This window comes from Mobula birostris, chromosome 4, assembly GCF_030028105.1.
Source record: "Mobula birostris isolate sMobBir1 chromosome 4, sMobBir1.hap1, whole genome shotgun sequence".
NCBI classification, from domain to species: Eukaryota; Metazoa; Chordata; class Chondrichthyes; order Myliobatiformes; family Myliobatidae; genus Mobula; species Mobula birostris.
The window spans coordinates 209,251,280-209,395,458 of record NC_092373.1 but is presented as its reverse complement, the minus strand read 5'-3'; the positions used below and the strand labels follow the sequence as shown (position 1 = coordinate 209,395,458).

Sequence of the window (144,179 nt, the reverse complement as noted above, 5' to 3'; positions counted from 1 at the left end):
TCCTGAACTCCCACTCCCGTGTACAAACAGCAATCCTGAACTCACACACCCGTGCAGACAGCCATCCTCAACTCACACTCCCGTGCACACAGCAATCCTGAGCTCACACGCCCGTGCACACGGCAATCCTGAACTCACACTCCCGTGCACGCAGCCATCCTGAACTCACACTCTCGTGCACACACAGCAATCCTGAACTCTCACTCCCGTGAACACAGCCATCCTGAACTCTCACTCCCGTGCACACAGCAATCCTGAACTCACACTCCCGTGCACACAGCCATCCTGAACTCACACTCCCGTGAACACAGCAATGGTGAACTCACACTCCCGTGAACACAGCCATCCTGAACTCACACTCTCGAGCACACACAGCAATCCTGAACTCACACTCCCGTGCACACAGCAATCCTGAACTCACACACCCGTGCACACAGCCATCCTGAACTCACACTCCCGTGAACACATCATTCCTCAACTCACACTCCCGTGCACACAGCCATCCTGAACTCACACTCCCGTGCAGACAGCAATCCTGAGCACACACCCCGTGCACACGGCGATCCTGAACTCACTCTCCTGTGCACACACAGCAATCCTAAACTCACACTCCCGTGCACACAGCAATCCTGAACGACGACTCCCATGCACACAGCAATCCTGAATTCCCACTCCCGTGTACAAACAGCAATCCTGAACTCACACACCCGTGCACACAGCCATCCTGAACTCACACTACCGTGCACACAGCAATCCTGAGCTCACACGCCCGTGCACACGGCAATCCTGAACTCACACTCGCGTGCACACAGCAATCCTGGACTCACAATCCCGTGTACAAACAGCAATCCTGAACTCACACACCCGTGCACACAGCAATCCTGAAATCACACTCCCGTGCACACAGCCATCCTGAACTCACAGTCCCGTGCACACAGCAATCCTGAACTCACACTCCCGTGAACACAGCCATCCTGAACTCACACTCTCGTGCACACACAGCAATCCTGAACTCTCACTCCCGTGAACACAGCCATCCTGAACTCTCACTCCCGTGCACACAGCAATCCTGAACTCACACTCCCGTGCACACAGCCATCCTGAACTCACACTCCCGCGCACACAGCAATCCTGAGCTCAAACGCCCGTGAACAGGGCAATCCTGAACGCACACTCCCGGGCACACAGCAATCCGGAACTCACACTCCCGTGCACACAGCAATGCTGAAGTCACCCTCCCGTGCACACACAGCAATTCTGAACTCACACTGCCGTGCACACAGCAATCCGGAACACACACTCCCGTGCACACGGCGATCCTGAACTCACTCTCCTGTGCACACACAGCAATCCTAAACTCACACTCCCGTGCACACAGCAATCCTGAACTACGACTCCCATGCACACAGCAATCCTGAATTCCCACTCCCGTGTACAAACAGCAATCCTGAACTCACACACCCGTGCACACAGCCATCCTGAACTCACACTACCGTGCACACAGCAATCCTGAGCTCACACGCCCGTGCACACAGCAATCCGGAACTCGCACTCCCGTGCACACAGCAATGCTGAACTCACACTTCCGTGCTCACACAGCAATCCTGAACTCACACTCCCGTGCACACAGCAATCCTGAACTCACACTCCCATGCACACAGCAATCCTGAGCTCCCACTCCCGTGTACAAACAGTAATCCTGAACTCACACACCCGTGCACACAGCCATCCTGAACTCACACTCCCGTGAACACAGCATTCCTCAACTCACAGTCCCGTGCACACAGCCATCCTGAACTCACACTCCCGTGCACACAGCAATCCTGAGCACACACGCCCGTGCACACGGCAATCCTGAACTCACACTCCCGTGCACACAGCCATCCTGAACTCACACTCCCATGCACACAGCAATCCTGAACTACCACTCCCATGCACACAGCAATCCTGAACTCCCACTCCCGTGTACAAACAGCAATCCTGAACTCACACACCCGTGCAGACAGCCATCCTCAACTCACACTCCCGTGCACACAGCAATCCTGAGCTCACACGCCCGTGCACACGGCAATCCTGAACTCACACTCCCGTGCACGCAGCCATCCTGAACTCACACTCTCGTGCACACACAGCAATCCTGAACTCTCACTCCCGTGAACACAGCCATCCTGAACTCTCACTCCCGTGCACACAGCAATCCTGAACTCACACTCCCGTGCACACAGCCATCCTGAACTCACACTCCCGTGAACACAGCAATGCTGAACTCACACTCCCGTGAACACAGCAATCCTGAACTCACACTCTCGTGCACACACAGCAATCCTGAACTCACACACCCGTGCACACAGCAATCCTGAACTCACACACCCGTGCACACAGCCATCCGGAACACACACTCCCGTGCACACGGCGATCCTGAACTCACTCTCCTGTGCACACAGCAAACCTGAAATCACACTACCGTGCACACAGCATTCCTGAACTCACACTCCCGTGCACACAGCCATCCTGAACTCACACTCCCGTGCACACATCAATCCTGAACTCACACTCCTGTGCACCCACTGCAATCCTGAACTCACACTCCCATGCACACAGAAATCCTAAACTACTACTCCCATGCACACAGCAATCCTGAACTCCCACTCTCGTGTACAAACAGCAATCCTGAACTCACACACCGGTGCACACACCCATCCTGAACTCACACTCCCGTGCACACAGCAATCCTGAGCTCACACGCCCGTGCACACGGCAATCCTGAACTCACACTCCCGTGCACACATCTATCCTGAACTCACACTCCCGTGAACACAGCCATCCTGAACTCTCACTCCCGCGCACACAGCAATCCTCAACTCACACTCCCGTGCACACAGCCATCCTGAACTCACACTCCCGTGAACACAGCAATGGTGAACTCACACTCCCGTGAACACAGCAACCCTAACTCACACTCTCGTGCACACACAGCAATCCTGAACTCACACTCCCGTGCACACACAGCAATTCTGAACTCACACTGCCGTGCACACAGCAATCCGGAACACACACTCCCGTGCACACGGCGATCCTGAACTCACTCTCCTGTGCACACACAGCAATCCTAAACTCACACTCCCGTGCACACAGCAATCCTGAACTACGACTCCCATGCACACAGCAATCCTGAATTCCCACTCCCGTGTACAGAAAGCAATCCTGAACTCACACACCCGTGCACACAGCCATCCTGAACTCACACTACCGTGCACACAGCAATCCTGAGCTCACACGCCCGTGCACACGGCAATCCTGAACTCACACTCGCGTGCACACAGCAATCCTGGACTCACAATCCCGTGTACAAACAGCAATCCTGAACTCACACACCCGTGCACACAGCAATCCTGAAATCACACTCCCGTGCACACAGCCATCCTGAACTCACAGTCCCGTGCACACAGCAATCCTGAACTCACACTCCCGTGAACACAGCCATCCTGAACTCACACTCCCGCGCACACAGCAATCCTGAGCTCAAACGCCCGTGAACAGGGCAATCCTGAACGCACACTCCCGGGCACACAGTAATCCGGAACTCACACTCCCGTGCACACAGCAATGCTGAACTCACACTCCCGTGCACACACAGCAATCCTGAACTCACACTCCCGTGCACACAGCCATCCTGAACTCACACTCTCGTGCACACACAGCAATCCTGAACTCTCACTCCCGTGAACACAGCCATCCTGAACTCTCACTCCCGTGCACACAGCAATCCTGAACTCACACTCCCGTGCACACAGCCATCCTGAACTCACACTCCCGTGAACACAGCAATCCTGAACTCACACTCTCGTGCACACACAGCAATCCTGAACTCACACTCCCGTGCACACACAGCAATTCTGAACTCACACTGCCGTGCACACAGCAATCCGGAACACACACTCCCGTGCACACGGCGATCCTGAACTCACTCTCCTGTGCACACACAGCAATCCTAAACTCACACTCCCGTGCACACAGCAATCCTGAACGACGACTCCCATGCACACAGCAATCCTGAATTTCCACTCCCGTGTACAAACAGCAATCCTGAACTCACACACCCGTGCACACAGCCATCCTGAGCTCACACGCCCGTGCACACGGCAATCCTGAACTCACACTCGCGTGCACAGGGCAATCCTGAACGCACACTCCCGGGCACACAGCAATCCGGAACTCACACTCCCGTGCACACAGCAATCCTGAGCACACACGCCCGTGCACACGGCAATCCTGAACTCTCACTCCCGTGCACACAGCAATCCTGAACTCACACTCCCGTGAACACAGCCATCCTGAACTCACACTCCCGTAAACACAGCAATGGTGAACTCACACTCCCGTGCACACACAGCAATTCTGAACTCACACTGCCGTGCACACAGCAATCCGGAACACACACTCCCGTGCACACGGCGATCCTGAACTCACTCTCCTGTGCACACACAGCAATCCTAAACTCACACTCCCGTGCACACAGCAATCCTGAACTACGACTCCCATGCACACAGCAATCCTGAATTCCCACTCCCGTGTACAAACAGCAATCCTGAACTCACACACCCGTGCACACAGCCATCCTGAACTCACACTACCGTGGACACAGCAATCCTGAGCTCACACGCCCGTGCACACGGCAATCCTGAACTCACACTCGCGTGCACACAGCAATCCTGGACTCACAATCCCGTGTACAAACAGCAATCCTGAACTCACACACCCGTGCACACAGCAATCCTGAAATCACACTCCCGTGCACACAGCCATCCTGAACTCACAGTCCCGTGAACACAGCATTCCTCAACTCACAGTCCCGTGCACACAGCCATCCTGAACTCACACTCCCGTGCACACAGCAATCCTGAGCACACACGCCCGTGCACACGGCAATCCTGAACTCACACTCCCGTGCACACAGCCATCCTGAACTCACACTCCCGTGCACACAGCAATCCTGAACTACCACTCCCATGCACACAGCAATCCTGAACTCCCACTCCCGTGTACAAACAGCAATCCTGAACTCACACACCCGTGCAGACAGCCATCCTCAACTCACACTCCCGTGCACACAGCAATCCTGAGCTCACACGCCCGTGCACACGGCAATCCTGAACTCACACTCCCGTGCACGCAGCCATCCTGAACTCACACTCTCGTGCACACACAGCAATCCTGAACTCTCACTCCCGTGAACACAGCCATCCTGAACTCTCACTCCCGTGCACACAGCAATCCTGAACTCACACTCCCGTGCACACAGCCATCCTGAACTCACACTCCCGTGAACACAGCAATGGTGAACTCACACTCCCGTGAACACAGCAATCCTGAACTCACACTCTCGTGCACACACAGCAATCCTGAACTCACACTCCCGTGCACACAGCAATCCTGAACTCACACTCCCATGCACACAGCAATCCTGAGCTCCCACTCCCGTGTACAAACAGTAATCCTGAACTCACACACCCGTGCACACAGCCATCCTGAACTCACACTCCCGTGAACACATCATTCCTCAACTCACACTCCCGTGCACACAGCCATCCTGAACTCACACTCCCGTGCAGACAGCAATCCTGAGCACACACCCCGTGCACACGGCGATCCTGAACTCACTCTCCTGTGCACACACAGCAATCCTAAACTCACACTCCCGTGCACACAGCAATCCTGAACGACGACTCCCATGCACACAGCAATCCTGAATTCCCACTCCCGTGTACAAACAGCAATCCTGAACTCACACACCCGTGCACACAGCCATCCTGAACTCACACTACCGTGCACACAGCAATCCTGAGCTCACACGCCCGTGCACACGGCAATCCTGAACTCACACTCGCGTGCACACAGCAATCCTGGACTCACAGTCCCGTGTACAAACAGCAATCCTGAACTCACACACCCGTGCACACAGCAATCCTGAAATCACACTCCCGTGCACACAGCCATCCTGAACTCACAGTCCCGTGCACACAGCAATCCTGAACTCACACTCCCGTGAACACAGCCATCCTGAACTCACACTCCCGCGCACACAGCAATCCTGAGTTCAAACGCCCGTGAACAGGGCAATCCTGAACGCACACTCCCGGGCACACAGCAATCCGGAACTCACACTCCCGTGCACACAGCAATGCTGAACTCACACTCCCGTGCACACAGCAATGCTGAACTCACACTCCCGTGCACACACAGCAATCCTGAACTCACACTCCCGTGCACACAGCAATCCTGAACTCACACTCCCGTGTACACAGCCATCCTGAACTCACACTCCCGTGCACACATCAATCCTGAACTCACACTCCTGTGCACACACAGCAATCCTGAACTCACACTCCCATGCACACAGAAATCCTAAACTACTACTCCCATGCACACAGCAATCCTGAACTCCCACTCTCGTGTACAAACAGCAATCCTGAACTCACAAACCGGTGCACACAGCCATCCTGAACTCACACTCCCGTGCACACAGCAATCCTGAGCTCACACGCCCGTGCACACGGCAATCCTGAACTCACACTCCCGTGCACGCAGCCATCCTGAACTCACACTCCCGTGCACACAGCTATCCTGAACTCACACTCCCGTGAACGCAGCCATCCTGAACTCTCACTCCCGCGCACACAGCAATCCTGAACTCACACTCCCGTGCACACAGCCATCCTGAACTCACACTCCCGTGAACACAGCAATGGTGAACTCACACTCCCGTGAACACAGCAATCCTGAACTCACACTCCCGTGCACACAGCAATCCTGAACTACAACTCCTATGCACACAGCTATCCTGAACTCCCAATCCCGCGTACAAACAGCAATCCTGAACTCACACACCCGTGCACACAGCCATCCTGAACTCACACTACCGTGCACACAGCAATCCTGAGCTCACGCGCCCGTGCACACGGGAATCCTGAACTCACACTCGCGTGCACACAGCAATCCTGAACTCACACTCCCGTGCACACAACAATGCTGTACTCACACACCCGTGCACACACAATAATCCTGAACTCACACTCCCGTGAACACGGCAATCCTGAACTCACGCTCCCGTGCACACGGCAATCCTGAACTCACACTCGCGTGCACACACAGCAATCCTGAACTGACACTCCCGTGAACATAGCCATCCTGAACTCACACTCCCGTGCACACAGAAATCTGAAATCACACTCCCGTGAACACGGCAATCCTGACCTCACACTCCCGTGCACACGGCAATCCTGAACTCACACTCGCGTGCACACACAACAATCCTGAACTCACATCCCGTGCACACACAGCAATCCTGAACTCACACTCCCGTGAACACGGCAATCCGGAACTCACAGTCCCGTGCACACAGCAATCCTGAACTCACACTCCCGTGAACACAGCCATCCTGAACTCACACTCCCGTGAACACAGCCATCCTGGACTCACACTCTTGTGCACACAGCCTTTCTGAACTCACACTCCCGTGCACACAGCTATCCTGAACTCACACTCCTGTGCACACACAGCAATCCTGAACTCACATTCCCGTGCACACAGCAATCCTAAACTACTACTCCCATGCACACAGCAATCCTGAACTCACACTCCCGTGTACAAACAGCAATCCTGAACTCACACACCCGTGCACACAGCCATCCTGAACTCACACTCCCGTGCACACAGCAATCCTGAGCTCACACGCCCGGGCACACGGCAATCCTGAACTCACACTCCCGTGCACGCAGCCATCCTGAACTCACACTCCCGTGCACACAGCAATCCTGAACGCTCACTCCCGTGAACACAGCCATCCTGAACTCACACTCCCGCGCACACAGCAATCCTGAGCTCACACGCCCGTGAACAGGGCAATCCTGAACTCACACTCGCGTGCACACAGCAATCCTGATCTCCCACTCCCGTGTACAAACAGCAATCCTGAACTCACACTCCCGTGCACACAACAATGCTGAACTCACACTCCCCTGCGCACAGCAATCCTGAACTCACACTCCCGTGAACACGGCAATCCTGAACTCACACTCCCGTGCACACAACCATCCTGAACTCACACTCCCGTGCACACAACAATGCTGAACGCACACTCCTGTGCACACAGCAATCCTGAAATCACACTCCCGTGCACACAGCAATCCTGAACTCACACTCCCGTGAACACGGCAATCCTGAACTCACACTGCCGTGCACACAACAATGCTGAACGCACACTCCTGTGCACACAGCAAACCTGAAATCACACTACCGTGCACACAGCATTCCTGAACTCACACTCCCGTGCACACAGCCATCCTGAACTCACACTCCCGTGCACACATCAATCCTGAACTCACACTCCTGTGCACCCACAGCAATCCTGAACTCACACTCCCATGCACACAGAAATCCTAAACTACTACTCCCATGCACACAGCAATCCTGAACTCCCACTCTCGTGTACAAACAGCAATCCTGAACTCACACACCGGTGCACACAGCCATCCTGAACTCACACTCCCGTGCACACAGCAATCCTGAGCTCACACGCCCGTGCACACGGCAATCCGGAACTCACACTCCCGTGCACACAGCTATCCTGAACTCACACTCCCGTGAACACAGCCATCCTGAACTCTCACTCCCGCGCACACAGCAATCCTCAACTCACACTCCCGTGCACACAGCCATCCTGAACTCACACTCCCGTGAACACAGCAATGGTGAACTCACACTCCCGTGAACACAGCAACCCTAACTCACACTCTCGTGCACACACAGCAATCCTGAACTCACACTCCCGTGCACACACAGCAATTCTGAACTCACACTGCCGTGCACACAGCAATCCGGAACACACACTCCCGTGCACACGGCGATCCTGAACTCACTCTCCTGTGCACACACAGCAATCCTAAACTCACACTCCCGTGCACACAGCAATCCTGAACGACGACTCCCATGCACACAGCAATCCTGAATTCCCACTCCCGTGTACAAACAGCAATCCTGAACTCACACACCCGTGCACACAGCCATCCTGAACTCACACTACCGTGCACGCAGCAATCCTGAGCTCACACGCCCGTGCACACGGCAATCCTGAACTCACACTCGCGTGCACACAGCAATCCTGAACTCACACTCCCGCGCACACAGCAATCCTGAGCTCACACGCCCGTGAACACGGCAATCCTGAACTCACACTCCCGTGCACACAGCAATCCTGAACTCACACTCCCGTGAACACGGCAATCCTGAACTCACACTCCCGTGCACACAACAATGCTGAACGCACACTCCTGTGCACACAGCAAACCTGAAATCACACTACCGTGCACACAGCATTCCTGAACTCACACTCCCGTGCACACAGCCATCCTGAACTCACACTCCCGTGCACACATCAATCCTGAACTCACACTCCTGTGCACCCACAGCAATCCTGAACTCACACTCCCATGCACACAGAAATCCTAAACTACTACTCCCATGCACACAGCAATCCTGAACTCCCACTCTCGTGTACAAACAGCAATCCTGAACTCACACACCGGTGCACACAGCCATCCTGAACTCACACTCCCGTGCACACAGCAATCCTGAGCTCACACGCCCGTGCACACGGCAATCCGGAACTCACACTCCCGTGCACACAGCTATCCTCAACTCACACTCCCGTGAACACAGCCATCCTGAACTCTCACTCCCGCGCACACAGCAATCCTCAACTCACACTCCCGTGCACACAGCCATCCTGAACTCACACTCCCGTGAACACAGCAATGGTGAACTCACACTCCCGTGAACACAGCAACCCTAACTCACACTCTCGTGCACACACAGCAATCCTGAACTCACACTCCCGTGCACACACAGCAATTCTGAACTCACACTGCCGTGCACACAGCAATCCGGAACACACACTCCCGTGCACACGGCGATCCTGAACTCACTCTCCTGTGCACACACAGCAATCCTAAACTCACACTCCCGTGCACACAGCAATCCTGAACGACGACTCCCATGCACACAGCAATCCTGAATTCCCACTCCCGTGTACAAACAGCAATCCTGAACTCACACACCCGTGCACACAGCCATCCTGAACTCACACTACCGTGCACACAGCAATCCTGAGCTCACACGCCCGTGCACACGGCAATCCTGAACTCACACTCGCGTGCACACAGCAATCCTGAACTCACAGTCCCGTGCACACAGCAATCCTGAACTCACACTCCCGTGAACACAGCCATCCTGAACTCACACTCCCGCGCACACAGCAATCCTGAGCTCAAACGCCCGTGAACAGGGCAATCCTGAACGCACACTCCCGGGCACACAGCAATCCGGAACTCACACTCCCGTGCACACAGCAATGCTGAAGTCACACTCCCGTGCACACACAGCAATTCTGAACTCACACTGCCGTGCACACAGCAATCCGGAACACACACTCCCGTGCACACGGCGATCCTGAACTCACTCTCCTGTGCACACACAGCAATCCTAAACTCACACTCCCGTGCACACAGCAATCCTGAACGCACACTCCCGGGCACACAGCAATCCGGAACTCACACTCCCGTGCACACAGCAATGCTGAAGTCACACTCCCGTGCACACACAGCAATTCTGAACTCACACTGCCGTGCACACAGCAATCCGGAACACACACTCCCGTGCACACGGCGATCCTGAACTCACTCTCCTGTGCACACACAGCAATCCTAAACTCACACTCCCGTGCACACAGCAATCCTGAACTACGACTCCCATGCACACAGCAATCCTGAATTCCCACTCCCGTGTACAAACAGCAATCCTGAACTCACACACCCGTGCACACAGCCATCCTGAACTCACACTACCGTGCACACAGCAATCCTGAGCTCACACGCCCGTGCACACGGCAATCCTGAACTCACACTCGCGTGCACACAGCAATCCTGGACTCACAATCCCGTGTACAAACAGCAATCCTGAACTCACACACCCGTGCATACAGCAATCCTGAAATCACACTCCCGTGCACACAGCCATCCTGAACTCACAGTCCCGTGCACACAGCAATCCTGAACTCACACTCCCGTGAACACAGCCATCCTGAACTCACACTCCCGCGCACACAGCAATCCTGAGCTCAAACGCCCGTGAACAGGGCAATCCTGAACGCACACTCCCGGGCACACAGTAATCCGGAACTCACACTCCCGTGCACACAGCAATGCTGAACTCACACTCCCGTGCACACACAGCAATCCTGAACTCACACTCCCGTGCACACAGCAATCCTGAACTCACACTCCCATGCACACAGCAATCCTGAGCTCCCACTCCCGTGTACAAACAGTAATCCTGAACTCACACACCCGTGCACACAGCCATCCTGAACCCACACTCCCGTGAACACAGCTTTCCTCAACTCACACTCCCGTGCACACAGCCATCCTGAACTCACACTCTCGTGCACACACAGCAATCCTGAACTCTCACTCCCGTGAACACAGCCATCCTGAACTCTCACTCCCGTGCACACAGCAATCCTGAACTCACACTCCCGTGCACACAGCCATCCTGAACTCACACTCCCGTGAACACAGCAATGGTGAACTCACACTCCCGTGAACACAGCAATCCTGAACTCACACTCTCGTGCACACACAGCAATCCTGAACTCACACTCCCGTGCACACACAGCAATTCTGAACTCACACTGCCGTGCACACAGCAATCCTGAACTCACACTCCCGTGCACACAACAATGCTGAACTCACACTCCCCTGCGCACAGCAATCCTGAACTCACACTCCCGTGAACACGGCAATCCTGAACTCACACTCCCGTGCACACAGCAATCCTGAACTCACACTCCCGTGAACACGGCAATCCTGAACTCACACTCCCGTGCACACAACAATGCTGAACGCACACTCCTGTGCACACAGCAAACCTGAAATCACACTACCGTGCACACAGCATTCCTGAACTCACACTCCCGTGCACACAGCCATCCTGAACTCACACTCCCGTGCACACATCAATCCTGAACTCACACTCCTGTGCACCCACTGCAATCCTGAACTCACACTCCCATGCACACAGAAATCCTAAACTACTACTCCCATGCACACAGCAATCCTGAACTCCCACTCTCGTGTACAAACAGCAATCCTGAACTCACACACCGGTGCACACACCCATCCTGAACTCACACTCCCGTGCACACAGCAATCCTGAGCTCACACGCCCGTGCACACGGCAATCCTGAACTCACACTCCCGTGCACACAGCTATCCTGAACTCACACTCCCGTGAACACAGCCATCCTGAACTCTCACTCCCGCGCACACAGCAATCCTCAACTCACACTCCCGTGCACACAGCCATCCTGAACTCACACTCCCGTGAACACAGCAATGGTGAACTCACACTCCCGTGAACACAGCAACCCTAACTCACACTCTCGTGCACACACAGCAATCCTGAACTCACACTCCCGTGCACACACAGCAATTCTGAACTCACACTGCCGTGCACACAGCAATCCGGAACACACACTCCCGTGCACACGGCGATCCTGAACTCACTCTCCTGTGCACACACAGCAATCCTAAACTCACACTCCCGTGCACACAGCAATCCTGAACTACGACTCCCATGCACACAGCAATCCTGAATTCCCACTCCCGTGTACAAACAGCAATCCTGAACTCACACACCTGTGCACACAGCCATCCTGAACTCACACTACCGTGCACACAGCAATCCTGAGCTCACACGCCCGTGCACACGGCAATCCTGAACTCACACTCGCGTGCACACAGCAATCCTGGACTCACAATCCCGTGTACAAACAGCAATCCTGAACTCACACACCCGTGCACACAGCAATCCTGAAATCACACTCCCGTGCACACAGCCATCCTGAACTCACAGTCCCGTGCACACAGCAATCCTGAACTCACACTCCCGTGAACACAGCCATCCTGAACTCACACTCCCGCGCACACAGCAATCCTGAGCTCAAACGCCCGTGAACAGGGCAATCCTGAACGCACACTCCCGGGCACACAGTAATCCGGAACTCACACTCCCGTGCACACAGCAATGCTGAACTCACACTCCCGTGCACACACAGCAATCCTGAACTCACACTCCCGTGCACACAGCAATCCTGAACTCACACTCCCATGCACACAGCAATCCTGAGCTCCCACTCCCGTGTACAAACAGTAATCCTGAACTCACACACCCGTGCACACAGCCATCCTGAACCCACACTCCCGTGAACACAGCATTCCTCAACTCACACTCCCGTGCACACAGCCATCCTGAACTCACACTCTCGTGCACACACAGCAATCCTGAACTCTCACTCCCGTGAACACAGCCATCCTGAACTCTCACTCCCGTGCACACAGCAATCCTGAACTCACACTCCCGTGCACACAGCCATCCTGAACTCACACTCCCGTGAACACAGCAATCCTGAACTCACACTCTCGTGCACACACAGCAATCCTGAACTCACACTCCCGTGCACACACAGCAATTCTGAACTCACACTGCCGTGCACACAGCAATCCGGAACACACACTCCCGTGCACACGGCGATCCTGAACTCACTCTCCTGTGCACACACAGCAATCCTAAACTCACACTCCCGTGCACACAGCAATCCTGAACGACGACTCCCATGCACACAGCAATCCTGAATTTCCACTCCCGTGTACAAACAGCAATCCTGAACTCACACACCCGTGCACACAGCCATCCTGAGCTCACACGCCCGTGCACACGGCAATCCTGAACTCACACTCGCGTGCACACAGCAATCCTGGACTCACACTCCCGTGAACACAGCCATCCTGAACTCACACTCCCGCGCACACAGCAATCCTGAGCTCAAACGCCCGTGAACAGGGCAATCCTGAACGCACACTCCCGGGCACACAGTAATCCGGAACTCACACTCCCGTGCACACAGCAATGCTGAACTCACACTCCCGTGCACACACAGCAATCCTGAACTCACACTCCCGTGCACACAGCAATCCTGAACTCACACTCCCATGCACACAGCAATCCTGAGCTCCCACTCCCGTGTACAAACAGTAATCCTGAACTCACACACCCGTGCACACAGCCATCCTGAACCCACACTCCCGTGAACACAGCATTCCTCAACTCACACTCCCGTGCACACAGCCATCCTGAACTCACACTCTCGTGCACACACAGCAATCCTGAACTCTCACTCCCGTGAACACAGCCATCCTGAACTCTCACTCCCGTGCACACAGCAATCCTGAACTCACACTCCCGTGCACACAGCCATCCTGAACTCACACTCCCGTGAACACAGCAATGGTGAACTCACACTCCCGTGAACACAACAATCCTGAACTCACACTCTCGTGCACACACAGCAATCCTGAACTCACACTCCCGTGCACACACAGCAATTCTGAACTCACACTGCCGTGCACACAGCAATCCGGAACACACACTCCCGTGCACACGGCGATCCTGAACTCACTCTCCTGTGCACACACAGCAATCCTAAACTCACACTCCCGTGCACACAGCAATCCTGAACGACGACTCCCATGCACACAGCAATCCTGAATTCCCACTCCCGTGTACAAACAGCAACCCTGAACTCACACACCCGTGCACACAGCCATCCTGAACTCACACTACCGTGCACACAGCAATCCTGAGCTCACACGCCCGTGCACACGGCAATCCTGAACTCACACTCGCGTGCACACAGCAATCCTGGACTCACAATCCCGTGTACAAACAGCAATCCTGAACTCACACACCCGTGCACACAGCAATCCTGAAATCACACTCCCGTGCACACAGCCATCCTGAACTCACAGTCCCGTGCACACAGCAATCCTGAACTCACACTCCCGTGAACACAGCCATCCTGAACTCACACTCCCGCGCACACAGCAATCCTGAGCTCAAACGCCCGTGAACAGGACAATATTGAACGCACACTCCCGGGCACACAGCAATCCGGAACTCACACTCCCGTGCACACAGCAATGCTGAACTCACACTCCCGTGCACACACAGCAATTCTGAACTCACACTGCCGTGCACACAGCAATCCGGAACACACACTCCCGTGCACACGGCGATCCTGAACTCACTCTCCCGTGCACACAGCCATCCTGAACTCACACTCCCGTGAACACAGCAATGGTGAACTCACACTCCCGTGAACACAGCAATCCTGAACTCACACTCTCGTGCACACACAGCAATCCTGAACTCACACTCCCGTGCACACACAACAATTCTGAACTCACACTGCCGTGCACACAGCAATCCGGAACACACACTCCCGTGCACACGGCGATCCTGAACTCACACTCCTGTGCACACACAGCAATCCTAAACTCACACTCCCGTGCACACAACAATCCTGAACTACGACTCCCATGCACACAGCAATCCTGAGTTCCCACTCCCGTGTACAAACAGCAATCCTGAACTCACACACCCGTGCACACAGCCATCCTGAACTCACACTACCGTGCACACAGCAATCCTGAGCTCACACGCTGTGCACACGGCAATCCTGAACTCACACTCGCGTGCACACAGCAATCCTGGACTCACAATCCCGTGTACAAACAGCAATCCTGAACTCACACACCCGTGCACACAGCAATCCTGAAATCACACTCCCGTGCACACAGCCATCCTGAACTCACAGTCCCGTGCACACAGCAATCCTGAACTCACACTCCCGCGCACACAGCAATCCTGAGCTCAAACGCCCGTGAACAGGGCAATCCTGAACGCACACTCCCGGGCACACAGTAATCCGGAACTCACACTCCCGTGCACACAGCAATGCTGAACTCACACTCCCGTGCACACACAGCAATCCTGAACTCACACTCCCGTGCACACAGCAATCCTGAACTCACACTCCCATGCACACAGCAATCCTGAGCTCCCACTCCCGTGTACAAACAGTAATCCTGAACTCACACACCCGTGCACACAGCCATCCTGAACCCACACTCCCGTGAACACAGCATTCCTCAACTCACACTCCCGTGCACACAGCCATCCTGAACTCACACTCTCGTGCACACACAGCAATCCTGAACTCTCACTCCCGTGAACACAGCCATCCTGAACTCTCACTCCCGTGCACACAGCAATCCTGAACTCACACTCCCGTGCACACAGCCATCCTGAACTCCCACTCCCGTGAACACAGCAATGGTGAATTCACACTCCCGTGAACACAGCAATCCTGAACTCACACTCTCGTGCACACACAGCAATCCTGAACTCACACTCCCGTGCACACACAGCAATTCTGAACTCACACTGCCGTGCACACAGCAATCCGGAACACACACTCCCGTGCACACGGCAATCCTGAACTCACTCTCCTGTGCACACACAGCAATCCTAAACTCACACTCCCGTGCACACAGCAATCCTGAACGACGACTCCCATGCACACAGCAATCCTGAATTCCCACTCCCGTGTACAAACAACAATCCTGAACTCACACACCCGTGCACACAGCCATCCTGAACTCACACTACCGTGCACACAGCAATCCTGAGCTCACACGCCCGTGCACACGGCAATCCTGAACTCACACTCGCGTGCACACAGCAATCCTAGACTCACAATCCCGTGTACAAACAGCAATCCTGAACTCACACACCCGTGCACACAGCAATCCTGAAATCACACTCCCGTGCACACAGCCATCCTGAACTCACAGTCCCGTGCACACAGCAATCCTGAACTCACACTCCCGTGAACACAGCCATCCTGAACTCACACTCCCGCGCACACAGCAATCCTGAGCTCAAACGCCCGTGAACAGGGCAATCCTGAACGCACACTCCCGGGCACACAGCAATCCGGAACTCACACTCCCGTGCACACAGCAATGCTGAACTCACACTCCCGTGCACACACAGCAATCCTGAACTCACACTCCCGTGCACACAGCAATCCTGAACTCACACTCCCATGCACACAGCAATCCTGAGCTCCCACTCCCGTGTACAAACAGTAATCCTGAACTCACACACCCGTGCACACAGCCATCCTGAACTCACACTCCCGTGAACACAGCATTCCTCAACTCACAGTCCCGTGCACACAGCCATCCTGAACTCACACTCCCGTGCACACAGCAATCCTGAGCACACACGCCCGTGCACACGGCAATCCTGAACTCACATTCCCGTGCACACAGCCATCCTGAACTCACGCTCCCGTGCACACACCAATCCTGAACTACCACTCCCATGCACACAGCAATCCTGAACTCCCACTCCCGTGTACAAACAGCAATCCTGAACTCACAAACCCGTGCAGACAGCCATCCTCAACTCACACTCCCGTGCACACAGCAATCCTGAGCTCAAACGCCCGTGCACACGGCAATCCTGAACTCACACTCCCGTGCACGCAGCCATCCTGAACTCACACTCTCGTGCACACACAGCAATCCTGAACTCTCACTCCCGTGAACACAGCCATCCTGAACTCTCACTCCCGTGCACACAGCAATCCTGAACTCACACTCCCGTGCACACAGCCATCCTGAACTCACACTCCCGTGAACACAGCAATGGTGAACTCACACTCCCGTGCACACACAGCAATTCTGAACTCACACTGCCGTGCACACAGCAATCCGGAACACACACTCCCGTGCACACGGCGATCCTGAACTGACTCTCCTGTGCACACACAGCAATCCTAAACTCACACTCCCGTGCACACAGCAATCCTGAACTACGACTCCCATGCACACAGCAATCCTGAATTCCCACTCCCGTGTACAAACAGCAATCCTGAACTCACACACCCGTGCACACAGCCATCCTGAACTCACACTACCGTGCACACAGCAATCCTGAGCTCACACGCCCGTGCACACGGCAATCCTGAACTCACACTCGCGTGCACACAGCAATCCTGGACTCACAATCCCGTGTACAAACAGCAATCCTGAACTCACACACCCGTGCACACAGCAATCCTGAAATCACACTCCCGTGCACACAGCCATCCTGAACTCACAGTCCCGTGCACACAGCAATCCTGAACTCACACTCCCGTGAACACAGCCATCCTAAACTCACACTCCCGCGCACTCAGCAATCCTGAGCTCAAACGCCCGTGAACAGGGCAATCCTGAACGCACACTCCCGGGCACACAGCAATCCGGAACTCACACTCCCGTGCACACAGCAATGCTGAACTCACACTTCCGTGCACACACAGCAATCCTGAACTCACACTCCCGTGCACACAGCAATCCTGAACTCACACTCCCATGCACACAGCAATCCTGAGCTCCCACTCCCGTGTACAAACAGTAATCCTGAACTCACACACCCGTGCACACAGCCATCCTGAACTCACACTCCCGTGAACACAGCATTCCTCAACTCACAGTCCCGTGCACACAGCCATCCTGAACTCACACTCCCGTGAACACAGCAATGGTGAACTCACACACCCGTGCACACAGCAATCCTGAGCACACACGCCCGTGCACACGGCAATCCTGAACTCACACTCCCGTGCACACAGCCATACTGAACTCACACTCCCGTGCACACAGCAATCCTGAACTACCACTCCCATGCACACAGCAATCCTGAACTCCCACTCCCGTGTACAAACAGCAATCCTGAACTCACACACCCGTGCAGACAGCCATCCTCAACTCACACTCCCGTGCACACAGCAATCCTGAGCTCACACGCCCGTGCACACGGCAATCCTGAACTCACACTCCCGTGCACGCAGCCATCCTGAACTCACACTCTCGTGCACACACAGCAATCCTGAACTCTCACTCCCGTGAACACAGCCATCCTGAACTCTCACTCCCGTGCACACAGCAATCCTGAACTCACACTCCCGTGCACACAGCCATCCTGAACTCACACTCCCGTGAACACAGCAATGGTGAACTCACACTCCCGTGAACACAGCCATCCTGAACTCACACTCTCGAGCACACACAGCAATCCTGAACTCACACTCCCGTGCACACAGCAATCCTGAACTCACACACCCGTGCACACAGCCATCCTGAACTCACACTCCCGTGAACACATCATTCCTCAACTCACACTCCCGTGCACACAGCCATCCTGAACTCACACTCCCGTGCAGACAGCAATCCTGAGCACACACCCCGTGCACACGGCGATCCTGAACTCACTCTCCTGTGCACACACAGCAATCCTAAACTCACACTCCCGTGCACACAGCAATCCTGAACGACGACTCCCATGCACACAGCAATCCTGAATTCCCACTCCCGTGTACAAACAGCAATCCTGAACTCACACACCCGTGCACACAGCCATCCTGAACTCACACTACCGTGCACACAGCAATCCTGAGCTCACACGCCCGTGCACACGGCAATCCTGAACTCACACTCGCGTGCACACAGCAATCCTGGACTCACAATCCCGTGTACAAACAGCAATCCTGAACTCACACACCCGTGCACACAGCAATCCTGAAATCACACTCCCGTGCACACAGCCATCCTGAACTCACAGTCCCGTGCACACAGCAATCCTGAACTCACACTCCCGTGAACACAGCCATCCTGAACTCACACTCTCGTGCACACACAGCAATCCTGAACTCTCACTCCCGTGAACACAGCCATCCTGAACTCTCACTCCCGTGCACACAGCAATCCTGAACTCACACTCCCGTGCACACAGCCATCCTGAACTCACACTCCCGCGCACACAGCAATCCTGAGCTCAAACGCCCGTGAACAGGGCAATCCTGAACGCACACTCCCGGGCACACAGCAATCCGGAACTCACACTCCCGTGCACACAGCAATGCTGAAGTCACCCTCCCGTGCACACACAGCAATTCTGAACTCACACTGCCGTGCACACAGCAATCCGGAACACACACTCCCGTGCACACGGCGATCCTGAACTCACTCTCCTGTGCACACACAGCAATCCTAAACTCACACTCCCGTGCACACAGCAATCCTGAACTACGACTCCCATGCACACAGCAATCCTGAATTCCCACTCCCGTGTACAAACAGCAATCCTGAACTCACACACCCGTGCACACAGCCATCCTGAACTCACACTACCGTGCACACAGCAATCCTGAGCTCACACGCCCGTGCACACAGCAATCCGGAACTCGCACTCCCGTGCACACAGCAATGCTGAACTCACACTTCCGTGCTCACACAGCAATCCTGAACTCACACTCCCGTGCACACAGCAATCCTGAACTCACACTCCCATGCACACAGCAATCCTGAGCTCCCACTCCCGTGTACAAACAGTAATCCTGAACTCACACACCCGTGCACACAGCCATCCTGAACTCACACTCCCGTGAACACAGCATTCCTCAACTCACAGTCCCGTGCACACAGCCATCCTGAACTCACACTCCCGTGCACACAGCAATCCTGAGCACACACGCCCGTGCACACGGCAATCCTGAACTCACACTCCCGTGCACACAGCCATCCTGAACTCACACTCCCATGCACACAGCAATCCTGAACTACCACTCCCATGCACACAGCAATCCTGAACTCCCACTCCCGTGTACAAACAGCAATCCTGAACTCACACACCCGTGCAGACAGCCATCCTCAACTCACACTCCCGTGCACACAGCAATCCTGAGCTCACACGCCCGTGCACACGGCAATCCTGAACTCACACTCCCGTGCACGCAGCCATCCTGAACTCACACTCTCGTGCACACACAGCAATCCTGAACTCTCACTCCCGTGAACACAGCCATCCTGAACTCTCACTCCCGTGCACACAGCAATCCTGAACTCACACTCCCGTGCACACAGCCATCCTGAACTCACACTCCCGTGAACACAGCAATGCTGAACTCACACTCCCGTGAACACAGCAATCCTGAACTCACACTCTCGTGCACACACAGCAATCCTGAACTCACACACCCGTGCACACAGCAATCCTGAACTCACACACCCGTGCACACAGCCATCCGGAACACACACTCCCGTGCACACGGCGATCCTGAACTCACTCTCCTGTGCACACAGCAAACCTGAAATCACACTACCGTGCACACAGCATTCCTGAACTCACACTCCCGTGCACACAGCCATCCTGAACTCACACTCCCGTGCACACATCAATCCTGAACTCACACTCCTGTGCACCCACTGCAATCCTGAACTCACACTCCCATGCACACAGAAATCCTAAACTACTACTCCCATGCACACAGCAATCCTGAACTCCCACTCTCGTGTACAAACAGCAATCCTGAACTCACACACCGGTGCACACACCCATCCTGAACTCACACTCCCGTGCACACAGCAATCCTGAGCTCACACGCCCGTGCACACGGCAATCCTGAACTCACACTCCCGTGCACACAGCTATCCTGAACTCACACTCCCGTGAACACAGCCATCCTGAACTCTCACTCCCGCGCACACAGCAATCCTCAACTCACACTCCCGTGCACACAGCCATCCTGAACTCACACTCCCGTGAACACAGCAATGGTGAACTCACACTCCCGTGAACACAGCAACCCTAACTCACACTCTCGTGCACACACAGCAATCCTGAACTCACACTCCCGTGCACACACAGCAATTCTGAACTCACACTGCCGTGCACACAGCAATCCGGAACACACACTCCCGTGCACACGGCGATCCTGAACTCACTCTCCTGTGCACACACAGCAATCCTAAACTCACACTCCCGTGCACACAGCAATCCTGAACTACGACTCCCATGCACACAGCAATCCTGAATTCCCACTCCCGTGTACAGAAAGCAATCCTGAACTCACACACCCGTGCACACAGCCATCCTGAACTCACACTACCGTGCACACAGCAATCCTGAGCTCACACGCCCGTGCACACGGCAATCCTGAACTCACACTCGCGTGCACACAGCAATCCTGGACTCACAATCCCGTGTACAAACAGCAATCCTGAACTCACACACCCGTGCACACAGCAATCCTGAAATCACACTCCCGTGCACACAGCCATCCTGAACTCACAGTCCCGTGCACACAGCAATCCTGAACTCACACTCCCGTGAACACAGCCATCCTGAACTCACACTCCCGCGCACACAGCAATCCTGAGCTCAAACGCCCGTGAACAGGGCAATCCTGAACGCACACTCCCGGGCACACAGTAATCCGGAACTCACACTCCCGTGCACACAGCAATGCTGAACTCACACTCCCGTGCACACACAGCAATCCTGAACTCACACTCCCGTGCACACAGCAATCCTGAACTCACACTCCCATGCACACAGCAATCCTGAGCTCCCACTCCCGTGTACAAACAGTAATCCTGAACTCACACACCCGTGCACACAGCCATCCTGAACCCACACTCCGGTGAACACAGCTTTCCTCAACTCACACTCCCGTGCACACAGCCATCCTGAACTCTCACTCTCGTGCACACACAGCAATCCTGAACTCTCACTCCCGTGAACACAGCCATCCTGAACTCTCACTCCCGTGCACACAGCAATCCTGAACTCACACTCCCGTGCACACAGCCATCCTGAACTCACACTCCCGTGAACACAGCAATCCTGAACTCACACTCTCGTGCACACACAGCAATCCTGAACTCACACTCCCGTGCACACACAGCAATTCTGAACTCACACTGCCGTGCACACAGCAATCCGGAACACACACTCCCGTGCACACGGCGATCCTGAACTCACTCTCCTGTGCACACACAGCAATCCTAAACTCACACTCCCGTGCACACAGCAATCCTGAACGACGACTCCCATGCACACAGCAATCCTGAATTTCCACTCCCGTGTACAAACAGCAATCCTGAACTCACACACCCGTGCACACAGCCATCCTGAGCTCACACGCCCGTGCACACGGCAATCCTGAACTCACACTCGCGTGCACACAGCAATCCTGGACTCACAATCCCGTGTACAAACAGCAATCCTGAACTCACACACCCGTGCACACAGCAATCCTGAAATCACACTCCCGTGCACACAGCCATCCTGAACTCACAGTCCCGTGCACACAGCAATCCTGAACTCACACTCCCGTGAACACAGCCATCCTGAACTCACACTCCCGCGCACACAGCAATCCTGAGCTCAAACGCCCGTGAACAGGGCAATCCTGAACGCACACTCCCGGGCACACAGTAATCCGGAACTCACACTCCCGTGCACACAGCAATGCTGAACTCACACTCCCGTGCACACACAGCAATCCTGAACTCACACTCCCGTGCACACAGCAATCCTGAACTCACACTCCCATGCACACAGCAATCCTGAGCTCCCACTCCCGTGTACAAACAGTAATCCTGAACTCACACACCCGTGCACACAGCCATCCTGAACCCACACTCCCGTGAACACAGCATTCCTCAACTCACACTCCCGTGCACACAGCCATCCTGAACTCACACTCTCGTGCACACACAGCAATCCTGAACTCTCACTCCCGTGAACACAGCCATCCTGAACTCTCACTCCCGTGCACACAGCAATCCTGAACTCACACTCCCGTGCACACAGCCATCCTGAACTCACACTCCCGTGAACACAGCAATGGTGAACTCACACTCCCGTGAACACAGCAATCCTGAACTCACACTCTCGTGCACACACAGCAATCCTGAACTCACACTCCCGTGCACACACAACAATTCTGAACTCACACTGCCGTGCACACAGCAATCCGGAACACACACTCCCGTGCACACGGCGATCCTGAACTCACACTCCTGTGCACACACAGCAATCCTAAACTCACACTCCCGTGCACACAACAATCCTGAACTACGACTCCCATGCACACAGCAATCCTGAGTTCCCACTCCCGTGTACAAACAGCAATCCTGAACTCACACACCCGTGCACACAGCCATCCTGAACTCACACTACCGTGCACACAGCAATCCTGAGCTCACACGCTGTGCACACGGCAATCCTGAACTCACACTCGCGTGCACACAGCAATCCTGGACTCACAATCCCGTGTACAAACAGCAATCCTGAACTCACACACCCGTGCACACAGCAATCCTGAAATCACACTCCCGTGCACACAGCCATCCTGAACTCACAGTCCCGTGCACACAGCAATCCTGAACTCACACTCCCGTGAACACAGCCATCCTGAACTCACACTCCCGCGCACACAGCAATCCTGAGCTCAAACGCCCGTGAACAGGGCAATCCTGAACGCACACTCCCGGGCACACAGTAATCCGGAACTCACACTCCCGTGCACACAGCAATGCTGAACTCACACTCCCGTGCACACACAGCAATCCTGAACTCACACTCCCGTGCACACAGCAATCCTGAACTCACACTCCCATGCACACAGCAATCCTGAGCTCCCACTCCCGTGTACAAACAGTAATCCTGAACTCACACACCCGTGCACACAGCCATCCTGAACCCACACTCCCGTGAACACAGCATTCCTCAACTCACACTCCCGTGCACACAGCCATCCTGAACTCACACTCTCGTGCACACACAGCAATCCTGAACTCTCACTCCCGTGAACACAGCCATCCTGAACTCTCACTCCCGTGCACACAGCAATCCTGAACTCACACTCCCGTGCACACAGCCATCCTGAACTCCCACTCCCGTGAACACAGCAATGGTGAATTCACACTCCCGTGAACACAGCAATCCTGAACTCACACTCTCGTGCACACACAGCAATCCTGAACTCACACTCCCGTGCACACACAGCAATTCTGAACTCACACTGCCGTGCACACAGCAATCCGGAACACACACTCCCGTGCACACGGCAATCCTGAACTCACTCTCCTGTGCACACACAGCAATCCTAAACTCACACTCCCGTGCACACAGCAATCCTGAACGACGACTCCCATGCACACAGCAATCCTGAATTCCCACTCCCGTGTACAAACAACAATCCTGAACTCACACACCCGTGCACACAGCCATCCTGAACTCACACTACCGTGCACACAGCAATCCTGAGCTCACACGCCCGTGCACACGGCAATCCTGAACTCACACTCGCGTGCACACAGCAATCCTAGACTCACAATCCCGTGTACAAACAGCAATCCTGAACTCACACACCCGTGCACACAGCAATCCTGAAATCACACTCCCGTGCACACAGCCATCCTGAACTCACAGTCCCGTGCACACAGCAATCCTGAACTCACACTCCCGTGAACACAGCCATCCTGAACTCACACTCCCGCGCACACAGCAATCCTGAGCTCAAACGCCCGTGAACAGGGCAATCCTGAACGCACACTCCCGGGCACACAGCAATCCGGAACTCACACTCCCGTGCACACAGCAATGCTGAACTCACACTCCCGTGCACACACAGCAATCCTGAACTCACACTCCCGTGCACACAGCAATCCTGAACTCACACTCCCATGCACACAGCAATCCTGAGCTCCCACTCCCGTGTACAAACAGTAATCCTGAACTCACACACCCGTGCACACAGCCATCCTGAACTCACACTCCCGTGAACACAGCATTCCTCAACTCACAGTCCCGTGCACACAGCCATCCTGAACTCACACTCCCGTGCACACAGCAATCCTGAGCACACACGCCCGTGCACACGGCAATCCTGAACTCACATTCCCGTGCACACAGCCATCCTGAACTCACGCTCCCGTGCACACAGCAATCCTGAACTACCACTCCCATGCACACAGCAATCCTGAACTCCCACTCCCGTGTACAAACAGCAATCCTGAACTCACAAACCCGTGCAGACAGCCATCCTCAACTCACACTCCCGTGCACACAGCAATCCTGAGCTCAAACGCCCGTGCACACGGCAATCCTGAACTCACACTCCCGTGCACGCAGCCATCCTGAACTCACACTCTCGTGCACACACAGCAATCCTGAACTCTCACTCCCGTGAACACAGCCATCCTGAACTCTCACTCCCGTGCACACAGCAATCCTGAACTCACACTCCCGTGCACACAGCCATCCTGAACTCACACTCCCGTGAACACAGCAATGGTGAACTCACACTCCCGTGCACACACAGCAATTCTGAACTCACACTGCCGTGCACACAGCAATCCGGAACACACACTCCCGTGCACACGGCGATCCTGAACTGACTCTCCTGTGCACACACAGCAATCCTAAACTCACACTCCCGTGCACACAGCAATCCTGAACTACGACTCCCATGCACACAGCAATCCTGAATTCCCACTCCCGTGTACAAACAGCAATCCTGAACTCACACACCCGTGCACACAGCCATCCTGAACTCACACTACCGTGCACACAGCAATCCTGAGCTCACACGCCCGTGCACACGGCAATCCTGAACTCACACTCGCGTGCACACAGCAATCCTGGACTCACAATCCCGTGTACAAACAGCAATCCTGAACTCACACACCCGTGCACACAGCAATCCTGAAATCACACTCCCGTGCACACAGCCATCCTGAACTCACAGTCCCGTGCACACAGCAATCCTGAACTCACACTCCCGTGAACACAGCCATCCTAAACTCACACTCCCGCGCACTCAGCAATCCTGAGCTCAAACGCCCGTGAACAGGGCAATCCTGAACGCACACTCCCGGGCACACAGCAATCCGGAACTCACACTCCCGTGCACACAGCAATGCTGAACTCACACTTCCGTGCACACACAGCAATCCTGAACTCACACTCCCGTGCACACAGCAATCCTGAACTCACACTCCCATGCACACAGCAATCCTGAGCTCCCACTCCCGTGTACAAACAGTAATCCTGAACTCACACACCCGTGCACACAGCCATCCTGAACTCACACTCCCGTGAACACAGCATTCCTCAACTCACAGTCCCGTGCACACAGCCATCCTGAACTCAGACTCCCGTGCACACAGCAATCCTGAGCACACACGCCCGTGCACACGGCAATCCTGAACTCACACTCCCGTGCACACAGCCATACTGAACTCACACTCCCGTGCACACAGCAATCCTGAACTACCACTCCCATGCACACAGCAATCCTGAACTCCCACTCCCGTGTACAAACAGCAATCCTGAACTCACACACCCGTGCAGACAGCCATCCTCAACTCACACTCCCGTGCACACAGCAATCCTGAGCTCACACGCCCGTGCACACGGCAATCCTGAACTCACACTCCCGTGCACGCAGCCATCCTGAACTCACACTCTCGTGCACACACAGCAATCCTGAACTCTCACTCCCGTGAACACAGCCATCCTGAACTCTCACTCCCGTGCACACAGCAATCCTGAACTCACACTCCCGTGCACACAGCCATCCTGAACTCACACTCCCGTGAACACAGCAATGGTGAACTCACACTCCCGTGAACACAGCAATCCTGAACTCACACTCTCGTGCACACACAGCAATCCTGAACTCACACTCCCGTGCACACACAGCAATTCTGAACTCACACTGCCGTGCACACAGCAATCCGGAACACACACTCCCGTGCACACGGCGATCCTGAACTCACTCTCCTGTGCACACACAGCAATCCTAAACTCACACTCCCGTGCACACAGCAATCCTGAATTCCCACTCCCGTGTACAAACAGCAATCCTGAACTCACACACCCGTGCACACAGCCATCCTGAACTCACACTACCGTGCACACAGCAATCCTGAGCTCACACGCCCAAGCACACGGCAATCCTGAACTCACACTCGCGTGCACACAGCAATCCTGGACTCACAATCCCGTGTACAAACAGCAATCCTGAACTCACACACCCGTGCACACAGCAATCCTGAAATCACACTCCCGTGCACACAGCCATCCTGAACTCACAGTCCCGTGCACACAGCAATCCTGAACTCACACTCCCGTGCACACAGCAATCCTGAGCTCACACGCCCGTGCACACGGCAATCCTGAACTCACACTCCCGTGCACGCAGCCATCCTGAACTCACACTCTCGTGCACACACAGCAATCCTGAACTCTCACTCCCGTGAACACAGCCATCCTGAACTCTCACTCCCGTGCACACAGCAATCCTGAACTCACACTCCCGTGCACACAGCCATCCTGAACTCACACTCCCGTGAACACAGCAATGGTGAACTCACACTCCCGTGAACACAGCAATCCTGAACTCACACTCTCGTGCACACACAGCAATCCTGAACTCACACTCCCGTGCACACACAGCAATTCTGAACTCACACTGCCGTGCACACAGCAATCCGGAACACACACTCCCGTGCACACGGCGATCCTGAACTCACTCTCCTGTGCACACACAGCAATCCTAAACTCACACTCCCGTGCACACAGCAATCCTGAATTCCCACTCCCGTGTACAAACAGCAATCCTGAACTCACACACCCGTGCACACAGCCATCCTGAACTCACACTACCGTGCACACAGCAATCCTGAGCTCACACGCCCAAGCACACGGCAATCCTGAACTCACACTCGCGTGCACACAGCAATCCTGGACTCACAATCCCGTGTACAAACAGCAATCCTGAACTCACACACCCGTGCACACAGCAATCCTGAAATCACACTCCCGTGCACACAGCCATCCTGAACTCACAGTCCCGTGCACACAGCAATCCTGAACTCACACTCCCGTGAACACAGCCATCCTGAACTCACACTCCCGCGCACAAAGCAATCCTGAGCTCAAACGCCCGTGAACAGGGCAATCCTGAACGCACACTCCCGGGCACACAGCAATCCGGAACTCACACTCCCGTGCACACAGCAATCCTGAGCACACACGCCCGTGCACACGGCAATCCTGAACTCACACTCCCGTGCACACAGCCATCCTGAACTCACACTCCCGTGCACACAGCAATCCTGAACTACCACTCCCATGCACACAGCAATCCTGAACTCCCACTCCCGTGTACAAACAGCAATCCTGAACTCACACACCCGTGCAGACAGCCATCCTCAACTCACACTCCCGTGCACACAGCAATCCTGAGCTCACACGCCCGTGCACACGGCAATCCTGAACTCACACTCCCGTGCACGCAGCCATCCTGAACTCACACTCTCGTGCACACACAGCAATCCTGAACTCTCACTCCCGTGCACACAGCAATCCGCAACTCACACTCCCGTGAACACAGCAATCCTGAACTCACACACCCGTGCACACGGCCATCCTGAGCTCACACTCCCGTGCACACGGCAATCCTGAACTCACACTCCCGTGTACACAGCAATGCTGAACTCACACTCCCGTGCGCACAGCAATCCTGAACTCACACTCCCGTGCACACAGCCATCCTGAACTCACAATCCCATACACACAGCATTCCTGAAGTCCCACTCCCGTGTACAAACATCAATCCTGAACTCACACTCCCGTGACACAGCAATCCTGAAATCACACTCCCGTGAACACGGTAATCCTGAACTCACACTCCCGTGCACACAACAATGCTGAACTCAAACTCCCGTGCACACAGCAATCCTGAAATCACACTCCCGTGAACACGGCAATCCTGAACTCACACTCCCGTGCACGCAGCAATCCGGAACTCACGCTCCCGTGAACACAGCATTCCTGAACTCACACTCCCGTGCACACAGCCTTCCTGAACTCACACTCCCGTGCACACAACAATGCTGAACTCACTCTCCCGTGTACACAACAATGCTGAACTCACACTCCTGTGCACAAACAGCAATCCTGAACTCGCACTCCCGTGAACACGGCAATCCTGAACACACACTCCCGTGCACACAGCCATCCTGAGCTCACACTCCCGTGCACACAACAATGCTGAACTCACACTCCCCTGCGCACAGCAATTTTGAACTCACACTCCCGTGAACACGGCAATCCTGAACTCAAACTCCCCTGCACACAACAATGCTGAACGCACACTCCCGTGCACACAGCAATCCTGAACTCCCACTCCCGTGTACAAACAGCAATCCTGAACTCACACACCCGTGCACACAGCCATCCTGAACTCACACGCCCGTGCACACAGGAATCCTGAGCTCACACCCCCGTGCACACGGCAATCCTGAACTCACACTCCCGTGCACGCAGCCATCCTGAACTCACACTCCCGTGAACACAGCAATGGTGAACTCACACTCCCGTGAATACAGCAATCCTGAACTCACATTCCCGTGAACACAGCCATCCTGAACCCACACTCCCGTGCACACAGCAATCCTGAACTCACACTCCCGTGAACACAGCCATCCTGAACTCACACTCCCGTGCACACGGCAATCCTGAACTCACACTCCCGTGCACACACAGCAATTCTGAACTGACACTGCCGTGCACACAGCCATCCTGAACTCACACTCCCGTGCACACAGCAATCCTGAACTCACACTCCCGTGCACACAGCAATCCTGAACTCACACTCCTGTGCACACAGCCATCCTGAAATCACACTCCCGTGAACACGGCAATCCTGAACTCACACTCCCGTGCACACGGCAATCCTGAACTCACTCTCGCGTGCACACACAGCAATCCTGAACTCACACTCCCGTGCACACACAGCAATTCTGAACTGACACTGCCGTGCACACAGCAATCCGGAACTCACACTCCCGTGCACACGGCGATCCTGACCTCACACTCCTGTGCAAACACAGCAATCCTGAACTCACACTCCCGTGCACACAGCAATCCTGAACTACCACTCCCATGCACACAGCAATCCTGAACTCCCACTCCCGTGTACAAACAGCAATCCTGAACTCACACACCCGTGCAGACAGCCATCCTCAACTCACACTCCCGTGCACACAGCAATCCTGAGCTCACACGCCCGTGCACACGGCAATCCTGAACTCACACTCCCGTGCACGCAGCCATCCTGAACTCACACTCTCGTGCACACACAGCAATCCTGAACTCTCACTCCCGTGAACACAGCCATCCTGAACTCTCACTCCCGCGCACACAGCAATCCTGAACTCACACTCCCGTGCACACAGCCATCCTGAACTCACTCTCCTGTGCACACACAGCAATCCTAAACTCACACTCCCGTGCACACAGCAATCCTGAACTACGACTCCCATGCACACAGCAATCCTGAATTCCCACTCCCGTGTACAAACAGCAATCCTGAACTCACACACCCGTGCACACAGCCATCCTGAACTCACACTACCGTGCACACAGCAATCCTGAGCTCACTCCGATTAACGATGGGTCAAAGCTCAGTAGGGTGCCACAAGGATGAATGACTGATTGACACCCAGCCTACATTCAGAGTTAGTGACCACCCTCACCACAGCGTGAACAGATCACTGTCTCTGCAGCGTGGATAAGTGTGTGAATGCTTTAGCAGTCTGAGCAGGTCAATCTCCTCTCACTGCTGACAACAGTCTGGTGTGTAGGCAGGCGATATTAAAGTGTGAATTCATTCCCAGTTGGAATAGATGAACGGCTTCCACCCAGTGTGAACTCAGTGATGTTCATTCAGTTGAGATGACTGAGTGAATTCCTTCCCGCAGTCTGAGCAGTTGTTGCACAGTTTGTCCCCAGCGTTTACTCGCTGAAGTTCGTTCAATACTGGACTGAAAGGGTGATATTTGAATGCACACAGCATAACAAATAAAATGGATGATCTTGAAATTCAGCTACAGATTGGCAGCTGTTGTGGCCACCTCTGAAACTTGGCTAAAGGACGGCTGCCACTGGGAGCTGAACATCCAAGGATATACAGTGTATTGGAAAGATAGGTTCGTAGGCAGAGGGGGTGGTGTGGCCTTGTGTATAAGAAATACTATTAAATCATTAGAAAGCGATGACATAGGTTCGGAAGGTGTAGAGTCTCTATGGTTGGAGGTAAGAAATGGCAAAGGTAAATGGACTCTAATGGCAGTTGTATACAGGCCTCCAAACAGCAGTCGGGATGTGGATTGAAAATTACAGCAGCAGATAGAAGAGGCCCGTCGGAAGGGTAAAGTCATGATAATCGTTGGGGATTTTAACGTGAAAGTGGATTGGGAAAACCAGGTCAGTATTGGACCTCAAGAGAGAGCAACTGCAAAATGTGTGAGGGTTCACTTTTTAGAACCGTTTGTTGTTGAGCCCACTGGGGGATTGGCTGTGCTGGATTGGATGTTGTGCAGTGATCCGGGGGTGATAACAGAGCTTATGGTTAAGGAACGCTTGGGGACAGTGATCAAAATATGATTGACAATACATCTCATATTATCTGTATTATTGCTATGTTTTGTTTCTATATTTTGAAATTAATAAAAAGATTGAAAAAGAAAATATGATTGAGTTCACTTTGAAATTTGAGAAGGAGAAACTAAACTCCAATGTTTGTTATTTCAGTAGAATAAAGGAAATTACAATGGCATGAGAGGGGACCAGGTCAAGTTGACTGGAAAGGGACTCTTGCAGGAAGAACAGCAGAGCAGCAATGGCTGGAGTTTCTGCAATAAATGAGGGAAGTGCAAGACAGATAAATTCTTAACAAGAAGGACACTACCATGGCTTACAAGTGAAGTCAGAGTCAAAGAAAAAGTAAAAGACAAGGAACAGAGAACATAGAATACTACAGCACAGTACAGGCCCTTCGGCCCACAATGTTGTGCCGACCCTCAAGCTCTGTCTTCCATATAAGCACAACTTAAATTCCTCCATATACCTGTCTAGTAGTCTCTTAAACTTCACCAGTGTATCTGCCTCCACCACTGACTCAGGCAGTGCATTCCACGCACCAACCACTCTCTGAGTAAAAAACCCTCCTCTAATATCCCCCTTGAACTTCCCACCCCTGACCTTAAAGCCATGTCCTCTTGTATTGAGCAGTGGTGCCCTGGGGAAGAGGTGCTGGCTATACACTCTATCTATTCCTCTTACTATCTTGTATACCTCTATCATATCTCCTCTCATCCTCCTTCTCTCCAGAGTAAAGCCCTAGCTCCCTTAATCTCTGATCATAATGCATACTTTAAGCAGGCAGCATCCTGGTAAATCTCCTCTGTACCCTTTCCAATGCTTCCACATCCTTCCTATAGTGAGGCGACCAGAACTGGATACAGTACTCCAAGTGTGGCGTAACCAGAGTTTTATAGAGCTGCATCATTACATCGCGACTCTTAAACTCTATCCCTCGACTTATGAAAGCTAACACCCCATAAGCTTTCTTAACTACCCTAGGAAGGAACAGTTAGTGGGAAAATAGAGGATTAGGAAGTTTTTAAAAACTTGCAGAAGAAAACAAAGATGATCATTAGGAAGGAAAATATGAATTATGAACAGAAGCTAGTGACTAATATCAAAGAAGACACAAAAAGTATTCTTAAGTGTTACATGCTGTAAGGTTTCACTGCTCATACAATGACTTCTCTGTAATGTTCCACTGCTGACGTAATGGTTTATCTGTAGCAGCAATACAGTATTTGCGTTATGACTGGAGTTAACTGGGCATGCTAGCCAATGAACAGGATGTTGTTCTTTCTTGTGCGCCTGGGAGCCGGGAATTCGCGGGTCTGTTGTCGGGGAGGGATGAGGAGAGAAGACGCGAATGGAGAGAGTTGGGTCAACTCAGATGGAGTGGAGTTGGAGCGAGAGCCCAAAGGTCAGTGAGGCTCAGAGGAGGTCAATGGTGGACAAACAGCTTATCAGTGAGCAACAGACTGTTTCACAAGAATGGGCCCTTTTTCTTTTTTGTTCTCTTCACAAACCATATAGTCAAATTAAGAGTTATAAAGCTTAATCGTTTAATCGCATATTATGTACTGTTTGATATTTTGTTGTACTGATTTGTAAAAGGGAACACATCACACAGCATCCACACAAATGAGATTAAGCAACTAGACAAAGCGAGAGTTACTTAAGTATAGAAAGGGTAAAAGAGAGTTGAGGATAGATATAGGACTGTCACGTGAACGGCAACAATGAATATATCAATCGAGTCAGGTTTTATAAACAAACATTTATTAAATCAATATTAGTAAAAAAAAAATAAACAAACAAAAATCTCAACCAGAAGTAAACTGCTATGCGGCCATTTAACAAATCGCTATTCAGTACTAGTTCTTAAAGCAATAAATGAGAAAACAGTTCTTAAAGTGGTAAATTGGAACACAGTTCTTAGAATGGTAAATTCGAAAGTCCAAGAGATTTGGAGTTTGATTAATTTCCTTAACCATTTTCCTAAACCGAGCCTGAACCTACAACATAACCAAGGTAGGTCACTGTGGCATGACCAAGTTCACTTTTAACCAAGTTAATAGTTAAGTTAGCTTTGAAAGTCTTTCAAACAGTTTCTCCACCGCAGTAATATGTGCTTTCCACGTATTATTTCCTGTAACTAAATCATCAGTATAAGCATCTGTATCTCTTAGCCCATGAATCACACTATTAATCATCCTTTGGAAAGTACCTGGTGCATTCTTCATCCCAAATGATAGAAAGTTATATTCATATAATCCGGATGGGGTTACAAATGCAGAAATCTCTCTACCTCTATCCGTCAATGGAACACACCGATAACCTTTTAACAAATCAATCTTTGTCAGGAACTTGGCTTGTCTAACTTTATCTGCACAATCATCTACCCTAGGGATTGGATATGCATCAGTTTTAGTCACAGCATTCACCTTCCTGTAATCTGTACAAAACCTAATACTATTGTCTGGCTTAGGCACCATAACACACGGTGAACTTCAATTCGCATTTCAAGGTCTAATAATATTATTCTCTAACATATACTTAATTTATTGTTCAGCAAGTTAACATTTTTCCCTGTTTATCCATATGGATGTTGTTTTATAGGTTTTGCCTCTCCAACATCTATATCATGCGAAGCTACGGTGGTTCTTCTAGGAACATCTGGAAATAAAGCCCTATATTTAAAAATTAACTGTTTCATCTGCTCTCTCTGCTCTAGCTGTAAATGAGCTAATTTCTCATCAATATTTTCCAGAATTGTTGAGTTTGGTAATCTGGCTGAAATAATGTTGGGTTTAAAATGAGTTGCGGATGAATCATCCATTACATTTTTATAAAGATCAGACTCATTATTGACCACAACAGTCATAGTAGCAGCCTGTTTCTCATAATATGGTTCTATCATATTTATATGACACAGCTGTGTTGGCTTTCTTTGATCTGGAGTTTTAATCATGTAATCCACATCATTTACTTTAGATTTAATCTCATAAAGACCATGAAATTTAGCTTGTAATGGGTTTGTTTGCACCGGGAAAAGAACCAACACCTTATCTCCAGGCTTAAATAACTTCATTGTAGCTTCCTTATCATACCAAGTCTTCATCTTCTCCTGAGCCAATCTTAAATTTTCCTTGGTCAAGCTACAAGCTTTATATAATCTCTCTTGATATTTCAAAACATAATCCAGCAAATTAGTGTGTAACTCTTTATTAATCCACTGTTCTTTCAACAAGGCCAAAGGTTCTCGAACTCTATGCAAGTTCAAAAGGACTAAAACCTAATGATTCCTGCACTGCCTCCCTTACTGCAAAAAGTAGTAAATGTACGCCTTCATCCCAGTCCTTTTCATTTTCCACACAGTACATCCTCATCATAGTTTTAAGGATAGAATGGAATCTTTCCAAGGCTCCTTGTGATTCTGGATGATATGCAGATGAGGTAATCTGTTTTGCTCCCAGTTTATAAACTATCTGCTGAAACAATCCAGACATAAAATTACTACCTTGATCAGACTATATTTCCTTAGGCAACCCAAAATAAGTAAAGAATTTTATAAGAACCTTTGTCACAATTCTGGCTGTTATATTCCTAAGAAGTATTGCCTCTGGAAACCTAGATGCTGTACACATAATGGTCAACAAATATTACTGTCCAGTTTTAGTTTTTGGCAATGGGCCTACACAGTCTACAATGATCTTTGAAAACAGCTCACCAAATGCTGGAATTGGTTGCAGTGGGGCCACTGCAGTAACTTGATTAGGTTTACCCACAATTTGACACGTATGACACGTTCTGCAAAACGTCACCACATCTTTTCTTAAACTAGGCCAGCAAAAATGTTAAAAAACCTTGTTCATAGTTTTCTTTACACCTAGATGATCACCCAAAGGAATAGTATGAGCCATAGTTAAAATCTCATTTCAATAAACTTAGGAACTACTACCTGGTGATTAACTTCCCATTCCTCAATTGCAGGAACTGTAGGAGATCTCCCCTTCCTCATTAATACTCCCTTTTCAAAATAATATCCTACTGGTGCCATCTCAATTTCACTATCTAGAAGAGGTTGTTCCTTTAATTTAACTATCTCAGGATCTCTACCCTGCTCTGCTATCATCTCCTTCCGAGATAAAGACAAATTTTCATGGTCAGACTTACTACAACAATCTTCATCAAATAATGAAGGTAAGAAAGTTTCTGACACATCCTCAAAAAAATTTGAATCTCGAGTTGAACAGTCATGGATAACAACCTTTTCCTGCACATCAGTCTTTTTAGCCATAGCTCGGGTTACAACACAGGAAGAGTCTTTCTGAAGGATACAAATCCCTCAGCTATAAAATGTTCATGTCCCCTCTTAACTTGGTCAGACTCTGACAAAACTTCATTTGTATTTATCGAACTCTGTGGATTTACAGGTGTTTCAATATGCTGCACACAAGCATCTGGGACGGCTTCCTTCTCCTTATTTTTCAATCGAAAACAGTTAACTATTACATGTCCAGGTCTCTTACACTAATTACAAATAGGACCAAAATGTCTTTCCTTCACATGTCTCCCTTCATCCTTACCTTTCTCACTAACTTCAGATTTAATTTTGGGTTTACCTTGACTCTCTGTGCTAATTTTCCTTTTAAAAATCCTACATGGAGAAAATTTATTCTTACGAATTAAAGCAAACTCATCAGCTAATTTAGCAGACTCCTGCAATGTAGCAGTGTCCCTTTCATTTAAGTATGTCCTTACTTCAATAGGAATGCTCCTTTTAAATTCCTCCAGCAAAATCAACTCTTATAATTTATTATACTCCCCATTCACATTTTTAGAGGAAACCCATCTCTCAAAACACACAGATTTCCCGTAAGTAAATTCCTCATAAGTATTTTCCACAGATTTCTTCAACTTTCTCTATACGCTTCCGGAACCAACTCATACACCTTCAATATATACTGTTTGACAATATCATAATCCAGTGCTTGCTCAGCATTTAATGCTGTATAAACTTCTTGTGCTTTCCCTTTTATTACACTTTGTAACATCATAGAAACATAGAAAATAGGTGCAGAAGTAGGCCATTCGGCCCTTCGAGCCTGCACTGCCATTCAGTATGATCATGCCTGATCATCCAACTCAGAAACCTGTACCAGCCTTCCCTCCATATCCGCTAATCCCTTTAGCCACAAGGGCCATATCTAACTCCCTCTTAAATATAGCCAATGAACTGGCCTCAACTGTTTCCTGTGGCAGAGAATTCCACAGATTCACCACTCTCTGTGTGAAGAAGTTTTTCCTCATCTCAGTGCTAAAAGGCTTCCCCTTTATCCTCAAATTGTGACCCCTCATTCTGGACTTTCCCTACATCGGGAACAATCTTCCTGCATCTAGCCTGTCCAATCCCTTTAAGATTTTATACGTCTCAATAAGATCCCCCCATCAATCTTCTAAATTCCAGCGAGTATAAGCCTAGTTGATCCAGTCTTTCATCATATGAAAGTCCTGCCATCCCAGGAATTAATCTGGTGAACCTTCTTTGTACTCCTTCTATGGCAAGAATGTCTTTCCTCAGATTAGGGACCAAAACTGCACACAATACTCCAGGTGTGGTCTCACCAAGGCCTTGTACAACTGCAGTAGTACCTCCCTACTCCTGTACTCGAATCCTCTTGCTATGAATGCCAGCATACCATTCGCCTTTTTCACCGCCTGCTGTACCTGCATGCCCACTTTCAATGACAGGTTGAAAGTGTCTTTCAATGACAGGTTGAAAATGAGACCCAGGTCTCATTGCACCTCCCCTTTTCCTAATCGGCCACCGTTCAGATAATAACCTGTTTTCCTGTTTTTGCCACCAAAGTGGATAACCTCACATTGATCCACATTAAATTGCATCTGCCATGAATTTGCCCACTCATCTAACCTATACAAGTCATCCTGCATTCTCTTAGCATCCTCCTCACAGCTAACACTGCCGCCCAGCTTCGTGTCATCCGCAGACTTGGAGATGCTACATTTAATTCCCTCGTCTAAGTCATTGATATAAATTGTAAATAACTGGGGTCCCAGCACTGAGCCTTGCGGTACCCCACTAGTCACCGCCTGCCATTCTGAAAAGGTCCCGTTTATTCCCACTCTTTGCTTCCTGTCTGCCAACCAATTCTCTATCCACATTAATACCATACCCCCAATACCATGTGCTTTAAGTTTGCACACTAATGTCCTGTGTGGGACCTTGTCAAAAGCCTGCCTTTTGAAAATCCAAATATACCACATCCACTGGTTCTCCCCTATCCACTCTACTAGTTACATCCTCAAAAAATTCTATCAGATTCGTCAGACATGATTTTCCTTTCACAAATCCATGCTGACTTTGTCTGATAATTTCACCACTTTCCAAACGTGCTGTTATCATATCTTTGATAACTGATTCTAGCACTTTCCCTACCGTTGATGTTAGGCTAACCAGTCTATAATTCCCCGCTTTCTCTCTCCCTCCTCTTTTAAAAAGCGGGGTTACATTAGCCACCCTCCAATCCTCAGGAACCAGTCCAGAATCTAAAGAGTTTTGAAAAATTATCACTAATGCATCCACTATTTCTTGGGCTACTTCCTTAAGCACTCTGGGATGCAGACCATCTGGCTCTGGGGATTTATCTGCCTTCAATCCCTTCAATTCACCTAACACCACTTCCCTACTAACATGTATTTCCCTCAGTTCCTCCATCTCACTAGACCCTCTGTCCCCTACTATTTCTGGAAGATTATTTATGTCCTCCTTAGTGAAGACAGAACCAAAGTAGTTATTCAATTGGTCTGCCATGTCCTTGTTCCCCATGATCAATTCACCTGTTTCCGACTGTAAGGGACCTACATTTGTGTTAACCAATCTTTTTCTTTTCACGTATCTATAAAAGCTTTTACAGTCAGTGTATATGTTCCCTGCCAGTTTTCTCTCATAATCTTTTTTCCCTTTCCTAATTAAGCTCTTTGTCTTCCTCTGCTGGACTCTGAATTTCTCCCAGTCCTCAGGTGAGCCGCTTTTTCTGGCTAATTTGTATATGTTTCTTCTTTGGAATTGATACTATCTCTAATTTCCCTTGTCAGCTATGGGTGCACTACCTTCCCTGGTTTATTCTTTTGCCAAACTGGGATGAACAATTGTTGTAGTTCATCCATGCAATCTTTAAATGCTTGCCATTGCATATCCACTGTCAACCCTTTAAGTATCATTTGCCAGTCTATCTTAGCTAATTCACATCTCTTACCTTCAAAGTTACCCTTCTTCAAGTTCAGAACCTTTGTTTCTGAATTAACTATGTCACTCTCCATCTTAATGAAGAATTCCATCATATTATGGTCACTCTTACCCAAGGGGCCTCTCACGACAAGATTGCTAACTAACCCTTCCTCATTGCTCAATACCCAGTCTAGAATGGCCTGCTCTCTAGTTGGTTCCTCGACATGTTGGTTCAGAAAACCATCCCGCATACACTCCAAGAAATCCTCTTCCTCAGCACTCTTACCAATTTGGTTCACCCAATCTACATGTAGATTGAAGTCACCCATTATAACTGCTGTTCCTTTATTGCACACATTTCTAATTTCCTGTTTAATACCATCCCCAACCTCACTACTACTGTTAGGTAGCCTGTACACAACTCCCACCAGCGTTTTCTGCCCCTTAGTGTTATGCAGCTCTACCTATATCGATTCCACATCCTCCCGGCTAATGTCCTTCCTTTCTATTGCGTTAATCTCCTCTCTAACCGGCAATGCTACCCCACCTGCTTTCCTTTCATGTCTATCCCTCCTGAATATTGAATATCCCTGAATGTTGAGCTCCCATCCTTGGTCACCCTGGAGCCATGTCTCTGTGATCAACTACACCATATTCATTAATAACAAACTGCACTTTTAATTCATCCACCTTGTTACGAATGCTCCTTGCATTGAAACACAAAGCCTTCAGGCTCGCTTTTACAACACTCTCAGCCCTAATACAATTATGTTGAAAAGTGGCCCTTTTTGATTTTTGCCCTGGATTTGCCGGCCTGCCACTTTTACTTTTCCCTTACTACTTTTTGCTTCTACCCTCATTTTACATCCCTGTCTCTCTGCACTTGTTCCCATCCCCCTGTTGTGAACTAACCTCCTCACGCCTAGCCTCTTTAATTTGATTCCCACCCCCCAACCATTCTAGTTTAAAGTCACCTCAGTAGCCCTCGCAAATCTCCCCACCAGGATATTGGTCCCCCTAGGATTCAAGTGTAACCCGTCCTTTTTGTACAGGTCATGCCTGCGCCAAAAGAGGTCCCAATGATCCAAAAACTTGAATCTCTGCCCCCTGCTCCAATCCCTCAGCCACGCATTTATCCTCCACCTCATCGCACTCCTACTCTCACTGTCGCGTGGCACAGGCAGAAATCCCAAGATTATTACCTTTGCAGTCATTTTTCTCAACTCCCTTCCTAACTCCCTATATTCTCCTTTCAGGACCTCTCCCCTGTTCCCATCTATGTCATTGGTACCTATATTTACCACGACCTCCGGCTCCTCACCCTCCCATTTCAGGATATCTTGGACACGATCAGAAATATCCCGGATCCTGACACCAGGGAGGCAAACTACCATCCGGGTCTCCGGACTGTGTCCACAGAACCACCTATCTGACCCTCTTACTATTGAGTCCCCTATTACAACTGCCCTCCTCTTGCTTTCCCTACCCTTCTGAGCTACAGGGCCGGACTCTGTGCCAGAGACACGGCCACTGTCGCTTCCCCCAGGTAAGCTGCCCCCCCCCCCCAACAGTACTCAAATAGGAGTACCTATTGTCAAGGGGCACAGCCACAGGGGTACTCTCTATTACCTGACTCTTCCTCTTCCCCCTCCTAGCCGTGACCCACTTGTCTGCCTCCCGTGGCCCCGGTGTGACCACCTGCCTGTAACTCCTATCAACTCCTCACTCTCCCTGACCAGACGAAGGTCATTGAGCTGCAGCTCTAGTTCCCTGACGCGGTCCCTTAGGAGCTGCATCTCGGCGTACCATATGCAGACGTGGACGTCCGGGAGGCTAGGAGACTCCAGGGCCTCCCACATCCAACACCGGAAACAACAAGCTGCCCTCACACTCATACTGCCCCTCTCCTCAAATAACAGCAAAAAATGAATACCAAACCTTCCTCATCTCGTCCATTTCCGCCTAAGCCCGTTAAGCTGAAGCCCTGAAGCCTTCACCCTGCTCCCGGCTCACTCCGTTGTCCGCTGTATAAGGCTCTGTTCCTTTTAAGTCTTCCATTCCGACGTCACACGCCTGTGCAGTCCCACCTCTCTGAACGCCGATGGAAAAAAAAACGAAAAATTCAAAAATGGCTTCTCCCGCACTCCCGCTCCAATTCTCAGACTTCCTTCTCTGAATTAAACCCAAAGCAGGATTTGTCCTTTTAAATCTTCCGCGCTTCACTGCCCATCACTGGCCATTGCTCTTTTGGCCACATTAAACTCAGAGCAACAGCTTCGAAATGTTGGAAATATTTGTCCACTTCTATCTCATTAAATGGAGGAGCCAAAATAACCTTCGACTCGCTACAAACTGTTGCCTACAACCAGAGGACTGATTCTCCGACTTTAACTTCTCCATGTAGCTCAAACTCTCTCCTTTTATTTGCTTCTCTTTCTTCAAATTCCCTTTTCCTATGGCCTTCTCTAGCCTCGAATTCCTTCTGTTTATTTTCAGCTTCTAACCGACTTATTTCCAAATCAGCTTCTAAGTGCTTTCACTTTATTTGTTCAATATATGTAACTGCATTTCCAGATTACTCATTGGAAACCTAACAAACACTTCTTCGTCAAACTTTCCCAAACTTATGTAATGCTCAGCGATTTTTCTTTGAATTATGGGCTTTGTTGTAACCTTCGTAATTCCTTTAAGATGCAACCTTCTAGTAATCTCAGATACAACACCCTTTCTCGCCGTCGCTAAAAACTCCGAGTTTGGCATTTCCATTAAGCCGTCAACATTCATTGCTGCCGAATACTACTCACACACAAATCAAACAAAAGAATCGGGTATATCCCCTTTTCCAAATCAGAATGATACTTAAACAAGCACTTAAGCTCAAAATTGGAACATATCTGGACAAGCCCCCAAATTTATGTCACGTGATCGGCAACAATGAATATATCAATCAAGTCAGGTTTTATAAACGAACAAATATTTATTAAACTCTGATCAATATTAGTAAAAAAAAAACAAACAAAAATCTTAACCAGAAGTAAACTGCTATGCGGCCGCTACTCAGTACTAGTTCTTAAAGCGATAAATGCGAAAACAGTTCTTAAAGTGGAGAGACTTTCCTGAAGTAAAGAATTCCTCGCAGACTCAACGTCACCGCCGATCCCAGCTAGGACCTGCCTTGTCCGCAGGATTCACGACAATGGAAATAAAACGGTTTAAAGGCACTGACCTTTCCCTCTGAATTCTAGGCACTGTACAGCCTTTTCTGCTGCTTTTAGCAGAGGCTATCTCATGCAGATCACTCTTTCTTGAACGAATTCAATAATGATCGATCCTCTCCAAAACTGCCGAACGACTCCTTCAGGTTCCCGTCTTCACTCTCCAATACAACTGAAAAGATACATCAACAAATCTGGCAGCGATTGGTTAAAGTGCCGGCCCAACACTTTTGTACTTTACAATAGGATGTAAAACTCCGTTTTAAATCAAAACTGCATCATAAGGCAAATACGCAGCGGAGCGGAATGTCTGACTGATGTTCCAACTGGAAAAACCAACTGCGTCACCCCAGGGGTCTCCTTTTATACCCGAGGTGAACATGTCATCACGTGACCTCACATTAGCGGGAAAATTACATCAGGTGACCTCCAAAAGACCATTGCATCATGGTCATCAGCTATTCAATTACATCATGGTCAAAAGACAGTCACAAGATATCCATCAGGTATGTAACAGGACCAATAGAAAATGACGTGGGAGATATTGTAATGGGAGACACAGAGATGTCAGAGAAAATGAATGCGTATTTTGCATTAGTCTTCACAGTGGAAGACATCTGCAGTACATCGGCCATTCAAGAGTGCCAGGGAAGTGAAGTGTGTGCAGTGAAAATTATGACTGAGAAGATCCTTTGGAAGCTTAGTGGTCTGCGGGTGGATAAATCTCTCGGACTTGATGGAATGCACCTTTGGGTTCTGAAGGGAATAGCTGGAGCGATTGCAGAGGCATTACTAGAGATCTTTCAAGAATCGACAGATTCTGGCATTGTAGCGGATGACTGGAAAATTGCAAATGTTACTCCGCTATTTAAGAAGAGAGGGAGGCAGCAGAAAAGAAAGTCTAGACCTGAAAGCCTGACTTCAGTGGTTGGGAAGTTGCTGGAATCGATTGTTATGGATGAGATTACGGAGTAACGGGAGACACGTGAAAGATAGGCCACAGCCAGCATGGTTTCCTGAAAGGAAAATCCTGCCTGACAAACCTACTGCCATTCTTTGAGGAATTTACAAGCTGGGCAGACAAAGGAGATGCAGTATACTTGGATTTTCAGTGGCCCTTTAAAACCGTGATGCACATGAGGCTGCTTAGCAAGATAAATCCCATGTAATTACAGGGAAGTTACTAGCATGGGTGGAGCATCGGCTGATCAACAGAAAACAGAGAGTGGGAATTAAGGGATCCTATTCTGGCTGGCTGCTAGTTACCAGTGGAGTTCCACAGAGGTCCGTGTTTAGACCACTGCTTTTTACGATGTATGTCAATGACATGGACTATTGGATTAATGGATTTGTGGCTAAATTTGCTGATGATACAAAAATAGGTGGAGGAGCGGTTAGTGTTGAGGAAACAAGAGTGCCGGCAGACAGATTTAGATAGTTTCGGGGAATGGGCAAAGAAGTAGTCAATTAAATACAATGTTGGAAAGTGTGTGGTCATGCATATTGGTGAAGGAAATAAACAGGCAGACGATTATTTAGATTGGGAGAGAATTCAAAATGCAGAGATGCAAAGGAACTTGGAAGTCCTTGCGCAGGATACCCTAAAGGATAACCTCCAGGTTGAGTCGGTAGGCAAATGCAATTTTTGGAATTTATTTCTAGAGATACAGAATATAAGAGCAGGGATGTGATGTTGAGGCTCTATAAGGCACTCGTGAGACCACACTTGGAGTATTGTGTGCAGTTTTGGGCTCCTTATTTTAGAAAGGATATACTGACATTGGAGAGGGTTCAGAGAAGATTCACAAGAGTGATTCCAGGAATGAAAGAGTTACCATATGAGAAGCATCTGGCACCTCTTGGGCTATATTCCCTGGAGTTCAGGAGAATGGTGGGAGTGGGGAATCTCATTGAAACATTTTGAATGTTAAAAGCCCTAAACAGATTAGATATGGCAAAGTTATTTCCCATGGTAGGGGAGTCCATGAGAAGAAAGCATGACTTCAGGATTGAAGGACATCCATGTAGAACAGAGATAAGGAGAAATTACTTTAGTCAGAGGGTGGTAAATTTGTGGAACTTGTTGCCACAAGCAACTGGGGAGGCCAAGTCATTTGGTGCATTTAAGGCAGAGAGAGATGGGTTCTTGATTAGCCAGGGCATCAAAGGGTATGGGGAGAAGGTAGGGGAGTCGGGATGACTGGAAGAATTAGATCAGCCCATGATCGAATGGCAGAGCAGACTCGAAAGGCCAAATGGCCTACTTCTGCTCCTATATCTTAATAGTCTTAATTGAGATGTCTGAGTGAATGTTTTCCCACATTCAGAACAGGTGAGTGGCATCCTCCAGTGTGAATTCGCTGATATATTTTAAAGTCAGATGACCGAGTGAATTCCTTCCCACAATCTGAGCAGGTTTACAGTTTCTACCTAGTGTGATTTTGGTAGTGCCTCACAAGTTTGGATGACTGGGCGAATCTCTTCCCACATTCAGAACAGCTGTAAGGTTTCTCCCCAGTGTGAATTCGCTGATGTACCTTCAGTTGAGATGACCAAGCGAAACTCTTCCCACACTCTGAGCAGGTGAATGGCCTCTCCCCAGTGTGAACTCGCTGATGTACCTTCAGTTGAGATTGCCAAGTGAATCCCTTTCCACATTCAGAGCAGCTGAATGGTTTTTCCAAAGTGTGAACTCGCTGATGTATCTTCAGTTGAAATGGCTGAATGAAGCTATTCCCACATTCAGAGCACATGAATGGCTTCTCCCCAGTGTGAAACTTCTGATGTACCTGCAGTTGAGATGACACAGAAAATCCCTTACCACATTCAGAGCAGATGAACGGCCTCTCCCCAGTGTGGACTCGCTGATGCACCTTCAGTCGAGATGACCGAGTGAATCCCTTCCCACATTCAGAGCAGGTGAATGGCCACTCCCCAGTGTGAAGTCGCTGATGTTCCTTCAGTTGAGCTGAATGGGTGAATCCCTTCCCACATTCTGAGCAGGTGAATGGTTTCTCCCCAGTGTGTTTTAACTGGTGTGTCAGTAGATGAGAATGCCGAATGAATCCTTTCCCACAGTCTGAGCAGGTGAACGGCCTCTCCGCAGTGTGAACAAACTGGTGTTCTTTCAGTTGCGCAGAATAGGTGAATCCCTTCCCGCATTCTGAGCAGATGAATGGTTTCTCCCCAGTGTGAATTTGCTGGTGTTTCAAGAGCTGAGATGAATGAATGAATCCTTTCCCACAGTCAGAGCAAGTGAACGGCTTCTCCCCAGTGTGAACCCGCTGGTGACTCCGTAGGTTGGACGAGTGAGTGAATCCCTTCCCACAGTCTGAGCAGGTGAATGGCCTCTCCCCAGTGTGAACTCGCTGGTGTGTCAGGAGCTGAGAACGCTGAATAAATCCCTTCCCACAGTCTGAGCATGTGAATGGCCTCTCCCCAGTGTGAAGTCGCTGGTGTGTCAGGAGCTGAGAACACTGAATGAATCCCTTCCCACAGTCTGAGCAGGTGAATGGTCTCTCCACAGTGTGAACTAACTGATGTTGTAGCAGGTGATTTGACTGAATGAATCCTTTCCCACAGTCTGAGCATGTGAATGGCCGCTCCCCAGTGTGAACTCGCTGGTGTCTCTGTAGTTTGGATGAGTGAGTGAATCCCTTCCCACAGTCTGAGCAGGTGAACGACATCTTTACAGTGTGAACTCGCTGGTGTTCATTCAGTTGAGATGATTGAGAGAACCCTTTCCCACATTCAGACAGGTGAATGGCTTCTCCCCGTGTGAAGTCGCTGGTGTCACTGTGGTGTGGTTGAGTGTGTGAATGCCTTTCCACCGTCCGAGCAGGTCAATGTCCTCTCACTGGTGAATTTTCTGATGTATCTTTAGCATCAATAGCAGAATGGCTTCCCGCTTGCAGAATAGGTGGAGCATCTCACTATGGTGTGAACTTGCTGAGGTATCTTCAGACTGGATGACTGAGTGGTTCCCTTCCCTCACACAGAGCAGGTGAATGGCCTCTCCCCACTGTGAACTTACTGGTGTGTCTGTGGGTAGCCTGTGAGTGAATCCCTTCCCACACTGAGAGAAGGAGAATGATATCTCACTACAATCAATTCTCTGGCAGTTCAGAAAGTCAGATGTTTGAATCCCTTGTACAATCAATGCAGTTGAAGAACTGATCTCCAGTGAACAAATGCTGGTGTGTTCTCAGCTCCCGGTTCCAGTGAGTTTCACAGAGTTAAAACAGAAAACTTCATTTCAGAGACAGAATACATCACCAGCTGGAATGAGATACTTCTTCCTCTCCAAGGATCGGCAGCAGATGTGTTGGTGTTGCAAAGAAAATATTTGGTCACTCCTTAAGTATCCAGACAAAGTCAGCAAAACCGATGTGTTATGGTTGTGATTCCCATACACAAGTGTTCTGCCATTTCAAACCTGTAAAAATATTTGCAAAAGACATCAATGGGTGAAGGACAATATTTCAGGAGAGATTTTAGACTGTGGTGAGAACATAAGAACATAAGAAATAGGAGCAGGAGTCGGCCATCTGGCCCTTTGAGCCTGCTCCACCATTGAATAAGATCATGGCTGATCTGACCATGGACTCATTTCCACCGACCTGCCTTTTCCCCATAATCCTTAATTCCCCTACTATGTCAAAATCTATCCAACCTTGTCTTAAATATATTTACTGAGGTAGCTTCCACTCCTTCATTCATCTCAATCTCAATTTCCCCCGAACCTTGAGGCAATGTCCTCTAGTTCTAGTCTCATCTACCAGTGGAAACAACTTTTCCTGCCTCTATCTTACCTATTCCTTTCATAATTTTACACATTTCTATATGATCTCTGAATATGAGCTCTGGCATCACAATTTTACCAAATTCAGCTCAAGTTGGGGGTACTCAACTTGAGATATACCCCAGGCTACTGTGGGAAGTGAGGAAGGAAATTGCTGAGCCTCTGGCGATGATCTTTGCACATCAATAGGGAGAGGAAACATACCAGAGGATTAGAAGACATTGTTCCTTTCTCAAGAAAGGGAGTAGAGATAATCCAGGAAATTACAGACCAGTGGTTCTTACTTCAGTAGAGGGCAAGTTGTTGGAGAAGATCCTAACAGGCAGTATTTATGAGCATTTGGAGAAACATAATCTGATGTGGGATAGTCAGCATGACTCTGTCTGAGGCAGATCATGCCTTATGAACCTGACTGAATTCTTTGAGGATGTAACAAAACACACTGATAAGGTAGAGCGGAAGTCTCCATTTGGCAGCGTATGGAGTAAGACGTTTTCTGTCACAGCTCCGTCATTCACAACATACTTCCCACTGCTAGATCCATTTCAAATTTGAAGATTTATTATATTCGCTGAAGGATTTACGATTTAATTACGATGGCTGGAACCGAATTAAGGACTGGCAAAACCCTTCCCGAGCCGCAACAAACAGAGAAATCAGAGGAAGTTTCTACTTCGGAAAGAATGCTCTCTTTAATAGAAGCTATTAATGTGAAGATCAGTACAGTGGATACCAAAATGGATAAATTGACGACAGCTAATGAATTGTTTGAAAAAACCATCCTCGCTATTCCGGAATCTTAGAGGAATTTGGAAGATTGATATCAGGCGCTTAAGCAGTGTACTCACAGAATTGAAAGGGAATTTGAATTAATGAATCAACCTATTAAAGAACAGGATTTGAAGATGTCTTTTATGGAAAAGAAAATTAATGACAATACTTCGGAATTATTAAGAATTAAGAAGAAAACGGTTGATTTAGAAAGCAGAAATCGCAGGATGAATCTACGTATACTGGGTTTGCCTGAAAATACGGAAACCGGTGAGCCAATAAAGTTTTTTTCGAACATGTTATATTCACTTTTTAGTGACATTCTCGAAGCCTGTCCGTTATTGGACAGAGCCCACCGAAATCGGTGCCATAAATCATCAGCCAAAATTAAACTACGTCCTGTAATTCTCTGTTTGCATTATTTTACAACCAAACAAGCTATTCTTCGGAATGCAAGGAAAAGGGATAAGCTAATTTATTATGAAGCTAAAATTCATATAGTTGAAGATTTTACTCCAGAGATTTATGCTGAAAGAATTAAATATCGGGAAGTGAGGGCAGAACTTTTTAAAATTAACTGTCGCCCGTCGCTGCGTTACCCGGCTCGTCTGATGATTACTCCACCCAATGCTTGTCCAAAATGGATTGACTCTCCAGAAGATATTTGGAAACTTATAAGAGTTTAAGTCCACTTCGTAAGCAATTTGAAAAGTTGATCCTTAGCTGGGAGTGGTTTGTAACGCCGTTGATGAAAGTCCGCTTTTCGTTTTATTAATGTTCAGACACAGACTTGGTTAACTTACTTAGATCTGTTGTTGCTGGCTTTAACAGTTAATGTAGTTCTGAATTTAACACATACTATTTACTTATTTTTTTCTTTGATTTGTAAGTCTTTAATATTAGTTCTAGTATATATTAGTTGATTGGATTTATCCTTTTTTTCTGAATACATGGCTGCGTATATTAAATGGATTTAAGATGGCCGTTGTTAATTCGGTCTTAACTACTGTTAGACATAATATGAAAATACTTGGAATCTCTTTACTTCTTCGTGTATTCTTTGTATTGCCAAATTTAAATGAATATAAGTTGATTATGGGAGGTGACTTTAATTGTTGTCTTAACCCATCGATTGACAGATCATCCAACAATCTGTCACTTCCTGATAAAACTGCGACTTGTATTAATTCTTTTTCTATTAGAATACTGTCTGGTAGACATTTGGAGATTTAAATTTCCTAAAGAAAAAGATTGTTCTTTTTTTTCACATGTATATCATAAATATTCAAGAATTGATTATTTTTTCTTGGATACGCGATTGGTGCCCTCTGTTGTTGAGTGTGCAGATGATGTGATTGCGTTGTCAAATCATGCACCTATGAAACTAACTTTGGAATTCTCTGATAATATTCACATACCTCAGTGGAGATTTAATATTTCATTATTGCAAGATTCAACTTTTGTAAATTTTATTAAAGAACAAATTTCTCTATTTTTTTAATTCAATACAACTGAATGTCAAATTTGGTTATTTGGGATGCCATGAAATCTTTTTAAGAGGACAGATAATTTCATATTCGGTAGGTTCAAGAAGGAAAACTAAGGCGGAACTTTTGCTCATCACTAATAGGATTAAAGAAATAGATAAACTCTATTCAGTAACGCCTAGTGAAGATCTCTTTAAGGAAAGGGGGGAACTCCAAGCACAACATGATTTGCTTTTGACTTTCCCCATTGAACAGCAACTTCTTAAATCCAAAAGCCAATTTTATATACATGGAGACAAGTCAAGCAAATTATTAGCTGGTCAGTTAAAAGCAAATATGGCTAGAAGACAGATTCTTAAAATACAAAGACCTGATAGACCTGCAACGGTAGATCCTGATGAAATTAGTAAGATATTTATGGATTTCTACTCTAACTGAGTCTGAATTTTCAGATAATATTACCTTTATGAATAGATTTTTGCAAAAATTGAATATACTTAAAATCTCTATTCAAGATATGAATACATTAGATGCACCTATTAAACAAGAAGAAATAGCAAGGGCTATATCCTCTCTCCAATCAGCTAAGGCTCCGGGACCAGATGGATATACAGTGGAATTTTATAGAACTTTTACTCATATATTTATACCTCAAGGATAAGTGCCAGGAGGGAGATCAGTGGGGATAGAGCCTAGATGTTCAGCGAAACGATCTCCCAGTCTGCGTCGGGTCTTGCCAATATGTAGAAGGCCACATCGGGAGCACCAGACGCAGTATATCACCCCTGCCCTGCTCTCACTCCATCCTCCCGCGACCCCACGAGGAATAGGGTTCCCCTTGTCCTCACCTACCACCCCACCAGCCTCCAGGTCCAACATATTATTCTCCATAACTTCCAACACCTCCAACGGGATTGCACCAGCAAGCACATCTTTCCCAATCCCCACCTCTCTGCTTTCCGCAGGGATTGCTCCCTACACGACTCCCTTGTCCATTCGTCCCCCCCATCCCTCCCCACTGATCTCCCTCCTGGCACTTATCCTTCTAAGCAGAACAAGTGCTACACATGCCCTTACACTTCCTCCCTCACCACCATTCAGGGCCCCAGACAGTCCTTCCAGGTGAGGTGACACTTCACCTGTGAGTCGGCTGGGGTGATATACTGCGTCCGGTGCTCCCAATGTGGCCTTCTATATATTGGCGAGACCCGATGCAGACTGGGAGATCACTTCGCTGAGCACCTACACTCTGTCCGCCAGAGAAAGTAGGATCTCCCAGTGGCCACACATTTTAATTTCACGTCCCATTCCCATTCTAACATGCCTACCCATGGCCTCCTCTACTGTAAAGATGAAGCCACACTCAGGTTGGAGGAACAACACCTTATATTCTGTCTGGGTAGCCTCCAACCTGATGGCATGAACATAGACTTCTCTAACTTTCCGCTAATGCCCCACCTCCCCCTCATACCCCATCCGTTATTTATTTATATACACACATTCTTTCTCTCTTTCTCTGCTTTTTCTCTCTCTGTTCCCCTCACTATACCCCTTGCCCATCCTCCGGATTTCCCCCCCTCCCCCTTTTCCTTCTCCCTGGGCCTCCTGTCTCATGATCCTCTCATATCACTTTTGCCAATCACCTGTCCAGCTCTTGGCTCCATCCCTCCCCCTCCTGTCTTCTCCTATCATTTTGGATCTCCCCCTCCCCCTCTCAAATCTGTTACTAGCTCTTCTTTCAGTTAGTCCTGACAAACGGTTTCGACCCAAAACGTCAACTGTACCTCTTCCTATAGATGCTGCCTGGCCTGCTGCGTTCACCAGCAACTTTTGTGTGTGTTACGCTGATTGACATTGTTGTTAAAAAGGCCTTCATCTACCGTGGAACTGAGTTCAAGAGTGGTGACGTAATGTTACAGCTATATAAAACATTCTTTATACCCCACTTCGAGTACTGCCTTCAGATACCTCATTACAGGAAGGATGTGGATACTATAGAAAACTTTGGAGCGTGGAAGATGAGAGGTGACCTGACAGATGCGTATAAGATGATGAAAGGTATAGACCATGTGGATAGCCAGAGGCTTTTTCTGAGGGCTGAACTGGCAAACACAAGGGGCATAGTTTTAAGGGGCTTGGAAGTAGGGTCAAAGGGGATGTCAGAGGTAGGTTTTTCACACAGAGAGTAGTAGGTGCATGGAATGCACTGCCAGCGCTGATGGTAGAGGCAGATACCATAGAGATTTTGAGAGACTCTTAGATATGTACAGGGAGCAGATTCTTAGACATGTACATGGAGCTTAGAAACAGAGTGCAATGCAGTTGGGAAATCCGAGGCAGTTTCTAGAATAGGTTACATGGACGGCACAACATTGTGGGCCGAAGGGCCTGTAATATATTGTAGATTTCTGTTTCTATATGCACTCATCTTCAAACAAGGCACAGATCAGACATTATGACTGACCATCAAATTCTCTGACTGTACGAGAATAGGCTATTTCTGACTTAGCTCAATTTGTCTCTGTCCTTTGGTATTATTTCAAGTTTTGGTCGTGTTCCACAACACCACAAAGAGCACTTGTTTCTACATGTATGATCCTGGAGATTTACTAATTACTTGGACCACCTCTCACCAGCTGATTGACAGTGATGAACCCATCGATGGCAATGCCAAAGAATATAAAGTGGAGGGCAGTGGTTATTCTCATTGGAGTGCGGCACTTCTGTAATGTGAAAGCCACAAGTCACTTGTCATCGAGGCAAAGGTGTTTCATATCATTACTTACCCAGAGAGAACTAAATCTGACGGAAGGTTTTATTTCCATACAGCACTAATTGACATTCTCACTGACTGGAAGGTAAACTCTTCAGCCGAGATTAACTGGGAACTATATTTTTGTTTCGAGTTCATAATCCTCGGATTTACATAGCTGGAGCTCGCAGCGCTTGGGAGATACACCCGCTCGCACTTCCTTCGACTGTGTGGGACAAGGCCGGTACTATCGCCCATGGCTGCCTCTTTACCCAGAAGCCCTCGCGAAGAGAACCCTCCCTGATCAGCATCGAATGATCCAGGAATGCGCATGTGCCGCTAAACTGGCGGCGACGGCACCACCCACGAGTCGAAAGCTGCCTGGAGCCCGGGTACGGATCGTCGGGCTGAGAGAGAGGGAAAAGACCAGGACCGTCGTGGGGTGCACCACCAGTGTGGCTGAAAATCACAGTAATTGTCCTTCGGTCGCGTTTCAAACGCCGGTGATTATAAGAGGCCCGACAGCGCCCACTCTTACCTGCATCTGATCGTTGCGAGCCGCTCCTCTATTCCGCGCATGCGCGTTATTCGGGATTGGTCGCGACAACCACGCATGCGCGTTGGTTTAAAGGGGAGAACATCTGCAGATGCGGAAATCCAAAGCAACGCGCAGAAAATGCTGGAGGAACTCGGGGGGGCGGGGCGGACAGCAACTATGGAGAGGAGTGAACAGGCGGCGTTTCAGACTGAGACCCTTCTTCAGGACTGGAAAGGAAGGGAGGGAGTCAGAATGTGGGGGGAGATGCGGTGATCGGTGAAAACGGGAGAGGAGGAGGCGGAGTAAAGTCAAGAGCCGTGAAGTTGATAGGTAAAACAGATATAGGGCTGGAGAATAATAATAATAATAATAATATTAATAAATACCTTATTGATCCTGAGTGGGTAATTCTGTTGTTACAGCAGCAATATTTAAAATCACACTTAGTATTGTGCAGACTTTACTAAAAATAAAGTAGAGATAATAATATACACAATAATACTTTCCAATGTGCAATAATAATGTATGAAATAATATTGCAGAGACTGTGATCTGTCGCAGAAAGATGTATTGAACTGACTTTATTTCTTACATCCTTCACATACATGTGGAGTAACACACATAAAAGTTGCTGGTGAACGCAGCAGGCCAGACAGCATCTCTAGGAAGAGGTGCAGTCGACGTTTCAGGCCGAGACCCTTCGTCAGGACTAACTGAAGGAAGAGTGAGCAAGGGATTTGCAAGTTGGAGGGAGAGGGGGATATCCAAAATTATAGGAGAAGACAGGAGGGGGAGGGATGGAGCCAAGAGCTGGACCGGTGATAGGCAAAAGGGATACGAGAGGATCATGGGACAGGAGGTCCGGGAAGAAAGACAAGGGGGGGAGGACCCAGAGGATGGGCAAGGGGTATATTCAGAGGGACAGAGGGAGAAAAAGGAGAGTGAGAGAAAGAATGTGTGTATAAAAATAAGTAACAGATGGGGTACGAGGGGGAGGTGGGGCATTAGCGGAAGTTAGAGAAGTCGATGTTCATGCCATCAGGTTGGAGGCTGCCCAGACGGAATATAAGGTGTTGTTCCTCCAACCTGAGTGTGGTTTCATCTTTACAGTAGAGGAGGCCGTGGATAGACATGTCAGAATGGGAATGGGATGTGGAATTAAAATGTGTGGCCACGGGGAGATCCTGCTTTCTCTGGCGGACAGAGCGTAGATGTTCAGCAAAGCGGTCCCCCAGTCTGCATCGGGTCTCGCCAATATATAAAAGGCCACATCGGGAGCACCGGACGCAGTATATCACCCCAGTCGACTCACAGGTGAAGTGTTGCCTCACCTGGAAGGGCTGTTTGGGGCCCTGAATGGTGGTAAGGGAGGAAGTGTAAGGGCATGTGTAGCACTTGTTCCGCTTACACGGATAAGTGCCAGGAGGGAGATCAGTGGGGAGGGATGGGGGGGACGAATGGACAAGGGAGTTGCGTAGGGAGCGATCCCTGCAGAATGCGGGGGGGGGGGTGGAACGATGTGCTTAGTGGTGGGATTCCACCCCCCTCCTTGTCTTTCTTCCCGGACCTCCTGTCCCATGATCCTCTCGTATCCCTTTTGCCTATCACCTGTCCAGCTCTTGGCTCCATCCCTCCCCCTCCTGTCTTCTTCTATCATTTTGGATCTCCCCCTCCTCCTCCAACTTTCAAATCCCTTACTCACTCTTCCTTCGGTTAGTCCTGACGAAGGGTCTCGGCCTGAAACGTCGACTGCACCTCTTCCTAGGGATGCTGCCTGGCCTGCTGCATTCACCAGCAACTTTTATGTGTGTTGCTTGAATTTCCAGCATCTGCAGAATTCCTGTTGTTTACATGTGGAGTAAAACTGTTTACATTACTCCTCTGTCTAAATGTGCAATTTGCAATCATAGCAATTTATAATAATTTATAATAAACAGAACAGTCAATGTAACATAGAACTACACTCAAATCAGCGTGAGTTAAGCAGTCTGATTCCTAGTGGAAGAAGCTGTCCCAGAGCCTGTTGTTTCCAGCTTTTATGCTGCGGTAACGTTGCCCCGATGGTAGCTGCTGGAATAGATTGTGATTGTTGCGACTCGGGTGCCCAATGATCCTGTGGACCCTTTTTACACACCTGTCTTTCTAAATTTCCTGTATCATGGGAAGTTCACAGACCACGTGAGGTCCTCGGTGATGAGAATCCCGAGGAACTTAAAGCTGTTTACCCTCTCAACCCCAGATATATTGATGTCAAGAGATGCAGCTCCTCAGAGACCGTGTTAGGGATCTGGAGCTGCAGCTTGATGACTTACTGCTTATCAGGGAAAGTGAAGAGGTGATAGACAGGAGCTACAGGGAGGTAGTCATCCCTAGGCTACAGGGGTCAGAAAACTGGGTCACTGTCAAGAGAGGGAAGGGAAATGCCCGGATAGTGGAGAGCACCCCTGTGGCTGTCCCCCTCAGCAACAAATATCTTGTTCTGGATGCTGTTGAGGAGGATGACTTCACAGGGGACGCCCACGGTGACCGGGTCTCTGCCACTGAGCGTGGCGTTGTTGTGCGGGAGAGAAGGAGGGAGAAGAGAAATGCGGTAGTCATAGGGGATTCCATAGTCAGGGGAACAGACAGGAGATTCTGTGAGCCTGACAGAGATACCCGCATGGTGTGTTGCCTCCCAGGTGCCAGGGTACGGGATGTCTCGGATCGGGTCCAGAATATTCTGAAGGGGGAGGGTGAGCAGCCAGTTGTCTTGGTACATGTTGGTACCAATGACATGGATAGGACAAAGGAGGAGGTCCTGAAGAGAGATTTCCAGGAGTTAGGAAGGAAGCTGAGAAGCAGGACCTCCAGTATAGTAATCTCAGGATTGCTACCTGTGCCACATGCTAGCGAGGGCAAGAATAGTCGGATCAGGCAGATGAATGCGTGGCTGAGAGACTGGTGCAGGGGGCAGGGCTTCAGATTCTTGGATAATTGGGATCTCTTCTGAGGGAAGTATGACCTGTTCAAAATGACCTGGCGGGAAAGTTTAATAGAACTGTTAGGGAGGGTTTAAACTATTTGGCAGGGGGATGGGAACCGGAATGACAGAGTGGAGGAAGGAGAAAACAGAAATAAATCTAAGATAGTGAGCAGTAAATATGTCAGGAAAGACAGGCAGGTGATGGGGCAAATTTGTAGCCACTGGGATGAGTTGCAGTGCAATAAAATCGCAGCGAAATCAAAGCGAAAAGTACCAAATACTGGTCTTAAGCTGTTATACTGAAATGCACGCAGCATAAGGAATAAGGTGGATGATCTTGTTGTACAGCTACAGATTGGCAGGTATGATATTGTGGCCATCACTGAGACCTGACTAAAGGATGCATGTCTCTGGGAGCTGAACGTCCAAGGATACACGGTGTATCGGAAGAATAGGAAGGTAGGCAGAGGGGGAGGCATGGCTTTATTGGTAAGAAATGATATTAAACCATCAGAAAGAGGTGATACAGGATCGGAAGGTGCAGAATCTTTATGGGTTGAGCTAAGAAATTGCTGGGGGAAAAGGCCTCCAAACAGCTGCAGTGATGTGGACTACAAATTACAACTGGAAATAGAAAAGGCTTGTCAGAAGGGCAGTGTTCTGATAATTGTGGGGGATTTTAACATGCGAGTGGATTGGGAAAATCAGGTCGGCACTAGATCTCAAGAGAGAGAATTTGTAGAATGTCTGCGAGATGGCTTTTTAGAACAGCTTGTTGTTGAGCCCACTAGGGGATCGGCTGTACTGGATTGGGTATTGCGTAAAGAACCGGAGGTGATTAGAGAGATTGAGGTGAAGGAACCCTTTGGAGGCAGTGATCATAACGTGACTGAGTTCACTGTGAAATTTGAAAAAGAGAAGCCGAAATCTGATGTGTTGGTATTTCAGTGGAGTAAAGGAAATTACAGTGGTATGAGAGAGGAACTGGCCAAAGTTGACTGGAAAGGGACACTGGCGGGAAAGACGGCAGAGCAGCAGTGGCTGGAGTTTATGCGAGAAGTGAGGAAGGTGCAAGACAGGTATATTCCAAAAAAGAAGAAATTTTCGAATGGAGAAAGGATGCCACCGTGGTTGACAAGAGAAGTCAAAGCCAAAGTTAAAGCAAAGGAGAGGGCATACAAGGAAGCAAAAATTAGTGGGAAGACAGAGGATTGGGAAGTTTTTAAAGCCTTACAAAAGGAAACTAAGAAGGTCATTAAGAAGGAAAAGATTAACTATGAAAGGAAGCTAGCAAATAATATCAAAGAGGATACTAAAAGCTTTTTCAAGTATATAAGGAGTAAAAGACAGGTCAGAGTAGATATAGGACCGATAGAAAATTATGCTGGAGAAAGTGCAATGGGAGATAAGGAGATTGCAGAGGAACTGAACAAGTATTTTGCATCAGTCTTCACTGAGGAAGACATCAGCAGTATACTGGACACTCAAGGGTGGCAGGGAAGAGAAGTGTGCACAGTCACAATTACGACAGAGAAAGTACTCAGGAAGCTGAATAGTCTAAAGGTAGATAAATCTCCCTGACCCGCGTGTTCTGAAGGAAGTAGCTGTGGAGATTGCGGAAGCATTAGCGATGATCTTTTAAAAGTCGATAGATTCTGGCATGGTTCTGGAGGACTGGAAGATTGCAAACGTCACCCCGCTATTTAAGAAGGGGGCAAGGAAGCAAAAAGGAAGTTATAGACCTGTTAGCTTGAATCCGTGGTTGGGAAGTTGTTGGAGTCGATTGTCAAGGATGAGTTTACAGAGTACCTGGAGGCATATGACAAGACAGGCAGAACTCAGCATGGATTCCTCAAAGGAAAATCCTGCCTGACAAACCTATTACAATTTTTTGATGAAATTCCCAGTAGGCTAGACAAGGGAGATGCAGTGGATGTGGTATATTTGGATTTTCAGAAGGCCTTTGACAAAGTGCCACACATGAGGCTACTTAACAAGATAAGAGCCTGTGGAATTACGGGAAAGTTACATACGTGGATAGAGCATTGGCTGATTGGCAGGAAACAGAGAGTGGGAATAAAGGGATCCTATTTTGGTTGGCTGCCGGTTACCAGTGGTGTTCCACAGGGGTCCGTGTTGGGGCCGCTTCTTTTTACACTGTACATCAACGATTTGGATTATGGAATAGATGGCTTTGTGGCTAAGTTTGCTGGTGATACGAAGATTGGTGGAGGGGCCGGTAGTGCTGAGGAAACGGAGAGTCTGCAGAGAGACTTGGATAGATTGGAAGAATGGGCAAAGAAGTGACAAATGAAGTACAATGTTGGAAAGTGTATGGTTCTGCACTTTGGCAGAAGAAATAAACAGGTAGACTATTATTTAAATGGGGAAAGAATTCAAAGTTCTGAGATGCAACGGGACTTGGGAGTCCTCGTACAGGATACCCTTAAGGTTAACCTCCAGGTTGAGTCGGTAGTGAAGAAGGCGAATGCAATGTTGGCATTCATTTCTAGAGAAATAAAGTATAGGAGCAGGGATGTGATGTTGAGGCTCTATAAGGAGCTGGTGAGACCTCACTTGGAGTACTGTGGGCAGTTTTGGTCTCCTTATTTAAGCAAGGATGTGCTGACGTTGGAGAGGGTACAGAGAAGATTCACTAGAATGATTCCAGGAATGAGGGGGTTAACATATGAGGAACATTTGTCTGCTCTTGGACTGTATTCCTTGGTGTTTAGAAGAATGAGGGGAAACCTCATAGAAACATTTCAAATGTTGAAGGGCGTGGACAGAGTGGATGTGGCAAAGTTGTTTCCCATGATGGGGGAGTCTAGTACGAGAGGGCATGACTTAAGGATTGAAGGGCACCCATTCAGAACAGAAATGCGAAGAAATTTTTTTAGTCAGAGGGTGGTGAATCTATGGAATTTGTTGCCACGGGCAGCAGTGGAGGCCAAGCCATTGGCTGTATTTAAGGCAGAGATTGATAGGTATCTGAGTAGCCAGGGCATCAAGGGTTATGGTGAGAAGGTGGGGGGAGTGGGACTAAATGGGAGAATGGATCAGCTCATGATAAAATGGCAGAGCAGACTCGATGGGCTGAATGGCAGACTTCTGCTCCTTTGGCTTATGGTCTTTGTCTTGTCTTATTATTATTATTATTATTATTATTCTGCGGCCTTGATCTCTCTCACCCAAATCAACTTCCCAGCTCTTTACTTCACCCCCACCCCTCTCCCGGTTTCACCTATCAGCTCATCTCCCCCCACATTCTGACTCCCTCCCTTCCTTTCCAGTCCTGAAGAAGGGTCTCAGTCTGAAACGCCGACTGTTCACCCCTCTCCATAGTTGCTGCCTGCCCCTCTGAGTTCCCCCAACACTTAGGTGTTGCATTGGAATTCCGACGTTCCCCTGGTTGATGGAACACGCATGCGCAGAGATGTGAGGCAATCCCAAATATCACGCATGCGCTCAGTAAAGGAGGGGGCTGAGAAGGATTGGCTGCAGGTAGGAGTGGGGCTCCGGGTGGGATTTATCACTGGCGTCTGAAACGCGATTGAAGGGCTAGTACTGTAACTTCCTGCCGAACTGGTCCTGCTCCACAGGACAGCGCCAGTTCTTTCCCTCTCTCTCAGCCCCACGGTCCGTACCCGGGCCCCGGGGAGCTTTCGACTGATGAGCGCTGAAGCCGACGCCATCTCTGCGACGCATGCGCATTGCTGGATCTTTCGGTGGCTGACAGATAAATTTCTCCTTCGTGGGGCTTTCTGGGTAAAGAGGCAGCCATGTGTGACTGTACCAGCGTTGACCCGTACAGTCAGAGGAAATTGGAGTGAGTGTATCTCCCAAACACTGCCAAGCTCCAGCTATATAAATCCAAGGATTAGTAACTAAAAACAAAAATATATTTCCTAGTTAATCTCGGATAAAAAATCTACCTTCCAGTCAGTAAAAATGCCAATTAGTGCTGTATGACAAAAAAATCCTCCCGTCAGACCTAGTTCTCTCTGTGTAAGTAACGATATGAAACTCCTTAGTCCTCGAGGACAAGTGACTTGTGGCTTTCACAGCACTAAAGTGCCACACTTCAATGAGAATTACTGTTGCTCTCCCCTTCATGTTCGTTGGCATTGCCATCAATGGATTCATCACTGTCAGTCAGCTGGGGGTGAGGATCCGAGTAATTAGAATATCTCCAGAATCATACATGTAGTAACAAGTGCTCTTTGTAGTGTTGTGGAACATGACCAGAACTTGAAATAATACCAAAGGACAGAGACAAATTGAATCAAGTCACAGGTTGATTGAATGCAGAAATAGCCCATTCTCATACAGTCAGAGAATTTATAACCATATAACCGTAAAACAATTACAGCACGGAAACAGGCCATCTCGGCCCTTCAAGTCCATGCCGAACTCTTACTCTCACCTAGTCCCACTGACCTGCACTCAGCCCATAACCCTCCATTCCCTCCCTGTCCATATATCTATCCAATTTAACTTTAAACGACAACATTGAACCTGCCTCAACCACTTCTGCTGGAAGCTCGTTCCACACAGCTACCACTCTCTGAGTAAAGAAGTTCCCCCTCGTGTTACCCCTAAACTTTGGCCCTTTAACTCTCATCTCATTTCCTCTTGTTTGAATCTCCCCCACTCTCAATGGAAAAAGCCTATCCACGTCAACTCTATCTATCCCCCTCATAATTTTAAATACCTCTATCAAGTCCCCTCTCAACTTTCTATGCTCCAAAGAATGAAGACCCAACTTGTTCAATCTTTCTCTGTAAATTAGGAGATGAAACCCAGGCAACATTTTAGTAAATCTCCTCTGTACTCTCTCAATTTTATTGACATCTTTCCTATAATTCGTTGACCAGAACTGTACACAATACTCCAAATTTGGCCTCACCAATGCCTTATACAATTTCAATGTTACATCCCAACTCCTATACTCAATGCTGTGATTTATAAAGGCCAGCAAACCAAAAGCTTTATTCACTACCCTATCCACATGAGATTCCACCTTCAGAGAACTATGCACCATTATTCCTAGATCCCTCTGTTCTACTGCATTCTTCAATGCCCTACCATTTACCATGTATGTCCTATTTTGATTAGTCCTACCAAAATGTGGCACCTCACATTTATCAGTATTAAACTCCATCTGCCATCTTTCAGCCCACTCTTCTAAGTGGTCTAAATCTCTCTGCAAGCTTTGAAAACCTATTTCATTATCCACAACTCCACCAGTTAGTATCATCTGCATACTTACTAATCCAATTTACCACCCCATCATCCAGATCATTAATATATATGACAAACAACATTGGACCCAGTGCAGATCCCTGAGGCACACCACTAGACACTGTCCTCCAATCTGACACATAGTTATCCACCACTACACTCTGGCGTCTCCCATCCAGCCACTGCTGAATCCATTTTACTACTTCAATATTAATGCCTAATGATTGAACCTTCCTAACTAACCTTCCGTGTGGAACCTTGTCAAAGGCCTTACTGAAGTCCATATAGACAACATCCACTGCTTTACCCTCGTCAACTTTCCTGGTAACCTCATCAAAAATTCAATAAGATTTGTCAAACATGACCTTCCACGCACAAATCCATGTTGACTGTTACTAATCAGACCCTGTCTATCCGGATAATTATATATACCATCTCTAAGAATACTTTCCATCAATTTACCCACCACTGACGTCAAACACACAGGCCGATTATTGCTAGGTTTACTCTTAGAACCCTTTTTAAACAATGGAACAACATGAGCCATACACCAATCCTCCGGCACCATCCCTGTTTCTAATGACATTTGAAATATTTCTGTCAGAGCCCCTGCTATTTCCGCACTAACTTCCCTCAAGGTCCTAGGGAATATCCTGTCAGGACCCGGAGACTTATCCACTTTCATATTCCTTAAAAGCGCCAGTACTTGCTCTTCTTTAATCATCATAGTTTCCATAACTACCCTTCTTGTTTCTCTCACCTTACACAATTCAATATCCTTCTCCTTAGTGAATATGGAAGAAAAGAAATTGTTCAAAATCTCCCCCATCTCTTTTGGCTCCACACACAGCTGTCCACTGTGATTCTCTAAGACCGTAAGACCATAAGACAAAGGAGCAGAGGTCGGCCATTTGGCCCATCAAGTCTGCTCCGCCATTTTTATCATGAGCTGATCCATTCTCCCATTTAGTCCCACTCCCCCGCCTTCTCACCATAACCATTGATGCCCTGGCTACTCAGATACCTATCAATCTCTGCCTTAAATACGCCCAATGACTTGGCCTCCACTGCTGCCTGTGGCAACAAATTCCATAGATTCACCACCCTCTGGCTAAAAAAATTTCTTCACATTTCTGTTCTGAATGGGCACCCTTCAATCCTTAAGTCATGTCCTCTCGTACTAGACTCCCCCATCATGGGAAACAACTTTGCCACATCCACGCCTTTCAACATTTGAAATGTTTCTATGAGGTCTCCCCTCATTCTTCTAAACTCCAAGGAATACAGTCCAAGAGCGGACAAACGTTCCTCGTATGTTAACCCTCTCATTCCCGGAATCATTCTAGTGAACCTTCTCTGTACCCTCTCCAACGTCAGCACATCCTTTCTTAAATAAGGAGACCAAAACCACCCACAGTACTCCAAGTGAGGTCTCACCAGTGCCTTATAGAGCCTCAACATCACATCCCTGCTCCTATACTGTATTCCTGTGGAAATGAATGCCAACATTGCATTCGCCTTCTTCACCACCGACTCAACCTGGAGGCTAAGGGACCAATTTTATCCCTCACTGTCCTTTTGCTATTAATATAACTGTAGAAACCCTTATTTTCACCTTGATGGTCAGTCAGGATGCGTGATCTGTGCCTTGTTAGACCATGAAGAGTTCGTATAGAAACAGAAATCAGGCCCTTAAGCCCACAATATTGTGCTGACTGCGTTCGAGAAACTGCCTAAAATTTCCCTACCATATAGCCCTCTATTTTTCTAAGCTCCATGTACCTATCTCAGAGACTCTTAAAAGGTCCTGTTGTATCTACCTCTCCCACCTTCGCAGTGCATGCCACGCTGTGTGAAAAACTTACCTCTGACATCCTCCTTGTATGTACTTCCAATCTGTGAAACATTCTTGTAGATCTCCTCTGCACTCTGTCTGCAGTATCCATATTGTTCCTGTATTGAGGTGACCAGAATTAAACACAGTACCAAAAGTGGGGTCTAACTAAGGCCTTATATATCTGTAACATTACCTCACAGCTTTCGAACTCAGTCTCATGGTTGACGAAGGGCTTCTTAACAGCAATGTCATCGTACACAGCAGCTCTGCATACACTATTGACACAGACCCCAAGATCTCGCTGATCCCCTACACTGCCAAGAGTCCCAACATTTATATTGTATTCTGTCTTCAAATCTGACCGACTGAAAGGAACCACTGGGTTGAACCCCATCTGCCACTTCTCAGCCCAGAACTGCATCCTATCAATGTCGCTCTCAACTCTGACAACCGTCCAGACTATCCACAAAACCCCCAAATTTTGTGTCATCGACAGACTTACTACCCCACCCTTCTACTTCCTCAACAAGGTCATTTGTAAAAATTACAAAGAGGAGGGGTCCCAGAACAGATCCCTGCAGAACACCACTGGCCACCGCCCTCCATGCGGAATACAAAGCATCTATATCTACTCTTTGTCTTCTGTTGGCAAGCCAATTCTGGATCCACAAAGCAAGGTCGCATTGGATCCTTGCCTCATTACTTTCTGAATGAGCCTCACTCAAAGCCATGTACACTACATCCAATGCTCTACCTTCATCAGTGTGTTTTGTTGCATCCTCAAAGAATTCAATCAGGTTCGTAACCATGACCTGCCCTGTACAAAGCCATGCTGACTATCCCCAATCAGATTATGTCTCTCCAAATGTTCATGTCCTGCCTCCCAGGATCTTCTCCAACAACTTGGCCACCACTGAAGCAAGACTCCGTAAGACCAGAAGACTATAAGATTTAGGAGCAGAAGTAGGCCATTCGGCCTTTCACGTCTGCTCCGCCATTCCGTCATGGGTAGATCCAATTCTTCCAGTCATCCCCACTCCCCTGCTTTCAACCCATACCCTTTGATGCCTTGGTTAATCCAGAACCTATCTATCTCTGCCTTAAGTACACCCAGTGACTTGGTCTTCACAGCCACTCGTGGCAACATATTCCACAGATTTTACCACCTAAAGTAATTTCTCCACATCTCATTTCTGAAAGTATACCTTTCAGTCATGCCCTCTTGTTCTAGAATCCCCCACCTGGGGAAATAACTTTGTCATATCTAATCTATTCAGGCCTTTTAATGCATCAATGAGATCCCCTCTCATTCAAGAGCTGCCAGACGTTCCTCATACGGAAACCCGTTCATTTCTGGAATCATTCTCATGAATCTACTCTGAACCCTCTCCAATGTCAGTATATCCTCTCTAAAATAAGGAGCCCAAAACCGCACACAATACTTCAAGTGTGGTCTCACGAGTGCCTTATAGAGCCTCAACATCACATCCCTGCTCTTATATTCTATACCTCGAGAAATGAATGCCAATGTTGCATTCGCTTTCTTCACAACAGACTAAACCTGGAGATTAACCTTTAAGGTATCCTGCACAAGGACTCCCACATCCCTTTGCATTTCTGCATTTTGAATTCTCTCCCCATCTAAATATTAGTCTGCCCGTTTATTTTTTCCACCAAAATGCATGACCATACTCTTTCCAACATTGTATTTCATTTGCCACTTCTTTGCCCATTCTCCTAAACTATCTAAGTCTCTCTGCAGGCTCTTTGTTTCCTCAACACTACGCACTCTTTCACCTTTCTTTGTATCATCGGCAAATTTAGCCACAAATCCATTAATACCATAGTCTAAATCATTGATATAGATCATAAAAAGCAGTGGTCCCAACACCGACTGCTGTGGAACTCCACTGGTAATGGGCAGCCAGTGAGAATAGGATCACTTTATCTCTGTTTTCTGCTGACCATCCAATGCTCCACCCACTCAAACAACTTCCCTAGAATTCCATGGGCTCTTATTTTGCCAAGCAGCCTCATGTGTGGCACCTTGTCAAAGGTCTTCTGAAAATCCAAGTACACCACATCTACTGCATCTCTTTTGTCTATCCTGCTTGTAATTTCCTCAAAGAATTTCAGTAGGTTTGTCAGGCATGATTTTCCTTTCAGGAAACCATGCTGGCTTTGGCCTATCTTGACATGTGCCTCTAGGTGCCCTTTAATATCATGGGTAGCAGTCACCAACAGGATCAACAAACTCATTCGTAAGGCCAGTGATGTTGTGGGGATGGAACTGGACTCTCTCACGGTGGTGTCTGAAAAGAGGATGCTGTCTAAGTTGCATGCCATCTTGGTCAATGTCTCCCATCCACTACACAATGTACTGGGTGGGCACAGGAGTACATTCAGCCAGAGACTCATTCCACCGAGATGCAACACAGAGCATCATAGGAGGTCATTCCTGCCTGTGGCCATCAAACTTTACAACTCCTCCCTTGGAAGGTCAGACACCCTGAGCCAATGGGCTGGTCCTGGACTTACTTCCTGGCATAATTTGCATATTACTATTTAACTATGGTTTTATTACTATTTAATTATTTATGGTGCAACTGTAACGAAAACCAATTTCCCCCAGGATCAATAAAGTATGACTATGACTAACAATCAATTCCAACAACTGCCAACCACTGAAGTCATCCTAAGTGGTCTATAGTTTCCTTTCTGCTGCCTCCCACCCTTTTTCAATTGTGAAATAACATTTGCAATTTTCCAGTCATTCAGTACAGTGCCAAAATCTATTGATTCTTGAAAGATCATTGTTAATGGTTCCGCAGTCTCTCCAGCTACTTCCTTCAGAACCCGAGGGTGCATTCCATCAGGTCCAGGAAACATATCCACCCTCAGACCCTTAAGCTTCCTGAGCACCTTCTCAGTCGTAATTTTCACTGCATAAACTTCATTTCCCTGACACTCTTGAATGTCCAGTATACTGCAGACATCTTCCACTGTGAAGGTGCATCTCTCATTACAATATCTCCAGTCTCATTTTGTATTGGTGCTATACCTACCCTTGACTCTGTTTTACCCCTTATATACTTAATAAAGCTTTCAGTATCTTCTTTGATATTAGTCACTAGCTTCCTCTCATAATTCAACTGTTCCTTCCGAATGACCACCTTAGTTGCCTTCTGCAAGTTTTTAAAAGCTCCCCAATCCTCTATCTTCCCACTAGCTTTTGCTTCCGTGTATGCCCTCTCTTTTGCTTTTACTTTGGCTCTGACTTCACTTGTCAGCCATGGTAGTGTCCTTCTTCCTTTTGAAAATTTCTTCTTATTTGGAATATACCTGTCTTGCACTTCCCTCATTTTTCACACAAACTCCAGGCATTGCTACTCTGCTGTTCTTCCTGCTAGTGTCTCTTTCCAGTCAACTTTGGCCAGTTCCCCTCTCATGCCATTGTAATTTCCTTTATTCCGCTGAAATACCAACGCATTGGATTTTATTTTTTTCCTCTCAAATTTCAATGTGAACTCGATCATATTGTGATCACTGTTCCCTCAGGGTTCCTTAACCTTAAACTCTCTTATCACCTCTGGATCATTGCACAGCCAAACCCCTAGTGGGCCCAACAAGCTGATCTAAAAAGCCATCCCTTAGACATTCTACAAATTCTCTCTCTTGACGTCCAGTACTGGCCTGGTTTTCCCAATCCATTTTCATGTTCAAATCCCCAACGATTATCATGGCGTTACCTTTCTAACATGCCTTTTCTGCCTCCTGCTGTAGTTTGTAATCCACATCCTGCTGCTGTTTAGAGGCCTGAATACAGCTGCCATTAGGGTCCTTTTACCCTTACCATTTCTTAACTCAATCCGTGGAGACTCTCCACCTTCCAATCCTATGTCATCTCTCTCCAATGATTTAATATGGTTTCTTATAGACAGAGCCACACCATCCCCTCTGTCGACTAAGCTATCTTTCCGATGCACCATATATCCTTGGACGTTCAGCTCACAATGGCAGCCATCCTTTTGCCCAGTTTCAGAGATGGCCACAATGTCATATTGGTCAATCTCTAAGTGAATTTCAAGGTCATCCATTTTATTCCTTATGCTACGTGCATTCAATTACAACACTCTCAGTCCAGGATATGTTGCTTTCTGTTTTAACTGCACCAGGCCACTATTGCCCTGTAACTCATGCCACTGGCTTTAATTAAGCCTCATCTCCTGCCTGTTCTTTCTATGATCTCTGTTGCATGCTATCTTTGATTTATTTCTGTTTTCCCCTTCCTCAGCCCTATCACTCTGGTTCCCATCCCCCAGCCAAATTAGTTTAAACCCTCCCTAACAGCTGTATTAAATGTGCCCTCTCGGATATTGAACCTATTAGGGTTCAGGTGTAACCCATCCTTTTTGTACAGGTCATACCTCCCCCAGAAGAGGCCCCAGTGATCCAGGAATCTGAACCCCTGCCCCCTACACCAGTCTCTCAGCCACGCATAATACGCCTGATTATGTTATTCTTACACTCGTTAGCTCGTGGCACAGGCAGCAATCCTGAACTTGATACCCTTGAGGTCCTGCCTTTCAGCTTACTACCTAACTCCCTGACTCTCCTCAGGACCTCCTCCCTTTTTCCACCTATGTCATTTATACCAACGTGTACCAACACTTATGGCTGGTTGCCATTGCCCTTCACAATACTCTGCACCCGATCCGAGACATCCCGTACCCTGGCACCTGGGAGGCAGCACACCATGCAGGTATCTCTATCAGGCTGACAGAACCTCCTGTCTGCTCCCCTCACTATTCTAAACCCTAACACTACTGAATTCCTCATCTTCCTCTTTCCCTTCTGCACCACGGAACCAGGCTCAGTGCCAGAGACCTGATCGCCGTGGTCGTCCTCTGTCAGGTCACCCCCCCAACAGCATCCAAAACGGGATAATGATTACTGAGGGGGATGGCCACAGGGGTACTCTCTACTCACTGGTCGATAATTTCCTGGGCTACTTCTATGCCCTTTCCTGAACAAGGGAACAATGTCTTCCAATCCTCTGGTACATCTACCTTCCTGATTGATAATACAAAGATCATTGCCAGAGGCTCAACAGTCTCCTGCCTCGCTTCCCACAGTAGCCTGGGATACATCTCAACCTGAGTTCCTCCAACTTGTGATGCCAGAGCTCACATTGAGAGCAGCATGAAAAATTATGAAAGGGGTAGATAAGATAGAAGTATGAAAGTTGTTTCCACTAGGAGGTGAGACTAGAACTAGGGGACATTGCCTCAAGATTCGGGGCATTTAGGATGGAGATGAGGAGGAACTGCTTTTCCCAGAGGGTGGTGAATCTGTGGATTTCTCTATCCAGTAAATGTATTTGAGACAAGGTTGGATAGATTTTCGTATAGTAGGGGAATTAAGGATTATGGGGAAAAAGGCAAGTAGGTGGAGATGGGTCCATGGCCAGATCAGACATGATCTTATTCAATGGCGGAGCAGGCTCGACGGGCCATGTTTTCACCACAGACTAAAATCTCACCTGAAATATTGTCCTTCACCTACTGATGTCTTTTGAAAATATTTTTACAGGTTTGAAATGGCAGAACACTTGTGTATGGGAATCTCGAACACAAAAACTTAGCCGTTTTGCTGTCTCTGTCTGGATATTTAAGGAATCAGCAAATATTTTCCTTGTGATACCAACACATCTGTTGTTGATCCTTAGAGATGAAGAACTATCTCATCACAGCTGGTAATGTATTTTGTGCCTGAAATGAAGTTTTCTGTTGTAACTCAGTGAAATTCATTGGAACCAGGGTGCTGAGAACACAGCAGAATTTGTTCACTGGAGATCAGTTCTTCAACTGCATTGATTGTACAAGGGATTCAAACATCTGACTATCTGAATTGCCAGAGAATTGATCACAGTGAGATATCATTCTCCTTCTCTCAGTGTGGGAAGAGATTCACTCACAGCCGACCTGCAGACACACCAGTGAGTTCACAGCGGGGAGAGGCCATTCACCCGCTCTGTGTATGGGGGGAGAACTACTCAGTCATCCAGTCTGAAGATACATCAGCAAGTTCACACCTGTGAGAGGACATTTCTCAGACTGTGGGAAGGCACTCTCACACTCAACCAAGCTGCAGAGACGCCAGCGAGTTCACACTGTGGCATGGTCATTCACCTCCTCTTCGTTTAGTCATCTCAACTGAACAACATCAGCCAGTTCACACTGAGAAGATGCTGTTCACCTGCTCAGACTGTGGGAAGGAGTTCACTCAGTCATCTCAATTGAAGGTACATCAGCGAGTTCACACTGGGGAGAGGCCATTCACCTGCTCAGACTGTGGGAAGGGATTCACTCGGTCATCTCATCTACTGAGACACCAGCTGGTTCACACTGGGGAGAAACCATTCATCTGTTCAGACTGTGGGAAGGCATTCATTCGGTCATCTCAACTACAGGAACATCAGAAAATTCACACTGGGGAGAAACTGTTCAGCTGCTCTGAATGTGGGAAGGGATTCACTCGGTCATCTGACTTGAAGATACATCAGCGAGTTCACACTGGGGAGAGTCCGTTCACCTGCTCTGAATGTGGAAAAGGTTTCACACACTCATCCAAACTACAGAGGCACTGGCTGGTTCACACTGGGGAGAGGCCATTCACCTGCTCTGAATGTGGGAAGGGATTCACTCAGTTGTCCAAACTACAGACACACTGGCTGGTTCACACTGGGGAGAAACCGTTCACCTGCTCAGTCTGTGAGAAAGGATTCACTCGGTCATCTCAACTGAAGGAACATCAGCGAATTCACACCGGGGAGAAACCGTTCACTTGTTCGGACTGTGGTAAGGAATTCAGTCGTTCAACTCAGCTGAACCTACATCAGCGAGTTCACACTGGGGAGAAACCGTTCAGCTGCTCCGAATGTGGGAAGCGATTCACTCGGTCATCTGACTTGAAAATACATCGGCGAGTTCACACTGGGGAGAGGCCATTCACCTGCTCGGACTGTGGAAAGCAATTTATTCGGTCATCTGAACTGAACACACATCAGTGCTTTCACACTGGCGAGAAACCGTTCATATGCTCAGACTGTGGGAAAAGATTCAGTTTGTCATTTCGTCTACTGAGACACCAGTTACTTCACACTGGGGAGAAACCGTTCATCTGCTCAGACTGTGGGAAGGAATTCACTCGATCATCTGGCTTGAAAGTGCACCGGCGAGTTCACACTGGAGAGAGGCCATTCATCTGCTCAGACTGTGGGAAGGAGTTTGCTGGGTCATCAGACTTGAAAATACATCTGCGAGTTCACATTGGGGAGAGGCCGTTCACCTGCTCTGTATGTGGGAAGGAATTCACTCACTCATCCACCCTACAGAGACACCAGCTGGTTCACACTGGGGAGAGGCCATTCACCTGCTCTGAATGTGGGAAGGGATTCACTCAGTCATCCAACCTTTTGTCACACCAGCGAATCCACACTGGGGAGAGGCCGTTCACCTGCTCAGATTGTGGGAAGGCATTCACTCACTCATCCACCCTACAGAGACACCGGCTGGTTCACACTGGGGAGAGGCCGTTCACCTGTTCTGAATGTGGGAAGGGATTCACTCGGTCGTCCAAGCTACAGAGACACCAGTTGGTTCACACTGGGGAGAAGCCGTTCACCTGCTCAGACTGTGGGAAGGGATTCACTTTGTCATCTGACCTGAAGCTACATCAGCGAGTTCACACTGGGGACAGACCGTCAGAATGTAAGATACAGCAGCAGAATGAGGCCCTTTACCCCATCGAGACTGTTCCATCATTTCATCATGGCTGATCCAAATTTCACCAATCTCCTGTCTTGTCACTGTATCCCTTCGTGCCCAGATCAATCAAGAATCTATGTACCTCTCCCTTAACTGTACGTAAAGAATTGGCCTCCACAGCTGCCTGTGACAAACAATTCCACAGATTCACCAATCTCCATCTAAAGAAGTTGCTCCTCATCTCCATTCTAAAAGGACACCCCTCTATTCTGATGCTCTGCTTCCTGGTAATAGAGTTGTCCACCACAGGAAGCATCCTTTCCACATCCATTCAATCAGCCCTTTCACAATTTGATAAGCTTCAGTGAGATCAGCCCTAATTCTTCTGGTGAATAAAGGCTCAGGACCATCAAACGCTCTTCATATGACAAGCCATTCAATCGTGGAATCTTTTTTCTGAACCCACATTGAACCCTCTCCAGTTTCAGCACATTCTTTCCGAGATAAGGGGCCCAGACCTGTTCACAATACTCCAAGTGAGGCCTCACCAGTGATTATAAACTTTCCAAATTACATCCTTTCTCATATACTGTAGACATCTGGAAATGAAGGCTAACATTTCAGTTGCCTTCCTCACACAAGACTCAACATGCAAATTAACCTTTAGGGATCCTAACCATGGACTCCCCATGTACCTTTGTGCCTCAGTTGTTTTGTATTTTCTCTCCATTTAGAAGAAAAAGTCAACACTTTCATTTCTTCTACCAAAGTGCCTGAACATACACTTCCCAGCACGGTATTCCACCTGCTATTTCTTTGGCCATTCTTCAAATCTAGAACATAGAACATAGAATAGTACAGCACAGTACAGGCCCTTTGGCCCACAATGTTGTGCCAACCCTCAAACCCTGCCTCCCATATAACCCCCCACCTTAAATTCCTCCATATACCTGTCTAGTAGTCTCTTAAACTTCACTAGTGTATCTGCCTCCACCACTGACTCAGGCAGTGCATTCCACGCACCAACCACTCTCTGAGTAAAAAACCTTTCTGTAATATCCCCCTTGAACTTCCCACCCCTTACCTTAAAGCCATGTCTTCTTGTATTGAGCAGTGGTGCCCTGGGAAGAGGCGTTGGCTATCCACTCTATCTATTCTTATTATTATCTTATACACCTCTATCATGTCTCCTCTCATCCTCCTTCTCTCCAAAGAGTAAAGCCCTAGCTCCCTTAATCTCTGATCATAATGCATACTCTCTAAACCAGGCAACATCCTGGTAAATCTCCTCTGTACCCTTTCCAATGCTTCCACATCCTTCCTATAGTGAGGTGACCAGAACTGGACACAGTACTCCAAATCTGTCTGAATCTTTCTGAAGCCTGTCTACTTATAACTGCCTGCCCCTCCTCATGTCTTCGTATCATCTGCAAACTTTGTAACAAAGCCATCAATTCTGTCAACCAAATTATTGGAATATAATATAAAAATTACCAGTCCAAACGCTAACTCCTGAGGAACACCACGAGTCACTGGCTGCCAACCAGAAAGAGCTTCCTTTATTTCACTCTTTGGCTCCTATCAAACGGCTACTGCTTAATCCATGCTAGAGTCTGTAATACCATGGGCTCATAGCTTGTTAAGCAGCCTCATGTATAGCACCTTGTCAAAGGCCTCCTTAAAATCCAGGTACACAACATCAACCGATTGTTCTTTTTCTGTCCTTCAGGTTGCTTTTTCAGTGAATACCACCAAGAGTTTCACTTGTGGAAACCAATTGTCCTTTGTCTATTCTGCTTGTTACTTCTTCAAACAATGCCAACAGATTTGTCAGGCAAGATTATCCCTTGAGGAAGCAGTGCTGAGTATGGCCTCTGGTCAGTGGTTGAGGATTAAGGGCAGCAGCTTGCTGCAATTTTGTGTTGGAGCTCTGAGCAGTGGCCAGTCAACATTTGGGTTTCAGTCTGGAAGTAGAACTTAAAGTTGGGCAGGAGCAAGTGGAGCAGCCAATGTCAGAGTGAATAGAGTTGGAGTGGTGATTTTGAGGTTTTAGCTCTCAGTGATGAGAGCCTTCAGTCAGGGAAGGTATAATTAAGCTAAAGGTGAATTTTTTGCCCCCTTCTTCACAGTTCCTCAGTGAGAACAGTAGAGATTTCAGGTGGGGTAGTGGAAAGCTCCTCTTGAGGGATGTGGGAAGGCAGAGACACCTCCAGTGTCCCTGATGGCAACACCTTCGAGAATTGGATCCAGCTGCAGCTTCTAACAATCTGCATTAAGAGGCTGGAACTGAATGAACACCAGATCATTCTGGAGGCTTCAGGGCTGATAGGATATATAGAGAGGTAGTTGGACCCAAAGTACAGGACACAGGAAACTGGGAGACAGTCAGGGAATCGAAGGGGTTAAACAGCCATTGCAGAGTACCCCAGTGGTCATCCCCTTAACAACTGGGGTATCATTCTGGATACTGTTGCAGGTGGGGTGGGGAGGGGCCCAGCAGAGGAAAGTCACAGCCATTGGGTCTCTCGCTCTGTTACTCAGGAGGGAAGACACAGCCATTGGGTCTCTCGCTCTGTCACTCAGGAGGGAAGTCACAGCCATTGGGTCTCTCGCTCTGTCACTCAGGAGGGAAGACACAGCTATTGGGTCTCTCACTCTGTCACTCAGGAGGGAAGATACAGCCATTGGGTCTCTCGCTCTGTCACTCAGGAGGGAAGAGCAGAGAAGAGTCGAGCTGTGTGATCAGCCATACATTAGTTAAGGAAACAGACTGGATGTTCTGTGGGTGAGAACGAGATTTCAGGATGGTATGTCTCCTCCTGTGTGCTTGGGTCTGGTACATCTCTGGTCGAGTGTTTAGCATTCTTAAGGAAGGTGAACAGTGGAAGTTGTGGTCCATGTGGGCAATGATATGGGTTGGTGGAGTAACGAGGTTCAGCAGAGGGGGTGCAGGGAGTGAGGTGCTAAGTTCAAGGGCAGCACATCCAGGGTTGTGATCCCAGGGTTGCTACCTGTGCCACATACTGTACCAGAAACAGGAAGATTATACAATTTAACACATGGCTATGGAGTTGGTGCAGTTGGGAGGGCATAAGATTTTCAGATTATTTGAGCCAGTGAGGATTGTGGTGTATGCAGGAGTGTAAGTGTGTTAGAGGAGAGGGGACATTGTTGATGGAGGGTAAGTGGTCAGGCAGGTCTCTCACACACACAAACACATGCAGTGGAGTGTGAGGGAGGGGAGTGAGAATGGAAAAGGGGAATGAGGAGGATGGCGTTAGGGCTCCTTCACAGACTCACGCAATGCTCCCCCTCTGGAATTGGGTCCCATTCCCTACCCCAGGCTGGGGGTTTGCATTGAGTTGCCTTGCCAACAAGAAATGGAATTGTTCGATAGCATCTGGTTAACACAGTTTGATTATAAATTTATGTTGAACTTGTGCGTTGAAATGTAATTTTTGTAAAACATGTATTGATGAGAAATGGTCTCAGTGAAGGTCTGAGAGCAGAAAATGAACCGGTGTTCAGCCCCACTGCTCTGTGCCATACAAGAACCCCTGTCTGAGTCTGTCCCATCTGTCTGTGCTTGACATGTTTCACTCTAAAGTTTCCTCTTTCTGTGCCTGTCCCAGTGTCTTTTATTTTCCTTCTCAACTCCTTTCTCCTGCTTTCTCCCCAAGACCTTTGACGCCTTTAATAATCAAACTCTTCTTTAAATATACCCATCCATGGCAGTGAATTCCACAACATCACCACTTGCTGGCTAAAGAGATTTCTCCTCATCATTCTAAATGAATGCACTCTAGTATTTGAAATTTTGACTCGGGGAGTATAATGATGCCAACTATCAACTCTATCTATGTCTATCATAATCTTGTCAAGCTTTATCAGGTCGCTCTGAACCTCCTACATTCCAGAGAAACCTATCTACGTTTGTCCGAACTCTCCTTAGACAGTAACTCATGCCTCCAATCCAGAGAACATCCCAGTGAACCTCTTCTGCACCCTCTGCAGTGTATCACAATGATAGTGGGGAAAAGGGAAAACAGAGGCAAGGGAGAGGAGATGGCCAAAGTTGATTGGAATGGGACACTAGCAGGATAACAGCATGGCAGCAGTGGTTCGAGTTTCTGGGCCAATGCAAAAGGCACAGAATAAAAATATCCCAAAGACGAGGAAGTATTCTAAAGGGAGGATGAGGCAATTGTGGCTGACGAGGGAAGTCAAAGACAGCATAAGAACAAAAGGGAGAACTGCTGAGGGAGAGGACCTTGAAATATAGAAACATAGAAAACCTGCAGTACAATACAGGCCCTTTGGCCCACAAAGCTGTGCTGAACATGTCCCTACCTAGAACTACCAAGGCTTTACCCGTAGCCCTCTCTGGTGCGACAAGCTATGATGATGACCCATAGCCCGCTGTTTTTCTATGCTCCATGTAGCCATCCAGGAGTCTCTTAAAAGACCCTATCATTTCCGCCTCCACTGCTGCCAGCAGCCCATTCCACGCGCTCACCACACTCTTCGTAAAAAAACTTACCCCTGACATCTCCTCTGTACCTACTTCCAAGCACCTTAAAACTATGCCCTCTTGTGCCAGCCATTTCAGCCCTGGGGAAAATCCTCCAACTATCCACCTGACCTCTGCGCAACTCCAGTGGCAGCCAGACCGATAGCACTGAGGTTGGCTCTGAGGCTCAGAAGGGAGGGGAGGAGTCTAATCCCTGAATAATCTGATATGTTTCAATCAAATCCCCTCTCATCCTTCTAAATTCCAGTGTGTACAAGCCGAGTTGCTCCAATCTTTCAACATATGACAGTCCCGCCATCCTGGGAATTAACCTTGTCAACCTATGCTGCACTCCCTCAATAGCAAGAATGTCCTTTCTCAAATTTGGAGACCTAAACTGCACACAATATTCCAGGTGTGGTCTCACCAGGGCCCTGTACAACTGCAGAAGGACCTCTTTGCTCCTATACTCAATTCCCCTTGTTATGAAGGCCAATATGCCATTAGTTTTCGTCACTGCCTGCTATACCTGAATACTTACTTTCAGTGACTGATGAACAAGGACACCTAGATCTCGTTGTACTTCCCCTTTTCCTAACTTGACACCATTCAGAAAGTAATCTGCCTTCCTGTTCTTGCCACCAAAGTGGATAACCTCACATTTATCCACATTAAACTGCATCTGCCCACTCACCCAACCTGTCCAAGTCATCCTGTATTATCTCAACATCCTCCCCACATTTCACACTGCCACCCAGCTTTGTGTCATCTGCAAATTTGCTAATGTTACTTTTACACCGCTGCCGAATGAGTGGAGGAGATGGGGTTGGGGGCAGGGTTTCAAGTTCTTGAATCATTGGAACCTTTACTGGGGAAGGGCTGATGGGGATGGTTTACACCTGAACTGGAGAGGAACAAATATCCTGGGGGGTGGGGGGAGGTATGGTGATGCTATTGAGCAGGGTTTAAACTAGACTTGCAGGAGGCTGGAAAACGAAGTGAAGAGGCAGCATGCAGGGAGCTTGTGAGGAAGAATAGGGAGATGACAGAACAAAGGTGCACTCAGCCTGATGGTTTGAGTTGTGTCTATTTTAATGCGAGAAGTATCATAGACAACGCGGATGAACTTAGTGCGTGGATCAATACGTGGAACCGTGACATTACTGTTACATACCTCATGGATATCTTGTGACTGTCTTATGAGCATGATGTAATGGTCTTGCGGAGGTCACATGATGACCTGTTCTCAACAGGTATATAAAGGACGCAGTTAGATTTCAGTTTAGTTTCGTGTTAGTTACTCTGTATTGCTGCATATTCATCTTATGATGCAGTTTCATTTTAAAGTGGAGTTCTACTTTCTATTGTAAGTAGTACTGGAGAGTGAAGACCTTACCAAAGTACAGGAATTCGCCGAGTCGAGTAAAGTTGATATTATTTGGCGGTTTTGGAGAGGATCGACCTTTATTGAATCTTCATTCAAGAAACAGTGACCTGCATGAGATAACCCCTGCTAAAGTAGGAAGGATTGTGTAGTGTCTATTCTCCAGAGGAAAAGGTCAGTTCCTTCAAACCGTTTAACTTCCGTCGTGAATCCTGCGGACAAGGCAAGTTACGGTTGGGATCAGCAGTAACGTCACGTCTTCGAGGAATTCTTTACTTCAGGAAAGTCTCTCCTAATAGAGTGTATATATCTCTTGGACTTTCAAATTTACCATTCAAAGAACTGAGTTCGAATTTACCACTTTAAGAACTGTTTTCGCATTTGCCCTTTTAAGAACTGTTCCAGGGATACCGCATAGCAGTTAACTTCCGGCTAAGTTAGTTGTTTAAATACCTTTCGCTATTTTTGAGCAGAGTTTAATGGAGGTACCTCTTCCAATAGATGCTGTCTGGCCTGCTGCGTTCACCAGCAATTTTTATGTGTGTTGCTTGAAATTCCAGCATCTGCAGATTTCCTCGTGTTTTCAATTCTATATTCATTGTTGCCGGTCACGTGACATAATTTGGCGGCTCGCCCAGATTTGCTCCAATTTTGAGTTTAGGTGCTTGTTTAATTCTCAATCTGATTTGGAGAAGGGAAATACCCAATTCTTTTGTTTGATTGGTCTGTGAGTGGTATTCAGCAGCAATGAATATTGACGACTTTATGGAATCGCTAGACCTGGAGTTTTTAGTGAAGGCGAGAAAGGGTGATGTATTCGAGATTGCTAGAAGGTTGGATCTTAAAGGAATTACGAAGGTCACAACAAAGCCCGTAATTCAGAGAAAAATCGCGGAACATTATATAAGTTTGGGAAAGTTTGATGATGAGGTGTTAGGGAGGTTTCCAATGCGTACACTGGAAATGCAGTTACATCTTGAACAGATAAAGTTTGAACGATTTAAAGCGGAAATGGCTGAAAGAGAGGCAAATAAACTAAGGGAATTTAAAGAAAGAGAAGCTGATAACCAGATGAAATTTGAGCTAGAAATGGAGAAATTAAGGATGGAAAATCAGTCTTCTGGTTCCAGGAAACAGTTTGTTGCTAGTCAAGAGGTTATTTTGTCTCCTCCATTTAATGAAACAGAAGTGGAAACATCTTTCCAACATTTTGATACTATTGCCCTGAGCTTAGGGTGGCCGAAAGATAGATGGTCAGTGATGATACAAAGTGTAATTAGAGGCAAGGCACAACAAGTTTATACAGCTTTAACTGCTGAGCAAGCACTTGATTATGATATTGTGAAGCAGCATATACTGAAAGCGTATGAACTGGTTCCAGTAGCTTACAGAGAAAGATTCAGAAATTTGAAGAAATCTGTGGAAAAAAACTTACATGCAATTTGCCTACGAGAAATCTGTGTGTTTTGAGAGATGGGTTTCCTCTAAAAATGTGAGTGGGGAGTATAATAAATTAAAAGAGTTAATTTTACTGGAGGAATTTAAAAGGAGCGTTCCTGTTGAAGTGAGGACACACTTAAATGAGAGGGACACTGCTACATTGCAGGAGACTGCTATATTAGCTGATGAGTATGCTTTAATTCATAAGAGTAAGTTTTCTCCAGATAGAACTTTTAAAAGGAAAATTAGCACAGAGAGTCAAGGTAAACCCGAAATTAAATCTGAAGTTAGTGAGAAAGGTAAGGATGAAGGGAGACATGTGAAGGAAAGACATTTTGGTCCTATTTGTAATTAGTGTAAGAGACCTGGACATGTAATAGCTAACTGTTTTCGATTGAAAAATAAAGAGAAGGAAGCTGTCCCAGATGCTTGTGTGCAGCATATTGAAACACCTGTAAATTCACAGAGTTCGATATATACAAATGAAGTTTTGTCAGAGTCTGACCAAGTTAAGAGGGGACATGAACATTTTATAACGGAGGGATTTGTATCCTTGAAAGGGGGATCCAATCCAATACCAATAAGAATTCTTAGAGATACTGGAGCTTCTCAATCACTAATATTAGACAGTGTGCTGAAGTTTAATGATGAGTTTGACATTGTTGAGGTAAACTATATAAGAGGAGTTGGGAGTGCCCTTATGCCAGTACGTTTGTATAAAGTAAACTTAAGGTCAGGGTTAGTTACGGGACCTGTTAAAGTAGGACTACAACCCAGTTTACCAGCGAATGATGTTTCTTTATTGTTAAGGAATGACTTAGCAGGTGGACAAGTTTTTTCCTGAAGTGCATTTGACAATAAAGCCTCTTTCTGAGGAACCACAGAGGGATTCTAACACAGATTCTTCCTGTGTTGTAACCCGAGCTATGGCTAAAAAGATTGATGTGCAGGATGGGTCAGTTACCCATGACTGTTCAACTCGGGATTCGAATTTTGAGGATGTGTCAGAAACTTCCTTACCTTCATTATTTGATCAAGATTATTGGAGTAAGTCTGACCAAGAAAATTTGTCTTTATCTCGGAAGGAGATAATCGCAGAGTGGAGTAGAGACGCTGAGATCATCAAATTAAAGGAAGAAGCTCTTCCAGATCATGAAATTGAGAAGGTGCCAGTAGGGTATTATTTTGAAAAGGGAGTATTAATGAGGAAGTGGAGATCACCTACAATTCCTGCAAGTGAGGAATGGGAAGTTAATCACCAGGTAGTAGTTCCTAAAGTTTATCAAAATGAGATTTTAACTATGGCTCATAGTATGCCTTTGGGTGGTCATCAAGGTGTAAAGAAAACTATGAACAAGGTATTTAGACATTTATATTGGCCTAGTTTAAGAAAAGATGTGGCGACATTTTGCAGGACATGTATACTTGTCAAATTGTGGGTAAACCTAATCAAGTTACTCCAGTGGCCCCACTGCAACTGATTCCAGCATTTGGTGAGCCGTTTTCCAAAATTATTACAGATTGTATAGGCCCATTGCCAAAAACTAAAACTGGACATCAATATTTGCTGACTGTTATGTGCACAGCGTGTAGGTTTCCAGAGGCAGTACCTCTTAGGAATATAACAGCCAAAACTGTGACAAAGGCGCTTCTAAAATTCTTTAATTATTTTGGGTTCCCTAAGGAAATACAATCAGATCAAGGTAGTAATTTTATGTCTGGATTGTTTCAGCAGATAGTTTATAACCTGGGAGCAAAACAGATTACCTCATCTGCATATCATCCAGAATCACAAGGAGCTTTGGAGAGATTCCATTCTACCCTTAGAACTATGATTAGGACGTACTGTGTGGAAAATGAAAAGGACTGGGATGAAGGCGTACATTTACTACTTTTTGCAGTACGGGAGGCAGTGCATGAATCACTAGGTTTTAGTCCTTTTGAACTTGTGTTTTGGCATAGAATTTGAGGATCTTTGGCCTTGTTGAAAGAACAGTGGATTAATAAAGAGGTACACACTAATTTGCTGGATTATGTTTTAAAATTCAAAGAAAGATTACATAAAGTTTGCAGTTTAGCCAAGGAAAGTTTAAAATTGGCTCAGGAGAAAATGAAGACTTGGTATGATAAGGAAGCTAGAATGAGGTAATTTAAGCCTGGAGATAAGGTGTTGGTTCTTTTCCCGGTGCAAACGAACCTGTTACGAGCAAAATTTCATGGTCCTTATGAGATTAAATCTAAAGTAAATCATTTTAGATTACGTGATAAAAACCACAGACTGAAGAAAGGCAACACAGCTGTGTCATATAAATAATAAAACCGTATTATGAGAAACAGGCTGCTACTATGACTGTTGTGGTCAATAATAATAATGAGTTTGATCCCACTGGGAACTTAATGGATGATTCATCTGAAACTCATTTTAAACCCAACATTATTTCTGCCAGATTACCAAACTCAACAATTCTGGAAAATATTGATGAGAAATTAGCTCATTTACAGCCAGAACACAGAGTACAGAAGAAACAGTTATTTTTTAAATTTAGGGATTTATTTCCAGACGTTCTTAAAAGAACCACAGTAGCTTCACATGATGTCGATGTTGGAGATGCAAAACCCATAAAACAACATCCATATCGGATGAACAGGGAAAAATGTGAACTTGCTGGACAAGAAATTAAGTGTATGTTAGAGAATAATATTATTAGACCTTCTAATTCGAATTGGAGTTCACCGTGTGTTATGGTACTAAGCCAGACAATAGTATTCGGTTTTGTACAGATTACAGGAAGGTGAATGCTGTGACTAAAACTGATGCATATCCAATCTATAGGGTAGATGAATGTGTGGATAAAGTTGGACAAGCAAAGTTCCTTACAAAGATTGTTTTGTGAAACGGTTAATGGTGTGTTCCATTGATGGACAGAGGTAGAGAGATTTCCGCGTTTGAAACCCCATTCGGGTTATATGAATATAATGTTCTTCCATTTGGGATGATGAATGCACCAGGTACTCTCCAGTGGATGATTAATAGTGTGATTCATGGGTTAAAAGATACATATGCCTGTACTGATGATTTAGTTACAAGAAATAATATGTGGAAAGCACATATTACCGCGGTGGAGAAACTGAAAGACTTTCAAAAGCTAACTTAACTATTAACTTAGCTAAAAGTGAATTTGGTCATGCCACAGTGACCTACCTTGGTTATGTTGTGGTTCAAGGAAAATTAGCTCCTTTTCAGGCAAAAGTTCAGGCAATTTTAGAAGTACCCACACCAACTGGTAAGAAAACTCTCAGAAGATTCTTGGTAAACACGAGGAATTCTGCAGATGCTGGAAATTAAAGCAACACACATCAAAGTTGCTGGTGAATGCAGCAGGCCAGGCAGCATCTCTAGGAAGAAGTACAGTCGACTTTTTGGGCCGAGACCAGCTCGAAACGTCGGCTGTACCTCTTCCTAGAGATGCTGTCTGGCCTGCTGCGTTCACCAGCAACTTTGAAGAAGATTTCTTGGGTATGGTAGGATATTACCGAAAATTTTTTAAGACTTTTGAGAATATTGTTCTTCCATTAACTAACCTCTTGAGGAAAAATGAAAAGTTTGTTTGGACAGAGCCTTGTCAAGAGGCCTTTGATAAATTGAAAACTATAATATGTAGTCAACCTGTACTCAAATCCCCTGACTTTGAAAAACCATTTTCATCAGCTGTAGATGCTAGTGATGAAGCTGCCAGAGCAGTGTTACTTCAAAGGGATGAGGGTGATGAAGTTGATCGTCTGGTAGCTTATTCTTCTGAGAAATTTAATGCCCATCAAAGAAATTATTCAAATATAGAAAAGGAATTATTATCTCTTGTTTTGGCTTTACAACATTTTGAAGTGTATGGTGGTACTACTCAGAAACCACTCATAGTTTACACCGATCATAATCCATTAGTGTTTTTGAGTAAGATGAAAAACAAAAAGAGAAGATTACGAAATTGGAGTTTGCTGTTACAGGAGTATAATATTTTGATCACTCATATTAAAGGTAAAGATAATGTGATCGCTGGATTGTCTATCTAGATGTTAAATGTACAATGTAAATTTTTTTATGGCGTGGTATTTTAACACTTGGAACACTCCTACTGTATATTAGCTTGCAAGATACTGTATGATAATTCTGTGTATATTGTGTAAGTTGTAAATTTTATACATTTGTTTTTTTTTGTAAATAGTTAATTGTTGAAATTTTGCTACGAAAAGATCCAAATTTATTTTTTGGAGGGAGGTGTTACATACCTCACTGATATCTTTTGACTGCCTTATGAGCATGATGTAATGGTCTTGCGGAGGTCACGTGATGTAATTTTCCCGCCAGTGAGGTCACATGATGACCTTAGGTCTATAAAGGAGACCCCTGGTGTGACGCAGTTAGTTTTCAGTTTAGTTTTGTGTTAGTTACTCTGTATTGCTGCATATTCATCTTATGATGCAGTTTCGTTTTAAGGTGGAGTTCTACTTTCTATTGTGAGTATTATTGGAGAGTGAAGACCTTACCAAAGTACAGGAATTCGCCGAGTCGAGTAAAGCTGATAATTGTTTGGCGGTTTTGGACAGGATCGACCTTTATTGAATCTTCGTTCAAGAAACAGTAACCTGCATGAGATAACCCCTGCTAAAGTAGGAAGGGTTGTGCAGTGTCTATTCTCCAGAGGAAAAGGTCAATTGCTTTAAACCGTTTTATTTCCATCGTCGTGAATCCTGCAGACAAGGCAGGTTCCGGCTGGGATCAGCAGTAACTCACGTCCTCGAGGAATTCTTTAATCAGGAACGTCTCTCCTAATTGATTGTATAAATCTCTTGGACTTTCGAATTTACCATTCGAAGAACTGTGTTTGAATTTACCACTTTAAGAACTGTTTTCGCATTTACTCTTTTAAGAACTGTTCCAGAGTTGCCGTATAGCAGTTAAATTTCGGTTAAGTTAGTCGTTTAAATACATTTTGCTATTTTTGAGCAAAGTTTAATAAATGTTTGTTTTTATAAAATCTGTGTCAATTCTATATTCATTGTTGCCAGTCACGTGACATTGCATAAACAGATGTGTCGGGCAGGAATAGCTGCTGAGAGTGCAGGGCTTTAGATGTTTCAAGAAGTACAGAGAAGGAGGTAAAAGAGGTGGGAGCATGGCTTGCTAATCAGGGATAGTATCATGGCTGCAGAAAACGAGGAAGACGTGAAGGGATTGTCCACTGAGTCAGTGTGGGGAGCAGTCAGAAAGAGGAAGGGGACAATAACTCTATTGGGTGTTTAGATAGACCCCCCAATAGTAACAGAGACATCGAGAGGCAGGCAGGGATGAGCGGTGACCTGATAGAGGTGTACAAGAAAATGAGAGGCATTGATCGTGTGGATAGTCAGAGGCTTTTTTCCCCAGGGCTGAAGTTGCAAGCACGTGAGGCGTAGTTTTAAGGTGCTTGGAAGTAGGGGCATAGGAGATGTCAGGCGTAAGTTTTTTACACAGGGAGTGGTGAGTGCATGGAATGGGCTGCTGGCGGCAGTGGTGGAGGTGGAAATGACAAGGTCTTTTAAGAGACTCCTGGATGGGTATATGGAGCTTAGAAAAATAGAGGGCTATGGGTAAGCATAGGTAACTCTAAGGTAAGGACGTGTTTGGCACAGCTTTGTGGGCCGAAGGTCCCGTACTGTGCTGTAGGTTTTCTATGTTTCTATGTTTTCTATGTTTCTATGGTGGAGGCAAATTCTGGAAGGGTGCAATAATAATACGGTTGTTGTGATGGGTGATTCCTTGGAGCAAGGGGTTTGGATGGGTTGGAGTTTGTTACGTGTGCTCAGGAAGGATTCCTGGCACAATATGTGGACAATCCAACTTGAGAAGAGGCTGTACTTGATCTGGTACTGGGAAATGAACCTGGTTGGTGGAGAGGGAAAAATTTTTGGAGGAAGTGTTCACAACTTTTATCTCCTGCACCATAGCTTTGGAGAGGGACAGGAGCACAAAATTTGTGTGAACATTTAATTGGGTAGAGGGAAATATCATGCTGTTAGGCAGAAAGTCAGGAGCATAAATTGTGGCAGGTGTTTTCAGGGAAATGCACGACAGAAATGTTGCAAATGTTCAGGGAACATTTGCATGGCATTCTATGCAGGTAAGTTCCATTGAGGCAGGGGAAGCATAGTAGGGTAAAAGAACCATTGTGTACAAAGGTTATGGATAATATCGTTCAGAAGAACAGAAATGCTTATGGAAGTTTCAATAAACTTGGTACAGATAGACTTCTAGAAAGTTACAAGGTTACCAGGAAGGGGATTAACGGTGGAATTAGGAGACCTGGAAGGGGCCATGAGAAAGTCTTGGCGAGCAGGATTAAGAAAAACCCCAAGACATTCTACAAGTATGTGAAGAGCAGGAGGATGAACAATGTGATAATACGACCAATCGGATGCGATAGTGGAAACGTCAGCATGGAGTTAGATCAGGTAGTGGAGGTACTTAATAATTTGGTTCAGTATTCACCAGGGAAAGGGACCTTCACAACTGTGGGGAAGACTTACAGCGGATTGAACCACTTGAGCATATAGACATTAAGAAAGACGCTGTGTTGGAGCATTGGAAAGATATTAAGTTAGATAAGTCGCTGGGACCGTACGAAATATACCCAGGCTACTGTGGGAAGCGAGTAAGGAAATTGCTGAGCCTCTGGGGTTGATCTTTGCATTATCAACCAGAACGGAAGAAGTACCAGATGATTGGAAGTTTGCAAATGTCGTTACGCTGTTCAAAAAAGTGAGTAGAGATAACCCAGGAAATCATGGACCAGTGAGTCTTACTTCAGTGATAGGCAAGTTGTTGGAGAAGATCCTCTGAGGCAGAATGCATGAGCATTTTGAGAGATGCATTCTGATCAAGGATAGTCAGAATGGCTTTCTCAAGGGCAGTTCATGCATTACAAACCTAATTGAATTCTTTGAGAAAGTAGCAAACCACTTTGATGAAGGTAGAACAGTGGATGTAGTGTATACAGACTTCAGTAAGACATTTGGTAAGGTTTCGCATGCAGGGCTTATTCAGAAAGTAATGAGGCAATGGGATTCAGCGGGCATCTGACTTTATAGATCGAAAATTGGCTTGCCCACAGATGGCAACGGGTGGTTGTAGATGTTTCATTTTCAGCATGAAGGACGTTAACAAATGGTGTTCCACAGTGATCTCTTCTGGGACCCCTCCTCCTTGAGCTTTTTATAAATAACTGGATAAAGATGAAGAAGGGTTAGTAAGTTTGCTAATGATTCAAAGTTGAGGGTGTTGTTGATAGACTACAGGGTTGTGTGAAGTAACAGCGTGACATCGATAGAATGCAGAACTGAGCTGAGATGGAGCTGAACCCAGATAAGTTGTTCATTTTGGTTGGTCAAAATTCAAGACAGAATATAATATTCACCATCTGACCCCAAAGCTGCTCTGCAGGTTTACCGTGTTGTTAAGAAGGCATATGGTGTGTTGGCCTTCATCAGCTGTGGGATTGAAGTCAAGAGCTATAGGGCATAGTTTTAAGGTGCTTGGAAGTAGGTACAAGGGAGATGTCAGAGGTAAGTTAGTGTGGAATTCATTGCCAGTGAAGGTGGCAGAAGCAAATACAATGCAGTCTGCTAAGAGACCTATATAGGTACATGGAGCTTGAAAATAGAGGGCTATACGGTAGGCATAGTCTAGGCAGTTTCTGGAGTAGGATACGTGGTCGGCACAACATAGTGTACTGAAGCGCTTGTAACGTGCTGTAGATTTCTGTTCTCTGGTCACTCTCCGCTCCTATCAGATTCTTTCTTCTCCAGCCCTTGACCTTTCCCACCCACCTGGCTACAAATATCACCTCTTTCCCCTCCGATCCCCCACCTTTTAATTCTGGCATCTTCCCCCGTCCTTCTCAGTGCTGAAGAAGTGACTTGGTCTGAACCGCCGGCTGTTTATTCTTTTCCATAAATGTTGCTTGAGCTGCTAAGTTCCTCCAGAGTTTTGAGTGAGTCGCTGCGGATTTCCGTATTTGTGACTTTCTCGTGCTCATTCCAGAATTCGCCAACCGTGACCAGGAGATCACATACGCAAGCGTAAGGGTTGCAGACTGTCCGGAAAATCACGCCTGCGCTCAGTAAACAAAAGGCTCAGTGACACGGCAGCATTTAGGAGGGGTGCTACGTGCACTGCCGCCGGAACCGCGACTAAGGGACAATTACTGTGAGATGTGACACACCATTGCTTCCGCATCCCGGGGCGGTCCGGATTCCCTCTCTCTCGGCCCCACAATCCGAATGAATGAATTGACTTTATTTCTTACATCCAAATACATAAAGAGTAAAAATCTTTACGTTACGTCTCCATCTAAATGTGCAATGTGCTATCTACCTGATGCTGAGTCTCCGAGAGCCTTGTAACCTCTGAGCGCACGCGCGGCTTTGCGGAACTCTGTCTGACCTTCACATGATCGCCTGGTCCCAGACGACGATTTCTGGACAAACACGATGCTGGAGATCCAGAACAACTCACACAAGACGCTGGAGGATCTCAGCATCTCAGGCAGTATCTATGTAAAGGAATAAACTGTCGGCGTTTTGGGGCGAGACCCTTTTGCAGGGCTGAGAAGGAAGGGGGAATCAGAATCAGGTTTATTATCACCGGCATGTGACGTAAAATTTATCAACTTAGCAGCAGCAGTTCAATGCACTACATAATATAGAAATGTATTAATAATAATAAATAATAAATGAAATAATAATAATGAATAAGTACATCAATTACAGTATACATATTTTGAAGAGATTTTTAAAAGTGCAAAATCAGAAATACTGTATACTCAAAAAGTGAGTTAATGTCCAAGGGTACGATGTCCATTTCAGAATCGGATAGCGGAAGGGAAGAAGCTGTTCCTGAATGGCCTAGTGCGTACCTCCTACCTGATGGTAACAGTGAGAAAAGGGCATGCCCTGGGTGCTGGAGGTACCCAGAAGAAGCCAGAATTTTTTTTAAAAATGGGGAGGGGAAAGATGCTTGCTGGAAGGCAACAGGTGAAGCCAGGTGGGTAGGAAAAGTCAAAGGTTGGAGAAGAAAGAACCTGATCGGAGGGGAGAGTGGGCCACGGTAGAGAGGGAAGGGGGAGCGAACCGTGAGGAGTAATAGTCAGGTGTGAAGTAAAAGGTCAGAGTGGGAAATAGAGGAAGGCGGGGTGGGCGGGGGATTTGTTTATTGGAAGGTGGTCTCATCACGGCGCAAGAGGAGGCCGTTGATCGACATGTCAGAACAGGAATGGGATTCAGTATTAAAATGTTTGACACTGGTGCGAAGCTGCTCGACAAAGTGTTCCCCTGATTGATGAGGTCACGCTCAGGATGGAGGAGCAACACATTATATTGTCTCAGGACCCTCCAACCTGATGAACTGAACCAAAGCCCCAGTCTTGTCTTCTCAATCCACAGCCCCAGGGGAAGCTGTCTCTTCATCTTTGTCACATGGTGTGAGCAGAATTATCTGCAGCTTAATATGAAAAAGACTAAGGAGCTGGTGGTAGACCTGAGGAGAGCTAAGGTACCGGTGACTCCAGGGGGTCAGTGTGGACATGGTGGAGGATTACAAATACCTGGGGATACGAATTGACAATAAACTGGACTGGTCAAAGAACACTGAGGCTGTCTACAAGAAGGGAGAGTGCCATCTCTATTTCCTGAGGTCCTTTAACATCTGCCGGACGATGCTGAGGATGTTCTACGAGTCTGTGGTGGCCTGTGCTGTCATGTTTGCTGTTGTGTGCTGGGGCAGCAGTCCGAGGGTAGCAGACACCAACAGAATCAACAAACTCATTCGTAAGGCCAGTGATGTTGTGGGGATGGAACTGGACTCTCTCACGGTGGTGTCTGAAAAGAGGATGCTGTCTAAGTTGCATGCCATCTTGGACAATGTCTCCCATCCACTACATAATGTACTGGTTGGGAACAAGAGTACATTCAGCCAGAGACTCATTCCACCGAGATGCAGCACAGAGCGTCATAGGAAGTCATTCCTGCCTGTGGCCATCAAACTTTACAACTCCTCCTATGGAGGGTCAGACACCCTGAGCCAATTGGCTGGTCATGGACTTATTTCCTGGCATAACATACATATTACTATTTAACTATTTATGGTTTTATTACTATTTAATTATTTATGGTGCAACTGTAACGAAAACCAATTTCCCCTGGGATCAATAAAGTACGACTATGACTATGACTATCTGAATGATGGTCTTTTTTGACGTCCTAAAGACATGTCTTTGAGTAAGAGTAAATATCGGCCTGCTATCGTATGCCCACTTTCCCAGCTGGTCTCCATCCCACTGTAACCTCACACAACCCTCAGCTTCACCACAGACCAGCTTAGTGTCATCCACACCCTCACTAATTGTTCGACCTACATTCTCCACCAAATCATTCACACACATGACCAACACCAGTTTACTGCAAGATGACAGAAAAAGTGACAGTGGAGTTCAGCTCAAACAAAGAAGACAAGGGAAACAAAGAGCAGGAGAGTGGTTGTGGAGGGGAACTCCTTGGGCCTGGTGTCCAGATGAAAATGGAGAGCTCTGTGGCTTTCCTGGTGGGAGGTGTAGTTGTATATGGACTGGGTATCCATAGTGAAAATAAGATGATCGGGGCAAGGGAACTAGAAAACATTGAAGATTATTTGTGTGTTGCTTGGTTTCCAGCTTCTTCAGATTTTCACTTGTTTGTGACTGGGAAATTCTGTTTGTTGTGGACGGAGCAAAGGTACTTGACAAAGCAGACTCCTGATCTACATTGGGGCTCACTGATGTAGAGGCGGCTGCACTGGGAGCATCAGGTACAGTAGATCAACCTGACAGACCCTCAGGTGAAGTGTTGCCTCACCCGGAAGGACGAATGGAGCTGAGGAAGGAAGTGAATAGGAGTGCATAGAACTTCCCTCGCTTGCAAGGATATGTTCCAGGAGCGAGATTAGTGAGAAGAGACGAATGGAAACCTTGTGGAAAGCAGGAAGTGGAGGGGAGAAGGTAAAGATAGGAAGAGGTTTAGTGAAGATCATCATGTAAATCGGCAGCAACACACACAAGATGCTGGTGAATGGAGCAGGCCAAGCATCTCTAGGAAGAGGTACAGTTGACGTTTCGGGCCGAGACCCTTCGTCAGGACTAACTGAAAGAAGAACTAGTAAGAGATTTGAAAGTGGGAGGGGGAGGGGGAGATCCGAAATGGTAGGAGAAGACAGGAGGGGGAGGGATGGAGCCAAGAGCTGGACAGGTGATTGGCAAAAGGGATATGAGAGGATCATGGGACGGGAGGCCTAGGGAGAAAGAAAGGGGGAGGGGGGAAACCTGCCTGTCCATGTAGACCTATTGCTCAGCTTGCTCCTGCCCCACCGAAATCATTTCTGCATACCTTGACATTGTTTTATCCTCCCTTGTTCAATCCCTTCCTACCTACGTTCGTGACACTTCTCACGCTCTGAAATTTTTCGATGAATTTAAGTTCCCTGGCCCCCACCGCTTTATTTTCCCCATGGATGTCCAGTCCCTATATACTTTCATCCCCCACCAGGAAGGTCTCAAAACTCTCCACTTCTTTTTGGATTCTAGACCTAATCAGTTCTCCTCTACCACCACTCTGCTTCGTCTAGTGGAATTAGTCCTTACTCTTAATAATTTGTCCTTTGGCTCCTCCCACTTCCTCCAAACTAAAGGTGTAGCCATCGGCACCCACATGGGTCCTAGCTATGCCTGCCTGTACCTCTTCCTAGAGATGCTGCCTGGCCTGCTGCATTCACCAGCAACTTTCATGTGTGTTGTTTGAAATTCCAGCATCTGCAGATTTCCTCATGTTTGCGTATGTAAATTGGTAGGTTTATTTTTAAAAAAGTCAGCTAGTGTGAATGTATTCTGTGAGCCCTGCCGCCTGCCACGGTTGGTGTCTTTCTGGGGCCAGCTGATGGTGGAGGGTTTTACAGAGATGGCGAGTGGTGTAAGATTCAGGCGGGTTTATACAATGGTGATGGGTGTAGGGTTAGAAGTGTTTTCACAGATGGTGACGGCTGCAAGGATCGGGGGTGTTAACAGAAATGGGGAGTGACGTAAGGGTGGAAGGGTTTTCACAGAGGGCAGGGGGTGTAGGAATGCTTCTCCACCACTGGGTAAATGTACTTCGCTTGTCACACCAAAATGGCGTTTATGTCTGCAACAAGCTGGAACCTGTAGTTTATCAGAGTGCTTTGCTAATAAAGTGCGTGCAACATGTTGTTGATGGTACCTGTGCACTTGACCGCAGACCTGCGGCTGTGTTACTGGAAAAATGCCAGATACACCGATTGAGCAGACATAACGCACCCTGTCCTTGACCTTGTGTCAATGGGAGTGAATAGGGCTGAATGGCCTACTCCTGCACCTATTGTCTATTGAGTGACTGTAGAACCATAGAACCATAGAAACTACAGCACAGAAACAGGCCTTTTGGCCCTTCTTGGCTGTGCCGAACCATTTTCTGCCTAGTCCCACTGACCTGCACACGGACCACATCCCTCCATACACCTCCCATCCATGTATCTGTCCAATTTATTCTTAAATATTAAAAATGAACCCGCATTTACCACCTCGTCTGGCAGCTCATTCCATACTCCCACCACTCTCTGTGTGAAGAAGCACCCCCTAATGTTCCCTTTAAACTTTTCCCCCCTCACCCTTAACCCATGTCCTCTGGTTTGTTTCTCCCCTTGCCTCAGTGGAAAAAGCCTGCTTGCACTCACTCTATCTATACCCATCATAATCTTATATACCTCTATCAAATCTCCCCTCATTCTTCTACGCTCCAGGGAATAAAGTCCTAACCTATTCAACCTTTCTCTGTAACTGAGTTTCTCAAGTCCTGGCAACATCCTTGTAAACCTTCTCTGCACTCTTTCAAACTTATTTATATCCTTCCTGTAATTTGGTGACCAAAACTGAACAAAATACTCCAGATTCGGCCTCACCAATGCCTTATACAACCTCATCATAACATTCCAGCTCTTATACTCAATACTTCGATTAATAAAGGCCAATGTACCAAAAGCTCTCTTTATGACCCTATCTACCTGTGACGACACTTTTAGGGAATTTTGTATCTGTATTCCCAGATCCCTCTGTTCCACTGCACTCCTCAGTGCCTTACCATTAACCCTGTATGTTCTACATTGGTTTGTCCTTCTAACGTGCAATACCTCACACTTGTCAGTATTAAACTCCATCTGCCATTTTTCAGCCCATTTTTCCAGCTGGTCCAAGTCCCTCTGCAGGCTCTGAAAACCTTCCTCACTGTCTACTACACCTCCAATCTTTGTATCATCAGCAAACTTGCTGATCCAATTTACCACATTATCATCCAGATCATTGATATAGATGACAAATAACAATGGACCCAGCACTGATCCCTGTGGCACACCACTAGTCACAGGCCTCCACTCAGAGAAGCAATTCTCTACCACCACTCTCTGGCTTCTTCCATTGAGCCAATGTTTAATCCAATTTACCACCTCTCCATGTATACCTAGCGACTGAATTTTCCTCACTAACCTCCCATGTACTGTGTGTTGTTTTTTTTTGGACAAAGCTATTACCAGTTCTTGCTAATCATCCCATTTGCAAGTAAATTAGGGATAGTATCAATTCCAAAGAAGAAACATACAAATTAGCCAGAGAAAGTGGCTCACCTGAGGACTGGGAGAAATTCAGAGTTCAGCAGAGGAGGACAAAGGGCTTAATTAGGAAGGGGAAAAAAGATTATGAGAGAAAACTGGCAGGGAACATAAAAACGGACTGTAAAAGCTTTTATAGATATGTAAAAAGGAAAAGACTGGTAAAGACAAATGTAGGTCCCCTGCAGACAGAAACAGGTGAATTGATTATGGGGAGCAAGGACATGGCAGACCAATTGATTAATTACTTTGGTTCTGTCTTCACTAAGGAGGACATAAATAATCTTCCAGAAATAGTAGGGGACAGAGGATCCAGTGAGATGGAGGAACTGAGCGAAATACATGTTAGTAGGGAAGTGGTGTTAGGTAAATTGAAGAGATTGAAGGCAGATAAATCCCCAGGGCCAGATGGTCTGCATCCTAGAGTGCTTAAGGAAGTAGCCCAAGAAATAGTGGATGCATTAGTGATAATTTTTCAAAACTCGTTAGATTCTGGACGAGTTCCTGAGGATTGGATGGTGGCTAATGTAACCCCACTTTTTAAAAAAGGAGAGAGAGAGAAACCGGGGAATTATAGACTGGTTAGCCTAACGTTGGTGGTGGGGAAACTGCCGGAGTCGGTTATCAAGGATGTGATAACAGCACATTTGGAAAGCGGTGAAATGATCGGACAAAGTCAGCATGGATTTGTGAAAAGAAAATCTTGTCTGACGAATCTCATAGAATTTTTTGAGGATGTAACTAGTAGAGTGGATAGGGGAGAACCAGTGGATGTGGTATATTTGGATTTTCAAAAGGCTTTTGACAAGGTCCCACACAGGAGATTAGTGTGCAAACTTAAAGCACACGGTATTGGGGGTAAGGTATTGGTGTGGGTGGAGAATTGGTTAGCAGACAGGAAGCAAAGAGTGGGAATAAACGGGACCTTTTCAGAATGGCAGGCGGTGACTAGTGGGGTACCGCAAGGCTCAGTGCTGGGACCCCAGTTGTTTACAATATATATTAATGACTTGGATGAGGGAATTAAATGCAGCACCTCCAAGTTTGCGGATGACACGAAGCTGGGCGGCAGTGTTGGCTGTGAGGAGGATGCTAAGGGGATGCAGGGTGAATTGGATAGGTTGGGTGAGTGGGCAAATTCATGGCAGATGCAATTTAATGTGGATAAATGTGGAAGTTATCCACTTTGGTGGCAAAAATAGGAAAACAGATTATTATCTGAATGGTGGCTGATTAGGAAAAGGGGAGGTGCAACGAGACCTGGGTGTCATTATACACCAGTCATTGAAAGTGGGCATGCAGGTACAGCAGGCGGTGAAAAAGGCGAATGGTATGCTTGCATTTATAGCGAGAGGATTCGAGTACAGGAGCAGGGAGGTACTACTGCAGTTGTACAAGGCCTTGGTGAGACCACACCTGGAGTATTGTGTGCAGTTTTGGTCCCCTAATCTGAGGAAAGACATCCTTGCCATAGAGGGAGTACAAAGAAGGTTCACCACATTGATTCCTGGGATGGCAGGACTTTCATATGAAGAAAGACTGGATGAACTGGGCTTGTACTCATTGGAATTTAGAAGATTGAGGGGGGATCTGATTGAAACGTATAAAATCCTAAAGGGATTGGACAGACTAGATGCAGGAAGATTGTTCCCGATGTTGGGGAAGTCCAGAACGAGGGGCCACAGTTTGAGGATAGAGGGGAAGCCTTTTAGGACCAAGATTAGGAAAAACTTCTTCACACAGAGAGTGGTGAATCTGTGGAATTCTCTGCCACAGGAAACAGTTGAGGCCAGTTCATTGGCTATATTTAAGAGGGAGTTAGATATGGCCCTTGTGGCTACGGGGGTCAGGGGGTATGGAGGGAAGGCTGGGGCGGGGTTCTGAGTTGGATGATCAGCCATGATCATAATAAATGGCGGTGCAGGCTCGAAGGGCCGAATGGCCTACTCCTGCACCTATTTTCTATGTTTCTATGTTTTAAACATAAAAGCACTTGTGATTGGTCCACTCTGAGTTAATTGTTGTTAGTTGGAAGACAGAGTGAAAAGGAGCTGAACATCATCTCCTGCCTGGGCACCCACAGCTTCCTCCGCATCGCTTCACCATCTCATCGCTATCCCGCTCGTCGTAAGAACTGAAATGCCCATTCCATCCATTGAGTCCTCTCCAATATTCGATCACAGCTATTTGATTCACCCTCTAAATTCCACACTGCTGCCTTCTACCGGTCACCTTTGACAACCTTATTAATCAACAACCCACCATTTACTCAAAGCCCGACACGCCGCTGGCCTCTGTGGCAGCAACGAACAGGTTCACCAGGATGTTGTGTGGATTAGAGGCACGAGCTACTGTGTGAGGAGAGCTCGGACAAACTCGGGCTGTTTTCTCTGGAGTGGAGGAGGCTCAGGGTGACCTGATGGAGCTTGATCAGATTTCGAGAGATATAGAGAGAGAGTAGGCAGCTGCCATTTTTTAACCTTCCATGTCAAAATATCTAATCCAAGAGAGCATGCATTTAGAGAGATGAGGAACTGTGAAATTCACTGCCATGGACGGCTGGAGGCCAAGTCATCAGGTTTATTTAAAACAGAGATTGAGCAGTGCTTGATGAGTAAAGGCGTCAAAGGTGATGAGAAGGCAGGAGGATGGGGTTGAGAAGGAAGATAAAAGACACTGGCAGGTACAGAAAGAAGAAACTTTAGAGTGAGATGTGTCAAGCACAGACAGATGGGATAGACTCAGACAGGGGTTCTTGTCTGGCACGGAGCAGTGGGGCTGAACACCGGTTCATTTTCCACTCTCAGACCTTCACTGAGACCATTTCTCATCAGTACGTGTTTCTCAAACAACACATTTCAATATTCAAGTTCAATATAAATGTATTATCGAAGTGTGTTAACCAGATACTATCCAACAATTCATTTTCTTGCTGGCAAGGCAACTCAACTCTCACCCCCAGCCTGGGGTAGGGAATTGGACCAATCGCAGACGGGGAGCGATGGGTGAGTCTGGGACTTTGTGAAGGAGACCTAACTCCACCCTCCTCATTCTCCTCCCTCACACTCCGCTGCATGTGTTTGTGTGTGTGAGAGAGACAGAGACCTGACAGCCTACTTCACCCTCCATTAATGATGTTCCCACTTCCCCAACGCATTCACACTCTTGTGCACACAATATCCTTGCAGGCTCAAATGATCCAAAAAGTCTAATGCCCTCCCTCCTGCACCAACTCCTTAAACTGTATATTCTTCCTATTCCAGGTACGTGGCACAGATGACAGACCTGAGGTCACAGGCCTGGACGAGCTGCTCTTTAACTAAGCACCTCACTCCCTCAACTCCCATTGCAGAACCTCGTTACTCTTCCAGCCCATATCATTGTCACCCACATGGATCACGACCTTCATTGATCACTCTCCTTAGGAAAACTGAGCATTCGATCCAAGATGTCCCGGGCAACATACCATCCTTGAATTTCATTCTCACTCACAGAACATTCAGTCAGTTCCACGACCACAGCTCACCTCTTCTCCACCCTTCTGTTCTCAGTCACAGAGCCAGACTAAGCACCAGAGGCCGTAGTGCTGTGCCTTTCCTTTGCTAGGTCATCCCACCATCCCCAAGAGTGTCGAATGTGTTGTTCAGGGAGATGGACAGAGGGCTACACAGCACTCAATGATTGTCCTACCTATCACCCCTTCAGATTCCAGAATAATCTGGACTTCATCAGGTCCCAGCTCCAACTCCTTAATGTGGATTGCTCAGAGCTGCTGCTGGATGCATTTCTCACAGCTGCAGTTATCAGGGACAGAGGCGGGGCCCCTGACTTTCCACATCCTGCAAGAGGAGCTTTCCACTCTCCTGCCTGGCATCTCTACTGTTCTAACTGAGCAAATGTAAAGAAAGGGGCAAAAAAATTCCACCTCCAGCATAGTTTTGCCTTCGCTCATTGAAGGCTCTCCTCACTGAAACCTCAAAGTCTCCGCTCCAACTCTGTCCACTCGGACACTGGCCGCTCCACTTGCTCCTGCCTAGCATTGATATCTTCTTGATAGTCAATCCTCAATGCCGATTGGCCACTGCTGAAATCTCAAAAATAACCTGCCCTGAGCCACTGCTGTTAATATTCGTTTGGCGAACCTGAGTGAATTTCGTCCTCTCAAGCTTCTGATCTCTACGATTAGTGATGGGTCAAAGCTCAATAGGGCGATACAGGTTGAATGACTGATTGAAATCTATCCCACGTTCATAGCATGTCACCTCCCTCACCACATTGTGAACACAGCACTGTCTCTGCAGCGTAGATAAGTGTGTGAATGCCTTCCCACAGTCTGAGCAGATCAACGTCCTCCCACTGCTGAAAACAGTCTGGTGTGTAGGCAGGCGAGATGTAAGTGTGAATTCATTCCCAGTCCGAACAGAAGAACAGGGTTTCTACTTAGTGCAAACTCGTGATGTTCATTCAGTTGACTGAGTGAATTCCTTTCCACAGTCTGAGCAGTTGAACAGTTTCTCCCCAGTGCTTACTCGCTGATGTTCATTCAATACTGGACTGAAAGTGATATATTTGAATGCACGCAGCATAAGAAATAAAATGGATTATCTTGAAATTCAGCTACAGATTGGCAAGTTTGACGTTGTGGCGACCTCTGAAACTTGGCTAAAGGATGGCTGCCACTGGGAGCTGAACATGCAAGGATATACAGTGCTTTAGATGGATAGGTAATTTGGCAGAGGGGGTGGTGTTGCCCTGTGTATAAGAAATAATATTAAATCATTAGAAAGGAATGACATAGGATTGGAAGGTGTAGAGTCTCTATGAATAGAAGTCAGAAATGGCAAGGGTAAAAAAGACCCTAATAGCAGTTCTATACAGGCCTTCAAACAGCCGCCGGGATATGGATTACAAACTACTGCAGGGGACAGAAAAGGCGAGTCAGAAGGCTGATGTCATGATAATCGTTGGGGATTTTAACATGAAAGTGGATTAGGAAAACCAGGTCAGAACTGGATCTCAAGAGAGAGTGTTTGTAAAATCTCTAAGGGATATCTTTTTAGAACAGCTTGTTGTTGAGCCCACCAGGGGATCAGCTGTGCTGAATTGGGTGTTGTGCAATGATCCAGATGTGATAAGTGAGCTTAAGGTTACGAAACCCTTAGGGAACAGTGATCACAATATGATTTGAGGATGAGAAACTAAATTCCAACATGTTGGTATTTCAGTGGAATAAAGGAATTTATAATGGCACGAGAGGGGAACTGTCCAAAGTTGACTGGAAAGGGACACTAGCAGGAAAGACAGCACAGCAGCAATGGCTGTACTTTCTGTAAAAAATGAGGGAAGTGCAGGACAGATATATTCTAAACTAGAAGGAACCGTCGAAAGGAAGAAGGACACTAACGTGGCTGACAAGTGAAGTCAGAGCCAAAGTAAAATCAAAAGAGAGAGCATGCAAGGAAGCCAAAGCTAGTGGGAAGATGAGGTGTTGTGATGGAAATGAGGCAGATTCTTTGGGTCTCAAAGGCAAGGATTCTGGACACACAGTTTTAACAATAAGGAGTTTATTTACAAGGGGAGAAGAGCTTGGCGACAATACGTCGGCTACAATATTCGCACAAACGCGCTTAGAATAGACCAGCCTGGGAAAAGTCTATTTCCCAGTACAATACATGGGAAAATGGTGTGGGGACAGAGTACAGGTACATATACCAGCAAGGGAAAAGTGACTACGCTACCTGCCACTTGACTATGGGCAGGCATGGCTCTCTGCTACAGGAACAATAAACTCTCCCACACACTATTCAATGCACAGCTCACCACGGGTCTCCAGTGCTGTTCTGCAGTCTTCAGCCTGGAGTGAAGCAGGGTGGTCCCCCGAGGATGGCAATAAAGAGAGTGAGCCAAGCATATGTAGCACCCCTTATAGGTCAGGGGGCTGGACAGTCCAGCCCTGGTGATTCAACAGGGGGCCAACGGCTTGGTGCTAGACGGGTTAATCCAATTAAGGTGGCCAATGGTTAAGTGTGCATTGATTGGTTGGGAGGGCTGAAATGTTGACTGGCATGTGGTCTGCCTTCCAACCAGGTAGAGGGCAGTGCTGAGCCGTGACAGGCATGGCTCCCTGGAGACACTCCACCCCTTGGAAGACCCACCACACGTAAACAATATCAACATACACTAGAAGTAACCATTTCTAAGCAGCTGAATAATTTGACATGCACAACATAGTATAAAATAGCGATGATGACAAGAATGAGTGCGATGGACCAGTGGATGACAGTTGCCCAGGGACCCAAACGGCCACCAATTGCCCCACGAGGTGCTCTGCTGGAGGAGCTGGTCCTTTGATTTTTGAATTTTAGCCACCGAGTCCCAAAAGTGAGCAGCCAAGTGGGTGATGTTGCTAGACTCATCAGGGATACAGGTACAGCATTCCTTACCAATCACTGCACACGTTCCACCATCAGCAGTGAGTAGGTAGTCCAGGGCCATTCGGTTCTGCAGGGCGACCATCCTGACAGCTGTCAGTTCCGCCGCCGTTCGGGTGAGAGCATCCTCAGTGTGTTGCAGTGCCACTGCCGTCTCGTTTGCCATTCTCCAGCACACTGGTCATCTGGATCACCTCCCGGGACAATCCATAACTGAGAAAGCCTATCATCCAGAGCTTCTCCGCCTCTGTAATGGCCCTCTTGTCCCGGCGGCCGCTGTATGCCGGGTATGTATACAGGTCAAATTGGAGTTACCCTGAATGGCGACCCAGCGGGTGTCCCCTGTACCACATGCGACAATTTCTCCCTTCTTGGGGGGACCCTGTGGCTGTCTTATCCATACTCCACTCGAGTCCTCGGTCTCGGGAGGTTCGGTGGTTTCCCAGTCGGGAGGTAGGGAGCGTGCCAGATGGCGGGACACTGGGGACACCCAACAGGGTCTCATAGGTCTTGGCTGGACACAGAGCACAGGGGAGAATGTTCTGGAACAAGGGGAAGAATGCCAGTGCAGGCACCCAGAATAAGATCCCCGGGTGGACTAGTCAAAGGGAGGGATTTGAGAGTCTGGCCAGCATGCTGGCAAACCACAGGAAAACAGCGGACTGGTCTGAGCAGTTAGACCCCCATGGCGAGAAGCCTGGCCATCACGTGGTCTCCCTCCTTAAGGAATCAGGGTTCCCCAAAGCTAAAGGGAGTCAAAGGGGTGCCTTTTGGTTGTTTGTGTTCCTGCTGAGACGCCAGGTCAGGATTACCGACCACATTCAGCACTTATGTGGTCAGAAGGACAAGGAGCTAGAAGAGCTCCAGCAGCACTGCTGCACATTGCAGGAGGCAGCACAAGCTGCCCCGACCCGAGCCAAGGGGCTCCAGGTCAGGGGAACTGAGGTCGCCTGCAGGCTCATATAACTGCAGCAGTCGCGGACAGCCCGTCGGTTTGGCTGGCAGCCGGACCCACTAAAGATTCGCACCCTGACACCCTGCTCACAGTGCAAAATGTTGTGATGCAAATGCGACAGATTCTTTGGGTCTCAAAGGCAAGGATTACAGGGTGCAGGTACATATACAAGCAAGGGAAAAGTAACTACTCTACCTGCCACCCCTTAACTATGGGCAGGCACGGCTCTCTGCTACAGGGACAACAATAAACGTTCCCAAACGCTCCTATTCAATGCACAGCTCACCACGTGTTTCCAGCACTGTTCCGCAGTCTTCAGCCTAGAGTGAAGCAGGGAGGTCCCTCGAGGATGGCAAAAAAGACAGCGAGCCAAGCGCATGTAGCACCCTTTATAGGTCAGGGGGCTGGAGGGTTGAGCACAGGTGATTCACCGGGGGGCCAAAGGCTTGGTGCTAGGCGGGGTAATCCAATTAAGGTGGCCAATGGTTACGTGTGCATTGATTAGTTGGGAGGGGTGAAATGTTGACTGGCATGTGGTGTGCCTTCCGACCAGGTAGAGGGCAGTGCTGAGCCGTGACAGGCACGACTCTCTGGATACAGAAGGTCATTAGGAAGGACAAGATAAATTATGAAAGGAAGCAGGCGACTAATATCAAAGAAGATACTAAAAACATTTTTTTAAGTTATATAAAAGGTAAAAGAGAGTTCAGGATAGATATAGTACCAATAGAAAATGACACAAGAGATATTGTAATGGGAGACACAGAGATGGCAGAGGAACTGAATACGTATTTTGCATCAGTATTCACAGTGGAAGACATCTGCAGTATATCGGACATTCAAGGGTATCAGGGAAGTGAAGTATGTGCAGTGAAAATTACGACTTGAGAAGGTGCTCAGGAAGCTTAACGGTCTGAGGGTGGATAAATCTCCTGGACCTGATGGAATGCACTCTCAGGTTCTGAAGGAAATAGCTGGAGAGATTGTGAAGGCAATCTACCAATGATCTTTCAAGAATTGATAGATTCTGACATTGTACCGGATGACTGGAAAATTGCAAATGTTACTCCACTATTTAAGAACGGTGGGAGGCAGCAGAAGGGAAACTATAGAGCTGTTAACCTGACTTCTGTGGTTGGGAAGTTGTTGGAATCGATTGTCAGGGATGCGATTATGGCGTACTGGGAGGCACATGACAAGATAGGCCAAAGCCAGCATGGTTTCCTAAAAGGAAAATCCTGCCTGACAAACCTACTGCAATTTTTGGAGGAAATTACAAGCAGGGTAGACAAAGGAGATGCAGTCAATGTGGTGTACTTGGATTTTCATTGGGCCTTTGACAATGTGCTGCACATGAGGCTGCTTAGCATGATAAGAGCCCATGGTACAGGGAAGTTACTGGCATGGGTGAAGCATTGGCCGATCAACAGAAAACAGAGAGTGGGAACAATGGGATCCTATTCTATCTGGCTGCTGGTTACCACTGGAGTTCCAGTGGTCAGTGTTTGGACCACTGCTTTTTACGATGTACGTCAATGATTTGGACTATGAGATTAATGGATTTGTGGTGAAACCTGCTGATGATACAAAGATAGGTGGAGGAGCGGGTAGTGCTGAGGAAACAGAGAGCCTTCAGAGAGACTGAGGTGAGCCTTCAGAGAGACCGAGGTAGTTTCGGGGAATAGGTACAGGAGTAGCCAATGAAATACAATGTTGGAAAGTGTATGGTCATGCACTTTGGAGGAAGAAATAAATGGGCAGACGATTATTTAAATTGGGAGAGAATTCAAAATGCAGAGATACGAAGGAAATTGGGAGTCCTTTTGCACGATACCCTAAAGGTTAACTTCCAGGTTGAGTTGGTGGTGAAGAAGACAAATGCAATGTTGGCATTCATTTCCAGAAGTATAGAATATAAGGACAGGAATGTGATGCTGAGGCTCTATAAGGCACTCGTGAGACCACACTTGGAATATTGTGTGTTTTAGGCTCTTTATTTTAGAAAATATATTGACATTGGAGAGGCCTCAGGGAAGATTCACAAGAATTATTCCAGGAATGAAAAGGTTACTGTTTGAGGAATGTCTGGCAGCTCTTGGGCTGTATTCCCTGGAGTTCAGGAGAGTGAGGGGCATCTCACTGAAACATTCCGAATGTTAAAAGGCCTGAACAGATTCGATATGGCAAAGTTATTTCCCATGGTAAGGGAGTCTTGGACAAGAGGCCACATCTTGATGGAAGGATGTCCATTTAGAACAGAGATGTGGAGAAATTACTTTAGAGTGTGGTAAATCTTTGGAAATTTTTGCCACAGTCAACTGTGGAGGCCACGTCATTGGGTGCATTTAAGGCAGAGAGAGATGGGTTCCTGATTAGCCAGGGCATCAAAGGGTATGGGGAGAAGGCAGGGGAGTGGGGATGACTGGAAGAATTGGATCAGCCCATGACTGAATGGCAGAGCAGACTCCATGGGCCGAATGGCCTACTTCTGCTCCAATATCTTATAGTCTTAACTGAGATGTCTGAGTGAATCCTTTCCCACACTCAGAACAGGTGAGTGGCATCCCCCAGTGTGAATTCTCTGATGTTCTTTAAAGTCAGATGACTGAGTGAATTCCTTCCCACAATCTGAGCAGGTGAACAGTTTCTCCCTGGTGTGAATTCGGTAGTGCCTCACAAGTCTGGTTGACTGAGTGAATCCCTTCCCACATTCAGAGCATGTGAATGGCATCTCCCCAGTGTGAACTCGCTGATGTATCTTCAGTTGAAATGACTGAGTGAAGCCCTTCCCACAATCAGAGCATACGAATGGCCTTTCCCCAGTATGAAGTTGCTGATGTACCTGCAGATTAAATGACCCAGTGAATCCCTTACCACATTCAGAGCAGATGAACGGCCTCTCCCCAGTGTGAACTCGCTGATGCACCTTCAGTCGAGATGACCGAGCGAATCCCTTCCCACATTCAGAGCAGGTGAATGGCCACTCCCCAGTGTGAAGTCGCTGATGTTCCTTCAGTTGAGCTGAATGAGTGAATCCCTTCCCACATTCTGAGCAGATGAATGGTTTCTCCCCGGTGTGAACCAACTGGTGTGTCAGTAGTCGAGAACGCCGAATGAATCCTTTCCCACAGTCTGAGCAGGTGAACGGCCTCTCCGCAGTGTGAACAAACTGATGTTCTTTCAGCTGAGTTGAATAGGTGAATCCCTTCCCACATTCTGAGCAAATGAATGGTTTCACTCCAGTGTGAATTTGCTGGTGTCTTAAGAGCTGAGATGAATGAGTGAATCCTTTCCCACATTCAGAGCAGCTGAACAGCCTCTCTGCAGTGTGAATTCGCTGATGTAACTTCAGTTGAGATGACTGAGCAAATACCTTCCCACATTCAGAGCAAGTGAACAGCTTCTCCCCAGTGTGAATTCGCTGATGCTCCCTCAGTTGAGCTGAGTGGGTGAATCCCTTCCCACAGTCTGAGCATGTGCATGGTAGTGGCCCAGTGTGAACTAACTTGTGTGTCAGTAGGTGAGAACGCTGAATGAATCTCTTCCCACATTCAGGGCATGTGAAAGGCCTCTCTCCAGTGTGAACTAACTTGTGTGTCTGTAGGTGAGAACGCTGAACGAATCCCTTCCCACAGTCTGAGCAGGTGAATGGCCTCTCCCCAGTGTGAACTCGCTGGTGTCTCTGTAGTGTGGATGGGCGAGTGAATCCCTTCCCACATTCAGAGCAGCGGAATGGCCACTCCCCAGTGTGAACAAACTGGTGAGTCAGTAGGTGACTTGACCGAGTGAATTCCTTCCCACAGTCTGAGCAGGTGAATGGCCTCTCCCCGGTGTGAACTCGCTGATGTTGCTTCAGTTGAGATGACCCAGCGAATCCCTTCCCACATTCAGAGCATGTGAATGGCCTCTCCCCAGCGTGAACTCGCTGGTGTCTCTGTAGTGTGGACGAGTGAGTGAATCCCTTCCCACAGTCTGAGCAAGTGAACGGCTTCTCCCCAGTGTGAACGAACTGATGTTCTCTCAGTTGAGCTGACTGAGCGAATCCCTTCCCACATTCAGAGCACTGGAATGGCCACACCCCAGTGTGAACAAGCTGGTGAGTCAGTAGTTGATTTGACAGAGTGAATCCCTTTCCGCAGTCTGAGCATGTGAATGGCCTCTCCCCAGAGTGAACTCGCCGGTGTCTCTGGAGTGTGCATGACTGACTGAATCCCTTCCCACAGTCTGAGCATTTGAATGGCCTCTCCCCAGTGTGAACTCGCTGGTGTATCAGTAGCTGAGAACGCTGAATGAATCCTTTCCCACAGTGTGAACAGGTGAATGGCCGCTCCCCAGTATGAACTCGCTGGTGTCTCTGTAGTTTGGATGAGCGAGTGAATCCCTTCCCACAGTCTGAGCAGGTGAATGGCATCTCCCCAGTGTGAACTCGCTGGTGTTCATTCAGTTGAGATGATTGAGTGAATCCTTTCCCACATTCAGAGCAGGTGAATGGCTTCTCCCCAGTGTGGACTCACTGGTGTCACTGTGGTGTGGTTGAGTGTGTGAATGCCCTTCCACCATCTCAGCAGGTTACCGTACTCTCACTGGTGAATTTTCAGATTTACCTTTAGCATCGACAACATAATGAATGGCTTCCCGCAGTCAGAACAGGTGGAGCACCTCACTATGCTGTGAACTTGCTGATGTATCTTCAGACTGGATGACTGAGTGGTTCCCCTCCCACACACAGAGCGGGTGAATGGCCTCCCCCCACTGTGAACTCACTGGTGTGTCTGTGGGTAGCCTGTGAGTGAATCCCTTCCCACACTGAGAGAAGGAGAATGATATCTCACTACGATCAATTCTCTGGCAATTCAGAAAGTCAGATGTTTCAAGCCCTTATACAATCAATGCAGTTGAAGAACTGATCTCGAGTGAATTAATGCTGGTGTGTTCTCAGCTCCTGGTTCCAGTGGATTTCACTGAGTTACAACAGAAAAATTCATTTCAGAGACAAATACATTTCCAGCTGGGATGAGATACTTTTTCATCTCCAAGGGTCGACAGCAGATGTGTTGGTGTTGCAAAGAAAATATTCGGTCGCTCGTTAAATATCCAGACAAAGACAACAAAACTGATGTATGGTTGTGTTTGAGATTCATGTACACAAGTATTCTGCCATTTCAAACCTGTAAAAATATTTGGAAAAGACATCAATGGGTGAAGGAGAATATTTCAGGTAAGATTTTAGTCTGTGGTGAGAACATAAGAAATAGGAGCAGGAGTAAGACATCTGGCCCATCAAGCCTGCTCCATCATTCAATAATATCACGGCTGATCTTTGTCTTAAATATAGCACAGGGCTACGGTAGGAAACTTTGTCACATGGTGTGAGCAGAATTATCTGCAGGTTAATGTGAAAAAGACTAAGGAGCTGGTGATAGACCTGAGAAGAGCTAAGGTACCGGTGACCCCTGTTTCCATCCAGGGGGTCAGTGTGGACATGGTGGAGGATTACAAATACCTGGGGATATAAATTGACAATAAACTGGACTGGTCAAAGAACACTGAGGCTGTCTACAAGAAGGGTCAGAGCCGTCTCTATTTCCTGAGGAGACTGAGGTCCTTTAACATCTGCCAGACGATGCTGAGGATGTTCTACGAGTCTGTGATAGCCAGTGCTATCATGTTTGCTGTTGTGTGCTGGGGCAGCAGGCTGAGGGTAGCAGACACCAACAGAATCAACAAACTTATTTGTAAGGCCAGTGATGTTGTGGGGATGGAACTGGACTCTCTGACGGTGGTGTCTGAAAAGAGGATGCTGTCCAAGTTGCATGCCGTCTTGGACAATGTCTCCCATCCACTACATAATGTACTGGGTGGGCACAGGAGTACATTCAGTCAGAGACTCATTCCACCGAGATGCAACACTGAGCGTCATAGGAAGTCATTCCTGCCTGTGGCCATCAAACTTTACAACTCCTGCCTTGGAGGGTCAGACACCCTGAGCCAATAGGCTGGTCCTGGACTTATTTCTTGGCATAATTTACATATTATTATTTAATTATTTATGGTTATATTGCTATATTTATGCTCTGTTCTTGGTTGGTGCCAATGGAACAAAACCAAATTTCCCTTGGGATCAATAAAGAATGACTATGACTATATATTTACTGAGGTAGCCTCCACTGCTTCATTGGGCAGAGAAATCCACAGATGCACCCCTCTCTGGGAAAAGCAGTTCCTCCTCATCTTCATCCCAAATTCCCTGAATCTTGAGGCGATGTCCTCTGGTTCTCGTCTCATTTAGTAGTGGAAACAACTTTCCTGCCTTTATCTCATCTATCCCTTTCATAATTTTACATGTTTCTATAAGATCTACTTTCAATGTGAGCTCTAGCATCACAATTTTACCAAGTTCAACTCAGGTTGGAGGTACTGAAGTTGAGATATACCTCAGGCTACTGTGGGAAGTGAGGGTGGTAATTGCTGAGCCTCTGGCGATGAACTTTGCACCATCAATAGGGATCGGAGAAGTGTCAGCGATTTGGAAGTCGTTGTTCCCTTGTTCAGGAAAGGGAATAGAGGTAACCTAGGAAATTTTACACCAGTGAGTCTTAGTTCAGTGGAGGGCAATGTTTTGGAGAAGCTCCTGAGAGGCAGAATTTATGAGCATTTGGGGAAACATAATCTCATTTGCGATAGTCAGCATGGCTTTTTCTCGGGTAGGTCGTGCCTTATGAACCTGACTGAATTCTTTGAGGATGTAACAAAACACACTGATGAAGGTAGAGCATTGGATGTAGTGTACGTGGCTTTCAATAAGACTTTTGATAAGATTCCACATGCAAGGCTCATTCAGAAAGTAATGAGGCAAGGATCAAAGTAGACCTTGCTTTGTGGATCCAGAACTGGATTGCCCACAGAAGCCAAAAGGTGATTGTAGATGGTTCGTATTCTGCATGGAGGACAATGACCAGTGGTGTTCTGCAAGGATGTGTTCTGGGACCCGTCTGTTTGTGATTTCTATAAATGATCTTGATGAGCATGTAGAATAGTGCGTTAGTAAGTTTGCTAATGACACAAATGTTGTGGGTGTTGTGGAGAGACTGGACAGTTGCCAGAGGTTGCAGCGGGACATCGATAGGATGCAGAACTGGGATGAGAAGTGGCAGATGGAGTTCAACCCAGATAAGTGTGCAGAGGTTCATTTTCGTAGGTCAAATTTGCAGGCAGAATATAATATTATATTAGGAGTTTTGGCACTGTGGAGGATCAGTGATATCTTGGGGTCCATTTCAATAGTACACTCAAAGCTGCTGTGCAGGTTGACATTGCTGTTAAGGAGCCTTTCATCAACCATGGGACTGAGTTCAAAAGCTGTGATGTAATGTTACAGCTATATGAGACCTTAGTTAGGCCTCACTTGGAGTACTGTGTCCAGTTCTGGTCACCTCACTATAGGAAGGATGTGGAAGCATTGGAAAGGGTACAGAGGAGATTTACCAGGATTCTGCCTGGTTTAGAAAGTATGCATTATGATCAGAGATTAAGGGAGCTAGGGCTTTACTCGTTGGAGAGAAGGAGGATGAGAGGAGACATGATAGAGGTATACAAGATAATAAGAGGAATAGATAGAGTGGATACCCAGCACCTCTTCCCCAGGGCACCACTGCTCAATACAAGAGGACAGGCTTTAAGGTAAGGGGTGGGAAGTTCAAGGGGGATATTAGAGGAAGGTTTTTTACTCAGAGAGTGGTTGGTGCGTGGAATGCACTGCCTGAGTCAGTGGTGGAGGCAGATACACTAGTGAAGTTTAAGAGACTACTAGACAGGTATAGGGAGGAATTTAAGGTGGGGGTTTATATGGGAGGCAGGGTTTGAGGGTCGGCACAACATTGTGGGCCGAAGGGCCTGTACTGCGCTGTACTATTCTATGTTCTATGAGATTTACAAGGATGCTGCATGGGTTGGAGAACAGCCTTATGAGAATAGTTTGAGTAAACTTTGGAGCGACTGAAGATGAGAGGTGACCTGAGAGTTGTATAAGATGATGAGAGGCATCGATCGTGTGGATAGCCAGAAACTTCTCCAGAAGGCTGAACTGACTAACATGAGGGGGCATATTTTTAAGGAGCTTGAGTTTTTCACGCAGATAGTGGTTGGTGCATGGAATGCACTGCCGGCAATGGTGGTAGAGGCAGATACCAAGGAGTCTTTTAACAGACTCTTAAATATGTATATGGAGCTTAGAAAAATAGAGGGCTATGTGGTTACATAGAACATAGAGTAGTACAGCACAGTACAGGCCCTTCGGCCCACATTGTGCCAACCCTCAAACCCTGCCTCCCATATAACCCGCCAACTTAAATTCCTCCATATACCTGTCTAGTAGTCTCTTAAACTTCACTCGTGTATCTGCCTCCACCTCTGACTCAGGCAGTGCATTTCACGCACCAACCACTTTCTGAGTAAAAAACCTTCCTCTAATATCCCCCTTGAACTTCCCGCCCCTTATCTTAAAGCCATGTCCTCTTGTATTAAGCAGTGGTGCCCTGGGGAAGAGGCGCTGGCTATCCACTCTATCTATTCCTCTTAATATCTTGTATACCTCTATCATGTCTCCTCTCATCCTCCTTCTCTGCAAAGTGTAAAGCCCTAGCTTCCTTCATCTCTGATCATAATCCATACTCTCTAATCCAGACAGCACCCTGGTAAATCTCCTCTGTACCCTTTCCAATGCTTCCACATTCTTCCTACAGTGAGGCAACCAGAACTGGACACAGTACTCCAAGTGTGGCCTAACCAGAGTTTTATAGAGCTGCATCATTACATCGCGACTCTTAAACTCCATCCCTCAATTTATGAAAGCTAACACCTCATAAGCTTTCTTAACTACTCTATCCACCTGTGAGGCAACTTTCAGGGATCTGTGGACATGTACCCTGAGATCCCTCTGCTCCTCCACACTACCAAGTATCCTGCCATTTACTTTGTACTCTGCCTTGGAGTTTGTCCTTCCAAAGTGTACCACCTCACATTTCTCCGGGTTGAACTCCATCCGCCACTTCTCAGCCCACTTCTGCTGACTGTCCCTGATCAGACCATGATTCTCTACATGCCCATAGATCCTATCTCTAAGCATCTTTTCCAACAGCTTTCCCACCACAGATGTAAGATTCACTGGTCTATAATTACCCGCACTATCCCTACTACCTTTTTTGAACAAGGGGACAACATTCGCCTCCCTCCATTCTCGTAGACAACGAGGCCATAAAGATCCTAGCCAAAGGCTCAGCAATCTCTTCCCTCACATCGTGGAGCAGCCTGGGGAAAATTCAAGTTCCCTCTCATTGGTGAATACCAAAGAGAAGTATTCATTAAGGACCTTGCTCACTTCCACAGCCTCCAGGCACATCTTCCCACCTTTATCTCTAATCGGTCCTACCTTTACTCTTGTCAGCCTTTTGTTCTTCACATAATTGAAGAATGCATTGAGGTTTTCCTTTGCCCTACTCGCCAAGGCCTTCTCATGCCCCCTTCTTGCTCTTCTCAGCCCCTTCTTAAGCTCCTTTCTTGCTTCCCTATATTCCTCAACAGACCCATCTGATTCTTGCTTCCTAAACCTCATGTATGCTGCCTTCTTCCACCCGACTAGATTTTCCACCTCACTTGTCACTCATGGTTCCTTCACCCTACCATTCTTTATTTTCCTCACTGGGACAAATTTATCCCTAACATCCTGCATGAGATCTCTAAACATCGACCACATGTTCATAGTACATTGCCCTGCAAAAACATCATCCCAATTCACACCCGCAAGTTCTAGTCTTATAGCCTCATAATTTGCCGTTTCCCAATTAAAAATTTTCCTGTCCTCTCCGATTCTATCCTTTTCCATGATAATGCTAAAGGCCAGGGAGCGGTGGTCACTGTCCCCCAGATGCTCACCCACTGAGAGATCTGTGACCTGACCTGGTTCATTACGTAATACTAGATCTATCATGGCATTTCCCCTGGTCGGCCTGTCCACATACTGTGACAGGAATCCGTCCTGGACACACTTAACAAACTCTGCCCCATCTAAACCCTTGGAACTAATCAGGTGCCAATCAATATTAGGGAAGTTAAAGTCACCCATGATAACATGGTTGGGAAATCCGAGGCAATCTCTAGAATAGGTAACATGGTTGGCACAAAACTGTGGGACGAAGGGCCTGTAGATTCCTATGTTTCCATATGAACTCATTTTCCAACAAGACACGGATCAGACATCCTGACTGGTTCAGCGATGCGCATGCGCGGCGGCGCCAGCGCTCGTCGACCGAAAGTTCCCTGTGGCTCGGGTACGGTTCGTGGGACGGAGAGAGGGAAGGGATCGGAACTGTCCTGGGTTGCGGGACCACTGTGACCAGAGCTGACAGTAATTGTCCTTCAATCGCGGTTCAGACGCCGGTGATTAAAATGCCGCCCGGAGGGCCGCACTCCTACCTGCACCCGACCCCTGCGAGCCGCTCGTCCACTGAGCGCATGCGTGATAGGCAGGATCGGCTGCGACGTCCGCGCATGCGCGTTTGTTTAAACAGGAGATGCGGAAATACAAAGCAACACACACACACACAATGCTGGAGGGCAGTCACTGGGGCGGACTATGGAGAGAAGTCAGCGGGGGCAGACTATGGAGAGAAGTCACTGGGGGCGGACTATGGAGAGAAGTCAGCGGGGGCGGACTATGGAGAGAAGTCAGCGGGGGCGGACTACGGAGAGAAGTCACTGGGGGCGGACTATGGAGAGAAGTCACTGGGGGCGGACTATGGAGAGAAGTCAGCGGGGGCGGACTACGGAGAGAAGTCACTGGGGGCGGACTATGGAGAGAAGTCACTGGGGGCGGACTATGGAGAGAAGTCAGCGGGGGCAGACTATCGAGAGAAGTCACTGGGGGCAGACTATGGAGAGAAGACAGCGGGGGCGGACTATGGAGAGAAGTCAGCGGGGGCGGACTATGGAGAGAAGTCACTGGGGGCGGACTATGGAGAGAAGTCAGCGGGGGCAGACTATGGAGAGAAGTCACTGGGAGCAAACTATGGACAGAAGTCAGCAGTTGAGGTTTCGATACTGGAAAGGAAGGGAGGGAGTAAAAATGTGGGAGGAGGTGAGGTGATAAGTGAAACCAGGAGAGGGGGAGGGTGAAGTAGAGAGCTGGGAAGTTGGTTGATGAAAAAGATAAAGGGCTGGATGGATGGTGATGATAATAATAATAAATATTTAATTGACCCGAGTGGGGAATTCTTTCGTTACAGCAGCAACATTTAAAAACTCACTTAACAGCGTGCAAACTTTCCCAAAATAAAAAAAATGTGCAATAATAATGTATGAAACAAAAATGCAGAGACTATTGAACTATGATGTGTGTTCTGTCGCAGAAAGATGAACTGTTGTATACGCTTATTGCATTTGGTAGGAAATATTTTCTGCAACGATCCTGGTGGCAGCGGAGCTGAGTGAGTCTGTTCGAAAGGGGGTGGGGCTGCCTATTCAGTAGTTTATAGAGAGGATCTGCCTGATTATCCATAAATGATATCAGTTTTTTCTCTCCTCCTCTCCACCACTAACTCGAAAGAATCCTGGTTGTGGCCAAGGATGGGTCTAGCCTTTTTGTTCACCAGCACTGATGCTGCTCCCCCAACATAGCGCAGCAAAGAAAACTGCACTCGCTGCAACAGACTGGTAAAAGACCTGCGACACCTGCCTCACACATTCAAGGATCTCTGCTTCCTTAGAAAATAAGAGTCTGCTCGTACCCTCCTGTAAACAGAGTTGGGGTTGGTTTTCCAGTCAAGTCTGTTGTCAAGGTGAACACCCAAGTATTTGTATTCCTCCACCATTGCAACTTCTTCTACCAGAATGTATACTGGTCTCGTCAGTCCTATTCCTCCTAAAATCAATCACCATTTCCCTGGTTTTGTCCATATTCAGGAGCAGGTGATTCCTCCCTCACTATTCCACAATCCTGTCCACCAGTCCTCTGTACTCCTGCCCGTCTCTGATTCACCCAACTACTGCAGAGTTATCAGAGAACTTATGCAAGTGACAAGACTCAGAGTCACATTGAAAGTCTGAGGTGTACAGTGTGAACATAAACGGAGACAGGACAGTCCCTTGTGGGGCTCCAGTGTCACCCACCTCCACCTCAGGCAGAGAACCACCCAGCAGTACAAAATGGGGTCCATCAGTCAGGAAGGCAGTGATCCAGGAGATAGTGAATTTGTCTACACCCATCCTTGGCAGCTTCTTCCTCAAAAGACCTGCCTGGATTTTACTGAAGGCACCAGAGAAATAAAAAAAAATGTGATTCTCACAATGCTAACAGCATCATCCAGGTGGGAGAGAGCTCGCTGCAATAGGTAGATGATGACATCATCTACTCCCTCATAAGGTTGGTTGGCAAACTGTATAGGGTCCAAGGTAAGTCAGGACCAGCCTCTATAGCACTTTCATCAGATGAGATGTGAGGGCAAATGATCTGTAGTCATGAAGTTCAGATGCAGTCACCTTATTGGGAAAAGGAACCAAGCAGGAAGTCTTCCACAGCACCGGTATTTTTCCTGACTCGGAGCGGAGTAAGGGGCTCTCATTTTGGAAGTGACTCACTCGGCCATTGTACCTGCACATACTCCAGTATGTTCACACTGGGGAGAGGCCATTAATCCACTCCGAGCGTGGGAAAGGATTCATTCAAACACCTGCACTGCAGAAATACCACAGCGGCCACACGGGGGAAAATCCTGATCACAAGCATGTGGGAACAGTCCGATCAGTTACCCGAGCTACTGAAACACCCACCATTTCACGCACGGGGAGCATCTGTAAACCTGTTCGGAGTGTGGGAAGCATTTCATTCAGTTAACCCAACTTGAGAGGCTACAGTGAAGTTGTTAATGAGTAGAGGCCACACTCCGTCCTGAGTGAGCCAAGAGATTTAATAAGTCATCCCACCTACTGAGACGCCAGCAACTTCACACGAGGGAGGGAGTTCAACTCAGCTGTTAAATGTTTAAACCTGATGGTGACTAGAGTCCTGTTGTACAGATCTTTCCCACTTTCTTCAGATCACGGGTACAGCTATGAGCACTCGCATAGGCCCCAGCTATGCCTACCTCTTCGATGGTTATGTGGAATAGTCTATTCTCCAAACCTGTACTGGCACTGCTCCCCAACTTTTTCTTCGCTACATTGACGACCACATTGGTGCTGCTTCCTGCACCCATGCTGAGCTCGTCAATTTCATCGACTTTGCTTCTAACTTCCACCCATCCCTCAAATTCACTTGGTCTATCTCAGACACTTCTCTCCCCTTTCTCGGTCTCTCGGTCTCCATCTCTGGAGACAGATGGACCACTGACATCTTCTACAAGCCCACTGACTCTCATAACTACCTCGACTATACCTCTTCCCACCCTGCCACATGCAAAAATGCCATTCCCTATTCCCAGTTCCTCCGTCTCTGCCGCATCTGCTCCCAGGATGAGGCTTTCTGTTCCAGGACATCTCAAATGTCCTCTTTCTTTAAGGATCGTGGTTTCCCTTCTGCTGTCATCAATGATGCCATCACCCGCATCTGCTCCATTTCCCGCACTTTGGCCCTCGCCCCATCCTCCCGTCAACACAACAGGGACAGAGTTCCCCTTGTCTTCACCTACCACACCACCAGCCTCTGGATCCAGCACATTATCCTCCGCAAATTCCGCCACCTTCAACAGGACCCCACCACTAAGCAGATCTTTCCCTCTCCACCCCTCTCTGCTTTCCGCAGGAACGGTCCCTCCGTGACTCCCTTATCTACACGTCCCTCCCCACGGATCTCCCACCTGGCACTTATCCATGTAAGCGTAAGTGCTACACCTGTCCCTACACCTCCTCTCTTGCCACCATTCAGGGCCCCAAACAGTCCTTCCAGGTGAGGCAACACTTCACTTGTGAGTCTGTTGGGGTCATCTCTTGCATCCGGTGCGGCCTCCTCTACATCGGTGAATCCCAACCCATATTGGAGGACCACTTTGTCGAGAACCTCTGCTCCATCCGCCACAACAGACAGGTTCTCCTGGTTGCTACTCACTTCAACTCTGCTTCACAATCCCATTCGGATATGCCCATACATGGCCTCCTCTACTGCCATGATAAGGCCAACCTCAGGTTGGAGGAGCAACACCTCATTATACCCTCTAAGTAGTCTCCAGCCCCTTGGTATGAACATAGAATTCTCCAACTTCCAGTATTTCCCTCCCCCTCACTATCCCAGTTTCAATGTGCTCCCTCCTCTAGCTGCCTATCACCTCCTTCTTGGTTACGCCTCCTTCTACTACCTATTGTGTTTTCCCCTATTCTTTCTTCACCTTTCCAGCCTATCACCTCCCTGCCTCCTTTCCCCCACCCCTTGATCTTTCCCCTTACTGATTTTTCACCTGGAACCTACCAGCCTTCTCCTTCCCACCCTCCCCCCAACTTCTTTATAGGGCCTCTGCCCCTTCCCTCTACAGTCCTGACAAAGGATCTTGGCCCGAAATGTTGACTGTTCCTTTCCACGGATGCTGCCCAACCTGCTGAGTTCCTCCAGCATGTTGTTGTACAGATTGTTCCTTCCCCAGAAGAGATCTCAATGATCCAGAAATCTGATGCAATGCCCCTGCACCAGTTCCTCAGCCACACATTCACCTGCCAAACCATCCTATTCTGACAGTTGCAGGCGAAGTGTTGCCTCATCTGGAAGTACTGTTTGCCATCCAGAATGGGGCTGAGGGAGTAAGTAAATGGGGGTGTGTGGAACTTCCCTTGCTTGCAAGGATATATGCTCTGGGGTGAAGATTAGTTTTCGGGGGCGGGAGAAGGTAGAAAGAGGTTTGGTCAAGGTAACTGTGCAAATTGGTCAGCTGGTGTGAATGTGTTTTGTGAGCCCTGCCACCCGCCACAGTCAGTGCCTTTCTTGGGTCAGCGAACGCGCCAGGGTGACGCCGAGTGGTGCAGTGGTCAGGTGGGTTTACAAAATCGTGATGGATGTCAGGTTAGAAGGGTTTTCACGGACGGTGAAGGCTGTAAGGATTGGAGGTTTTAGCAGAAATGGGGACTGGTGTACGGGTTGGAAGGGTTTTCGCGGGTGACAAGCTGTGCTGGACTTGGAGGGGATTACAGAAACGGAGAGTGGCGTAAGGGCTGGAAGGCGATGGGTGTGGGAATACTTCTCCACCACTGCAGAAATGTACTTCACTTGTCCTACCAAGATGGCACTTCTGTCTGTAACACGCTGGAACCTGTTTTGTATCAGCGTGCTTTCCCAACAATGTTCATGCAACATTACGCTGATGGTATTAAGCACTTGAGTGCAGACCCGCACCTGTGTTACTGGAACAATGCCAAGTACACCAATTCAGCAGACAAACAGAACGCACCCTGTCTTTGAACTTGTGTCCGAAGGAGTGAACGAACAGTCTGCGTGGTTCCTTTTGAAAAAACTATTACCAGCTCTTCAACAGTGCTAGTCTTCCCTTGCTACAAGTAAAACTAAAACACTCTTATGATTGATCCACTCTGAGTTAATTGTTGTTGGTTATAAGACATAGTGAAAAGGTGCTTGACACCTCCTCCTACCCGGACACCCACTCTTACCTGCAGCCGCACCTTATTCCCCACCGCATCGCCATCTCACCACTATATCACAAGTCATAGGAACTGAAATATCCATTCTGTCCATTGAGTGTTCACCATTTGATCATGGCTATTGGATTTTCCCTCTAAACTCCATCCTACTGCCTTCTACCAGTCACCTTTGGCATCCATTAGTCTCATGAGTCCATGGGTTTGCACCTTGGAAAGCTTCCAGGGCACAGGCCTGGGCAAGGTTGTATGGAAGACCAGCAGTTGCCCATGCTGCAAGTCTCCCCTCTCCACGCCACCGATAGTTGTCCAAGGGAAGGGCATTAGGACCCATACCGCTTGGCACCAGTGTCGTCGCAGAGCAATGTGTGGTTAAGTGCCTTGCTCAAGGACACACGCACTGCCTCAGCTGAGGCTCGAACTAGCGACCTTCAAATCGCTAGATGAACGCCTTAACCACTTGGCCATGCGCCAACACCCATCACCTTTGACACCCTTATTAATCAACAAGTTATTAATTTACTAACTTAAAGCCTGACACGCCGCTGGTGTCTGTGAACGGGTTCACCAGGATGTTGTCTGGATTAGAGGCATGAGCTACTGTGTGAGGAGAGTCCGGATAAACTGGAGCACGGATAAAGCCGTGACTGATTGAGAGGAAGCAAAGAGTGTGTATAAATGGAGCCTCTTGACTAGTGGGTTCCACAGGAGTCTGTGCTGGGACTGATAATTTTTATGTTAAATGTCAATGATGTGTATGATGAAATTGATGACCTTGTTGCCATGTTTGCAGATGATATGAAGATGGTTGAGGGTCAGGTCGTTTTGAGGAAATAGAGAGGCTGTGGAAGGTCTTCAACAGATTAGGAGAATGGGGAAAGAAGTGTCCGATGGAATACAGTGTCAGGAAGGGTATCACCATTCACCTTGGTAGAATAAATGAAAGGTCTGACTATTTTCTAAACAGTCCCTAAAGGTCAATTTTCAGATTGAGTCTGTGATGAAGAAGGTAAATGTAATGTCAGCATTCATTTCCAGAGGAATAGAATATAAACACAGGGATGTAATGTTGAACATTTTGAAAGCACTGGTGAGGCCTCACTTGGAGTACTGTGAGCAGTTTTGGACCCCTTATCTTAGAAAAGATGTGCTGAAACTGGAGAGTGTCCAAAGGAGGTTAATGTAAATGATTCCCAAATTAAACGTGTTGTCATAGGAAGAGTACTTGATGGCTCTGGGCCTATATTGACTGGAATTCAAAAGAATGAGAAGTGACCTAATTGAAATATATCAAATGGTGAAAGGATTAATAGAGCAGACTTGATGGGTCAAATAGCCTAATTCTGCTCCTATACCTTATGGTCTTATTATAACCTCTCATTTAATGTCAGCGAGAGCAAGGAGCTGATTATTGACTTCAGGCAGAGGAAACAGGAGGCCTGTGAGCCAGTCCTCATCAAAGATCAGAAGCGGAGAGGGTCAGCAGCCTTAAATTCCTCAATGTTATCATTTTTGAGGATCTGTCTTGAGCCCAGCACGTAAGTGCAATTACGAAGAAAGTACAGGAACATCTCTATTTCCTTAGAAGCTTGCAAAGATTCAGCATGACATCTAAAACCTTGAGAAACTTCTATAGAGGTATGTGGAGAAAATGTTTAGTGGTTACGTCATGGCCTGGTATGAAAACACCAAAGCCCTTGAAAGGAAAACCCTACAGGAAGTAGTGGATACAGCCCAATACATCACTGGTTAAACCCTCCCCACCACTGAGCACATTTCTATGGTGTGCTGTCTTAGCAAAGCTACGTCTATCACCAAGGAGCCCACCATGTGGCGCATGATCTCTTCTCACTGATGCCGTCAGGAAGAAAGTGCAGGAGTTTCAGGACCCACACAACCAGGTTCAGGAACCGTTATTACCCTTCAAAGATCCAGCTCTTGAACCACAGGGGATAATTTTACTCAACTTCAATTGCCCCATCACTGAACTGTTCCCACAACTTATGGACACATTCACGGATTCTTCATCTCATGTTTATGATACTCATTTCTTATTTATTTCTCATTTTTTTAATTTTGTATTTGCACAGTTTGTTGTCATTTGCACATTGTATTTTGTCCACGAGGTTGGGTTTGATCTTCCACTGATTCAATGATGATCCTTGGATTTACTGAGTTTGTCCCAAAAAAGCAATCACGGGATTGAACGTGGTAACATGCGACCGACCAGGTGTGAGCCACGGTGGCAGGGCCTCCGGCACTGAGTCTGACCCTGTGGTGCAGAAGGGTGGGACGGAGAAGAGGAGAGCTGTCGTCATTGGAGACTCTATAGTCAGGGGAGCAGACAGGAGATTTTGTGGACGTGAGAAGGACACCCACATGGTTTGTTGCCTCCAGGGTGCCAGGGTCCGGGATGTCTCTGACCGGGTGCACGACATCCTGGTACGAGAGGGAAAACAACCAGAAGTCATGATACATGTTGCTAGCAACGACATAGACAGTAAGAGGGATGAGGTCCTGAAGAGTGAGTTTTGGGAACCAGGCAGAAGGCTGAAGAACAGGACCTCAAGGGTGGCGTTCTCAGGATTGCTGCCAGCGCTACGTGACAGTGATGGTAAGAATTGGAGGAGATGGCAGTTGAATGGGTGGCTGAGGAGTTCGTGCAGGGAGCAGGGTTTTAGATTTTTGGATCATTGGGATCTCTTCTGGGGAAGGTGGGACCTGTACAGATTGGAAGGGTTGCACCTGAACTCGAGGAGGAGCAATATTCTTGCAGGTAAGTTTGCTAGCATGGTTCGGGAGGGTTTAAACTAATGTGCAAGGGGGATGGGACCGGAGCGATAGAGCAGTGAAAGAAGTGCATGGAGTAAAGCCAGATCTAACATACAGAGAGGCTTTGAGGAAAGAGAAACAGAATGAACAGTGTAAAGGTAGTAAGGTAGAAGGGCTAAAGTGCATGTACTTCAATGCAAGAAGCATCGGTGAAAAAGGCGAATGGTATGCTGGCATTTATAGCGAGAGGATTCGAGTACAGGAGCAGGGAGGTACTACTGCAGTTGTACAAGGCCTTGGTGAGACCACACCTGGAGTATTGTGTGTAGTTTTGGTCCCCTAATCTGAGGAAAGCCATCCTTGCCATAGAGGGAGTACAAAGAAGGTTCACCAGATTGATTCCTGGGATGGCAGGACTTTCATATGATGAAAGACTGGATGAACTGGGCTTGTACTTGTTGGAATTTAGAAGATTGAGGGGGGATCTGATTGAAACGTATAAGATCCTAAAGGGATTGGACAGGCTAGATGCAGGAAGATTGTTCCCGATGTTGGGGAAGTCCAGAACGAGGGGCCACAGTTTGAGGATAGAGGGGAAGCCTTTTAGGACTGAGATTAGGAAAAACTACTTCACACAGAGAGTGGTGAATCTGTGGAATTCTCTGCCACAGGAAACAGTTGAGGCCAGTTCATTGGCTATATTTAAGAGGGAGTTAGATATGGCCCTTGTGGCTATGGGGGTCAGGGGGTATGGAGGGAAGGCTGGGGCGGGGTTCTGAGTTGGATGATCAGCCATGATCATAATAAATGGCGGTGCAGGCTCGAAGGGCTGAATGGCCTACTCCTGCACCTATTTTCTATGTTTCTATGATGTACTGGCCATTACAGAGAATTGGCTGGCACCAGGGCAGGAATGGATTCTCAATATTCCTGGATTTCAGTGCTTTAAAAGGGATAGAGTGGGGGGAAAGTGGGAGGACGGCGGCATTACTGGTCGGGGATACTATTACAGCTACAGAAAGAGTGGGTAATGTAGCAGGATCCTCTTTTGAGTCAGTATGGGTGGAAGTCAGGAACAGGAAGGGAGCAATAACTCTATTGGAGGTATTCTATAGGCTCCCTGGTAGCAGCAGAGATACCAAGGAGCAGATTGGGAGGCAGATTTTGGAAAGGTGCAAAAATAACAGGGTTGTTATCATGGGTAACTTTAACTTCCCTAATATTGATTGGCACCTGATTAGTTCCAAGGGTTTGGACAGGGCAGAGTTTGTTAAGTATGTCCAGGATGGATTCCTGTCACAGTATGTGGACAGGCCGACCGGGGGAATGCCATACCAGGTCTAGAACTAGGTTACGAACCAGGTCAGGTCACAGATCTCTCAGTGGGTGAGCATCTGGGGAACTGTGACCACCGCTCCCTGGCCTTTAGCATTATGATGGAAAAGGATAGAACTGGAGAGGACAGGAAGACTTTTATTTGGGGAAGGGCAAATGCGGAGGCTATAAGGCTAGAACTTGCGGGTGTGAATTGGGATGATGTTTCTGCAGGGAAATGTACTATGGACATGTGGTCGATGTTTAGGGATCTCTTGCGGGATGTTAGGGACAAATTTGTCCCGGTGAGGAAGATAAAGAATGGTAGGGTGAAGGAACCATGGGTGACAAGTGAGGTGGAAAATCTAGTCAGGTGGAAGAAGGCAGCATACATGAGGTTTAGGAAGGAAAGATCAGATGGGTCTATTGAGGAATACAGGGAAGCAAGAAAGGAGCTTAAGAAGGGGCTGAGAAGAGCAAGAAGGGGGCATGAGAAGGCCTTGGCGAGCAGGGTAAAGGAAAACCTCACTGCATTCTTCAATTATGTGAAGAACAAAAGGATGACAGGAGTGAAGGTAGGACTGATTAGAGATAAAGGTGGGAAGATGTGCCTGGAGGCTGTGGAAGTGAGCGAGGTCCTCAATGAATACTTTTCTTCGGTATTCACCAATGAGAGGGAACTTGATGATGGTGAGGACAATATGAGTGAGGTTGATGTTCTGGAGCATGTTGATATTAAGGGAGAGGAGGTGTTGGAGTTATTAAAATACATTAGGACGGATAAGTCCCCTGGGCCTGACGGAATATTCCCCAGGCTGCTCATGAGGTGAGGGAAGAGATTGCTGAGCCTCTGGCTAGGATCTTTATGTCCTCGTTGTCCACGGGAATGATACCGGAGGATTGGAGGGAGGCGAATGTTGTCCCCTTATTCAAAAAAGGTAGTAGGGATAGTCCAGGTAATTATAGACCAGTGAGCCTTATGTCTGTGGTGGGAAAGTTGTTGGAAAAGATTCTTAGAGGTAGGATCTATGGGCATTTAGAGAATCACGGTCTGATCAGGGACAGTCAGCATGGCTTTGTGAAGGGCAGATCGTGTCTAACAAGCCTGATAGAGTTCTTTGAGGAGGTGACCAGGCATATAGATGAGGGTAGTGCAGTGGATGTGATCTATATGGATTTTATTAAGGCATTTGAAAAGGTTCCACACGGTAGCCTTATTCAGAAAGTCAGAAGGCATGGAATCCAGAGAAGTTTGGCCAGGTGGATTCAGAATTGGCTTGCCTGCAGAAGGCAGAGGGTGATGGTGGAGGGAGTACATTCAGACTGGAGGATTGTGACTAGTAGTGTCCCACAAAGATCTGTTCTGGGACCTCTACATTTCATGATTTTTATTAACGACCTGGATGTGGGGATAGAAGGGTGGGTTGGCAAGTTTGCAGACGACACAAAGGTTGGTGGTGCTGTAGATAGTGTAAAGGATTGTCGAAGATTGCAGAGAGACATTGATAGGATGCAGAAGTGGGCTCAGAAATGGCAGATGGAGTTCAACCCGGAGAAGTGTGAGGTGGTACACTTTGGAAGGACAAACTCCAAGGCAGAGTACAAAGTAAATGACAGGATACTTGGTAGTGTGGAGGAGCAGAGGGATCTGAAAGTTGCCACACAGGGAGATAGCGTAGTTAGGAAAGCTTATGGGGTGTTAGCTTTCATAAGTCGAAGGATAAAGTTTAAGAGTTGCGAGGTAATAATGCAGCTCTATAAAACTCTGGTTAGGCCACACTTGAAGTACTGTGTCCTGTTCTGGTCGCCTCACTGTAGGAAGAATGTGGAAGCATTGGAAAGGGTACAGAGGAGATTTACCAGGGTGCTGCCTGGTTTAGAGAGTATGGATTACGATCAGAGATTAAGGAAGCTAGGGCTTTACACTTTGCAGAGAAGGAGGATGAGAGGAGACATGATAGAGGTATACAAGATATTAAGAGGAATAGATAGAGTGGATAGCCAGTGCCTCTTCCCCAGGGCACCACTGCTCAGTACAAGAGGACATGGCTTTAAGGTAAGGGGTGGGAAGTTCAAGGGGGATATTAGAGGAAGGCTTTTTACTCAGAGAGTAATTGGTGCGTGGAATGCACTGCCTGAGTCAGTGGTGGAGGCAGGGACACCAGTGAAGTTTAAGAGACTACTAGACAGGTATATGGAGGAATTTAAGGTGGGGGGTTATATGGGAGGCAGGGTTTGAGGGTCGGCACAACATTGTGTGCCCAAGGTCCTGTACTGTGCTGTACTATTCTATGTTCTCTGTACTTTGTAAATTTTGAAGTCTACATTTAAATCTTCTCTCAAACACACACGTGGTTTGTAATTTCTAAGTGTTCTGTATCAACTGGGTAAATTATTTTGCTGTGATCAGAATGGTCATCTCTCTTTTGCGTCACCCCAGCTGCAGAAAAAATTCGTGAAACAAACTGGGATCACTGTTTCAAGTGTGCACGCACAAACACAGACACACAGCTGTTTCTGAAGGTGACAATCAAACCAGCTGCCTCAATGATTGTCACCAGTGGTGCTCACATCTACTGTGATGAAGTGCTTTGAGAGGTTGGTCATGGCTGGAATCAACTCCTGTCTATGCATGGACCTGGACCCACTGCAATTTGCCGATGGCCACAATGTCTACAACAGATGCAATCTCACTGGCTCCCCACTCAGCCTTAGATCACCAGGACAACAGCAATACAGAAGTCAGGCTGCTGATCACAGCTCAGCGTTCAACACAATCATACTCTTAATTGTAATACTCAGCAAGCTCCAAACCCTGGGTCTGTGTACCTCCTTCTGCAACTGGATCCTCACCAGGAGACCACGATATATGTGTGGATCAGAAATAACATCTCCTCCTTGCTGACAATCAACACTGGCACATCTCAACGATGCGTGCTCAGCCCACTGCTCTACTCTCTACAGCCACGTCTGTGTGGCTAGGCTCATCTATAAACTTGCCGATGACACAACTATTGTTGGTGGAATTTCGGATGGTGACTAGGAGGAGGACAGGAGTGAGATAGATCAGCAAGTTGAGTGGTGACGCAGCAACAACCTTGCACTCAACACCATTAAGACAAAGGAATTGATTGTGGATTCAGGAAGGGGAAGTTGAGGGAACACACACCAGTCCTCATCGCAGGATCAGAAGTGAAAAGGGTGAGCAGTTTCCATTTCCTGCCTGTCAACTTCTCTGATGAACTACCTGGGCCCAACATATTGATGCAGTTACAATGAAGGCACAACATCGGCGATATTCCATTCGGAGACTGAGGGGAATCGGTCTGTCACTAAAGACACTTGCAAATTTCTACAGATGTAGTGTGGAGAGCATTCTAACTGGTTCCATCACTGCCTGGTGTGGAGAGGCCACTGCATAGGATAGGAAAATGCTGCAGAAAGTTGTAAATTAAGCCAGATCCTTCATGGACACTGGACTCCACAGCATCCAGGACACATTCAAAAGATGATCCCACAAACAGGTGGTATCGATCACCCAGGACAGCCCTTCTTCTCATTGATAACATCAAGGAGGATGTACAGGCCCCTGAAGACACACTCAACCTTTCAGAAACAGCTTCTTCCCCACCATCAGATTTCAGAATGGACAATGAACTCAAGAACACTTCCTCAGTATTTTCCTTCTCTTTTTGCACTACATTTCAAATTTAATTTTATAAATGCTTATTGTAATTTATTCTTTTTATTGCTATGTTTTGCAATGTACTGCTGTCACAAAACAACAAATTTCACCACATATGCCGGTGATATTAAACCTGATTCTGATACACAAACACACACCGCTGGGCTCAGACACACAACACTCCCACATTCCTCCCTTTGTGACTGCCTGCTTGCTCCGTGGCCCCAGGTATGAAGCTCAAACTGTTCCAACACCTGCCCTTTAAATTCATGGCTGAGGGTGTGTTGTATCTGTTCACTGTTTGAGATCGATATTAAATGAAGAGCATTGAATGGGAAGGAAGGTTTGAAGTCAAGAATAAAGATCTCCTCTGAAGGTATATGGGGTCCTGGTGAAAGTGTACATGGAACACTGTGCACAGGTCTGGTCTCCCTCCCAGAGTCAGCCTGTGGGATGAAGGGAATAAAGAGAAGATTTCCCAGATTGATTTGTGGTGTGAGGTAGTGTCCTCAGGGAGATTACACTGACTGGTCTGTCTCAAAATTAGAGAAATAACGAGTGTTCTGACTGAAACAGACACCGTCTCACAGGGTATTGACAGGCTTGGGGCAGGAATGATGTTTCTCTTGACTATGCGTTGAACAAGGAGACACAGACTCAAAATCCGATGTCTGCTGACAGGACTTAGATGAGGAGTGCGGCGAATTATTGCATTTTTCCCACAAGATTTCTAAATTCAAAAGACATATTTACGTGCTGAGCGAAGATGGGAACGTTGCAGGAAAGTGGTGCTGAGGGCAAAGATCAGCCATGTTCTGCGTGAAAGGCAGAACACGGGCAAGGGGCCGAATGGCCACGCGTGCAGCTGTTTCCTATTTCCAAAGCACGAATTTACCTTTGCGCCTTGTTCTTCCCTGTTCTTCGGGCTGTCCGATTGCACAGTGGAGCGGTGAAAGCACCGGAGAGCCACCTGCGGCCGCTGCGGGCCAGATCCGGGCTCCCAGCAGCAGGAGACAGGTCTGGGAGGTAACTCCCGACAACAGGCCCCGATCCACAGCGGGGAAAGTCCGGGCACCCTCCGTGCAGCTGAAACATCTCATGGAATCTCGGCCAGTCTCTTCACCTCTGCCATCGGAAGGATTCACCCGGCCAGTGTTGCAGCGTTGCCCTTTACCCGAAGTGTAGCTCCCGTCTCCGGCCCGTCCCCGGGTCCACTCGCTCCCCGTTCCAAACTTCGGACCGCTCCGAAGGTTCAGCATCCCTCCCACTGACACTCAGCCAATAGGAGCTAGACTCTCCCAGCTCTGCCGCTGATTGGCTGTAGGTTCGTCTGAGGACGGGCTGCTGCCGGGAGCTGGAGATGGCCGTCACAGTTTGTTCTTAGAATCAAAGGAATTTCCCCGAAACTCAAAGTTCAACGTAAATTTTATCATCAGAGTATCGGTAAGTCACCACATACAACCTAGAGAAGCATTTTGCTGCGGAAATAAGGAGAAATTCTGCAGAATATTAACAATAACTGGATCAGTGAAAGATCAGCCAGCGTGCAGACGACAACAAACTGCGCAAATGCAAATATAAATAAATAGCAATAAATAAGGAGAACATGAAATAACCGCAGCGGCTGCCGACGGATCTCTGGAGCTCTCACCGCTCCCCTATGCAATCCACAGGCTGAAGGCCAAGGGAGAACAAGGCGCAAAGATAAACTCGTGTTTTATAAAATAAGAAACAGGAGATGGTGCGGCTATTCGGCTCCTTGCGCCTGTTCTGCCCTTCACCCGGAACATAAGACGAGAAGACCATAAGACATAGGGGCAGAATTAGGCCATCTGGCCCATCGAGTCTGCTCCGCTGTTCAGTCATGCCTGATCTTTTATTTCTCCTCCTCAACACCAATTCCCGGCCTTCTCCCCGTATCTTTTGATGTCATGTCGAATCAAGAACCTGTCAATCTCTGCCTTAATGACACCCAACGAGCTAGTCTCTACAGATGCATGTGGCTACAAATTCCACAAATTCATCACGCTTTGTCTGAAGACATTTCTCCGATTCTCAGTTTTGAAAGGGCGCCCCTCTATCCTGAGTCTGTGCCCTTTTGTCCTAGACTTCCCCACCATGGGAAACATCCTTTCCACATTTACTCTGTCTTCAAAATATTTCAATCAGATTCCCCTCTCCCTTTTGAATTCAACCGAGTACAGACCCAGAGCCATCAAATACGCCTCGTATAATAACCCTTTCATTCCTGGAATCATCCTTGTGAACCTCATCTGAACCCACTCCAAGTCTGACCTTTGACCTCAGCACCACTTTCCTGCAATGTCCCCATCATCGCTGAGCCCCAAAATATGTGTATTAAATTTAGAAACCCTGTGGAGAAAATTCCAAAGATTCACTGCGCTGGTGAGGAAATTTCTCCTCATCTCAGTCCCGCTGAGGTGAACGGTGATATTAAGTCTGTGAACCATGGTTCCACAGCCCAGCCAGGGGAAACATCATTCCCGTCCCAACCCTGTCAATATCCTGTGAGATTGTGCCTGTCTCTTTTACTTCTCTAATTCTGAGACAGACCCAAAGCGATCTGTCTCAGTCAAAGCACCTCTGGTTTCACTCATTTTGATACGACAATTGGTTCTGGGAGCATCTCGATAGACAGCAAGTGAGTGCAGTTATCCTCTGTTGTTCCCGAGCCTGATGGTTGAGGGGTTGTTCCTGAACCTGGTGGTGCGTGACCTGAGGCTCTTGCAGCTTCTACCTGATTGCAGCAGCGAGAATAGAGCCTGGTCTGGGTGGTGAGCATCTCTGATGATGGACGACAGTTTCATGTAGATGTGCTCAGTGGCTGGTTGGGCTCCACCCGTGATGTACTGGGCCGAATCCACTATGCTGCGTAGGTTCATCAGGAGGGCGATGAACTAATTTGATCATCGTGCCAAACCTTACCTGGCTGGCGGCGAGAGGGTCTGTCCCAGTCTGATCCTTGCTGCATGCCCGAAGATCATTCCCACACGGCGCTGTCCCGAGGTTACTGCACTGGAGACGAGACGGTCACTCGCCTCTTTGCGGACTGTGGGCTGGCGAAGATACGTGGAGAAATATGCAAGAGCCCGTGCCACAGCAGCTGCGTGACAGAAGGCTCACTGATCTTCGGGTAAAGACATTGCACGCTTTATCTTTGTGAATATTTCATAGCGAATAAAGCTTATTTTCTTTAAAAAAAAAACATCAACTTCTGGGCTCTGTCCAGAGTTATGGAAACTGGCCTTCGATTGGAGCTGGGACAGACATGGGTAAAGTAAGAAAGTTTCTTCTAGACTTCACCGAACAAAATAATGTTTTCCACCCTGTGACATGGAATGTCCAGTCCTGTGTTTTTTCCCTGTAGCTACGGGTCGATCATCACCACTGCATCTGTCTCCTCAGATTACAATATTCTCTCCACATCCCTACTTTCATGGCATGAACTAATTTAATAGATGTTTTAAATGGTTATTTAACCCCGGTTTACACCCCTGTCTGACTCTCTTTACACGTCGGGATTTTTTTTAAATAACAACGAAAGACTGGAGGAACTCAACGGGTCAGGCATCAGCTGCGGAGGGAAATAAACATTCGGCATTTCGGATTGAGACAAGCCAGATGAAAGATCTCAACCCGAGAAGTCGATTGTACATTTCTCCCCAAAGATGTTGCCTGACCCGCTCAGTTCCTCCAGCATCACGTTTCTTACTCGAGATTCTAGCGTCAGCAGTCCTTGTGCCTCCCTTTCGGTCCTGCCTGAGACTGAACCAGAATCTTCCCTCCGGCTTCATTTCCGTTCTGCATCTTCTTTAGTCCATCACGCCTACTGGGACACAGGCCTCCATCAGCAGCTCTGTCCAGGGCGAAGGTTATCGGCCCTGTGTCTTCTCCTTTCACCTCAGGACTTCAATCGTCTTACAGGGGAAGTCCTTCCGATCCCAGGGATGAGCCCTTTGGAGGTTCACTTGACACTTCTGCCGCACTGCCATTTTACCGGGATAAGATTGCAAGACCCATGCCCAACGCCGCCCCTTTCGCAGCCGCGCTTAGGCAGTCCATGGCTGAATTATCATTTATGATCAGACCTGTTTAAGGTGTTGCTGAACTCACCCTGATATGGAAATTACCACGACTGTATTATTTGCAAGTGAACACATCCAGCTGCATAATGTTCATTCCCCGAGTCTGCAGCGCGTGTAGTGGACACTCGCGGTACTGCAGGGGATCCGCAGCTCCCCGAAAGTGAAAGCATTCTGAATCGGGAAGTGCTGGGAGTTAACATGGCTTCGAAAGGACCAACCGAGAGTTGAACCGAGGAGGCAATTTGTTCCATCTGCCTGGATTTCTTCACCGATCCGGTTATCCTGGAGTGTGGACACAACTTCTGTCGCTCTTGTATCACACGGTGTTGGGATAGGGAGGAGAGAAACTCCTGCCCGGGATGTGAGAGAGGTGTTTGCTGACCCCACCCTCAGGGGCAATAAGGCCTTAGTAAATCTGGCTGGAAAAGCTCGAAATCTAAAGCTGAATCTGAAAGGGAAGGAAAGCAAACTTCACTGCGAGGAACATGAGGAAGAACTGAAGCTGTTTTGTGAAACGGACAAGACACCGATCTGTCTGATCTGTGCAGTTGCGCAGGAACACAGAGAGCACCGCTTCATGCCGGTTAAAGAAGCTGTTAAAATCTACAAGGTAAACCTAACCCGAATTTGATCCTCACCCCATCCTCCATTGTTCTGCCTAGAAAGACAGGAGCCTTCACACCTAACACATCATTCCCCGCAACTTTCGCCATCTCCAGCACGATCCCCTCCGACAGCCCAGCCACGCCTCCCCTCCCCACAACTCTCCGCGCTCTGTAGGGATCGCTCTCTACATACCGTAACTCCTTTATCCACTCGCTCCTCCCCACTGATCTCCCTCCTGGCACTGTTACCTGCAAGCGGGACAAGTGCTACACCTGACTCCTACAACGCCTCACTCGCCACCACTCAGGACCCCAAAGAGTCCCAATTCCTCCCGTTTCTTCCATGGTCAAATATCCTCTCGTCTTAGAACTCCAGGCCGGGTCTTTATGTGCTGCTATTGTGACTCCCGTCTCCCCTTCCCCCACCAATACTCTGCAATCCCGTCTCCTTCAGATCCCATCCTCAGCTCCTGGGCCCTCGGAGGCTCCATTTTCCTATCACCTCAACCCTCCCCTCTCCATTGACACCCCCAGCCTCCCCCCTCCCCCCTCTGATCCCAGCTCTCATCCGTGTCGGGTCTTTACCATCCCCTCCGACCTTCAACTGTCGGAGGCAGAACGCTCTGTCCTCAGTAACCTTTGTCACCCTTCGTCCACACCTCAGCGAGTTCCGCATTCGCCATGATGCGGAACTCTTCTTCCGCCATCTCCATCTCCAAGCCTACTTCTTCGGCGAGGACTCTTCCACCCCCACCGATGACCCCTTCTCCCGTCTTCAACCCTCCTCTTCTTCATGGACACCCCGCTCTGGTCTTCTGCCTGCTCTGGATCTCTTTATCGCTAACTGCCGACGGGACATCAACCCTCTCGACTTCACCGCACCTTGTTCCCATTCCAACCTCACTCCTTCCGAACGCTCTGCTCTCCACTCCCTCCGCACTAATCCTAACCTTATTATTAAACCCGCCGATAAGGGGGGTGCTGTTGTAGTCTGGCGCACTGACCTCTACCTTGCCGAGGCACAGCGACAACTCGCGAATACCTCCTCTTATTTATCCCTCGATCGTGACCCCACAAAGGAGCACCAGGCCATTGTCTCCCACACCATCACCGACTTTATCCGCTCAGGGGATCTCCCATCCTTATAGTTCCCACACCTCGCACTTCCCGTTTCTACCTCCTACCCAAGATCCACAAACCTGCCTGTCCTGGCCGACCTATTGTCTCAGCTTGCTTCTGTCCCACCGAACTCATTTCTGCATACCTCGACACGGTTTTATCCCCCCTTGTTCAATCCCTTCCTACCTATGTTCGTGACACTTCTCACGCTCTTAAACTTTTCGATGATTTTAAGTTCCCTGGCCCCCACCGCTTTATTTTCACCGTGGATGTCCAGTCCTTACATACTTCCATCCCCCATCAGGAAGGTCTCAAAGCTCTCCGCTTCTTTTTGGATTCCAGACCTAATCAGTTCCCTTCTACCACCACTTTGCTCCGTCTAGCGGAATTAGTCCTTACTCTTAATAATTTCTCCTTTGGCTCCTCCCACTTCCTCCAAACTAAAGGTGTAGCTATGGGCACCCGTATGGGTCCGAGCTATGCCTGCCTTTTTGTTGGCTTTATGGAACAATCTATGTTCCGTGCCTATTCTGGTATCTGTCCCCCACTTTTCCTTCGCTACCTCGACGACTGCATTGGCGCTGCTTCCTGCACGCATGCAGAGCTCGTTGACTTTATTAACCTTGCCTCCAACTTTCACCCTGCCCTCAAGTTTACCTGGTCCATTTCCAACACCTCCCTCCCCTTTCAAGATCTTTCTGTCTCTGTCTCTGGAGACACCTTATCCACTGATGTCTACTATAAGCCTACTGACTCTCACAGCTATCTGGACTATTCCTCTTCTCACCCTGTCTCTTGCAAAAACACCATCCCCTTCTCACAATTCCTCCGTCTCCGCCGCATCTGCTCTCAGGATGAGGCTTTTCATTCTAGGATGAGGGAGATATCCTCCTTTTTTAAAGAAAGGGGCTTCCCTTCCTCCACTATCAACTCTGCTCTTAAACGCATCTCCCCCATTTCACGTACATCTGCTCTCACTCCATCCTCCCGCCACCCCACTAGGAATAGGGTTCCCCTGGTTCTCACCTACCAACCCACCAGCCTCCGGGTCCAACATATTATTCTCCGTAACTTCCGCCACCTCCAACGGGATCTCACCACTAAGCATATCTTTCCCTCCCCCGCCCTCTCTGCTTTCCGCAGGGATCGCTCCCTACGCGACTCCCTTGTCCATTCGTCGCCCCCAACCCTCCCCACTGATCTCCCTCCTGGCACTTATCCGTGTAAGCGAAACAAGTGCTACACATGCCCTTACACTTCCTCCCTTACCACCATTCAGGGCCCCAAACAGTCCTTCCAGGTGAGGCAACACTTCACCTGTGAGTCGGTTGGGGTGATATACCGCGTCCGGTGCTCCCGATGTGGCCTTTTATATATTGGCGAGACCCGACGCAGACTGGGAGACCTCTTTGCTGAACACCTACGCTCTGTCCACCAGAGAAAGCAGGATCTCCCAGTGGCCACACATTTTAATTCCACATCCCATTCCCATTCTGACATGTCTATCCACGGCCTCCTCTACTGTAAAGATGAAGCCACACTCAGGTTGGAGGAACAACACCTTATATTCCGTCTGGGTAGCCTCCAACCTGATGGCATGAACATCGACTTCTCTAACTTCCGCTAATGCCCCACCTCCCCCTCGTACCCCATCTGTTACTTATTTTTATACACACATTCTTTCTCTCACTCTCCTTTTTCTCCCTCTGTCCCTCTGACTATACCCCTTGCCCATCCTCTGGGTTCCCCCCCCCTTGTCTTTCTCCCCGGGCCTGCTGTCCCATGATCCTCTCGTATCCCTTTTGCCAATCACCTGTCCAGCTCTTGGCTCCATCCCTCCCCGTCCTGTCTTCTCCTATCATTTTGGATCTCCCCCTCCCCCTCCAACTTTCAAAACTCTTACTAACTCTTCCGTCAGTTAGTCCTGACGAAGGGTCTCGGCCTGAAACGTCGACTGTACCTTTTCCAAGAGATGCTGCCTGGCCTGCTGCGTTCACCGGCGACTTTGATGTGTGTTGCTTGAATTTCCAGCATCTGCAGAATTCCTGTTGTTTGTCTCGTCTTAGATTCTTTCTTCTCCAGCTCTTTACCACTTCCACCTGTCCCCTCTCAGCCTCTTACTTCATCACCCTCCCCGACGTTCCCATCACGTTGTCTCACCCGTCACCTGCCAGCTGGTTCCCATCCCCAACCTTTTTATTCTGGCTTCTGCCCCATTCATTTCCAGTCCAAATGAAGTGTCTCATCCCGAAACGTCGACTGTTTATTTCCCTTGCACAGATGCTTCCAACTTAACGACTCCTTCAGCATTTTGTGCGCGATAATCGGGTTTGATCGCTTGTTTATTTTGAACTTTTTTTTCTATTTCTTTCCCTCTCTGACTTCCAGGATCAGCTAAAATCTTCCTTAGACTCTCTCACAAAAAAGAAATTAGAATTCAAAGAAAAGGAGCAGCAACAGGAAGAGAAGATTTCCGGAGTCCGGGTGAGGCTTCCTGAGCGGAATTTCTGATATTACTGTATAGTTTTGCTCCCATTAATGCAGAATAGCAGAGTATCACAGATCCAGTGACCTGGGTTAGATTTTGACCTCTGCTGCTGTCTGTGGAGTTTGCAGGTTCTCCCTGTGACCCCGACAGTTTCAGACACATCCCAAGGACATGGTGGATGAATAGTTAATTATTATTAACCCTGTGAATGTGGGGGAGGGTGTATGTGAATCAGGTGGCAGTTAATGGGTCAATGAGCGAGAATAGGTTTCAGGAAAATGTGAGGGAATGGGGTTGATGGGAAAGTCTCAGAACTAGTATGGACTCTAATGGATCGAATGGTCAACTTAATGTCATAGCGAAATACTTTACTGCCTCAATCTTATCCCTCCCTTCCATATTTTTCTACGTTTCGATAAGATCTCGTCCCATTCTTCTGAATTCCAGCGAGGACAGTCCCAGGCGACTCAATCTCTCCTCATAGTTATCGTGGAAAATAATTTATTTTACCGTGAGACCACTGAGAGTTCACATTTGTGGAACTCTGAGTTTGAGGGAAATCAGCTTGTATTTGGATCCAGTAGTAGACAAGTGTGTGTGTTCCTTATCAGAACAGAGGAGTTAGTTCAGAACTTTCTTTCCCACCCGTCCACACTTATCTCATCTGTACCGCTGTAATATCTCTCGACTGAGGGGTTGTGGTCAGTACAATAAATATTAGTTCTGCAGACTTGCAAATGAATTGGATAAATACAGGCTATCGTCAAAGTCAAAAAAAAAGCCTTAACAGCACAAAACCCCATTAACCCTCTCTTCCCCTCCGTCCCCTTCTCTCTCTGCCACCATCGCCTTCTCCTGCTCCCCACTCTCTGAGTTAGAGGGATATCAGCTTGTGTTTCTATCCAGAAGTAGCATGGACTTTAATGGACCAAATGGTCACCTTAAATATACGTGAAGGAATGGCGTTGACGTGAATGTTCTGAGGACTAGCATAGACTCTAATGGACAGAATGGTCAACTTAATGTCATAGCGAAATACAACACAGCACTACAGTAAATTAATCTTCACCTATAATTCGACAGGAACAGTCACTCCGCCTTCAGTCCCACATCACATCCCAGTTTGCCGAACTGCGTCAGATTCTCACTGAGAAAGAGCAGAGTTTACTCAGGGATCTCAGGAAGGAAGAGGAGAAGATTCTAAATCAAATGGAGAACAATCTTCGAGAGATTCAAGAGAATATAAGGTTTATTCAGGACGAAATCTCAAAGTTGAAGGAACAGATGGATCAAAAAGACAGTGTGATATTTCTCAATGTGAGGGATCATATTTCAATTTGTTTCTGTCAAAGGGCACAAAATGAACAGTGGTATATTTGAAATAAACACGCACACCGGCCAATTCTAATAAATCAATTGTTGCTGTTGGCGACCTTGCGCAGATTGTTAGAATTGTATGACGTGCTCTCCAGTAACTCTAATGCGTTCTAAAATATCAGAGATATGTGTTCACAACATGCAATCTCGAAGCAATGAAACTTCAGCTCATTTAATCGTAAATTAAGCTGCAATGAAGCTCTCAACAAAAGATATGACATCGGTCAGTCGCAGCTCAAAATAGTCCAGAACAAATTACGAATAGATAACTTAATTGCCTTTGTTTAAAACTCGCCCCCACTCACGTAACTAGTTACCACAAAAAACACGGAACACAGAAGACAATGCAGACAGAAAACAGATGCGTTCATCCTACGCAGAATGTAGTGTTCTCGTGCAGTGTGTTGAAACTCTGACTAAACACCAAGTTAAACCGGAGCCAATGAAGACAGAGTCGTAGTAAGGTTAACCATTTACTGTTCACTCTTCCACAGTAACATCGTATGGTGAAAACTGTTGATAAAAAAATACAAACATATACAGCGTCTGTTTCATTCTGGAGCCCAAGCGCGCTCTCTGCTTTTAGCGAATGTCTCCAGCCGCCCCGAGTAGCGAGCGAGGAGGGTCGCGTCAAACCACCGCCGGGCCAGAGCCCACCCCGCGTTTGAAATTGAAAAGCCGACACGCGCGCCGCTTCCCTTAACAGAAACCGCGTTAATATTTTTACCTCAAATACTTTCTTATGAAGTTACGGCGTTGCTTCCATAATGTTTCTTTGTGGGTAGAAACGGAGCTCCTCACGGTCATGCTGCACGCACGGCACCCGCCTTCACACCTTCCCTGAACCGGAAGTTACATATAAGAGGCGGCGAAACCAGAGGTGACGTCATCACATCCGTGATATACCATAGGACATAGAATAGCACAGCACATTACAGGCCCTTCGGCCCACAATGTTGTGCCGACCCTCAAACCCTGCCTCCCATATAAACCCCCACCTTAAATTCCTCCATACACCTCTCCAGTAGTCTCTTAAACTTCACTAGTGTATCTGCCTCCACCGCTGACTCAGGCAGTGCATTCCACGCACCAACCACTCTCTGAGTTAAAAACCTTCCTCTAATATCCCCCTTGAACTTACCACCCCTTACCTTAAAGCCATGTCCTCTTGTATTGAGCAGTGGTGCCCTGGGGAAGAGGCGCTGGCTATCCACTCTATCCAATCCTCTTATTATCTTGTACACCTCTATCATGTCTCCTCTCATCCTCCTTCTCTCCAAAGAATAAAGCCCTAGCTCTCTTAATCTCTGATCATAATCCATACTTTCTAAACCAGGCAGCATCCTGGTAAATCTCCTCTGTACCCTTTCCAATGCTTCCACATCTTTCCTCTATTGCGGTGACCGGAACTGGACACAGTACTCCAAGTGTGGCCTAACCAGAGTTTTATAGAGCTGCATCATCCCTCGACTTATGAAAGCTAACACCCCATAAGCCTTCTTCACTACCCTATCTACCTAAGGCAACTTTCAGGGATCTGTGGACATGTACTCCCAGATCCCTCTGCTCCTCCACACTGCCAAGTATCCTGCCATTTACTTTGTACTCTGCCTTGGAGTTTGTCCTTCCAAAGTGTACCAGCTCACACTTCTTCGTGTTGAACTCCATCTGCCACTTCTCAGCCCACTTCTGCATCCTATCAATGTGTCTCTGCAATCTTCGACAATCCTCTACACTATCTAAAACACCACCAACCTTTGTGTCGTCTGCAAACTTGCCAACCCACCCTTCTATCCCCACATCCAGGTCGTTAATAAAAATCATGAAATGTAGAGGTCCCAGAACAGATCTTTGTGGGACACTACTAGTCACAATCCTCCAGTCTGAATGTACTCCCTCCACCACGACCCTCTGCCTTCTGCAGGCAAGCCAATTCTGAATCCACCTGGCCAAACTTCTCTGGATCCCATGCCTTCTAACTTTCTGAATAAGCCTACCGTGTGTATCCTTGTCAAATGCCTTACTAAAATCCATATAGATCACATCCACTGCACTATCCTTATCTATATGCCTGGTCACCTCCTCAAAGAACTCTATCAGGCTTGTTAGACACGATCTGCCCTTCACAAAGCCATGCTGACTGTCCCTGATCAGACCATAATTCTCTAAATGCCTATAGATCCTATCTCTAAGAATCTTTTCCAACAGCTTTCCCACCACAGACGTAAGGCTCACTGGTCTATAATTACCCGGACTATCCCTACTACCTTTTTTGAACAAGGAGACAACATTCGCCTCCCTCCAATCCTCCGGTACCATTCCCGTGGACAACGAGGACATGAAGACCCTAGCCAGAGGCTCAGCAATCTCTTCCCTCGCCTCATGGAGCAGCCTGGGGACAATGAATTTACCTTTGTTAGGCTGTAAGATAATTATCAACCTTTAACTTTAACTAGAAAATAGTTACAAACAAATAATTTAAAGCGTAGACCCAACAAAGTCAAATAAATGCCTTAAGGGCAACAGACACGACATTCACAAATGGTGGGAAACTGTTTCTCGCCAGACAATTGATCCAACTATTCAGGGCTTTTGTTTTCCCAGAACTGGATTTCCACAACTTCTATACATCCCAGAACAGAATGCAATCTTCTCTGTGATGATTTTTTCTATAATCATAACATAGATCTGCTGACTGTATCCCTCATTACCACATTAAATATCCTCTAAAACTCACATTAACACCCGGTTCCATTTATAGGCTGGGAGTGTGTTTGGTGCGTTGGATATGAGAGTCTCTCTGTCAATCTGTGAGAACAAAGAATGTGACCCACATGTAAGACTTCTCCTCTATATCCCATTTCCATCAGATTAAGGAAACTTTCACTGTCTCTTTGCCTTTTCAGTTGAGTTTCATATTGGATTTAATCCCTTTCTCCATCATAATGAGACTATTCGATTCACCTTCTCGTATAATTTTTGGTGCTTCACAAGCATCCTCCCACCTCCTCAGCATACCCAGCAAGAGTGTCCCGAACTCCATGGTTCCTCATGTGTTTATCTAGTTTCCCCATTGCATTCAATCTGCGCCGTTCCATTTCAAACACTCCCGTGGCAGTGAGTTCAACATCCTCTTTACTAAATGTCTTATGCGATTTATTAAAATCCATCTGGAACTTCATCTCCCCACAAGTCTCCCCATAATTAGAGATACTTTCTCCACCTGCACACAATCAAATCCATTACTGATCTTAAATTCCTCCATATTATCACCCTTATGTGGTATGCAAATGAAAATGCACAACTTGTCCTGTCCTTCCTGTAAGTTTCATCCTCAGTAAAGATCCAACCTTCAGAAACTTTCCTTATAAATTTCCCTGTGGTTTTCTATTGCCGTGTGTGTGAGAGTGACTGTGGGGGTGGGAATTTTCAACACCTGTGTCGATTTGGATGAAATTCAGGATGTGGACAGTAAGTCCAAGTCTAATCAGATTTGTGTTTTATTTATTTCAGGAGGAAGCTCGTCGGACCAGGAGGTAGGACATGCTCTTTAGCCAAACCCTGTATGGATTTGTAAAATAGTTCAAAATTGCAGTTTATAACGAGCAGTTTAATATTTACAGGATTAATGACTATGTCCAGGAATTGACTGTGACAGATGCGGCCCTAGAGGTTGAAAAATTCGATCACCCCTATTTGTTGAACACAGTGCTGGGAGAAACAACTGATGTCATTAATCAAGGTAAAACTGACAAAGGTTAATTTCTCTTTGTTGAATTAGATTGTTATTTGAAGCAAAGATTGCCTGTAATACTGGACTGAAGGGGAACTGAAATTTATTCCATATCAACCCCACTGACTGGGAGGCATCACTGTCACATGGTCAGCTGGAGATGTCAGACCCCTGAACACACCAGCACAGGGTCACAATACAACCAATACACGGGAGTGTTAGATGCAACTACCACAGGAGCTGGGAAATTAATACTGACTTGATGATTTTGTAGGGGATAAAAGCTGGTATCGGTGTGGTGACTGGGATTGTAGGAAAAATACGCAAGTCCTTCATGCGCCTGTGTGTGCAGACTCTGATTGACACAGGTCTTCCCCCTTCTCGATCCGCAACTCTCACTGCTGTTAGAGGGAGAAGAGGGGAGCGGTGGTGACAGGGGACTCAATCGTTAGGGGAACAGACAGGAGAATCTATGGCCTTGAACGGTGCAGCAGAATGTTGCCTCCTATGTTCCAGCGTCGGGACGGGTCAGATCGTGTCCACTGCATTTAGAGGCGATGGGAAAACAGCCAGATATCTTGGTACATATTGATACCAATGGCGTAGAAAGTAAAAACAAACAGGTCCTGAAAATAGAATTTAGAGAGCTTGGTAGAAAGCTGAGAGGCAGTAACTCCAGAGTTGTAATTTCTGCATTGCTGCCTGTGCCACGTGCTGGTGAGGGTAGGAACAGGATAATTTGGCACATTAATGCGCGGCTGAGAAGCTGGTGCAAGCGGCAGGGCTTCAGGTTCTTGGATCATTGGGATCTCTTCTGGGACAGGGATGACTTGTTCAAACATAACGGTTTGTACCTGCACTGTAGGGGATCCAATATTCCTGCGAAGAGGCTTGTTAAAGCTGTTGGGGAGGGTTTAAACTAATTTGGCAGGGGGTGGGAACTAGAGTGAAGGGACCTTTAGTAGGACTGATGGTAAAAAAGCAAAGGAAGCGTGCAGTCAGACGGTCAGAAAGGGCGGACAGATGCGAGGACAAAATTGCAGCCAGCAGGGTGAGTATCAGTGCATTAGGAATGCAGAATCAAAAAGGGTAGCAAATACCATATTCAAAGTTTTATATCTCAGTGCACGGAGTATAAGAAATAAGGAGGATAATGTTGTTGCACTGTTACAGATTGACGGGTATGATGTTGTGGCCATCACTAAGTTGTGGATGAAAGATGATTGTCGTTGTGAACTGAATGTCCAAGGTTACACAATGTATCGGTGGTATAGGAAGGTAGGCAGAGGGGGGGTCGTGGCTCTGCTGGTAAATCAGTAGAAAGATGTGACATAGGATAGGAAGGTGTTGAATCCTTGTGGGTTGAGTGAAGAAACTACAAAGGTAAAAGGATCCTGAATGCAGTTATGTGCATCCATCCCAACACTAGCTGGAAAGTGGGCCACAGATTACAATTGGACATAGACAAGGACGATCAAAAAGACAATGTTATGATAGTCAAGTGAGATTTCTACATGCAGGGCAAATTGGGAAAAGTAATTTGGTGATGAATCTCAAGAGAGTGCATTTGTTGAATGTTACATGACGGAGTTTCGAGCAGTTTGTTGTTTTGTCTAGTAGGAAATCACCTAGACTGGATTGGGTGTTATATACTGAACCGGAGGTGATTTGGGAACTTAAGGTAAAAGAACCCTTCGGAGGCAATTGTCATAACATGACTGTGTTCAACTTCAAATTTGATAAGGAGAAAATAAGGTCTGACTTTATAGTATTTCAGTGGAATTCAGTTGTATGAGAAAGGAGTCTGCCAAATTAAATTGCAGGGAGACACTGGTAGGGATGACTGCAGAGCAGAAATGGTGTGAGTTTCTGTCAAAATTACGGTGTTGCAGGATAGATCTATTCCAACAATAAAGAAATACTCAAATGACAAAATTGCACAACTGTGGCAGGCAAGGGAAGTCAAGCTGATGTAAAAGTGAAAGAGAGGGCATATAACAAATGAAAAAATACTAGGAAGACAGGGGATTGGGAAGCTTTTAAATACCTACAGAGAGCAACTAAAGAATCGTTAGGAGGGGTAAAATGAAATATGAAAGCAAGCTAGGAAAAGTTTTTTTTCAAATATGTAAGAAAAGAAAAATATTAAATAGAGATGACAGTGGAGATAGGATCGCTAGAAATATATAATAACGGGGACGAAGAGGAGGCGGATGAACTGAATGAGTATTTTGCATCAGTGTTGACTGTGGAAGGCACTAGCACTGTGGCAGATGTTGAAGGGTGAGAGGGAAGAGAAATGAGTGAAGTACTATTACAGGGTCGAAGGTGTTCAAAAAGCTGAAAGACTGTAGGGTACATAAGTCACCCGGCGCAGGTGAACTGCACACTAGTGTTCCAAAAGAGGTAGCAGAACATACTGTGGAGGCATTAGCAATGATCTTTCTAAAATCATTGGACTCTGGTATGGTGCTAGAGGACTGGAAAATTGCAAATGTCACTCAACACTTTAAGTTAGGAGGAAGACAGCAGAAAGGAAATTATAGACCAGTTACCCTCACCTCTGTGGTAGGGAAGAAGTTAGTGTCAATTGTTAAATATGAGGTTATGGAATACTTGGTGACACTCGACAAGATAGGACAAGTCAACATGGCTTCCTTAAGGGAATATCTTGCCTGACAAACCTGTTGGAAGTCTTTCAGGAGATTAGAAGCAGGATAGATAAAGGGGATGCAGTGCTGTTGTATATTTGGAATATCAGAAGGCCTTTGACAATGTGCCACACATGAAGCTGATTACCAATTTAAGAGCTCATGGTATTACAGAAAAGTTATTGGTATAGTTAGACCATTGGCTGATTAGCAGGAAACAGTGAATGAGAGTAAAGGGATCATTTTCTGGTGGGCTGCCAGTGACTAGTCTTCCACAGGGGTCAGTGATAAGACACCTTCATTTTATGCTGTATATCAAGATTAGCTGATGGAATAGATGGCTTTGTTGCCAGGTTAGCAGATGAGTCGAAGATTGGTGGAGGGGCAGGTGGTGTTGAGGAAACAGGTAGGCTGCAGAAGGACTTGGATGAGGACAATGGGCAAGAAAGTGGCAAATGATATACAATGCTGGAAAATTCATAATCAGTAGAAATAATGTGTAGACTATTTTTTTTAAATAGAGAGAAAATCAGAAAAGCTGAGATGAAAATGGACTTAGGTCCTTCTGCAGAACACCCTAAAGGTTAGCTTGCAGGTAGAGTCAGTGGTGAGGAAGGCAAATGCAATGTTAGCATTCAAATCAAGAGGTTTAGAATCGCATTCTATTCAAGAGCAGGGATGTGATGCTGAGGCTTTATAAGGCACTGGTGAGGCCTCACCTTGAGTACTGTGAACAGTTTTGGGCTTCTCATCTAAGAAAAGATGTATTGGCATTGCAGAGGGTTTGGTTCACAAGGATGATTCCAGGAACGTTTGATAGCTCTGTGTCTGTACTCCTGGAATTTAGAAAGATGAGGGCGGACATCATTGAATCCTTTCAAGTAGATGAGTAAAGCATGTTTCCCATTGTGGGAGAGTGAAGAACAACAGGCACAGCCTCACAATAGAGAGGCGTCGATTTAAAACAGGGATGCGGAGAAATTTCTTGAGCAAGAGGGTGGTGAATTTGTTGAACTTGTTACCCATGCAGCTGTGGAGGGTGTGGTTGGGTATATTTAAGGCAGAGCTTGATAGGTCCCGGATTGAACACAGTGTCAAAGCTTACAGGGAGAAAGCCGGGGGGTGAGGCTGAGGAGGGGAAAAAGGATCAGCCATGATTGAATGGTGGAGCAGACTTGATGAGCCAAATGGCCTAATTCTGTTCTTATGTTCTATGGTCTCATGGTTATCAGACCCCCTGCATTGAGGCAGTGTGAGAATGAGCCCGGACAACCCAGCCAACATCGACATCGGTCAGGATTTCATCTCAGGAGAAGCACACTCAGCATAACCGGCCTGGCAGAACTCCCCCCCCCCCTCCACACACACACACACACACACACACACACAAGGATTGGCAGATTGTAGTCCTAGCCTCAGCAATGTACGCTGTTATTTCCCTCAGTAACCTGGAAACCATTCTCTTCAGACACAGTAATTTATTTATTTAAATAACTCACTCACATATCACACTTTGTCAGCACACAGGACATGTGAAGACACACTGTAACATACAAATACATCAATGTGCACAGTCTCCTTCAATATGTATACACACACACACACACACACACACACACACACAAACAGAGTAACACATACCCAGACATACTATCAGTGTGTGACACATGGTAAAATAGAGAGACACAAATTCCCATTTAGGAATGAAATCTGCCGTTCTTACCCAGTCTGTTTGTTCTGTGGCATTGAGATGCCCTCTGAAGTGACGTCACATCAACAGATCACAGACCAACTCCAGGGTGAGGTTCCTCGGGGGATGATCTGGGAGGTTTTGGCAGATGTTGAACCCACAGCCCACTTCATCCATCTGCAAGACGAAGATGTTTTCTTGAGCATGTCCTGTTCATGTGCGTGTTTGCCCCATATCCGTCTAACCATTTCTTATCTATGTACCTGCCTAAATTTATTTTAAAATATTTAAATTTTACCCGCTTTTACAGCATCTGCCAGCAAATTCCACCTGCCCATCTCCTTCGCTGTGAGAAAGTTACCCCGTAGATCGCTAGTAAAAATTTCCCCTCTCACTTTCAACCTCTGGTTCTATACTCCCATTTCTCGGGAAAAAAAGACTTATCTAAGCCCCTTATGACTGTATTTACCTTGATAAGGGGTCATTCCTCAACATCCTACACTACAGCTAAATAGTCCAAGCTTATCCACTCTCTGCTTTTAACCCAAGCCCCCAGTCCTGGTAACATCCTCCTGAAGCTTCTTGTCCAGTGTAATGACATCCTCCTCATATTCAGTGAACCGGAAAAGCACACAGTACCCCCGGTGTGGTCTATCATCAAAATCGGAGACCTTGCTTAAGTTCATGTGCACAGTGTTGAATAGGGTGATGAATACAGGACTGAAGGTGTTATATTTGACTGCACAAGTACACGGAATAAGGTAGATGATGTTGTAGCACAGGTAGAGATTGGTGGCTACAGCTTTGTTGGCCTCACAGAGTTGTGGCTGAAAGGAGAACCTGGCTTGAAGCTTAACATTCAAGGATATACCTTGTGTTCAAAGGACAGGCAGGTAGGCAGAGAGGCTAGGGAGGCTCTGCTGTAAAAAGGAAAACAAATCCTTAGAGAGGTGACGTAGGAAAGAGTGTTCAGAAAGAGTTATTTGAAGAGAACATGGGAGCATTAGTAATGCTCTGCTAAGAATCACTGGAATATTTGGTCATTCAGTACAACTGGAAATTGCAAAGGTCACTTTATTCTTTAAGAAGGGAGAGCAGCTGAGGAAAGAAAATTATAGATGTGTTAGTTTGGGAATATGTTGGAGTCTAGTATTAAGGACGAGCTTTTGGGTACATGGAGGCGCATGATGAAATAGGGCAAAGACAGCGTGCCTCCCCTGAGGGGAAATCCTGCCTGACAAATCTGCTGGAATTCTTTGAGGAACAAAAAGCCAAGATAGACAAAGAATGATTTGGATGACAGAGTTGTTGCCTCTGTGGACAAGCTTGCAGAGGATATGAAGATTGCTGAAGGGGCATGTAGTGCTGCAGAAGCTCGGAATCCGGGGAAGGACACAGACAGATTAGGAAATGGGCAAATAACTGGTAGATGGATTATCAAGTAGGGAAGTCATGCATGCAGTTTGGTAGAAGGAATAAAAGCATAGATGATTTTTGTAAACAGGGAGAAAATTCAAAAATCAGAGGTGGAAAGGGACTTGGGTGTCCTTGTGCAGGATTCCCCAAGGGTTAACTTGCAGTTTGTGTCAGTGGTAAGATAGGCAAACTCAATGTTTGCTTTCATTTCGAGGGGATTAGAATACAAGAGCAAGGATGCAATCCTGAGGTTTTATAAGGCATTAATCAGACCACACTTGGAGTGTTGTGGGTCCCTTATATCGGAAAAGATGTGCTGGCATTGGAGAGAGTCCAGGAAATTCTGAGGAATGATTGCGGGAATGAAAGAGTTAACATATGAGGCATGTTTCATGGTTCTGGGCCTGTACTCATGGGAGTTTAGAAGAATGACTGATTTATTATCCCTCTCAACCCTATTCTCCCGCCTCCTCCTCATAACGTTTGACATCCTGGATAATCAGAAGTTTACCGATCAACTCCTGCTTTAAAAATCAAACACGAGAAAATCTGCAGATGCTGGTAATCCAAGCAGCACATGTCCTGATGAAGGGTCTTGTCTGATCTCCCTGAAGTCTATCTGGAGAGAGCTGATTTTGGGAGGATGTTTCCTATAGTGGGTGAGTCTAGGACCAGATGGCATAGCCTCCGACTAGAGGGTGTCGATTTAGAACAGAGATGAGGAGGAATTCTTTTAGCCACAGGATAGTGAATCTGCCACAGGCATGTGTGGAGGCAACTAATTGAGTGTATTTAAAGCGGAGCAACACACACAAAATGTTGGAGGAAGTCAGCAGGCCAGGGGCTGTGGGCGATGGATTTGTGGGAAAGGGGATAAAGGGGTCCTCATCTCCTATCTTTGTCCCCACAACCTACTGGTTACGTCTATACACTCAGTTCACCTACAGGCTTTCCACTACTCCCCAGCATAGGTCCAGTTCAATCTGCCGTTCATCTCTCCCCTACAGGTTCCCATTATCAACTCCTGTTTTGTACCGGACCTTCACAATCCCCCGCTTCGCATTCACACTTACACATGAATGTTAACATTGAATGAAGGGCCTGTTCCTGTGCTGTACTGTTCTATGTTCTCTGTTCCATGTTTAGAAGAATGAGAGGAGATCTCAGGGAAACACAAATTTTTTCAGGGGTCTACAGGTAGGATGTTACCCCTCTCCGAGGAGTCGAGGGTCAGGGGTCACTGTCTCTCTGGAATTCTCAGCACCGTGGCGCGGGGAGGTGAGGGTGTTTGGGGTTTCTTAGTCATTCAGTTCACAGAGCCATCACCATACAGCATAGAAATGTGCCCTTCGACCCATCACCTCTGTGCTGACCTATTTACCCATCTACATTCATCCCATTGACCGGCATTAGGTCAGTCTCCTTCTGTGCCTTGCTTATTGAAGTGTCTGTCCAAGTGTCTCTTAAACACAGAGGACTGTAGGCCTCTGACCTGCAGAGGTCGGTGCTGAGGCCGTGGTTGTTTGTCATTCACATTAATGATTTGGATGATAATGTAGGTGACAGAGTTGGTAGTAAAATTCATTGTATATTGGACAGTGAAGAGGATTATCCAAGTTTACAACGGGCCCTTGATAAATTGTAGAGGTGGGTTCAGTGACAATGTTTTAAAATACATCTTGGCTGGTATGTGGATAAGAGGGGTGGAAAGGCATAATGGGCAAATGGAACTAGCTCATTAAAGCAATTTGGTCGGCACCAACAATTTGGGCCGAAGAAACTCTGTGACCTCCTGTTTAAATCCATTCACCCAACCCCTTCCCTTCTTAATCCACCTCTTTCCCGCTCTCGTTTCTGCTATCTGTCTCCCGTATTTATTTCTATTCTAGCGGGAAGATGTCGACCTGAAATGTAGACTGTTCATCTGTCTCCACGCTTGCTGCCTGACCCGCTAGGTTCCTCCGGCATTTTGTGACTGTTTGATCGGGAAGTCTCTGCTCTTCGTCCAACAGAAAGGTCTTGGGAAGATATTAGTTGTACATCCGCTTTCGTTGGGTCAAACCACGGGAAAGGTTCGTGTCGACCACCCTACTGCGCCTGAGGCCCAGCGGCCTTTCCACCGGTCCCTGCACCGCGATGCCCGAATTTCAGCCCGATCCCCGGGGGCCGCGCGGCTCGAGGACCCCCTGATCCTCGGGTCCACGGTGACCGAATTCCCCCGCCC

The 144,179-nt window shown here is 47.4% G+C and overlaps 3 protein-coding genes across 4 annotated transcripts in view; 2 read left to right on the top strand and 1 right to left on the bottom strand.

Annotated features, from left to right (window-relative positions):
• Positions 1 to 41,168: 41,168 nt before the first annotated feature.
• LOC140196934 (uncharacterized) lies at positions 41,169 to 103,885 on the bottom strand. The gene is given in 3 exon segments (XM_072256882.1): positions 41,169 to 45,104; positions 45,107 to 46,525; positions 101,998 to 103,885. Coding segments are annotated over 3 exon segments (3,336 nt in total). The 5' UTR covers positions 103,784 to 103,885; the 3' UTR covers positions 41,169 to 44,973.
• On the top strand, positions 59,551 to 76,381 carry LOC140196922 (uncharacterized). The gene is made up of 2 exons (XM_072256866.1): positions 59,551 to 59,574; positions 68,744 to 76,381. The coding sequence occupies exon 2, from the start codon at positions 69,399 to 69,401 to the stop codon at positions 70,989 to 70,991; it is 1,593 nt and encodes a 530-aa protein (XP_072112967.1). The 5' UTR covers positions 59,551 to 59,574; positions 68,744 to 69,398; the 3' UTR covers positions 70,992 to 76,381.
• Positions 103,886 to 125,646: 21,761 nt separating the features above from the next.
• The window catches only part of LOC140196932 (zinc-binding protein A33-like), a 21,442-nt gene continuing 2,909 nt past the window's right edge, over positions 125,647 to 144,179 (top strand). Inside the window, exons 1-5 of one of the 2 annotated variants that reach the window (XM_072256878.1) lie at positions 125,656 to 127,486; positions 130,989 to 131,084; positions 132,172 to 132,405; positions 135,979 to 136,001; positions 136,089 to 136,207. In XM_072256878.1, coding sequence (XP_072112979.1) covers positions 127,454 to 127,486; positions 130,989 to 131,084; positions 132,172 to 132,405; positions 135,979 to 136,001; positions 136,089 to 136,207 — 505 coding nt within the window. In that variant the 5' untranslated portion in view covers positions 125,656 to 127,453. Of the gene's footprint in view, positions 127,487 to 130,988; positions 131,085 to 132,171; positions 132,406 to 135,978; positions 136,002 to 136,088; positions 136,208 to 144,179 lie in introns of both variants that reach the window. The other variant, XM_072256879.1, reaches the window with a different exon arrangement.

Excerpts from the sequence above, each read along its gene's own strand:
- LOC140196922 (XM_072256866.1), top strand. The coding sequence starts at position 69,399 with ATGCTGTTCACCTGCTCAGACTGTGGGAAGGAGTTCACTCAGTCATCT.